The 144179-nt window shown below is 41.0% G+C and overlaps 3 protein-coding genes across 9 annotated transcripts; 2 read left to right on the top strand and 1 right to left on the bottom strand.

Annotated features, from left to right (window-relative positions):
• The first annotated feature begins 12080 nt into the window (after positions 1-12080).
• Positions 12081-78978, top strand: YLPM1 (YLP motif containing 1). Of its 4 annotated transcripts, none has more exons than XM_032621062.1 (21): positions 12081-13127; positions 22947-23183; positions 24143-24322; positions 25538-26532; positions 43539-45650; positions 48276-48396; positions 53773-54193; positions 54307-54399; positions 55597-55792; positions 56271-56389; positions 57296-57450; positions 60640-60702; positions 60987-61106; positions 61324-61500; positions 61588-61671; positions 61961-62044; positions 64254-64334; positions 67513-67564; positions 72640-72770; positions 78044-78226; positions 78560-78978. In XM_032621062.1, exons 1-20 carry the CDS (start codon positions 12255-12257, stop codon positions 78188-78190), a joined length of 6441 nt encoding a protein of 2146 aa, XP_032476953.1. In that variant the 5' UTR covers positions 12081-12254; the 3' UTR covers positions 78191-78226; positions 78560-78978. The 4 variants fall into 4 exon arrangements, 3 of the variants coding, with proteins under 3 accessions (XP_032476953.1, XP_032476957.1, XP_032476961.1); XM_032621066.1 differs by having other exon boundaries at positions 12082-13127; positions 55678-55792; positions 78560-78952; XR_004348256.1 differs by lacking the exons at positions 67513-67564; positions 78560-78978 and having other exon boundaries at positions 12082-13127; positions 78044-78182.
• A 17270-nt stretch (positions 78979-96248) lies between these two features.
• On the bottom strand, positions 96249-107638 carry PROX2 (prospero homeobox 2). Of its 2 annotated transcripts, XM_032621075.1 has the most exons (4): positions 106321-107638; positions 102074-102183; positions 100828-101022; positions 96249-99306 (listed from the first exon to the last, which is right to left on the bottom strand). In XM_032621075.1, the coding sequence occupies exons 1-4, from the start codon at positions 107636-107638 to the stop codon at positions 99121-99123; spliced, it is 1809 nt and encodes a 602-aa protein (XP_032476966.1). In that variant the 3' UTR covers positions 96249-99120. The 2 variants fall into 2 exon arrangements, with proteins under 2 accessions (XP_032476966.1, XP_032476969.1); XM_032621078.1 differs by lacking the exon at positions 102074-102183 and having other exon boundaries at positions 106889-107638.
• Positions 107639-123680: 16042 nt separating this feature from the next.
• Positions 123681-143660, top strand: DLST (dihydrolipoamide S-succinyltransferase). 3 transcript variants are annotated; one of them, XM_032622715.1, is made up of 15 exons: positions 123681-123839; positions 124417-124450; positions 127047-127095; positions 129918-129973; positions 130112-130186; positions 130406-130461; positions 130960-131071; positions 132556-132711; positions 133090-133166; positions 134972-135069; positions 138413-138543; positions 139940-140013; positions 140321-140404; positions 140807-140974; positions 142063-143660. In XM_032622715.1, exons 1-15 carry the CDS (start codon positions 123777-123779, stop codon positions 142195-142197), a joined length of 1368 nt encoding a protein of 455 aa, XP_032478606.1. In that variant the 5' UTR covers positions 123681-123776; the 3' UTR covers positions 142198-143660. The 3 variants fall into 3 exon arrangements, with proteins under 3 accessions (XP_032478606.1, XP_032478607.1, XP_032478608.1); XM_032622716.1 differs by lacking the exon at positions 124417-124450 and having other exon boundaries at positions 123683-123839; positions 130114-130186; XM_032622717.1 differs by lacking the exons at positions 123681-123839; positions 127047-127095 and having other exon boundaries at positions 123997-124450.
• The last annotated feature ends 519 nt before the right edge of the window (positions 143661-144179 follow it).

Consider the following 144179-nt stretch of genomic DNA (forward strand, 5'->3'; position numbering starts at 1 on the left):
TGATATGCCTAAATGAAGTGTATAGGGTGTTTATTTACTTAGTTTTTTTTTGGCTGCATCCTGCAACTTGCAGTTTCCCTGACCAGGGATTGAACCTGTGCACTCTGCATTGGCAGGCGGATTCTTTTTTTTTTTTTTTTTTCGATATCAATGACTAAACTTTAATGAAATAACATTTACGCTTCACCAGCATTATTTCTAGGTCAATTCAGTGGTGATTCAACAAAATGAACAGCTCATTTAAAAGGATGCATAGTATTACTATAGAGGAAAGAAGTACGTAGTATTGAAGAACATTCACTTTTTAATCACATGAATACAAACCTTACCACGTGTGAGTTTGGTAATGTCCACTATGTCCCTACTCTCTCTGATAGAAATCTCTCAAATATAAAATGTGAAGAGTCCCTACTTCCCTGTGTCATTATAAAGACAAAATAAGATCACATCTGCAAAGCCCTTGACAAAATTGGACATGTTATGAAAACTCAATAAATGGAAACTCTTAATTATTGTAGACTCTTCTATTTCTTCTATTGTTAGATTTTAGATTATTTCCTATTTTTTCTAGAAATAACGGTGAACTATACATCTATTTTCATAAGTGTTTGCTTATATTTTACAGTATATTTACAGGCTCAAGTTCCTGAAGTCACAATACATATTTTTAAAACTCAGACATAGGTTAATAAATTGCATTCTAGATAAATTATATTAATTTATACTTTTACCACCAGGGTGTGAGAAGGCCTATCTCAATAATCCTTTACAAGTGGATTTTTCTTTTTTACATCTTTATTGGAGTATAATTGCTTTAGAATGGTGTGTTTGTTTCTGCTTTATAACAAAGTGAATCAGTTATACATATACATTTACGTATACATATACATATACATGTTCCCATATCTCTTCCCTCTTGCGTCTCCCTCCCCCCCACCCTCCCTATCCCACCCTTCTAGGTGGTCACAAAGCACCGAGCTGATCTCCCTGTGCTATGCGGCTGCTTCCCACTAGCTATCTATTTTGCGTTTAGTAGTGTATATATGTCCATGCCACTCTCTCGCTTTGTCACAGTTTACCCTTCCCCCTCCCCATATCCTCAAGTCCATTCTCTAGCAGGTCTGTGTCGTTATTCCTGTCTTACCCCTAGGTTCTTCATGACATTTTTTCTTTTTTCTTAAATTCCATATATATGTGTTAGCATACAGTATTTGTCTTTCTCTTTCTGACTTACTTCACTCTGTATGACAGACTCTGGGTCCATCCACCTCATTACAAATAGCTCAATTTCGTTTCTTTTTATGGCTGAGTAATATTCCATTGTATATATGTGCCACATCTTCTTTATCCATTCATCCAATGATGGACACTTAGGTTGTTTCCATCTCCGGGCTATTGTAAATAGAGCTGCAATGAACATTTTGGTACATGACTCTTTTGGAATTATGGTTTTCTCAGGGTATATGCCCAGTAGTGGGATTGCTGGGTCATATGGTAGTTCTATTTTTAGTTTTTTAAGGAACCTCCATACTGTTCTCCATAGTGGCTGTACCAATTCACATTCCCACCAGCAGTGCAAGAGTGTTCCCTTTTCTCCACATCCTCTCCAGCCTTTATTGTTTCTAGATTTTTTGATGGTGGCCATTCTGACTGGTGTGAGATGATATCTCATTGTAGTTTTGATTTGCATTTCTCTAATGATTAATGATGTTGAGCATTCTTTCATGTGTTTGTTGGCAGTCTGTATATCTTCTTCGGAGAAATGTCTATTTAGGTCTTCTGCCCAATTTTGGATTGGGCTGTTTGTTACTTTGTTATTGAGCTGCATGAGATGCTTATAAATTTTGGAGATTAATCCTTTGTCAGTTGCTTCATTTGCAAATATTTTCTCCCATTCTGAGGGTTGTCTTTTGGTCTTGTTTATGGTTTCCTTTGCTGTGCAAAAGCTTTGAAGTTTCATTAGGTCCCATTTGTTTATTTTTATTTCCATTTCTCTAGGAGGTGGGTCAAAAAGGATCCTGCTGTGATTTATGTCATAGAGTGTTCTGGCAGGCGGATTCTTTTAACCACTGTGCCACCAGGGAAGTCCCTCGACTACTGTTAATTGAGTCAAGGGTAGGGCATCTTACCCACAAACATCTTATCTATAGATTGGCAGGGGGTTCATGAGATGGACTGTCTTTAGGAAATTGATCCTCTCTTTGGGGAATTTAGATCTCAAGACATGAAGAGTTGAACAGCTATAGCAAGATTAGAAATCATACATACGGGCTTCCCTGGTGGCTCAGTGGTTGAGAGTCCGCCTGCCGATGCAGGGAACATGGGTTCATGCCCCGGTCCTGGAAGATCCCACATGCCGCGGAGCGGCTGGGCCCATGAGCCACGGCCACTGAGCCTGCACATCCGGAGCCTGTGCTCCGCAACGGGAGAGGCCGCAACAGTGAGAGGCCCGTGTACCGCAAAAAAAAAAAAAAAAAGAAAAGAAATCATACATAAAGAAAAGCAGGGGTGCACCTGAAACAAGAGTACCAAGATGGCAGAGTCCTGGGATAAGAACTGATCAAAAACTTACTAATGCTGAGGGAGTGACAGCCAGGTCTACACTGGGTCCTAAGGGCCACCCAGTTCCTGAGCTACGTTCCACTCTCTGTGAGACCTACATATTCAGCCCTTCTTGTAGTGACAAGTAGGGTTCCTGAACTTCCATGGGGCCCAACTGTGTGTCTGAGGTTCCTGTTTCTCTATGTATCCTTAAAATGTACCTCCAGGTTTCAGTTAGGGTGGTTCCAGTTCAAGTAGCGGGAATCCTAACTCAGTCTACCTTAAACAGTAAGGAAATACATCTCAAATAACAGGAGTTTCAAAGGTAGTGAACTCTATAAACAGCACTATCAGGGCTGAAGCTCCATATCTCTCAGTTCTGACCTTCCCCCTCTGTTGGCTTTGTCATCAAAGCCCCCAGTTGGCTGTAAACAGCAGTTGGAACGACATGTTCCTTGTTCATATACAGGTTAGGGTACGACAACGGGTTAGGGTTAGGGTACGTGTTAGGGTACAGGTTAGTGTTAGTGTACGGGTTAGGATTAGGGTACGGGTTAGTGTAAGGGTTAGGGTTAGGGAATGGGTACGGTTTAGGGTATGACAACGGGTTAGGGTTAGGGTACAGGTTAGGATTAGGGTATGGGTTAGTGTAAGGGTTAGGTTTAGGGGTTAGGGTTAGGGAACCGGTACGGTTTAGGGTACAGGTTAGGGTACGACAACGGGTTAGGGTTAGGTTATGTGTTAGGGTATGGGTTAGTGTTAGCGTACGGGTTAGGTTTAGGGTACGGGTTAGGGTAAGGCTTCGGGTTAGGGTTAGGGTACGGGTTAGTGTTAGTGTACGGGTTAGGTTTAGGGTACGGGTTAGGGTAAGGCTTCGGGTTAGGGTTAGGGTTAGGGTTAGGGTTAGTGTACGGGTTAGGGTTAGGGTACGGGTTAGGGTTAGGGTTAGGGAACGGGTACGATTTAGGGTACAGGTTAGGTTACGACAACGGGTTAGGGTTAGGGTACGTGTTAGGGTACGGGTTAGTGTTAGTGTACGGGTTAGAGAGAAATAGGGTCTCTTCCCCAAACCATGTAATAAAAATCCTGCTTGTCAGCATGATTGTGCCAACTTTGGACAGATGCCAATCTTTGAATGGCCTAAGAAATGCCACATGCAAGGAATTCCCTGGCGGTCCAGTGGTTAGGACTCTGCGCTCTCATAGCGGAGGGCCCAGGGTTCAATCCCTGGTTGGGGAACTAAAATCCCACAAGCTGCGCAGCAGGGCCAAAAAACCAAGCCAAAACAAAACAAAATAAAAAAGAAATGCCACAGGCTGATTAGGTTAAGCCAGAATCTCTGAACCAATAAAAGGCAAGGGAATGGTACGGGCATGACTGACTTTAACTGCAGCGACCTACTCTTGGAGCTGAAGATAGTCGTCTTTTTCTCAGTGACATGGGATATGTAAGGGGAGATGTCGACTCCTGAACAAAACTAGGATTTTATCAAGAAGGAAGAAAGAAGGAAATGGATGTCCTGAAGGCAGACAATAGTATTCACTACACCTCATTCTCAAACAAACCTGTTGTTTGAGGTGGAACTATACAAGTTGGAACTGTTTCAGCCTAGAGAGAGTTTCTGAACATTAGTTTTTTGAAGTTTTCCTCAAGTAACCCACTTTAATGTTTCTTAATTCTCCTTTAATTTTCCCACGTAAAAATATGTAATACTTCATACATTCAAAAGCATACATTTATATTAAGTATATATGATATGTGTATTTAAATGTATACCTTTGTATGAAATACTGTATAACATATACAGATACTATAAAATATTACATACGTAGAGTATATTTAAGGGATAAAGAATATTACTAAGATGAACACCCTTGTACATATAACCTAATTTAAGAAAAGGAATATTACCCATAACTTTGACACTTTCTATATAATCCTCTCTGATTACATTCCCTCCTTCTCTCACCTCCACCCCACCTCTTAGGTAACCACTCTCCTGGATTTTGTAATTGTCATCCTTTTGGTTTACTTTATAGTTTTACCCGTTACTTGTATACCTTAACAATATGTTTGTAATGTGTATGCTTTTGAATTGCCTATAAATGAAAACATGCTGTATATAGTAATTTTTGTGGTAGAATATACATAAAATTCACCATGCTAACGATTTTCAAGTGTACAGTTCAGTGGCATTAAGTACATTCACACTGTTGTACAACCATCACCACCGTCCAACTCCAAATTTTTTTGTTTTCTAAAACTGAAACTGTACCCATTAAACAAAAACTTCCAGTTCTTCCCTTCCCCCAACCCCTATCAATCCTGATTCTATTTTTTGTCTTCATGAATTCGACTACTCTAGTTACCTCATATAAGTGGAATCATATAGTATTTGTCCTTTTGTGACTGGCTTATTTCACTTAGCATAATGTTCAAGATTAATTCATGTTGTAACATGTATCAGAATTTCCTTCCTTTTAAAGTTGAATAATATTCCATTGTATGTATAAGCCACATTTTGTTTATCCATTCATCTGTGGATGGGGCACTTGGGATGCTTCCACCTTTTGGCCATTGTGAATAATACTGCTATGAATATGGGTGTACAAATACCTGTTCACGTTTCTGCTTTCAATTCTTTGGACTATATATCCAGTATATAGTTTTTTGCAACTTTATCTTTTTTTCTGAGTTATGTTTGTGAGATTCATCCATGTTAGTTTTAGCTTTAGTTCACTCACCTTAATTGCCGTATGATATTTCACTGTGTGAATATTAAACAATTTGCTTATTCATGCTCGTGTAGATGATCATTTAAGTTTTTGCAGTTTTTTTTTTTTTTTTTTTTTTTTGCGGTACGCGGGCCTCGTCCCTGCCGTGGCCTCTCCCGTTGCGGAGCACAGGCTCCGGACGCGCAGGCCCAGCGGCCATAGCCCACGGGCGCAGCCGCTCCGCAGCATGTGGGATCCTCCCAGACCGGAGCACGAACCCGCGTCCACCGCATCGGCAGGCAGACTCCCAACCACTGCGCCACCAAGGAAGCCCGTTTTTGCAGTTTTTAATATTAGAAACCGAGCTTTATTCTTTTACATGCCTCCTTGTACATATGTAAAAAAGTATTTGTAATCCAAGATAATATACTTAGAAGTGAAATTGTGTCATAAGGCATTGTATGTCTTCAAATTATTGACGATAATGTATTCTCAAATTATTCTTTAAGTACTGTACACATTCGTACTCCCATAAACAGTATGGGAGTTTCTGTTGCTCCACAGCCATATTAGAACTTGTCATTGTCAGTGTAACAGATATTGCCAGTTGTCCCAGTATTCACTCTTGCCTTCTTCCTTTAATAATAGGTCTTATGAGTTTTATTTGGGTTGCCCAAGTAGAAATTTTATTTCCCAGCCTTCCTTGCAGTTAGGCATGGCCTACCATTTAAGTTGTAGACAACAGGGTGTAACTGAAAATGATAAGTATCTCTTCTGGGTTATGACCTTAAAAGGCATGCTCCTTGGGACTTCCCCGGCCCTCCAGTGGTTAAGACTCCGTGCTTGCACTGCAGGGGGCCTTCGACCCCTGGACAGGGAACTAAGATCACATATGCTGGGGGGCAACTAAGTCTGCAAGCTGCAACTGCTGAGCACGCACACCACAACTACAGAGACTGTGCACCATAACGAAGATCCTGTGTGTCGCAGCTAAGACCTGACATGGCCAAAAATAAATTAATTAATTAATTAAAAAAAATTTTTTTTTAAAAGGTATGCTCCCCTAACCCATTCTACCTCCCTACTGACTAGATGCAGATTTGATGGCAGGAGCCAGAGCAGCCACCTTGAACCCAGAGATGGAAGCTTTAGGTTGAAGATGACAACTTTGGACTGCTTACCTCTGAATTGTTCTATGAGTGAAAATGAACTTTTGTTTTGCTTAATCCACTGTACTTCAGTGTCTCATTGCTATAGCAGCTTGGACTACTTCCTAATTATTACATTTATTCTTTGATTTTAAAATCATTCCCAATTTTTCCTTGCTCAGAAAGCCTCTGTTTATTCTCTCTCAAAATCTTTGTGGTGGTATTCTTTTTGCATTTGATTCATAATGCTAATCTCCTTTTTATGCCCAGGTCTTTGAATACATTTGCCTGAAAATGGAGGCCCTTCCCCCAGGGGAGTGGGTATTTGTTGCTTTTGTTTGCTCACATCCACTCCTTCTTTCTAGCCGTACCCAGACTTTTTTCTTGGCATGTTACACTCAAATCATATGCAGTTGTATTAGGATTTAGATCAGAGTGCCCAGCCTTTTCACTATAGATGTTGAAGGGGAGAACTGGAGAATCCTTCCTCTTGTTAGGGAAACACTGACTGAAACCGCCAGCCCTGGCCAGGCAACGTAGTAACCACTTGCATGAGTTATCTTAAACAGGAGGTCCTGGTAAGCAACCACCAACCGGAAGAATTCGGGAAAGGTCAAAAGGAGAGAGGAGATGCCAATCCATATGTCCTTCCAACCTCCCAGAATCCTTGCTGGAACCCATTTTGGCCTGGCACTGCGCAAGCCACCAGGAGGGAGCCTGAGTCAGAATGATTGGCCAGAGACAACCCGAAAACTAACCCCATTCCCATAAAACCCAAGACTGCAAGCCACGTGGCAGAGAGTCCTCCCAGGTTCCCTTACCCTCCTGCTCTCCACCTGAGTGCCCCTTCCCAATAAAGTCTTGTTTTGTCAGCACGTGTGTCTCCTCAGACAATTCATTTCCAAGTGTTAGACAAGAGCCCACTCTTAGCCCTGGAACAGGTTCCCCTTCCTGCAGCACTCTCACCACCCCCTATATCTGAGAAGGCATTGAGTGGCTAAAGGAAAAAAAAAAAAAAAAAGAGTTTAACTTTGTTTCATACAGCATCCAGAGCTTTGATAGTAGAATAGCTCCTGGATTGGCTTTTTCCTGCTCCTAGACCTAGTTATATGGCCTTCTTGTCTGTTTTGTGACTTCCATAATATCTTTCCAAGTATATTTCTTTTAAAGTTTTAGCTGCTGCTATGGATACCATCCAAAGAACTGTAAGCGGTCAACTACTCTCAAGTTACAGGCTCTCCTAAACTGTGCAGACCCACTGGGAATGAAGGACTGACCACATGCAATTGAGATTACTTATTAACACCTATGGAGTTTATTTTTAGGATAAAATGAAAGCGTGACTCCATGGTGATAAGAAGGGAAGGAAGTACTCACACTGCCCAGGTTATATATGACCAGGTTACCCTGAGCCTAGACACTATCCATCCCAAATCTTAAGAGGTCCAATAGCAGATAATCTGCCTCTAGATCCTGTTGTTTAGAATGGTACAAACTGCAAGAGGTAGCAGGGATTTTATTCCACAAAATAATACGCAAGCCACCAGCCAATCAGAATATGGCTTCAAACCACTAACCAATCAAATGTCACCCCCTTGTCCCCGCCCTCACCCAAGTCCCCCTAGTAACAGCAAGAATGAAACATAAGGAAAGAAGGACAGCTGGATTTTTTTTTTTTTTCAGCTGGATTTTTAAAAAAAAAAATTTATATATTTATTTGGCTGCACCGGGTCTTAGTTGCAGTATGCGAACCCTTTAAGTTGTGGCATGTGGAATCTAGTTCCCTGACCATGGGTCGAACCCTGGCCCCCCCTGCATTGGGAGCACAGAGTCTTACCCACTGGACCACCAGGAAAGTCCCGGGCAGCTGGATTATAAACCTAACCCAGGGAAGGCTCATGCTGAGTTGATTTTGACAGCACTGACAATTAACAGCTGACCCCACCCCCCAGAGTTTCCCACACAAAACCTTCTGTGTGATTTGTGCTTTAATTCATCCCTTATTTCATTTTGAATAAGAGCACTTTACGTTTTCATTGTAACTTTACTTTCTACATTCTATATTAGTAAAATTAGTCTCTAAAAAATGGGCTTGGGGTTGATCATATAACGTGAAATTAATGTTACTAAAATGTCATGAGGAGAGTATTACACAAACAATGAGTCTTCTTTTAAATAATTTTCTGGAGACGGGTTCTGTATAACGAAGATGGCTGTGACTTTTGAGAATTAATTGTGCAGGCTACAAAATTTGAATGGCCAACTATATGTTAGTTCCTTAAGTGTAAGAATGTAGCAGATAGAGGCTTCCCTGGTGATGCAGTGGTTAAGAATCCGCCTGCCAATGCAGGGGACACGGGTTGGAGCCCTGGTCTGGGAAGATCCCACATGCCGCGGAGCAACTAAGCCCGTGTGCCACAACTACTGAGCCTGTGCTCTAGAGATCGCGAGCCACAGCTACTGAGCCCACATGCCACAACTACTGAAGCCCGCGTGCCTAGAGCTGGTGCTCCACAACAAGAGAAGCCACTGCAATGAGAAGGCCCTGCTTGCCACAACTAAAGAAAGCGCAGCAACAAAGACCCAACGCAACCAAAAATAAAATAAATAAATTTATATATATAAAAAAAAGAATGTAGCAGATAGGATTTCCTATAGGATCTAGAACAATGCTGAAATCTATCTTGAAACAATGAGGGGAACGTGGAAGGGCCTGTTTTAAACAGCGTTGCTGTTTCCCTATTAGGTGCCTTGCTGAGGGAGGGTTTCTGGATACAGGGCCTGGGGCCTGACAGCTAGAACTTACCATGCCAGGTAGGAAAGGAAAAGGCAAAGAGAGAGCTTCCTGCCTTCCTCAACCTAATCTCATCTTTCTTTGTCTTCTACTACCATCACTTTTCTTCTCCTTCCCACTCTTAAAAACTTTAAAAAAAATTGTGAGGTACAAAACACAAACAGGAAACCACAAAGGATAAATTTACAGCTCAGTAAGTTTTTAACAAAGCAAATATTTATGTAATTACCACTTGGTTCAAGAAACAGAACATTGTTAGCACCTAAAACCCTACTTGTGACCCCTCTTGGTCACTACACTTTTCCTTCTCCCCAAAGGCAGCCACTATCTTCCTTTTTTCTTTTTTTTTTTTTTGGCCTCACTGTGTGGCATGCGGGATCTTAGTTCCCCAACCAGGGATTGAACCCATGCCCCCTGCAATGGGAGTGCAGAGCTCTAACCACTGGACCGCCAGGGAAGTCCTTACCTTCACTTTTAACATTATGACTTAATTTTGTCTATTTTTGAACTATATGTAAAGTCAATTTTACAGTAACTATTCTTTTGAACTTCCATCTTTCACAATTTTCTTGGTGGTACATTATTTTTGAATTATACGAACAGAAAAGTGCACAAATCAAAAGTGGTTCAGCTTGATGAACTTTTCATAAACTGACCATACCTATGTAACAAGCACCCAGATCGAGAAACAGCATTCGCAGCTCCCTTTCAGTCACTATCCCTCCACTGTCCTGAATTCTAACACTATATATAAGTTTTGTCTATTTTTGAACTTATATATGTGAGAACATATAGTATATATTCTTTTCTGTCTAGCTTCTTTTGCTCAACATTGTGAGATTCATCTGAGTGGTTTCATGTACTTATAGATTATTCGTTCTCTTTGGTGTTTTGTATTCCATTGTACAAATATACCACAATTTGATTACCTATTCTAGTGTAGGTAGACATTTGTGTTGTTTTCCAGTTTTCAGCCATTACAAATAATGTTGCTGTGAACATTCTTGTACATGCCTTCTGGTGAACATATATATGCATTTCTGTTGGTTATATGTTTAGGAGTGGGATTCCTGGGTCATAGGCTCTGGGGCTGTTCAGCTTTAGTAGATAGTGCCAAATAGTATTTCAGAGTAGTCATCCCAATTTACACTCACACCAGCAGCATATGAGAATTCCATTTATTCCATTCTTTGGCTTGCAGCTGCATAACTCCATTTCTGCCTTCACCATCACATGGCATCCTCTCTGTGTGCTGTCTTCAAATGGCCATCTTATAAGGAGACCACTTGGGCCCATCCTACTCCAGTATGACTTCATCTTAATTAATTACACCTGGGACAACCCTATTTCCAAATAACGTCACATTCTGAGGTGCTGGGGGTTAGGATTTAAACATCTTTTTTGGTGGGGTGTGGGGGGGACACAGTTCAACCCGTAACAGACATGATAGTAGTGGACATCTGTTCTTGATCTCAGTGGGAAAACTTTCAACTTTTCAGCATTAACTGTGATGTTTGCTGTAGTTTTCTTAGTAAATACTCTGTATAAGATTAAGGAAGTTTCCTTTTACTTCTGGCTTGCAAATCTTTTTAAAAATCATAAATGGATATTGAAATTTATGAAATGAAAGAAAACATTATTTTTCTGCATCTAATGAGATGATCATCTGATTTTCTCCTTGTCTGTTCTATAGTAAATTACATTTATTTTTATAGTTTTCAAAGAGAATTTCAATTGAAAATATTAAAATTACAAGTGGGATTTCTGAGTTGGGTAATGTTCTGTTTCTTGATCTGTACACAAGTGTGATTGGTTTGTGAAAATTCACTAAGCTGTACACTATGATTTGTAATTTTATGTATATACTTTATATTTCAATAAAAGCTAAAAGAAACACAGCTAAATTCCTATTTGAGAATGAAAAGCTTTCTCTTCCAAAGGAAACTTAGCTGCCCCACTTTCCGCTCACATCCACCTCCTATGAGAGGTGAAGATCTGGGTTATTAAGATGGAAGCAAGGTCAAACCTTTAAGTGGTGCACAACTGACACATTGACACACTTAATAGTCTCAGAGTTAGGTAGGTTTTTGTTTTGTTTTGTTTTCAGAATTCAGTATGTATCAGCTTTGTTTTTCAGTGATTCTCTCAAGCCAAATGGGTTCATGTTTAGTATTACATGAGATTGGATTATTTTCTAAATCCAATCTGGTCCTCTCTAGACACTCTTGTTATCTGGCTTTTGCTACCTTTCCTTTGACTGATATTCTCCAACATAAAGCCTTCTGCATTGAATTATTCTAAAGAATTCCCTTTCTTCCCTTTTACAATACCTGCAGGAACTGATGTACTCTTATATTCTGTCTTCAGAATACATCTTCACAGATTTGTTCCTAATTGGATTTTCTGTTAGAATTGAATTAAGTCTATTCACTTAATTTGAGAAGAACTGACATCTTCATAATTTTTCCTCTTTTCATTCAGAACCATGGTAAACCTCTCCATTATTTCCAGTCTAATTTTATTCCACTCGGATATGAGTCTGTATAGTTCTGTAGTTTCCTTTATATAGATTCTGCGTATTCTTATTAGTGTTATTCCTACCTGCTTCATGTTTTTTTGTTGTTGTTGCTATTGTGAATGGAACCTTTTTTTTTTTTCCATTCAAAAGCGAACCCGTAGAGCGATAGGATCTCTACCACCGCTCTCAGCTGTGAGACTCTATGGTTCCTTGGCTATATAGGAACATTCGGCTCGCCCCTACATTATCCGAACCGGAAGGAAGGTGGCAACCGAGAGTCGCCAAGCAAAGGGCCGCTCTATCTTGCCTTTGTTTTCCTCTCGGTGGCTACTGCGCAGGCGTAATCGCCCCGGTACCGTCCCCACCTTCCCGGTCGCGGGCGCAGCTCGGTAGCGCCGGCGCACTGGTGCGCTCCGTTTACACGCTCCGGGGCCTGTAGGCGCCGCGAGTTCCGGCTGTCGCCGTCGCCGCCGCAGCTCCTGGAGGTCGGTTGCGACGCGTAACGACGCCGGGACGAGTGCTGCGCCTTCTTCTCCGATATGTACCCGAATTGGGGCCGGTATGGCGGGAGCAGCCACTATCCGCCGCCGCCGGTCCCGCCGCCACCGCCGGTGGCGCTTCCTGAGGCCTCGCCGGGGCCCGGGTACTCGAGCTCGACGACTCCCGCGGCCCCCTCCTCTTCTGGCTTCATGAGCTTCCGCGAGCAGCACCTGGCGCAGCTCCAGCAGCTGCAGCAGATGCACCAGAAGCAAATGCAGTGCGTGCTCCAGCCCCATCACCTTCCTCCGCCCCCCCTGCCGCCCCCGCCGGTGATGCCGGGGGGCGGCTACGGGGACTGGCAGCCACCGCCGCCGCCGATGCCCCCGCCACCTGGGCCGGCTCTCAGCTATCAGAAGCAGCAGCAGTACAAACACCAGATGCTCCACCACCAACGAGACGGGCCTCCTGGTTTGGTTCCCATGGAGCTGGATTCTCCCCCAGAATCTCCCCCAGTACCGCCAGGGTCTTACATGCCTCCGTCTCAATCTTACATGCCTCCACCTCAGCCACCACCCTCGTACTACCCCCCGGCCTCCTCTCAGCCCTACCTGCCTCCCGCTCAGCCGTCCCCTTCTCAGTCCCCACCTTCCCAGTCCTACCTGGCGCCCACCCCATCTTATTCTTCCTCTTCCTCCTCCTCGCAGTCCTATTTGAGCCATTCCCAGTCCTACTTGCCCTCTTCTCAGGCATCTCCTTCCCGCCCCTCCCAAGGCCATTCTAAATCCCAGCTGCTAGCTCCGCCACCGCCGTCCGCCCCTTCTGGGAATAAGACAACTGTCCAGCAAGAGCCTTTGGAGAGCGGGTCCAAGAACAAGAGTGCTGAACAGCAGCAAGCTGCCCCTGAGCCAGATCCCTCTACGATGACTCCACAGGTAAGAAAACATCTGCCCAAGCTGCCTCTCTCACCTAGAGGGCCCTAAGTGAGCAGGCCTGGGGGCTTTACCCAGTGCTTAGCCTAATTCCAACACACAATAACTGGCTAATTTACACTCCAGAGTATTCCATAAAAGTCAAAGGTCTGACATCCCAGCTTTTTAATTAGCTAAATGTGGATTATTAAAAGAACAGTGTTTGAAGATATTTCTAGACACCAGAGTGATGGGGTGGCTCAAGAGTTACTTCTCAGATATATTCCTTGGTTTCCTTTGATCATGCTTCTAGGTTTTATTGCTGTTGCAAAGGGCTTTTTTTGTTGTTGTTGTTTAATTGTAACTTAAACTAAAATTCTATTTTAGAGGCAGCATAAAAAAGAAGCTTCTCAAAGGGCTGACACCTGAAATGCATATGAATCTTATGACCAGTTAGTTTCTTTAAAAGAAAATTAAGGGCCACTGATAGCTGTCAGCTTCCTGAATTAAGAAGTCTCAGGGGCTTCCCTGGTGGCGCAGTGGTTGGGAGTCCGCCTGCCGATGCAGGGGACGCGGGTTCGCGCCCCGGTCCGGGAAGATCCCACATGCCGCGGAGCGGCTGGGCCCATGAGCCATGGTCGCTGAGCCTGCGCGTCCGGAGCCTGTGCTCCGCAACGGGAGAGGCCACAACAGTGAGAGGCCCGTGTACCACAAAATAAATAAATAAATAAATAAAAGTGTTTAAAAAAAAAAAAAAAAAAAGAAGTCTCAGCAAATGAAGGGTGGAAATCTTGTTCTAATCAGGAACATCCTAATTATGTTTATAGATATATATGCAATACCTAGGGAAGTCTACATATTTGACCTTTTTGGGAATCTGTTGGTCATTTAAGGAACTGACCCATACATCCTGTTCTTACATCACTTAAAGGTAGTTTTAAGACATGACCAGTTTGCTGCATTGCATTGTTGTTACCATTTACTCCACAGTTAACAGCCTTGGAATTCGGCCAAGTTTTAAAAAAATGCTGGTGACATCTCTTCATTCATGAGAGAGCCAGTCTTCTAAACTTCTCTTTCAAGTGATGCTTCCCTGTCAAAGATTGATTGGGTAGCAGTAATAAATGAATTCCTTTCTTAAGAAAGAAGATAAAATTAAAGTGGAAGAAATAATTTGTTTTGGTTTCTTAAAATAGACACTTTTAGCAATTAGTAATCTACATAGATTCCCTCATGAAAAAAGAGAATCGTTTAATCTACAAACTCAGATTCACATATAAAGATTTCCAAAAGATATTATTCTAATTTTACAGTGGTTTGGCATTAGAAATTAAGAAGAGAAACAGGTTGTTTTTTTTGTTTTTTTTACATCTTTATTGGAGTATAATTGCTTTACAATGGTGTGCCAGTTTCTGCTTTATAACAAAGTGAATCAGTTATACATATATATATGTTCCCATATCTCTTCCCTCTTGCGTCTCCCTCCCTCCCACCCTCCCTATCTCACTCCTCTAGGTGGTCACAAAGCACCGGGCTGAAAACAGGTTGTTTTAAGTAAGCAAGATGTGGTGCTTGGCACATCATCAGGAGAAAACACTGAGATGCTGGGGTAAAACGGTAGAATGAGAGATTCTGTTAGCTTACACCAAATTAGTACTATCCCATCAGGTTATTTCTCCAGATTCCTCCATTATAATAGAGATGGAATTTTTGCCCCCTTTACCACCCCACTCTGAGATTTCCAGTGCTTTTGTTGTCCAGCACTCTCAGAGTTAGTCCAAGCCAAAATATGACATTTATATCCTCATCTCTACTGGACTTTTTCTGGCCTCTTAGACAAATGAATTGTTTTTTGGTAGTGGGGGAGGGGGGGCGGGAATCAGACTGGTCCTTAATATGAATATTTAGCACGAACACTGTTTTTGTTTTTCTGCCTTTGTACCCTTGTCTATAGTGAACGTCTTTTAGTGCTTTGACTATTCAGTGCCTCAGATTCTTTGATGAGAGCCGTAAAGAAAGTGGTGGAAGATGAGATTTGAGAGGTGGGAATGGGCCAGATCAAGAAGGCCCTTGCTAAGCCTCTTTAGGTTTTTTTTAATCTCTCTTTAGAATTCATCCCAACTTCCTCAACCCTCTCTCCCCCCTTACAGTTGTATTGCTTTCGAGGCACATCTCAAATATCAGGGTCTCTATGAAGCCGTGCTTCAGCTTACCCGTGTGGTTTGGTTCTGTTCTTCAAATCTTAAGTCCCTTGCAGACAGGGACTGCCTCACTTACCTTTTTATCCCCTGTAGCACCTAGGCCAGTGTCTTGCCAATTTGTCAGCTCTCCACAAAGTTTTGTTGAATAAGATACAAGAGTTGTCGTGTTCTATACTTAGGTTACTTTGGTTTATCAGGTGGTAAACATTTTCTTCATGCCAGTGCCAATCTCTGACAATTAACGCTTCTCTGTTGATTCATATTTTATTTTTGGAATATTTCATTAAAAATTTTTTTATGGTGAAAGATTTTAAACATGCACAAAAGTAGAGAAAATGGTATGATTCTCCCCATATACCCATCACTCAGATTCAACAGCTATCAAGATTTTGCCATGTATGCTTCACCTAGGCCTTTACTGTTGTTCTTTTTGTTTGTTTGTTTGTTTTGTTTTGTTTTGTTTTTTGTGGTACGCGGGCCTCTCACTGTTGTGGCCTCTACCGTTGCGCAGCACAGGCTCCGGACGCGCAGGCTCAGCGGCCATGGCTCACGGGCCCAGCCGCTCCGCAGCATGTGGGATCTTCCCAGACCGGGGCACGAACACGTGTCCCCTGCATCGGCAGGCGGACTCTCAATCATTGCGCCACCAGGGAAGCCCCTTTACTGTTGTTCTTGCTGAAATATTTTTAAATGAATCTTAGATCTCACATCATTTCCTTCCTACATTCTTAGACATTTTTTTTTAAAGGACTTTTTCTAAGGTAAACACGTTATAACACCTAACAAAATTAACAAGTTTCTATCATCTAATGCCAGATCTGTTCAGATTTCCCCTATTGTCTCATCATACTAATAAAAATAATTCCTTGATATTATCCATGTTAAAATTCCCCCGTGGACTTAATAAAGTGTTGATGGTTTGTTCAAATTGGGATTCAGTATAAACATTTTGGGGCAGAATAATTCTGTTGTGCGGCTGTCTTGTGCATTGTAGGATGTTTAGCAGCAACTCTGGCCTCTACCTGCTAGATGCCAGTAGCAGCCCCCCGTTGTGGCTACCAAAAATGTTTCCAGATATTGCCAAATATCCCCTGGGGGGCAAAATCACTCTCACTTGAGAATCCCTGATTTAGGTCAGTCTCTCCTATTCTGTTTCTCTACCCTTGCCGTTGAGCTTGTTGAAAAATCTGTGTTAGTTATCCTGTAGAATGTCCCACGTCCTGGATTTGTCTGCTGTCTCGTTGGTGTCATTTGACTTGTTCCTCTCTCTCCCATGTTGTTTTTTGTAAACTAGGCATTAACTGTGCAACCTTCTTAGATTTAAGTTCACCTTTCTTTTGGCAAGTGTACTTCGTAACCTAGGTAGTGCTGTGTACTTCATTTGCATCCCATCAGGAGTCACTCAGTGCCTGGTTGTCCCATAGTTAGTGGTGCCAAGATTGATCAAGGGGGGGTGACTGGTTTCTCCGCTGTAAAGCTTCCCATCAATCTTGAATCTAATATTTCATCTAGTGGTTCATCCGTTGATGGTCTTTGCTTGAGTAAATTATTTCTTTGTTAGAGGTTGCAATATGGTGATTTTTTTTCCTGCTGTTTCTTCTATATTTACCATAAGGAATTCTGTAAAGAAAAACTTTCACTCATGAACTAGGGCTGTTTGATTGGACATACAGTTAGCCTATATAGAAAAGACAGGATAAGTGCTTGATATTCTTCCATTTAATTTCTAGTTTTCAGAGTAAAGTGGTGATATAATGGAATGTGTCTTTTTTGAAGAATTAACTCTTCTGTGTGTTTTAAAGGACTGGCTAGTTAAAATGCATACTGGTCTTTTTTTTTTTTTTTTTTTTTTTTTGCGGTACCTGGGCCTCTCACTGCTGTGGCCTCTCTCATTGCGGAGAACAGGCTCCGGACGTGCAGGCTCAGCGGCCTTGGCTCACGGGCCCAGCCGCTCCGCGGCATGTGGGATCCTCCCGAACCGGGGCACGAACCCGCGTCCCCTGCATCGGCAGGCGGACTCCCAACCACTGTGCCACCAGGGAAGCCCATACTGGTCTTTTTTTAATGAACTGTGATTTATTCTTTTATTCTTAAAACTTATTTAGGTAAAGCTGTTGACTTTGATTAGAGTTTTTAGTCACTATCTAATACTTAAATATATATTGAGTAACAACTGTGTGCCAAGAACTGTGCTTAGTACTGGAGATGAAATGGTGAACAAAATAGACAAGGTACCTGCCCTCATTCACTTGTTCCAGTGTGGGGAAAAGACATTTAAAAAGTAATTGAAGACGTGTAAGGTGCTGTGGAATTATAAAATAGAAAATATCACTAGACCATTCCATAAGGATTAGGAAAAGGTGAGCTTTTTTAAGCTCACCATTGTATTCACAGGGACTTGCTCAGGGTCTAGCACATAGTAGGTGAACAATAAATATTTTTCAAATGATTGAATATAGCTGGGAGCTCTAACCTAATTGAAGAGACCTCCCTTTGCAAGTAATATTTAAATGAAACCTGAAGAATGGGTAGGAAATAACCAGATACGAGTTCAAAGAATTAAGTTCAGTAGGGCTTACTGAATGTACAAACCAGGCCAGGGAGGACCTATGAAGACTTTATCCCAAGGGCAGTAGGAAGCCATTGAAGGATTTTATATAGCCAAATGTGACAGATTGGTTTGTTTGAAAGTTCACACTGCTTTGGGGAGAGTGGAATCGAAAGGAGCAAGAGTGATTTAGAGAGAATAGTGAATAGAGTGATCCAGGCAAGAGTTAGTAGTGGCTTGGACTTGGATGGTGATGGAGGAGATGGAGACAAGTGGAAAGACTGGAGAAATATTTTGGTGCTAGAATCCAGTTGGAGATTGAGCAGTAGTGGAGAGGGAGGCATCAAGGACGATTCCTGGGTTTCTGGGATAGGAAACTGGGTGGATGGTGGTTCCATATACTAATAACCTACAGGAGGGGGAAGAACAGGTCTGGGGAGGAAGGGAAAATGATGAGTTAAGTTTTAGACTTACTGAGTTTAAGATCCTTGAGACATAAGATTCTAAATGGAGATGTCCAGTTAGAAGTTAGATACAGGTCTGGAGTCTAGAAGTGAGATCTGGGAGACATAGACTTGTGAGTCTTCAGCATAAAAATGGTATTTGAAGGCACAGAAATAGATGAGGTCTCCTGAAGAGTGTGTGTAGAGTAAGAATAAAGTTTAAAGGACATTGAGCCTAGCCCTGCAGAACCACAGTACCTAAGGGAACCAATGGGAAGAAAGGCCAAATAGGTAGATGGAAAATCAGGACAGTGCAGTGCCACAGAAGTGAAGGGAAGACTGTTTCTAGGAGGAGGGTGTAGTCAGCTGTGTTACTGCTGAGAGGTCAAGCAAGATGAAGACTGTGAGTTATCTTTTGCATTTACTGACATGTAGATTATTGTTGACCTTGGCAGGAGCAGTTTCATAGTGACTGAAGCCATATTGCATTGATTTGAGGAGTGATGGAAGGTGAGGAAATGGGGATGGTGAGTATAGACAACTCTTTTAAGAAGTTTGACTGAAGGAGAGAGAGAGAGAGAATGTGGGCAGGAGCTGGAGGAAGAGGCACAGTAAAGGAGTTTTTTTTTTAAGATGGGACCTTAATTCCTGGAATAGAGTGTGAACTTCAAAAATGTTGAAAATAAATATATTTTAAATAAATTAAAAAAATGGAAATCCATTTCATTATTTTACCAAGTCTCCCCTCCCCATCCCACTTGCTTTAGGATATGACATTGAACATGTAATGTTACAGGCATTTATCCTAATCAACCTGGACAGGAAAGGCAACCTTTCAAAATTTTTAAAACATCACACACATAGACACATGTGTTCATTCATTCATTCATCCATTCATTCATTCATCCTCTCTCTCTCTCTCCCTGTCCCTCCTTCTTTATATTTCCCTACTTGGAGAATCTTTTAGTACCTAGTTCCTTACTGTACTGGTAGCAAGTGGTCAGTAAATACTTGCTGAATTAATTAGCATCTTTTTTGGTATTTATGACAGATACATCCTTACTTTTTAACTCTATTCAATCTCTTTTTTTGTGTGTGTGTGGTACACGGGCCTCTCACCGTTGTGGCCTCTCCCGTTGCGGAGCACAGGCTCCGGACGTGCAGGCTCAGCGGCCATGGCTCACGGGCCCAGCCACTCCGCGGCATGTGGGATCCTCCCGGATCGGGGCACGAACCCATGTCCCCTGCATTGGCAGGCGGACTCTCAACCACTGTGCCACCAGGGGAGCCCTATTCAATCTCTTTGTGAATGTGACATTTACTGTGATTTTACTCTACCTATGAACTAACATCCCATATGAGATGGAGTTGTCTGATATAATGGGACATTCAGAAGAACTGGCTACTATTTCAGCTTCATTAGCAAGTCCAGGCAGGTTTTATTCCTTTTTAAAATAGAGATAAAGCAACCTTCTCTGGGGTCACTGAGGACATTTCTGAATGATTTCATCATTATTCATTTGCAGAGCTTTAAAAATGTGCCAAAGCCTCGTCCTAGGATTGAATTAGATCTGGTTTCTGCTTATTGGGTTCATATTAAATAGAAATTGATCTGCAGTGCATACTGTTAGTAAATCAACAAGTACTTGAGCTCCTAACACGGTTCTTAACCTTAGACTAGGTCTAAGACAAAGAGATAGAAAGCACAAGAATAAGGAATAAGGTGGGTATAAATTGATAAGGAATCTAGACCTGAATAATCTTCCTATCTATAGCCACTGGCTTCTAGTTTATGAAAGATAGTTTGCATCTTTGTATGTTTTGGTGATGCTTTCAAAGTAACTTAAAAAAAAGGAAACTTTTAACTTCTACTTGAAAGAGTTTATTAATTTTTTAAAGCTAAAAAACAAGCCTGTTGCTGTTTTCAGTATTTTCATACAATAATGGAAGAAAGTTGAAAATGTTCTAATACCACATAATTGTTGACTATCATGAACAGTGTGTTGGTTTTTTTTCTTTTTTTTCATGTTGAATAGTAAAAGTAATTATATTTCAGGAACTGATGATTATGTGTATGATAATTAAAAAGAGAAAAACCGAGTCATGACCCAAACTTCAGGATGGAGTTAGTGAGATGGAATTTACTCTTCCAAAGGGATGTAGCAAGTTTCAGGTCATAGAAATTAGTAGCCTAGAAGGGAAGTCTTTAGCTGATCAGCAACTATTTATTGACATTCTACTGTGTGTTCCAGCACTATGCTTAAGCACCAGACAGGATATGAGAAAAGCATGAAACACCTCTCTCCCAAGACAGTTACTTTCTGCAAATGAGAAAACAGATAACAAGACAGTATGTTTCATGAGAAAAGAGTATCATGTATATTTGCATGTGGAAAATTGGAGTGGATATACAGTAAAATAGTAACAATATAGGAAATCCTGGTTATCCAGAGATAATGAATCTCAGTGAATGCAAGTAAAATGAATCCATTTAACACAAGGACCAAAAGTTTATTGTAAAAAGTAAAAAATTTTATTTGGGACACAATCTTGAAAAATAAAGCTCAAAAATCATAAAGAACGGCTGAGTCTTAGAGTTTATAAAGAATAAATTGTAGATTAGGTTTCTGTACTATAATTTTTGTGACAAAATTGTGTGATAACACTATATTATCATCATTTATTTCATTTTTGAATATGTTGAAAAAATATTTTAGGGATTTATACATTTTTCCAAGGGCTGTTTTTCAACATTTGATATTCACGTCATTCTCTTTTGCAGTTCCTATTATAAGAATTATTTTTGGTTGTTAACTGGTAGTACTTCTGCTAGATCCTGCATCTTTATAATTGTAATAGAAGTGTATGCTATTGTTTTTGTTTCTGTTTATATGCTGTTGTTAATTATAGAAGTATATAGGGCAGTTCATTAGTGAATATTTTAGTGTTATGACAACTTTTTTTTCCTTATGCCACCTTGTAACCATGGGGAATTATATAGTGAACTCTGGGATAATGAAGATCCTGTAGTTACTTCTGAGTGGTGAGATTTTTTAAAATTGATTTTAATTATTGCTTATTTGTAGTCGAGTCTCTTTATTTGAGGTATTTATATTTTATAAAGTTGTCAAGAACACTGAATTAGTGAATACTGAACAATTGCTCCTAGGGGAAGTGCAGGGTTAGGTTCCTGTGGGCCTTTGGTCACATTTTCTTCAACCAGTCAATACATAACCTTGTTTTATATGTGTTTCTGTTTAAAAACAAATTATTTAATGTATATTGTTGATTCATTAACATTGAACTCACAGCCAACAGCACTATAACACATGCCTGAAAGAAGCTTATCCAACACAAGTATTTTCTTCTTAAGGCACATCATAGCGTTCTCGCACTTAGGAATACTAGACAGCACTTCAGCACAATGCTTGGGGCCATTTTAAACAGCAAAATCTTCAACCAAAAAGTACAGAAATGTGAAAAATGTGGCCCTAAATAGACCTTGAAAAGAACACTTATTTACAATATAAGAGCTAAACAAAAAGGCAGAGCATGGCTGTGTTCTGCCTCAGACAGGGACGTGCAAGTCAGATAACTAATTTTTTGCCCATCTGCGCGTGTCCATAAATCACTGTGAAAGTTCCCTGAGTGTTGATTTTGGAGTTAGAAATAAATTTTTGCAAGTTGGCAAATTCACAAATACAGAATCCATGAATAATCAGGATAGGCTGTATCTTCTAATTTTTTTCCACATTAAACTTATTATTGTGGTAATTTTTAGAAAGTGGAAGCACAAAATAAGCTTCCAGAAAATCAAATTACAGTATAACTTGGAAGACAAAGTGAAACTTTTAAAATAAATAGAAAGCATTCTAAAACCCAATGTATTTTCATTTATGTATATATACCTGGGTATGGCAAGATTAATGATACAGCAGGTGTTTAAAAGAGGGAAGGATACTGCAGAAGAGAAGACAGAGAGAAGAGGTAGGACTATTTATTATATTCATTAATCATGAGACCCCCGTGGATAAAACTGAACCAACTAAAGGCAAGTTAAAAACAATAGCTATGAATACTGAAAAGATTTACTCTGATCTTTTATCAGAAAGACTACTCTTACCTCCAAAAGCATGTTTTTTTAATGAGAATAGAGAAGTATGTTGAATTAACATGTATGGTTTAATTTAAATATATAAATTTGGGGGGGAATTGAAAGATCATGTTTATTTATTTGCCTTTCTCAGTTCAGGTTTGCCTTTTCTTATATATAAATACGTGAACACAGACACAAGTGTAGTTCCCTGTCAAAACCAAGTTGCAGATATACAGGATTGTCAATTAAAATTCTTTCTTTAAAATTTTTAAATTTAATTTAATTTATCTTTTTATACTGCAGGTTCTTATTAGTCATCCATTTTATACACATCAGTGTATACATGTCCATCCCAATCTCCCAATTCATCACACCACCACCACCACCCCCGCCACTTTCCCCCCGTGGTGTCCATACGTTTGTTCTCTACATCTGTGTCTCTGTTTCTGCCCTGCACACCGGTTCATCTGTACCATTTTTCTAGGTTCCACATATATGCGTTAATATACGATATTTGTTTTTCTCTTTCTGACTTAAAAATGGTTTCTGTTGTAGGAACAGCAGCAGTACTGGTATCGACAGCACCTGCTTAGTTTGCAGCAGAGGACAAAAGTGCATTTGCCGGGACACAAAAAGGGTTCTGTTGTAGCAAAGGATGCAGCTGAGCCGGTAAAGGAAGAAGTTACTGTACCTGCCACCAGCCAAGTACCAGAACCCCCTCCATCGGAGGAGCCCCCATTACCACCCCCTAATGAGGACGTACCACCTCCTCTCCCACCTGAGGAACCCCAGGTAACCATGAAGTTAATTACTTGGTATTTATTAAGTTGTTCCGTTTTTTTCTGATTCATATATATATGTACCTTTGTTATATATAAATGGATATATATTTTCATTTTTTTTTTTAAATGCATGTAAAATTTCATTTGTGGAATAGTCAGATGTGTGCCATATCGGGTTTAGAAGAGGCATTTTTTCATCGTTTAAGTGAGAGTGAAGAATTAGACACTGTTCTGAATTGAGTGTCTCTAAGCACTAAAGGGATGCAAGGGTGGGTGTTTTCATATTGGCAGCACAGGGCAATAATTAAGAGATTGAGCTTTTATTGTCAAACTGTCCGGGCTGTAGTCCAGGCATTGCTACTTGCTGGTGGTGACTCTGAGCAAGTTAGTTAACCATTCTATGCTTCAATTTCCTCATCTACAAAATGGGCATATTCAAATAGTAGCTTTCTTACTGAGCTATTAAAGCATTAAATGTGATAATCCTTGTTGCTTAGCATACTGACTGGCACATGGAAAGTTCTCACATTGGTCCAAAGGTCATTGTTCTCCCAAGGGCCTTATATGGAAACATTAATGAAACATGATGATTACACTGTAGGCAGCTGGTGAAAAGTGACTAAGGTGAAAAAAGAGATTTCTCATATAGTGAAAAGGATAGTAACTGTGGATTGACTTTCTGCTGGGGAAATGGTTATCCTATTTAGGAACAGTGAGGTGATTATTCTCGTAAAGACTGTGGGATTTATAAATTCCTTTGTATTAGTATCCATGATCACAGTATAGATAGAACTAAGTATTTTATCTAAGGATAGAATAGCTTTTCTCACAGTTGCAGGGATTCTGGACTTTATAACACAATACTATTACAACATAATACTTTATAAAATAGTCAGGTTTCTTATAAATTTGGTTGCTGTTTATGACTTAGAAAAAGGAAAAAGACTGTACCCTCTCTTTTATCTTTAGTCTGAGGACCCAGAAGAAGACGCCAGGTTAAAACAGTTGCAGGCTGCAGCAGCACACTGGCAGCAGCACCAGCAGCATCGAGTTGGCTTCCAGTATCAGGGAATAATGCAGAAGCACACTCAGTTACAGCAGATCCTACAACAGTACCAGCAGATTATACAGCATCCACCACATATACAGGTGAGTGCTTCCTCAGTTCCTCAGCCACATGGGAAATTGCCCCAGGATGTTAAAGGGATTTGTTTCTCATGAAAAAGATTTAAGTATGAAGAAGGAAAGATACCAGATGTTTTGCCTGGAGTGCCCAAGTAGTTATTTGTCACATTACTGGGGGCTTGGAAATGTGGTATTGTGAAAATGCTCTTGGGGAAGGGCAGGTATAGTGGAATCTTCTGATCATGTTAACCCAGGCAGATGTTAGAGTACTGTTGCTAAGGGATTTAAGAACCAGGGCTTCTTACAGACTCACAGACATAGAAACAAACTTATGGTTATCAAAGGGGAAAGCAGGGGGAGGGATAAATTAGGAGTTTGGGGTTAACAGATACTCACTACTATATATAAAATAGATAAACAACAAGGACTTAACTGTATAGCACAGGGAGCTATATTCACTCTTTTACAATAACCTATAATGGAAAAGAATGTGTGTGTGTGTGTGTGTGTGTGTGTGTGTATGGTTTTTTTTTTTGCTGTACACCTGAAACTAACACAATATTGTAAATCAACTATACTTCAATTTAAAAAAAAAAAAAAAAAGGAATTCCTTGGTGGTCCAGTGGTTAGGACTCTGTGCTTTCACTGCTGAGGGCGCGGGGTTCAATCCCTGGTCGGGGAACTAAGGTCCTGTAAGCCGCGCAGAGTGGCCAAAAAAAAAAAGAAGAACCAGGATTTCTTATGTCGCTTCAAGGTAACCTGTGTTTTTGCCTGAAAAGCACTGCAGTAACAAGCAGAAATCCATCAGCAAGATCAAAGCAACCACCACAAAAAACCTAAGCAAATGCACCACAAAAGATGAAGTGACTTAGATACTTGTTTGTCTTGTATCTGTGAGGTATAAACTTACGTCTGTATGTCTATAACAGATCGTTTTCAATAGTAATATTTAAAATGACCCATAGTAGTAATAAAAACTTGAAAAATACTTATTGCTGAGACAGCTATTTGCTTTAGTGTTTGGTAGATTTTTTCCAACTCGGTGATGACATATAAATAAGTCAAAGGGCGAAAGGCGAATGATCATCATGGAAAGGATTTAACAAGCTTATCCTTAGCCTCCCAAAGTTTTGTGTTCTAATTTCCTAAGGCTGCAAATGCCCTTGATTCATTAATACTTTAACTTAATAATTTTCTTATATGAATGTCTTGAAATAATTTTTATCCCTTTATTTGTAGACCATGTCTGTAGATTTGCAGATGCGGCATTATGAGATGCAGCAGCAGCAGTTTCAACATCTCTACCAAGAATGGGAGCGAGAGTTTCAGCTGTGGGAGGAACAGCTTCATTCCTATCCTCATAAAGATCAGCTTCAGGAGTATGAGAAGCAATGGAAAACATGGCAGGGACATATGAAAGCCACTCAGACCTATCTCCAGGAGAAAGTCACTTCATTTCAGAACATGAAGAACCAGTATATGGGGAACATGTCCATGCCGCCACCTTTTGTCCCATATTCTCAGATGCCTCCACCTCTACCAACAATGCCTCCTCCGGTATTGCCTCCATCATTGCCACCACCAGTGATGCCCCCTGCCCTGCCTGCTTCAGTGCCACCACCTGGCATGCCCCCACCTGTGATGCCACCTTCTCTACCAACCTCTGTGCCCCCACCTGTGATGCCTCCATCTCTCTCTTCTACAGGGCCACCACCAGTTCTACCCCCGCCTTCCCTCTCTTCTGCAGGGCCGCCACCAGTTCTTCCCCCACCGTCTCTCTCTTCAACAGCGCCTCCACCTGTTATGCCCCTCCCACCATTATCTTCAGCCACACCTCCTCCAGGAATACCTCCCCCTGGAGTTCCACAAGGGATACCTCCTCAGTTAACAACAGCCCCAGTTCCACCAGCCTCCAGTTCTCAGAACTCACAAGTTCCAGAGAAACCTAGACCAGCACTGCTTCCCACTCCTGTGTCTTTTGGTTCAGCCCCACCCTCAACGTACCATCCTCCATTGCAATCAGCCATTGGCCCATCTGAACAAGTGAATTCTAAAGCTCCACTGAGCAAGTCTGCTCTGCCGTACAGTTCATTCTCATCTGAGCAAGGACTTGGGGAGCCTTCAGCTGCTCCATCTCAGCCAATCACTGCAGTCAAGGACATGCCAGGGAGGTCAGGTGGATTGCTTCCAGATCCTCCTAGAAGCAGTTACTTGGAAGGTCCAAGAGGCCCAAGGTAGGTCTGCCTTTTTTTTGGGAGCGGGTGGGGAGTGGGGGTGTGGTGGTTTCGCTGCTTTGCTGATACAGGCTGAGTAGGCTTTTATGTTCTCTTTGTACTTTTATATACATTCCTGGTTTACAGTTAATAATGTTAGTGTTGTTCACTTATTAGACATGACATAATGAAATCTAGAAATGGCAACATGCCCCCCTTTCTTTGATGTCATTGCTTTTATCCTGTATGTAACGATTTTAGTCCAGGATGAATGTAGTGGTTTAGAGTAATGCTTATCAATTCCTTAGCTTCAGAAGCAATTTTTACTAGATTTATTGACCTTTTTTGCTTTTTGTTTATGTAACAAATAACTGGATTGGTAACTTTCTGTGACATGATATGCCAGCTGTTGGAGGTAAAAATGAATAAGCATCTAGTGAAATAAGGTAATGGAATTTAGTGTAAGGGTAAATAGGACTTTTATTTTATCCATTTGTTCAGCAAATATTTATTAATATTTGTGCCTCCAGCAGTGAATGTAGCATAACAGACACAATCCCTGCCCCCATGGAACTTTATCCTTTATATTTTCCTCAGTTTAGGAGATGTTTTTCTTTTGTTTGAACCACATTTTTTAGAAAAGCACACAAAACATTTACTAGTAGTTTCTAAATGTTTTCTTTTACCTTTTAAAAGGTGTTAAATTTATTTTTCCAAGTTTGTAAAAATATTTTTTCCCCAAGTTGGCCTAAATGATAATTTTCTTATAGAAAAATATTTTCAATCAGATTTTTTTTCCAGTTGGAAATTGTACTGGAAATACTCCTTATACAAAATTTAGACAGGACAGGAAAGTATTGAAAAAATGTAAAAGTCACCTAATTCTACTATCTGGAGGTAATAATTTTTAAAACATATGTCATAAAAAATTGAAGCAGGGCTTCCCTGGTGGCGCAGTGGTTGAGAGAGTCCGCCTGCCGATGCAGGGGACACGGGTTCGTGCCCCGGTCCGGGAGGATCCCACATGCCGCGGAGCGGCTGCGCCTGTGAGCCATGACCGCTGAGTCTGCGCATCTGGAGCCTGTGCTCCGCAACGGGAGAGGCCACAACACTGAGAGGCCTGCGTACCGCAAAAAAAGAAAAAAAAAAAAAAAAATTGAGGCATACTAAGTGTATTATTTTGTAACTTGTTTTTTCCACTTGTCAGCATTGGTTAGTTTTCCATCTCAGTGTTGATGGATCTACATCATTATTTTAAATTTGAACCTAATTTCAATATTTGAAAACAAAATATATTTTTTATTTGTTCTCCAAGTTTATATTCAGAAAACAGAACTCCATCCAAAAATGAAAGCTAATTAAAGGCAATTAACGTGAATTCCGCTGAGTACCAGAAGCCTTGTCAGAAGCTTTGCATACATTATCCCATGGAGTCTTCTCGACAACCTGTGAACTTGGTAGTTTCATACCCTACATTTCCCCTTTACAAACTGGGGCTGAGAGGATTGGATAACTTGCTCAGGATGATGTAGGTGGGAGAGTAGAGCGTAAGTCCACATAGTGGGAGCTGAGTCCAGAGGGTCCCCAGAGCAAGAGCACTAGTTAAGCACTGTGTTTAATGCCGTGATTCAGTGATGTTCATCCTGTCAGTGATTACAAGTGCATTTGTAGTCCTGATTTATTTGACATGTGTTTCATCTTGATTTGAATTCCTGCTTATCTCCTGGATTGAGCATTACCTTTTAGATACGGTAACTGATTTGCTATATGAGAAGTACGTTCTTATAACCTCATAAAACATAGATTTCCTGCTCCCTTTTTTTCTGTCATAATAATGTTTTCTCTCTTTTGCCTACCAAATCTTGACTTTGTAAATTTAGGACCTACTTTAACTTTTTTTCTTTTGCCTCAGGGTACAGTTAATAATTTCAGTGCTAGGAGGATCTTAGCAGTTACCTAGTGCAACTTGCCCTCTATATAGCAACTCACCTTTGTGTTGCATTTTGTCATCCTAGGTCTTGCACATATTATCTCATTTATTCCTCTCAGTGATCTCATGAAGTAAATGGATAAAGGGAGCTGAGATTTGGAGAGGTTATAAATAAATTGCCCCGGATGACACGGCAAATAAATGGTTGAGTTGGGGTTAGAATCCAGGGCCTTCTGACCCACTCTTAAGTCCACTGTGCTTCCTGTGACAAGCAGCTGATGAGCTCTGCTTGAGCGTTGGCATTGTGATAAGGAACACTGCCCCACGAGGTGCTGACAGTTTTACAGAAATTGTATTTCTTACTTTGAACATAAATGTGTTGCCTTGACTTCTGCCTGTTGATTCTAGATCTGCCTGTGTGGTGCAACACATAATGATTTACCCTGTCCCTCTTCTACAGTGTATCCTGCCGTTGTTTAAAGACCATCCTCTTGTCTCCCTCCACCCACCTTAACCATTCTGCTGTGCCATCACATAAACTGAAGTTCTCTTCATATTAACGTCGGTGCTAGCTTTGTCCTGCTATATTGTTCACTGTCGTTTTTTTTAAAAAAAAATTTATTGATTGATTATTTGGCTGCGCTGGGTCTTAGTTGCAGCACTCAGGATCTTCGTTGTGGCGTGCAGGATCTTTTTAGTTGTGGCATGTGGTATCTAGCTCTCTGACCAGGGATCGAACCTGGGTCCCCTGCATTGGGAGCGTGGAGTTTTAACTGCTGGACCACCAGGGAAGTCCCTGTTCACTGTCCTTTGAAGGGCCTTTGGTTTGTCAGTCTCTTTCAGAATGAACACTTACTTCAGATGGAGAAAGACCATAGGCCTATTACTAACTTTGTTATAAAAATGTACTTATATAGCTGAACAGATTGCTTTTTCTTGGGGGTGGGGTCAGTACTCTCACAGTGTTAACTCATGTTGAGCTTAACATCAGTTTGGCCAGCCAGGTCTTTTTCACCTTACTGTTATTAAGCCAGTTCTCTGTCACCCTGAACTTGTACAGTTTTTTGTCTTGTGTTCTTTTTTTTTTCTAAGACTTTACATTTCATCTAGTTAGGTTTGGGCCTGCATTCTAGTCTGCTGAATCTTCATGAATGTAGATTACACTGTTTTTAGATATGAGATATCCCTTTCTGGCTTTTTCCACCTGCAGCTTTGATAAGGATGGCATATTTTGTCCTTGAATTGTATCCTGCTCACATTTCTACCTTGGTTTTTTTTTTTCCTACTTTGTTTTAAAAACCCTTCCCTGATCTAGCTGTGTCATTGCCATTTCTATTACCCTTCTACTTCTTTTGTTCACTTAGCCCATGTAAAGTATAGTTTGTGACTGTTGCCCAGGCATGGTTGTTTTTGTTTTTGTTTTTTAACCTTTGTTACGTGGGAGAAAAAGAGATCAGTGGGAAGCCGGTCAGTGAGTAAAAGAGACTGAGGTAAGAATAATCCACACTACTAAGAAAACTTGTGAATTTCCTTTATTAGTTGAATTCAGAGTTTGCTATATATATAACATACGGTAAGCCACTCTAGTTTGTGTGTGTGTGTGTGTGTGTGTGTGTGTGTGTTGTTTCTTAAACAAAGCTGGGTAGAAAAACAAGAACTGAGAATACAGTTAACTGACTTACCAATTACGCACTGTTAAATAAAGTACTGGAAATTACTTTGAGTTTTTTGAAAAATTCAGTTTTAGGCTGCTTTCTAAAAACTGAAGGTTTTCAAAAAGTCAAGTGACATAAATGCATCATATGTAAGTAGCATACCACATTGTTGAGCATGTGGGGCAGCTTTTTGAAACTGGTTATATGTGTATGTATCATTGGATTCATGAAGTCTTGTAGAAGACTACCACAGCTCCAATAAACTGTCATGTTAGTAGATGTTGGTTTCCAAGAATCTTTTATTTTCAATAATAAAACTTGCTTATTGAAGAGGAACATACAGAGATGTGCACAATCATAAGTGTACAGCTTAGTAAATTTTCACAGATACACCTGTGTTATAGCGACTCAGATTAAGAAACAGAAATTAACAGTGTCTGAGAAGTGCCACTCATGCCCCTTCCCATTTTTCCTCATCCCAAAGATAGCCACTATTCCAACTTTTTACACAATAGATTAGTTTTGCCTATTTTTGAACTTTATATAAATGGACTCATGCTGTATGTACTCCTGAGTCTGGCTTCTTTCACTTAACATTATATTATTGTGAGATTCATCCACGTGTGTAGCTGTAGTTTGTTTCATTCTCATTTCTTTACAGTATTTTATTGTACGAATATACCACAATCTGTTTATCCATTCTAATATTGATGGTCATTTAAGTTTTTGGTGGTTATTATGAAAAACACTGCTTTGTGTCTTTGGTGCTATATATGTCCCTTTAGGGGTGTGTGTGTGTGTGTTTGTATTTAATTTTGTTTAGATATATGCCAAGGATGGGAATTGCTTGGTCATAAGAGTACGAATATGTTCTGCTTTGATAGATATTGTCAAACAGTTTTGCAAAGTGGTTGTGTCAGTTTACACTCTCACCACCAGTGTTTCTGTATTGCAGTTTTCTTGTATCCTCATTAGTACTTGGTGTTATTAAACTTTAAAATTTTAGCAATCTTGGTGTATGTCTAGTGGTATTGTAATATGGCTTTAATTTATATTTCCCTGATGACGATTGAGATTGACTTCCATTCCATTTGATTTTCGTTCAGTTGGATTTCCTCTTTTATGAAATGCTGATTCAAGTCTTTTCCCTGTTTTACTGTTGGGTTATGTTTTTTTCTTATTGGTTTGTAGGAGTCCTTTATGTATACTAGATATCAGTTCATATGTCTAGATTGTCTTGACTGTTTCTCACTCTGCAGCACTTTTTGCATTCTTATCCTTCAGTATACTAAAAAAGTAGTCTTCACTTTACCATCTAGATGGTGCATTGGAACCTTTTTAAAAAATATTTATTTAAGGGCTTCCTTGATGGCGCAGTGGTTGAGAGTCCGCCTGCCGATGCAGGGGACGCAGGTTCGTGCCCCGGTCTGGGAAGATCCCACATGCCACGGAGCAGCTGGGCCCGTGAGCCATGGCCGCTGAGCCTGCGCGTCCGGAGCCTGTGCTCCACAACGGGAGAGGCCACAGCAGTGAGAGGCCCGTGTACCGCAAAAAAACCCCCCAAAAACCAAATCTATATATTTATTTATTTATATTTTGGCTGTGCCGGATTTTAGTTGCAGCATGCACAGTTTTTAGTTGCAGCATGCTGACTGTTAGTTGCGGCATGCAGGCTTCTTAGTTGCAGTTGTGGACTCTTAGTTACGGCATGCAAACTCTTAATTGCGACATGCATGCGGGATCTAGTTTCCCAACTCAGGATTGAACCCGGGCCCCCTGCATTGGGAACGTGGAGTCTTACCCACTGGACCACCAGGGAAGCCCTGGAACCTTTTTATTTTTTTAATTTAAAGGTAATTTTACAAGTAATTTACAGAATTAAGAGTAAAGGCATAATGAAAACAACTTACTAGACATTTTAATTAAAAATTTTTTAATTAATTAATTTATTTTTGTCTGCATTGGGTCTTCATTGCTGTGCGCAGACTTTCTCTAGTTGCGGCGAGCGGGGGCTACTCTTCGTTGAGTTGCGCGGGCTTCTCATTGCGGTGGCTTTTCTTGTTGAGGAGCATGGGCTCTAGGTGTGTGGGCTTCAGTAGTTGTGGCACAAGTGCTCAGTAGTTGTGGCTTGCAGGCTGTAGAGCGCAGGCTCAGTAGTTGTGACGCACGGGCTTAGTTGCTCCACGGCATGTGGGATCTTCCCGGACCAGGGCTCAAACCCATGTCCCTTGCATTGGCAGGAGGATTCTTAACCACTGCGGCACCAGGGAAGCCCCTAAAAATTTTAAAAGAGGGCTTCCCTGGTGACGCAGTGGTTGAGAGTCTGCCTGCCGATCCAGGGGATGCAGGTTCATGCCCCGGTCTGGGAAGATCCCACATGCCGCGGAGTGGCAGGGCCCGTGAGCCATGGCCGCTGAGCCTGCGCGTCCGGAGCCTGTGCTCCGCGGTGGGAGAGGCCACAACAGTGAGAGGCCCGCGTACCGCAAAAAAAAAAAAATTTTTAAAAGAGTAAAACTTTTTGTATCAAGTAAATTTTGACAGACAAACATTATAGAAGATGAAATAATTCTGTCACATATTCTTTTAGCAAAGCAGAATGGTCCAGGTTCTTGCCAAAAATATGTGATGAAGTCTTTCCTGTTTAATAACTAACTGGATGACGATACCACATTTCCTTTCTGTCCTTAGAAATGTATTGTTCACTCGTCCTATCTTGAGTTTGAGAATGTTCATCTAGGATATTGTCATCTGAGGACTCATAGTCAGAGATTTTGCTTGTATGATTAATTTCACATCTTTATTAGGACCTAGAGTGTAGCTGTCTCTGCATTTATCTTTTGATTCATCTAATAATTTTTTTTCTTTTGCGGTATGCGGGCCTCTCACTGTTGTGGCCCCTCCTGTTGCGGAGCACAGGCTCCGGATGCACAGGCTCAGTGGCCATGGCTCACAGGCCCAGCCGCTCCACGGCACGTGGGATCTTCCCGGACCGGGGCACGAACCCGTGTCCCCCGCATTGGCAGGCGGACTCTCAACCACTGCGCCACCAGGGAAGCCCTAATATTTTTTTTTAATAAATTTATTTCATTTATTTTATTTTTGGCTGTGTTGGGTCTTCGTTGCTGTGTGCAGGCTTTCTCTAGTCGTGGCGAGTGGGGGCTACTCTTCATTGCAGTGCGCGAGCTTATTGTGGTGGCTTCTCTTGTTATGGAGCATGGGCTTTAGGCACGCGGGCGTCAGTAGTTGTGGCTCGTGGGCTCTAGAGTGTGGGCTCAGTAGTTGTGGCGCACGGGATTAGTTGCTCCGCGGCATGTGGGATCTTCCCGGACCAGAGCTTGAACCTGTGTTCCCTGCCTTGGTGGGTGGATTCTTAAGCACTGCGCCACCAGGGAAGGCCCATCTAATAATTTTGACACAACTTTCTCTGTCACTTTTCATTGTCAGGAAATGAAAATTTCTGAATTCTCACTTGTGCTCAATGAAGCCTAAAAGCAGGCTGCAGTATTTTGGACAATGCAAGGAGGGGTGACAGCTTATTTTACAATTCCATCATTCTTTTGTTGTCTTTGTATTTTGATCTTTAGCGTAGTTGGGGATAATTGATAAGGAATGATGAGTAATAATGAATTCTAGGATAAGAAGACCACAAAATGTTTTAATATATAGAAAGAAGATCCCATAATGTATCTTAGGTTTATGAAAGAATTCAGTGGACCTATATGGTAATTGCAAGATAATGTAAACTTCATTCTATTTTTCAAAAAGTAAATTTTCTCTTTGTTCTTAGGAAAGCCTGTAGGAAAAAAAAAGTCGTGAAATATCAATCCTTACAAATAGAGCTGTTTTTAAAAAACTCAAAAACTATAATTGAATCCAGTGAACCCAAATGAACCCCAAGGGTTAATGGTGTCTTTTTTTTTTTTTTTTTGCGGTACGTGGGCCTCTCACTGTTGTGGCCTCCCGTTGCGGAGCACAGGCTCCGGACGCACAGGCCCAGCAGCCATGGCTCACTGACCTAGCCACACGGCATGTGGGATCTTCCCGGACCAGGGCATGAACCCGTGTCCCCTGCATTGGCAGGCGGACTCTAAACCACTGTGCCACCAGGGAAGCCCAATGGTATCTTTTGATTAATAGAAATTCTTGATTTTTTTAATTTAGTAGTCTAATTTATTGATCTTTTCTTTATGGTTAGCGCCTTTTCATGTCCTGTTTAAGAAATCTTTGCTTACTCCAAGCCCATAAATGCATTATTGTATTTGTTTTCTTTTATTGTTTTACCTTTCTATTTTAAAATCAACAATCCATATAGAATTGATTTTTTTGTTAATGTATAGTATGAGGTAGGGTAAAGTTCATTGTTTTCCATATGGCTATCAAGTTGACCCCAGTACCATTTATTGAAAAAATCATCCTTTTCTTACTACTTTACAGTGTCTCCATCATAACTCAAGTGACTATCTATGTGGATTTGTCTGTGGATTCTGTTACTTTGGTTTATTTGTCTATCCTTGCACCAGTGTCAAATAGTTTTTTTTTTCTTTTTTTTTTAATTAATTAATTTTATTTATTTTTGCCGTGTTGGCTCTTCGTTTCTGTGCGAGGGCTTTCTCTAGTTGTGGCAAGTGGGGGCCACTCTGCATCTTGGTGCACGGGCCTCTCTTGTTGCGGAGCACAGGCTCCAGATGCACAGGCTCAGTAGTTGTGGCTCATGGGCCTAGTTGCTCCGCGGCATGTGGGATCCTCCCAGACCAGGGCTCGAACCTGTGTCCCCTGCATTAGCAGGCAGATTCTCAACCACTGCGCCACCAGGGAAGCCCGTCAAATAGTTTTAATTACTGTAGCTTCATAATAAATCTTGATATCTCTTAGTGTAAGTCCTCCAATTCTGTGTTTCTAGATCAGGGATTTTCTGTGAAGGCTGAATTGTAAATATTTTTAGGCTTTGTGGGCCATGTTTGGTCTCTGTCAAATATTTTTCTTTCTTCCTTTTTTTCTTTCTTTCTTTTTTTAACCTATAAAAATGTTTTAAAAATCAGTCTTAACTGGGTTTGGCCCTGGGCCGTAGTTTGCTGACCCCTGATCTAGATTGTCTTGACCATTCTTGGTCCTTTCTGTTTCCCATATAATGCTTAGAAGCAGCTTGTCAGTTTTCAAAAATACGCTGGAATTTTGCTGAACATTGCATAGACTCTATTGACCATGTTGAGGAAGAACTGGCATTTTAATAATATCAAGGCTTCTGATCAGTTATACCTATTTTTGATTAGTTTTAGGATTGGAATTGTGACCTCTTCCATTCTGTAGCTGTCTTACTAGGTTTAACAAGGAACTATGAACACCATAATTTTTCTTAATGCTTCCATTTGCCATGACTTTTCCTGTTTATAGTGATTATTGCTCTTTGGAATTTTGATTTTAGGATCTTGGTTATATATATTAGAAAATGGCGTTATTTCACATGAAAACTAAAAGGGCAGGAATTTGATTCCAGAATTTAAAATCTTGTAATTACCGTGGTCTGCTGATGTGAATGTGTTTATATATTGTGATAATCAGACATTATCTTGTTTAAGGGTATTTGTATTTCTGCATCCCTCTTAAGTTTTTGTACCCAATTTGGAGTATATTTTTTGTATCAAGTTTTGAAATTTTTATACCTAGTTCTAATGGTTTCATACCTAGTTTTAGGGGTTTTATTTTTTAGAAGTTTATGAAATACCTAACTGTACAAGCAAAAATTTTCAAAATATTTAAACACCAGATGTTTGTCTTTTTTTCTTTTCATCTAACCAATGTACAATGCATGTGTTTTTGTGTGATTGTATTTAGTGGATGTATACTACGTTTGTACTTTATTTCCAGTACGTTTTTATATGTTAAAAAGGTCATAGTAGTTCATTGTGTTGATGTAAAGATGGCTTATTTTCGTACATATGTTTAATATGAGTATCTCTTAATATATTTATTCCAAAGGCCTAAAAGCTCTTTACTTTTATAAATCAAAAAGGTTTTGATAGTCTGACATTTTTAACATCCTTGAACTTTGAAAAATTTGAAGTGCAGTATTGATAACTAATTTCCATTTATATGTAGTGTTGAAAGTATATTTCAATTGGTTTAACATATTCTGACTCCCCAAATAAAAATAAAATGATGACCCTTGGCTCCTGGTCAACAATTAAATCTAAAAGCAAAGCACCGTACCTTTTCATAAACACTGCATATTTTATATACAGGCATGAGGCTTACAGAAGTGAGTTCATTATGTTATACAACTTTTCCGCCATGTTCACTTCTTCTATATCTTTACACCTTTTAGTGCCTTCTGCTTCCTTTATCCTTTCCTCTGGCCTTTGCCTATGCTCTTTTCCTTGTTTGGAATCCCCTTTCTGTCATTTTTTGCTTTATCAATTCCTACTTTTCCTGCCCTGGGGATGGCACTTCTGTAATTATGTGTCGAGATCTTTCAGTGAGTCAGACATTGGGGATACTTAAGTGAGCAAGACCAACATGCTCCATATTTATCAAGTTCTGTTCTAACTGTTGATTTACTTGTTTCATTCTTCTTATGGACTGTGAACTCCTTGAGGTTAGGTATCAGTTTATTTCCAGCACTAACACAGTACACGACAATTAGTAGGTGTTCAATAAATGTTGCTTATGCCAGAATGTCTTAGTTATGGGTAAAATTCTTAAGGCATTCACAGTTTAGTTAAAAAGCAGTTCATTCATATTCAGAATTTGATTATAACGCTAGCTAACATGTTGAAAAGTGTTCTTATACTGACTTGTGTATTATATATAGCCTTCTCTTATCACTTATATGAACTAATAATTGCTGAATTCAATACAAAACAGATGACTTTACATATCTTTAATGACCTAAGGTGTTATTTCTGACACTTTGAATTAATAAATGTAACTTCAAGAAAAGGAACCAAATCATCACAAAACCTGAAATGGCATACTTCTTTTCCTTCATAAATATGTGGTCTTTATCTTCAGCACTGCAACGTACCTTTTTTTGGGGGGGCTGCATCATGCAGCTTGTGGGATCTTAGTTCCCTGAACAGGGATCGAAGTGGAAGCTCGGAGTCCTAACCGGGAGTTCCCTGTGACATGGTTTTGACAAGCACCTGGTCAGCTCCTTTCCTCTTTGTCCAACAATAGCTGTGTCAAGCCTTCACTATTTTGCATAGACCATCTGTGCTAATGCTGCTTTCTCTGTCTTAGCAAACATTATTATTTCTCTTTGTATCTTTCATTTAGCTTCCTGCTTCACAGAGAGATCAAGGCTTTCAGGCCCAATGAAACTCACTTCCCGGCCTTACCATTACTTAAGTTACCATCCTAATCTTTCTTGTACTCTCAGAAGAAGCCCTTTTCCTGGTTAGGGCTAACACTCTCTGTGTGTCTTTTAAAGAAATACATTTTACATTTTTATCAAAGTGATACACACACATAGTTTTCTAAAAATCAAGAGAAACAACCACTCACTGCCCCAAACCACACTAGACATATTTCCTAATGACATCTTTTAATTCTTTAGCTGTTTCTTTTAGTAGTTACCTTCATATCACTAAATAATGTGTTGCTACTTTCTTGACTTACACATGTATACATTAGATACTACATGTTTACTTCCTATTCTGATAGATAAAGGTTTAGTTCTTATACTGTTCTCTAACTCCATCTGCCCAATATATTTATTTCATTCAGTAAATAATGTTCATAGAGGTAAGCAGTGTACTGTGATTACATCTCCTTTAGCATAATAACTTTTTTAGAATTTCCAGTTGCCTTTCTTGCAACATCTTTTTTAAAAAAATATTCGGCTGCATTGGGTCTTAGTTGTGGCACGTGGGATCTTTTTGTTGCAGTGCATGGGCTCTTAGTTGTGGCACACAGGTTTCTCTAGTTGTGGCACACAGACTTCTCTCTAGCTGTGGCATGCGGGCTCTCTAGTTGTGATGCGTGGGCTCCGTAGTTGTGGCACGTGGGCTTAACCCCTGGACCACCAGGTAAGTCCCTCTTCTTGCAACATCTTTAAAATAATCCTCCAACTCCAGACTCAAGAGCAACATCCCTTTTTCTCTTGAGATCTCTCCCCCAGATTCATGCATTCTCTTGCTTTTGCCTGGGCTGGTTGGCTGGTTTGCTGCTTTCAAGATCTGTCATATGGCTGTTACTCCAGCATTTCCCTTGACTCTCCTTCTAGATTGGATTCACTGTTTACTGAATCTCATGGCTTCCAGTTTGTGGTTTAGTGCCTCCTTTTCCTGGAGTGCATTCTCAACTAAGAAATTGTGGGTTGGAGTTTCCTGAGCCCTTGCATGCCTGAAAATATTTTAATCTTACCTCACACTGGATTAGTAATTTGGATATATAATTTGAGGTTGAATATATTTTTATTACAATTTATGTAAACTAAAAAACAAAAGAAAACAAAAAGTTTGCCCATTTTTCCCACCTCCACACCCTGCCTCTGGCAACCATCAGTCTGTTCTCCATATCTATGAGCTTGGTTTTTTAATTAATTAAAATTTTTTTAAGATTCCAGATATAAGAGAGATCATATAGTATGTCTTCTTCTGACTTATTTCACTTAGCATAATGCTCTGCAGGTCCATTTATATTGTTGCAAACGAAAAGATTTCATTCTTTTTTGTGGCTGAATAATATTCCATTGAATGTATATACCACATCTTCGTTATCCATTCATCCATCAATGGACACATAGGTTGTTTCCATACCTCGGCTATTGTAAATAATGCTGCAGTGAACACGGGGTTGGGGGGAGGTGCATATATCTTTTTGAGTTAGTTTTTTCATTTTCTTCCAATAAATACCCAGAAGTGGAATTGTTGGGTCATATGATAGTTCTATGTTTAATATTTTGAAGAGCCTTCATACTGTTTTCCATAGTGGGCTTCACCAGTTTACATTCCCACCAGTAGTACACAAGGGTTCCCTTTGCTCTATCCTTGCCAACACTTGTTATTTCTAGTCTTTTTGATAATAGCCTTTCTAACAAATGTAAAGTACTATCTCATTGTGGTTTTGATTTGCATTTCCCTGATGATTAGTGATGTAGGGCATCTTTTCATGATGTCTTCTTTGGAAAGACATCTGTGTATCTTCTTTGGAAAAATGTCATTTGTCTGTTGGAAAAGTATCTATGATCTTTTGCTCATTTTAAAATCATATTGTTTCTTTTTTTGCTGTTGAGTTGTATGAGTTCTTTATATATTTTGGAATTAGCCCCTTATCAGATACATGATTTGCAAATATTTTCTCCCATTCAGTAGGCTGCCTTTTCATTTTATTGATGGTTTGCTTTGCTGTACAGAAGCTTTTTAGTTTGATGTAGTCCCACTTTATTTTTGCTTTTGTTGTTTTGCTTTTTCTTTTTAAGGAAGCTTTTTTAAAAACTTTTATTTACTTTATTTATTTTTGGCTGCATTGGGCCTTCACTGCTGCACTCAGGCTTTTCTCTAGTTGTGGCGACCGGGGGCTGCTGTTCGTTGAGTTGCACGGGCTTCTCATTGTGGTGGCTTGTTGCATAGCACGGACTCTAGGTGCTGGGCTTCAGTAGTTGTGGCACACGGGCTCAGTAGTTATGGCTTGCAGGCTCAGTAGTTGTGATGCGTGGGCTTAGTTGCTCCGCGGCATGTGGGATCTTCCCAGACCAGGGCTCAAACCCGTGTTCCCTGCATTGGCAGGTGGATTCTTAACCACTACACCACCAGGGAAGTCCCTGTTGCTTTGCTTTTGATGTCAGAATCAAAAAATCATTGCCGATGGGGCTCCCACTCTTCTTTTCATTTTGGAGACATTTCTCAAATATATTGTGATCTCTGGTTGTCCATTTGTTTAAGAGTGGGAGACACTGAAGCTGATTGGGAGCTCTGTGTGTATGTGGAGGGCTAACCAATTGTCAGATTTTGCTTTAGGTGATAGGGCAAAAAACTGCTAACGCTATGGGACCCTCAAATTCAGGCATTTAGAGACATTCAAGACCAGGGAAAGGCTGATCTGTGGTTCTGAATATAGATTTTAATTTACATAATTTTAGCCCCAAGTCTTACTTGTCTTTCCCCAGCATCCCTGGATTCTGAGAATCCTGATCCTCTCTGGGTTTCTGTGGGCAGGCCAGCCCCATTTTGGTTGCAACCTTCTCTGCTACCAGCACTCTACACTGCGGCTTCTTCCTGTTCCATGTGTTACCACTCATGTTTGTTCTTTGTCTTCCAGAATTTAAAAACAAAATTCTCATCTACTGGTAGCCCCTTCTCTCTGTTTATAGTGAGTTTATGTATTTTTATTTTTATTTTTATTTATTTATTTTTTAAACGTTATTTATTTATTTATTTCTACATTGGGTTTTTGTTGCTGTGCGCGGGCTTTCTCTAGTTGTCGCGAGCGGGGGCTACTCTTCGTTGCAGTGTGCAGGCTTCTTATTGCGGTGGCTTCTCTTGTTGCGGAGCACCGGCTCTAGGCACGCAGGCTTCAGTAGTTGTGGCTCTTGGGCTCTAGAGCGCAGGCTTAGTAGTTGTGGCGCACGGGCCTAGTCGCTCCACGGCATGAGTTTATGTATTTTTTAATTTCTTGCGATGACTATATAGTGTCAACTTGGCTGGGCTGAAGTACATTTTCCAGCCGTGTTTCTTTCTTTCTTCTATGTTTCTTATTAGGGCGGGTCACAGGGGAGATTTTTGTGTCTAACATGAAACATTTATCCCTGGTCAACCAGAAATTTTCTAACCCTTTCCCCAGAAAAGATTATAAAGCCCCTTTTTTGTCTTTGGGGAAATCATCATTTTCCCTAGCTGTTTTACATCCCCTCTTTGATATTCTGTAACTTAAATTCTGAGATATAAAGCTAGCTAGTACTAATACATCTTATGTTAGATGATAAGGAAGAAAAATCAATCAAAAATATTTGACTAATAAGTATATATTTAAACATTTAATATCAAACCTTAAGGAAGAAATATTCATAACTATTACAGCCCTTATTTCAGCAACTGGTCATGTAATTACAGTTGGTATTTATAACTTGCCTTCTTCCTCTACTTAATCCATATTCCCTTTAGTCTCAGTGAGCACCGCAGCTGGTCTTGGTTCCTTGTCTGGTGGAGTGACCCAAACCTTCATTTTTGAAAGGTCTGAGCTATTCTCAACTCTGCCTGAATTGAGTTATTGTAGTTTTCTGTTGACTTTAATCACAGGACATGGAAGTACTAAGGGGTGTCCTAGAGGATCTCCTCCATTCCAGACACACTCCTCACCCTCACTGTGTAGAAATAACCCAATTTCCCCTTGAATGACAGGATTAATCCCCCCCAGCCAGTACAGTAACTCCCTTTTTTGCTTGTTGATTCAGAACCCAAAGTGGCCAGATGGCAGTCTGAACTGGAGTTTAATAGAATCATTGTTGTGTCCCCTGATAGAAGCATTCTCCCTTTGAAACTAAGACTTCTAGATCACCAAAGACTGATGTCACAGGGATGGGAAGTTAATATTTTGCTGAAACCGAATTTATTACTCTCATTTATTTCCCTAACAAATGAAAGAAAAACCCTTCTATTTCTCATTAGAGGCATGAAAGGCATCACCATCACCGAAGCCAAAAACCTTGGAACCATCCTAAATTCTTCCTTTTCCATTATTTTAATCCCACCTGTTAGAAAATTTATCAGCTTTACTTTCCTTCACATCTCTCTTTTATCTCCTCCTTTACATCCTCATACCAATCACTGCCTTAGAACAGACTTCAACTTCACTTACTCAAATTGTAGAGACAATATACAATTAGCTTTTCCCACTTATCCATTTACTACTTTTCTGCTAGAGAAATCTTTTAAAAATCACATCATATTTAGTGGCTCTATGTGCTTAAGGTAATTTCCAACTCCTTACCCAGCTGAATTAATTCATCTGTTGTAACAGAGATCCAAAGTCACATGGCTTTAACAAGTTAGAAGTTTATTCTCTCTCGGGACTTAATATGGTGGCTCTACAGTGTCAAGAATCCAGGTTCCTTCTGATTTGTTACTTTACCATCTCTTAGTATGTTGCCCTTATCTACATGGTTCAGGATGCCTCACCACCATGTCAGAGCCAGCATGAAAAAGAAAATGGTGAAGAGAAGGATGTGTTCTTCCCTTTAAGTTTACAGCCTTGAAGGATGTGTAAATCATTTTCACTCTCAGCTCATTGGCCAGAACATGGCTAAAAGTTCCAGCTGCAAGAGAGTTTGGGAAAAGGAGTTTTTAGTCTGGCTATCCTTATGTCTAGCTAATAATGGAGAGGCTCAATTACTGTAGAAAAAGGGGGAATGAATATTGGAGGTGTACCAGTAGTCCATGCCACCGAGGTATACAAGGTCTTCTGGAGATTGACCCTTGCCTGCCTCTTTACCTTATCTCTTAGTGTGCTGCTTTTCCACTCCTTCTCCTTTCCTAGGTGTCCTAGACTTTGTTTCCTCTTTCTTTCAGCCATGCTAAACTGTTTGCCAAACATGCTATGCTGGTATGTGTTTCTCTGCCTTTCCTCATAATGCTTCCTTAGCCTGAGATGTCCTTGCCACCCACTGCCATCATCTCCGATACTCTCTGTTAACCTGATCTCTGAGAATTTGTTTTTCAAGAGTTAACTTAAGCATCTTCTATGATATAAAGCCTTTATTGGAGAGCACCACCTTCACCCTGGTAGAACTAACCATTCTCTCCTCTGTTGCCCTTATTATATGCAGATAGACTTTAGTCATTGTACCTTTTGGCAGTTATTTACACTTAGATTCTTTCTTTTCCATTGTAAACCCTTTGAGGGTAAAGAAGACATTTTATTCATGTATCCCTTGGATGTAGCATAGTGCCTGACAGAGGATATACACTAAATATTTACCAAATATGCAAGTGGGTCCATAGCAAAAATATCTCTGTCCAGATTTTTAAATGTCAGGGCATGCTCTTAAGACATAGCTGGCTGCTGTTTTTTCAACTTTTTGTCAATTAGTCAAGATGATAATGTTAGCTCCAACAATATCTGTAATCATCCTATATTATCTTGTTAATTGTTTCATATTTAGTTTTTAGTTATAATTTAACTCTAAAAGTACTTTCAGAATTAGCTGCGGGACTTTTTTTTCTGTTTGAAATGAGTGGCCTTTTCTGTCTACTAAGGCACAATATTTATAATTGCTTTTTAACAATTCAGTATATCAGTGACTTGCTGCCGGAGATTTGTCCTGAGACCTTCTGAGCTCTGCCACCTTAACATACTGGTTCTAAGATAGATATCTCAGGGTTTGTTTAATGACTAAGAGTCATTTTTGTAAACAGATACTAAGGCAAGATTGCCTTAAATATTTTTACATGGAGAATTTTTTTTTTCTGCTTTACTGTCTTGAGTAATATCTTTTGTTTTACTTGTAGATTTGATGGTCCTCGAAGATTTGAGGATTTAGGGTCAAGGTGTGAAGGACCGAGACCCAAAGGGCCTCGTTTTGAAGGAAATCGCCCCGATGGGCCAAGACCCAGATATGAAGGTCACCCAACAGAGGGCGCTAAAAGCAAATGGGGAATGATTCCCCGGGGGCCAGCATCTCAGTTCTATATTACCCCCAATACATCCCTCAGTCCTCGACAGAGTGGACCACAGTGGAAAGGCCCCAAACCAGCTTTTGGACAGCAACATCAGCAGCAACCTAAGTCACAAGCAGAACCAGGAAACAAAGAACCATTAGCAGACACCAGTAGTAACCAGCAGAAGAATTTTAAAATGCAATCAGCTGCATTTTCCATTGCTGCAGATGTAAAGGATGCCAAGGCGGCTCAGTCAAATGAGAATCTAAGCGACTCTCAACAAGAGCCACCTAAAAGCGAAGTCTCGGAAGGGCCCATAGAGCCTTCTAATTGGGACCAGAATTCTCAAAGTATGGAGACTCAAATGGACAAAGCCCAAGCTGTTACTCAGCCTGTACCCCTTGCAAATAAACCTGTACCTTCTCAATCTACTTTTCCCTCAAAAACAGGGGGGATGGAGGGAGGAACAGCAGTAGCAACATCATCATCACTAACTGCCGATAATGATTTTAAACCTTTGGGTATTGGTCTTCCCCATTCAGAAAACAACCAAGATAAAGGGCTGCCTCGGCCAGATAACAGAGATAATAGGTTAGAAGGCAATCGAGGCAGCAACTCATCTTACAGAGGTCCTGGGCAAAGCAGAATGGAAGACACACGGGATAAAGGACTAGTAAATAGAGGTCGAGGCCAGGCAATCAGCCGTGGCCCAGGGCTGGTCAAGCAAGAAGACTTTCGTGATAAAATGATGGGTAGAAGAGAAGACAGTCGAGAGAAGATGAGTAGAGGAGAAGGCAGCCGGGACAGAGGGTTGGTGAGGCCAGGAAGCAGTCGGGAGAAAATGCCAGGTGGTCTGCAAGGCAGCCAGGAGAGGGGTAGAGCTGGCAGCCGAGAAAGGGGACCACCTCGGAGGGCTGGCAGTCAGGAGAGAGGACCCCCTCGAAGACCTGGGAGTAGAGAGAGAGTACCACCCCGAAGAGCCGGGAGCAGGGAGACGGGACCACCTCGAGGGCCTGGCAGTCGGGAAAGGGGTCTGGGAAGACCAGAGTTTGGTCGTGACAGAGGTCCATTTAGACCAGAACCAGGAGATGGTGGGGAAAAAATGTATTCGTATCACCGAGATGAGCCTCCTAGGGCAACATGGAACCATGGAGAAGAGAGAGGGCATGAAGAGTTCCCATTAGATGGTAGAAATGCTCCAGTGGAACGAGAAAGACTTGATGATTGGGATAGAGAGAGATACTGGAGAGAATGTGAACATGACTATCAAGATGATACACTAGATTCCTATAACAGAGAGGACAGGTTTTCGGCACCATCTCGATCTCACGATGGAGATAGACGAGGCCCTTGGTGGGATGATTGGGAGAGAGATCAGGATATGGATGAGGACTACAACAGGGAAATGGACAGGGACTTGGACAGGGATGTGGATCGGATTGGAAGACCTATGGATATGTATGATAGAAATTTGGATAATGAGTGGGACAGAGATTATGGGAGACCACTGGATGAACAAGAATCACAGTTCCGTGAACGAGATATTCCATCTCTTCCACCTTTACCACCCCTCCCACCTCTTCCACCTGTGGATAGATATCGGGATGATAGATGGAGAGAAGAAAGAAATCGAGACCATGGGTATGATCGAGATTTCCGTGATAGGGGTGAGTTGAGGATCCGAGAGTACCCAGAAAGAGGAGATACGTGGCGGGAAAAGCGAGATTATATTCCTGACAGAATGGACTGGGAAAGAGAACGATTGTCAGACAGATGGTACCCATCTGATGTGGATAGACATTCCCCCATGGCGGAACATATGCCCTCCTCACATCATTCTTCTGAAATGATGGGGTCGGATGCAAACTTAGACTCTGACCAAGGCCTTGGAGGGGTAATGGTTCTCAGTCAGAGGCAGCATGAAATCATTTTGAAAGCTGCACAAGAACTGAAAATGCTTCGGTAAGTTAACTACTTAAGATCATTTCTTTTAGTCAAAACCGCATTCAGACTGCTCTTTTTAAAATGATGTGTTATATTTGAATGGAATCATTTTTTTTCAAGTTCTTATTACCACATGATTTTCATTTTAATTTCTAGTCATTGAGTGCTGTTTTAGGGTAGGATGGATATTTAGGAACTGATAATTATAAACTTATGTCCTGAAATATGAAAATTTGATAGCCATTCTTGGCTTTTGTAGCTATGTTGCCGACGTGCCATGCCTGTGATTGTTTCAAGTTCAAACTTCAACTTCCCAGTGCTCTGGATTTCACAGAGCTCATACGTAAAATCCCCTTTTTCCCCGAGGCAGTTTGCTCTTCGGTATTAGATCTGATAGACTTCATATTCACTAATCTTTGGTATAACTTTGGAAAGTGCTGGAAGGATTTATATTTTTCTCTGTTGAAGCTAAGAATGGTTTACCTGGAAGCAGCCTCAGATTTATCTAACTATTGATTCTTTCTTTTTGGGATGTTTTATCTTTCATTATAACTGGAAGCAGGTATCTCTACTTGAGGATGTTACTTGTTTCTACATAATCAAATATTTTCTTTGTGAGATGGAGAATAGAATTTGGATTTCTTGATTTACAATCACCCAACTATCTATAGGTATCTACATAATGCTTCCCATTAGTAGCAGTAATAATAAAAGCTAACATTTATTGCACGCTTACTATGTACCAGGAACTGTACTAAGTGCTTTGTATGTATTAATTCATGTAATCCTTATACCAACTATATCCTGAGATGAGAACTTAGGAGTCACTGACAGATTGCAATGAGAAATTACTTTTTGAGTAATTTCTTAGGAATTAGCAATGTTTTGTGAAAATAAATTAATGGTTAGTTTTTGATATATTCCAATGTATTGTGTTTTTTTCATTTTTCAATTCTGGTTTACATTTGTGGATTATGCTGATTGAAATCATAACTGAAGCTTTATGACTAAAGTATAATGAGGAAAAATACCTGTAAGTAAAGATGAAAGATCAGGTGCCTCAGGAAACAAAACAGATTTCTGTGGTCTATAGAAGATATACTCTTAAGAGATTTGACTTTTCCAGATTACTCCTGAAGAAAGTAGTAAATGTGGAAAGTATGCTATAGAACATTTAGCTATTCTCTGTTCACTTTTAAATTATGGACACCTTTAATTTAACACCTACTGTGTGCTGGCACTGTGCTAATAATTTAGCATGTATTATCTCAATCCTTCTATCTCAAATCCCTATCTCAAAGGCCTGCAAAGATAAGCAGTAGTATTCCCACTTCACCAAAGACACTAAGGCTCAGAGAGTACCACTTGGCTACCGGAATTGGTAAACCTAGAATTTGAACCCGGTCTCTAAAATCTATGTTGTTTATGGAGAACACCAAGCTGATTGGTGTTACTAAGCTGCCAAGGTTTCTTTCCTTTCCTTTTTGAAATCTCCTTTTCACCCGTTATTGCTTTGTATAGAAATGCTGGATACAAGGTGCCTCATCATCCTTTTTTTAAAGCTCTTTCTAGGCCACATAATAAAACAAAATATATGAAGTGATGGGTAAGAGTGGTCATAGTTGAATACAGGTCAGTCACGTTGCATTGGGAAAGTCATAGTATGATTTACATGAGGCAGAAAATAATCTTTTTTTATACTTGACCCTTACTTTGTGTCCATTTGGGTCATTACACTTTACAAAATGGTAGGGAGAAAATTGTAAAAGGTCTGAAGAGGTTGTGGTAGATGTTGTATGTGTTTACTGTGGGCATTGTAAGGAAGAGTGAAGGGAATTTGACCAGCAATTTAAAGAAAAACTGGAAGAGTTAACATAATTACTCTTTAGGAGTATGAAGTGTTGTTTTTAAAGGTTTAGACTGACAACTGTTCTCACTGTATACGGCAGGGGCTGTAAACTAAAGTGCCCACAAGAACCAGACAGGTAACTAAAATGAGTGAAAGCAGGCCAGTGTAACTCTACTGGGTTTGGTGAGGACTGTGGCAAACTGCTTCATCTAAAGCGGGCAGCCACTGCTCCACTGAGCTGATTGTTGGCATGCGGGAATGTAGGCCCAGTGTCTGCAGATCTCTTTAAAATTTGAATTTATATGGAAAAATATATTATTTTGCTTTGTAAGTAATGGCAGCTAGCTCAGATTTTAAAACTAATATGGAAGCTAAATTTTAAAAAACCTTTTTATATATTCATATATATCCAAATACATTGATATTTGGCCCATGTGCCACCATTTTGCAACCTCTTATCTAAAGACTATTGAACAAAAAAAAATAGCAAGAGAGATTTTTGTCGGATGAAAGAAAAACATGACAAGTAGGTGAGATATTAAAATAGACTAAAGAGGCAGGTTCTAGAATCGGTCCTTGAAGATCAATAATTTATCATTATTTTATAGGTCGTAGATGACTGATCAGTTGGCTCATAAAGGCAAGAGAGTATTACCCTGGAGATGTTTTATGGGCACTGTAGAGGGTTTGAAAAAAGGTTTTAGTTTCCTTTTTTGTTCTTCAATATTAATTATAGTTATTTAGGAATGGAGAACACATGCCTTATGTACAACGGCAATTTTATTTGTTTACAGAGAACAGAAAGAACAGCTTCAAAAGATGAAAGACTATGGGTCTGAGCCACAGATGCCTGACCATCTACCACCCCAGGATTCGAGATTGCAGAATACACCTTCAAGACCTGGAATATATCCGGTATGGGAAAATATGTGCCCAGAAAATGAAATGGTTCTTACTTTGTATGTTTGTATGTCATTTGATTTTTTTTTGTATTACAATAAGTATAAATTTCCTCTATAAAAAATGTAAATTTTGGAAAAGTAAAAAGCTAATGGTAATGGACCTTTGAAAATATTATGAGTATGGTCAAAAGTGTGACAGAAATGCTTTTGGTTTGATAAGTACACCAAGTACACCTGAACTATATATATGGCTTTGTGTTCACAAAATTGTAGAATTTTCCTGGTAATCCTTTTTGTTCAAATAGTCCTGTTTTCCATTTGGACAGTATAGGGACTCCCTGTGAGCCCTGCTCATGTGAGCTTCGTAGTCTCCCTGCCTCTTCAGGCTACTAGCCTTTAGCTAGGGAAGGGGTTGAACATCATGCCCCAGTTCAGGCAGTGAAGCTACGTTAAAGACTTGTGTGATTAAGCTCTCCCCTTGTTTTGTTTTCATTTTGTTGTTGCTGTTGTCGTTTTACCTTTAAGCCAGTGATGGGCTTTAAAAACGTTATCATGCAAATATAAGTGAGAGAGAGAAAAAAACACTGCTAAACCATTTCATCGGATTAACTCTTCATTTCTCAACGTTCCCTTCCATCCTAATCTAACACACAACAGTCGGATGTAATTGTTGATGTCAGCAACCACCATGATGTTGACTCCCCAAATCATATCTCTTGGCCTGTGTATGCATCCATCTGCCTACAGGGTTTCTCTCTGGGTGTGTCTCCTGCCAAACTCAGCATATTTAAAATGGAGCTCATTACCATCCTCCATGAAAACTTGTTCTTTCTCCTCATTATCACCTAGTCACCCGAACTTGAAACCTGAAGCCAGCCCTAACTCTTTTCTCTGTTCTAACCTTCTGTGTTCAGTCATTCTGTTGATTAATTTTACTATCTTTTTAATATTGTTCAAGTATTCTATCCTCCACTTCCCTACAACCTCAGTTCTAGCCTTTGTCAGTTCTTGCCTAGATTATTTCAGAAACACCCTAATTCATCTCTCTCCATCTCATTCCCCTCTGATCCATTCTTCATTCTGCTTCCAGAGTGATTATTTTTAAAATATTTTTGAATCAAATTTTGAGTTATAATTTACATATGTTTTAAGCCCACAGTTTGAGTTTCGACAAATGTGTACCAAAAGAGAAAAAAAATTTCCATTGCCCCCAAAAGTTCTCTCATGCCACTTTGTAGTTAGGACTACCCTACACTCTACTTTAGGCAGCACTGATGTGACTGCTGGCCAAAATAGACATTTCATGTCTTTTTCTTTTTTTTTTTTTTTTTTTTTTTTTGCCTGCATTGGGTCTTCGTTGCTGTGCACGGGCTTTTTCTAGTTGTGGCGAGTGGGGGTTACTCTTCGTTGTGGTGCACGGGCTTCTCACTGCGGTGGCTTCTCCTGTTGTGGAACATAGGCTGTAGTCATGCAGGCTTCAGTAGTTGCAGCACGTGGGCTCAGTAGTTGCGGTACGTGGGCTTCAGTAGTTGTGGCATGTGGGCTCAGTAGCTGTGGCGTCGGGTCCTAGGGCACATGGGCCCTAGGGCACAGGCTCAGTAGTTGTGGCTCATGGACTTAGTTGCTCTGTGGCATGTGGGATCTTCCCAGACCAGGGGTTGAACCCACGTCCCCTGCATTGGCAGGTGGATTTTTAACCACTGCACCACCAGGGAAGTCTCCAAAATGGACATTTTAAAACATAAATCTCACCATGTTGTACCTTGGCTTTAGAACGCTTCAGTATTCTTGTGTTCCTTTCAGGATAAAATCTAGATTCTTTTGCCTGGCCTTTTATGTTCTTCCTGAGCTGGCCCAAGCTCTGCTTACCATTACTTGCTACTCCCTCTCTTTACTTTCCCTCCACATGGAGCTTCTGACAATTCTATGAGTGTGACTGGCTCTTACTTCATGCCTTTGCATATGCATGTTATTCTCTAAACCTAGAGTTTCTTTTTTTTTCTCTTCCTATCCTCTCCTCCAACTAGTTAATTGTTTATTTTTTAGAACTCATCTCTGTATCTTCTTTTCCACTTGTGTAAGACAATTGCCCTTGCATGTACGCCTGTAACATCTTATGGGCCTCTGTCAGAACCCTTATCATACTGTATTTGGATTGTCTGTCTTGCCTTCTGTCTTGTCTTGCCTTCTCTCTTATCTTGCCTGTCCTTCATAAGGATAGGAGCTACATCTTTTATCTTTGAATCTCTTAGCAAATAGTAGAAGCTCTAGATTATAGATCCACATTTCTGCTTTATTCACTTGATAAATCAATCATAAACATTTTAACATATTGCTACAAACTTTATATTTTTGATGCACAATTTATTAAAACTATTCCATTTAACAAAGTTAAACCTTTGTTTCTAATCTTTTATTAATACAATGTTAATAAATTTGTATCAAATTCTTATTTTTTTTAGTTTTAATATTTTTTATTGAAGTATAGTTGATTTACAATGTTGTGTTAATTTCTGCTGTACAGCAAAGTGATTCAGTTATACATATATACACATTTTTAATATTCTTTTCCATTGTGGTTTATCCCAGGATATTGAATACAGTTCTTTGTGCTGTACAGTAGGACCTTGTTGTTTACCCATTCTATAGATAAAAGCTTACATCTGCATTCTTTATTTTCTACAAACCACTACCCATTATGCTTCAAATTCTTGTTTTAGATAACTTCTTAAAAGTACTTTTAAAGTCCTATAGTGGTATACTTTAGTTAAAGAACGAGGACATTTTTAATGATTCCTATAATATAGCCAACAGCTCTCTAAAATAGTTATATAACAACTATACTATAGCCTTGCAAGCATCAGCTACTTAATATTTTTGGAAGATATAATATTTTAATAAAATGTTTTAAAATGTTTGGTAGTGGGGCTTCCCTGGTGGTCCAGTGGTGAAGACTCTGCACTCCCAATGCAGGGGGCCCAGGATTGATCCTTGGTTAGGGAACTAGATCCCTCATGCTGCAACTAAAGATCCCGCACACAGCAACGAAGATCCCGAGTGCGGCAATGAAGATCCTGCGTGCCGCAACTAAGACCCGGTGCAGCCAAATAAATATTTTAAAAAATAATAAAATGTTTGGTAGTTTTGATAATTAGTGAACATGAATATTTTCTGATAACTGTTAATTACATTTCTTATAAAAATTCTATTTTATCTGTTTGACTCTTAAGGTTTTTCTTACTAATTTATGTTATCCTTAGTACGGTACAGATATTAATCCTTTCTCATGTAAATACTGTAGGAGTGTTCTGTTTTTCACAAATGTATATATTGCTTTCACTATGTAATATGAAGAAAACACTTTTTATTTGTAGACATAGTCCAGAATTCTTATGATATTTAAAGCATGTCTGGATAGCTGTGCTCCAGATGCGGTAGCTTTGTCATGTATAGGCATTCCCTTAATAAAGTTTAAAGTGCCATAACCTAAAGTTTACCTTACATCATTTACCTAATAGTCATTTGTCTTTAACTCCAGCCTATAGTGGCCTCTTGTTAAATAATATTTCTTACGTATTAGCCACAATGTAATTTTGTTACTCAAAAAGTTTAACACGCAGCCTGTGTATGAATAAACATATAAGTAATGTGTATTGTTGGCTTTTCAAGATCTAAAGCAGCTGTCAATTTGTCAATAGAACAAACCAGAAACATAGAACTAAGAGAAATGGGTAAAGAGTGTTCGAATCAGAGATTAAAATTATCTCTGATTACAAAGATTAAAATAAAATTTAACGATTGGGTTTCACTATTAAGTAAATAGAACCTATCTGCCAAGAGATTCTACTGTTTCCTTAATATACATTTCTGTTGCCATTTGGTGGTTGTCAGAGAGATTACTAAATGTCCTATTTGGTTTCTTTGTTTTGTTGTTTCCCGGTTCTGATGTTGTGTGTTGGTACCAGCCTTGCCACAAACTACTATTTTCAGTCAGACAATTAGGTAGAAGTGAGGGAGCTAGCTAGAGTTTGTTTCTCTCACTGGAAATTCACTATTTTTGTGGAAGAGATAGGTTACCATAGTGGGGAGATAGTTTATAGCAGAGATTCTTAACCAGGTGGTGAACATCAGAATTACAGAAGTTTTGTTTATTTTAAACTAATGCCAGGACCTCACTCACAGAAATTCAGTAGGTTTGAGGTGGGCCTAGGATACTTGTATCAAATTGGCTAGCACCCTAATTTTTCTGGAAGGAGAGGAAAAAGAGGGTGGTTCATTGCACGGAAGGGAGGAGGTGATAGTGTTGAGGGCATTTTTTTTTTCCTTTTTTAAACCAACCTAATTGAGGTATAATTTACATAATCTAATTTGCCCATTTTCAGTTTGTAATTCAGTGATTTTTAGTAAATTTACTGAGTTGTCCAACCATCACCATAATCCAGTTGTAGAACATTTTCATCACCCCAGTAAGATCCCTCGTGCCAATTTGCAGTTAATCCTCATTCCTACCCAAGTCCCAGGCAACAGCTAATCTACTTTCTGTCCCTATAGATTTGCCTTTTTGGGCATTTAATTTAAGTGGAATCATACAATATGTGGTCTTTTGTGTCTGGCTTCTTTCACTTAGCATAATGTTTTCAAGGTTCATCCATGTTATAGCATGAATCAGTACTTCATTTCTTTTTATTGCCAAGTAACAATCTGTTGTATGGCTATACCATATTTTGTTTGTCCGTTCACCAGTTGATGGACACTTGGGTTATCGAATAATGCTGTTGCGAATATTTGTGTGCAGGTCTTTGGAGGGGCATGTTTTTCTTGGTTAGAGACCTAGGAATGGAACTGCTGAATTATTTGGTAAATTGAAGTTTAACTTTTTGACAAATTGTTAGACCATTTTCCAAAGTGGAAATTTTACATTCTTACTAGCAGTCTAAGAGTCTTTGTGTTTCTCTACATCCTTGCCATCATTTGTTATTGTCTATTTTATCAATTATAGTCATTCTACTGGGTATGAAATGGTGCCTCATTGTGGTTTTAATTTTCACTTCCCTCATGGCTAATGATGTCGAGTATATTTTCATGGGCTTATTGGCCATTCATATATCTTCTTTGGAAAAATATATGCAAATCTTTTGCCCATATTTTTTTTGACTATTTGTCTTATAACAGATTTTTATATTCTGAATACAAGTCCATTATCAGGTAGGTGATATGCACATATTTTCTCCCTAATGGTGTATTTTAAAGTACAAAAAATTTTGAATTTTGAGTAAGTTCAGTATATCAAATTTTTCTTCTATGGATTGAGAACCAGATTTTAATTTCTACTGATATGTGAAAACATGATGGTATGCTCATTCGTTAAGCCATTTACTCTGTTCTCCAGCCTCCAGGGTCCTATAGACCACCCCCTCCTATGGGTAAACCACCAGGTTCAATTGTAAGACCCTCTGCTCCACCAGCAAGATCATCTGTTCCTGTGACCAGGCCGCCTATCCCAATACCGCCACCACCACCCCCTCCTCCTCCGCCGCCACCTCCTCCTCCAGTGATAAAGCCACAGACTTCAGCTATGGAACAAGAACGCTGGGATGAAGATTCTTTCTATGGCCTCTGGGATACAAATGATGAACAAGGACTGAATTCAGAATTTAAACCTGAAGCTGCAACGATTCCATCTGCTCCAGTGTTACCACCCCCACCTGTTCACCCTTCCATCCCTCCTCCTGGCCCGGTGCCTATGGGTATGCCACCGATGTCCAAACCACCACCAGTGCAGCAGACTGTCGATTATGGCCATGGCCGAGGTGAGTGAAAGTGGCAAATTTGTATTTGGGATTCTAAAGGAATTGTTAGCTTCAGCTTTGGCTTCCTTAAGCTTCACTCTTACAGTGTTTTTATCCCTGATTTTGTTTACCAGACATATCCACTAATAAAGTTGAGCAGATACCCTATGGAGAAAGAATAACTCTGCGTCCAGATCCACTACCTGAAAGATCAACTTTTGAAACAGGTAGGAGTCCCAGAGAGATCAGTATTTTAAAACCTTTTAGGACCCAATTATCATATGATTTCCCTTTTGGTAAGGTTATCTGGGCCTCGCTTTTTTTTTTTTCTTTCAGTGTTCAGAAATAAAGTTTTGTGTTTTTTTTTAATTAATTAATTTATTTTTGGTTGCATTGGGTCTTCATTGTTGTGTGTGGGCTTTCTCTAGTTGTGGCGAGCAGGGGCTACTCTTCGTTGTGGTGCGCGGGCTTCTTATTGCATTGGCTTCTCTTGTTGCGGAGCACGGGCTCTAGTCACACGGGCTTCAGTAGCTGTGGCACGCAGGCTCAGTAGTTGTAGCTCATGAGCTCTAGAGCACAGGCTCAGTAGTTGTGGTGCACAGACTTAGTTGCTGTGCGGCATGTGGGATCTTCCCGGACCAGGGCTCGAACCCGTGTCCCCTGCATTGGTGGGGAGATTCTTAACCACTGTGCCACCAGGGAATTCCCAGAAATAAAGTTTTAATGGAACACAGACACACTCCCATTAGCTATTGTTTACAGCTGCTTTTATGCTAACAAACCAGAGCTGGGGTAGTTGCGACAAAGACTGTATGTCCTATAAAACATTTACCGTCTGTCCCTTTACAGAAAAAGTTTGCTAATCCCTGTTCTAGACACTGGGAATTCAACAAGAGAAAAATAAAAGTTTCTGTGCTTGTGAAATTACATTCTAATGGGAAAACAAACAAAAAGAATAAATGAACAAGATCGTTTCAGACCTTTGAATGTATTATAAAGACAGTGAAACATTTGATGTGATGGATAGTGAAGGTGGTTAATTTAGAGTGGTCAGAGGAGGCCCCTATGACAGTGAAGATGAGAGCTGAATGACAAGGAGTCAACCATGAAGCATCTGCAAACTGACGGTCCCAGTCAGAGGGAACAGCAGGTGGTAGGTCTCAGGATCGGGAAAGTGTGGTTGCATCACAAAGAGATGGGGAAGGTAGTAGGAGGTGAGATCAGAGAGGGAACTAGGGTTAGGCAGGGGCCAGCTCACAGAAGGCCTCTTAGAATGTGGGCCTCCCTTTAATATAGCTAAAAGATTTCTTTATAAGTTGAATTTAGGGCAACAATTTATGCTAGTTCTAAATTTAGATTTGTACATTTCTGCTTTTATTTCAGAAAAAAAGGGATATAGTTCTTATTTTATATTGTTTTTATAGAGCATGTAGGCCAACGAGATCGTTATGATAGAGACAGAGATCGTGAGCCTTATTTTGATCGTCAAAGTAATGTCATGGCAGATCATCGAGATTTCAAAAGGGATCGGGAGACACATAGAGATCGAGACCGGGATCGTGGTGTTATTGACTATGACCGGGATCGATTTGACAGAGAACGCCGACCTCGAGATGATAGGTATGCTATGAGAAGTATCTTTGCCGGGTGTGCAAATTACCATATACTTAAGTTCAGCAAATGTCAGTGTAGTTAAAGGAACTTTAGTAAATGATGTATTTTTCTCATGCATGTGTGTGTGTAATCTGGAGAAGGAAGAGTACCAGTTTTCAGGAAACTAGGTGGTTGAGTTTTGTGAGCTTGAATTCCAGAGAGTTAAATGGGAGCTGGAGATAGCCAGAAAGGAAAGGAAAGAGTATTGTTGACAAAGTTGTAGTCATTGCTTAATTAATAGGCAAACAATTTGTTTTTGCAATTTGTGAGTTCTGTGGATGTGTGTACGCAAGGCAGATCTAAATGGGAAAGCAAAATGAAAATATAAGTATTGACTATGTATAATGAGTACCCATAGAAAAAATTGGGCAGATAATGGTGTTGCATTATAAGAGACCTCCATATGTTTTTCATTTACCAAAGCACTTCCTGTTAAACCTTCTAGGACTCAGTCATATCGAGACAAAAAAGACCATTCCTCATCCAGAAGAGGGGGATTTGATAGGCCATCCTATGATCGGAAGTCTGACCGACCAGCCTATGAAGGACCGTCCATGTTTGGAGGTAGATTAGTGCCTTGTTAACTATAAAGATGCTGAGAACTGAAAACAACATGAGATGCTTTCCATTGTAGTTATGGATTTAAACTTTCAGAGTAAAATGCACTCACAGATTTCTCAGAGGTGACAACGTTATCACCAAAAATAGCCATGTAATTGATGAAATAAAATGTAAATTGCTATTTTTACATTTTTAAAGAAATTTTGGAAGCTAGAAACAAAATCGCTTATAATCCCACCACCTACCATACTACAACTATTGTAATTTTGTATATTTCCTGTCATTCTCTCTTCACACACATATTAATGAAGTTGTAATCAAAGTATAAATACAGTTTCTTTGTTGTGCTTGTTCCCATTGATATTGTGTACTATATACATTTTTCCATACATAAACCTATTATATTAATGGCTCTATGATAGTCCATCAAGTGGATGAGATATATGACTCTTATTTTTGGACATTTAGGTTGCTTTTAGTTTTTCACTGTTACAAATTACACTTAAACTAGAAATTCACACCTACTTATACAAACAAGCTTTCCTAAGCTGATGACTTGTTCTCAATATTGTAAAGCAGAAGTTACATACAGACGGACTATAAATCATACTCAGGACTATTCAGGAGTACATGTTATTCTTCTGTGTTCTGTTAACTTTTTTCCTAAGTTTAATACAAATAAGGATGAATTCAGTAATTTTCAGAACATTCTTTTTGCCTGAAAGAATACCTAAATCTTTTCATTTTCTTGATTTCAATAGATTTACATTATCTTAAACTATCTCTAATTAAGGATAAAAGTAGCCCCCAAATCACCATAAGTTATATTACCTTAGGAGGAGTGGAGAGAGTTAAAATTTTAAATAATTACTGTATAAATAGTAATTTGTTCAACTGCTGGAATCCTAGGAGAACGAAGAACTTACCCAGAGGAGCGAATGCCCCTGCCAGCTCCTTCACTAAGCCACCAGCCACCTCCAGCTCCGCGGGTTGAGAAGAAACCTGAATCTAAGAATGTGGATGATATTTTGAAACCACCTGGCCGAGAGAGCAGACCTGAGAGAGTAAGTCCTATGTAAATGACTAGTTTTCTTGCAAATTAGAAGCTGATAAGAAATCTCTTTAGTATCCTGAACAGAATTTCTGTACTTTTCAGTGACGTAGTATTTTTAAGAAAATTTTATTTTATTTTATTAAAGTATAGTTGATTTGCAATGTTGTATTAATTTCTACTATATAGCAAAGTGATTCAGCTACACAGATATATACATTCTTTTTCATTTTGGTTTAATCACAGGATATTGAATATATATAGTTCCCTGTGCTATACAGTAGGACCTTGTTGTTTATCCATTCTGTATATAATAATTTGCATGTGCTAATCCCAAACTCCCAGTCCATCCCCCCCCACCCTCCCCCTTGGCAACCACAAATCTGTTCTCTGTGTCTGTGAGTCTGTTTCTGTGTCGTAGTTAAGTTCATTTGTGCCATGCTTTAGAATCCACATATAAGTGATATCATGGTATTTGTCTTTCTCTTTCTGACTTACTTCACTTAGTGTGATAATCTCTAGGTCCATCCATGTTGCTGCAAATGGCATTATTTCATTCTTTTTATGGCTGAGTAGTATTCCATTGTGTATATGTACCACATCTTCTTTATCCATTCATCTGTTGATGGACATTTAGGTTGTTTCCATGTGTGACATAGTATTAATATCAGATTAAAGGCATCTTCAAATCATCATAAAATCTCATAAACTGCCTACCCTATAGAATCTAAGAAATTAGAGCTTAATTGCTTGGCAGAAAAAAATGTTGAAAATTTTAGAAAATAATTCATAAGAACTCAATTAATTGCAATTTGAAGAAGGGAAAAGAGGATTTGGTTTTATGGTATGTGGAACTAAAAGAGGGAGAATTAGGAGACTTGATTAGTTTAGACCTATTTTCCTCCGTATGTATACATTCTTAAATTTATCTTATATTGCAAAATAATTAGATTCCATTTAAATAAAATGGCTCCGTTTAAATAAAACGGGAGATTTCCATCAGCAGTTTGACTCTGTATATGTATGTATGTCACTGTTTTAAAGTCTATTTCATCTATTATTACTGTAGTTACTCCAGCTTTCCTGTGGCTGTTGATATATCATTTTCCATCCTTTTAATTTCAATCTATTTGTGTCTTTCAGTGACACAAAATAAAGTATGTTTCCTATAGACAGCATATAGTTGGATCATGTTTTTTTATGCGATCTGGTAATTTTTGCTTTTTAATTGGATTGTTTAAATCCATTCACGTGTAATGTTATTATTGATAGAGATGGCTTAAGTTCCCTGGTGGTCTAGTGGTTGGGATTCTGCGCTTTGACGGCTGTGGCCTAAGTTCAATCCCTGGTCAGGGAACTGAGATCCCGGAAGCCACACAGTGCTGCCAAAAAAAAAGGAAGATATAGATGGCTTAATTCCATTCTTGGATTGTTCAGTTGTATTGAAATACAATTGATTTTTTTGTACTGATTGTATATCCTTCAACATTGCTGAACTCATGTATTGGTTCTAATAGATTTTTAGTGGATTCCTTAGGATTTTTCCTATCTATAAGATCATGTAATCTGCAGATGGAGATGGTTCTACTTCTGACTTTACAATGTGTATGCCTTTTTTCTTTTTCTTGCCTCATTGCTCTGGCTAGACCTCCAGTACAGTGTGAATAGATGTGGTGAGAGTGGACATCCTTGTTTTATTCCTGATCTTAGAAAGAAAACTTTCAGTCTTTCACCATTAAGTACTACGTTAGTTGTGAGTTTTCATTAGATGTCCTTTATCAAGTTCAGGAGGTTCCCTTCCATTCCTAGTTTGTTGAATGGTTTTTTGGGGTTTTTTTTTGCGGTACGCGGGCCTCTCACCGTTGTGGCCTCTCCCGTTGTGGAGCACAGGCTCCGGACGCGCAGGCTCAGCGGCCATGGCTCACGGGCCCAGCCGCTGCGCGGCATGTGGGATCCTCCCGGACCGGGGCATGAACCCGCGTCCCCTGTGTCGGCAGGCGGACTCTCAACCACTGCGCCACCAGGGAAGCCCCTGTTGAATGTTTTTATCATGAAAGGATATTGGATTTTGTTAAATGCTTTTTCTGCATTGAGATTTTTTTGTTTTTTATTGTATTGATATAATGTATTACATTAACTGATTTTCAGATATTAATTTGAATCTCTGGGATAAACCCTACTTGGTCATGTTGTGTACTTCTTTTTATATGTTGCTAGATTCAATATGGTAGTATTTTGTTGAAAATTTTTGTATCCATAATCCTAAGAGATATCTGTAATTTTCTTGTGATGTCTTTGTCTGGTTTTGGTATCAGATTATATGCTTGATTTGAAATGCTGGCCTCATAAAATAAGTTGGGAATTGTTCCTTCCTCTTCTATTTTTTGGAAGAGTTTGTGAAGAGTTGGTATTCTTCTTTAAAGGTTTGTTAGGATTCAGTGAAGAAGCCATCTGGGCCTGGGCTTTTCTTTTTTGGCAGTTTTTTGACTACTAATTAAATCTCTTCACTGGTCATAGGTCTATTCAGGTTATCTATTTCTTCTTGAGTCAGTTTCAGTAGGCTGTGTCTTTCTAGGAATTTGTCCATTTCATTTATCTAATTCGTTGGTATACAGTTGTTCATAGTATTCCTTTATAACCCTTTTAAAATTTCTGTAACGTTGGCAGTCATGTCCCCTCTTTTTTTCTGATTCTAGTAATTTGAATTTTCTTTCTTTTTTCTTAGTCTAGCTAAAGGTTTGTCAATTTTGTTGCTCTTTTCAAAGAGCTAGCTTTTGGTTCCGTTGATTTTTCTTTGTTTTTCGGTTCTCTATTTTATTAACTTCTGGTCTAATATTACTATTTCCTTCCTTCTGCTTGCTTTCGGTTTAGTTTGTTCTTCCACTGTCTTATGTTGTGTCTTCATTTTTGTTTATCTCAAAGTATTTTCTGATTTTTCTTTTGACTTCTTCTTTGACCCACTGGTTATTTAGGAGTATGATGTTTACTTTCTACATACTTGTGAATTTCCCAGATTTTTAATTTTACTCCACTGTGGTCAGAGACATGCTTTGTGTTATTCCTATGCTGTCAAATGTATTAAGGTTTGTTTCATGGCCTATCGTATGGTCTGTCCTGGAGAATGATAGGTCATTGTTAACTCTAAGATCTCGCTGTGAAATAAAATCTTCTCTGGGTGACTTTTTTTTTCGTTGTGTTTCAGATTGTCGTTATAATGAGAGGATTGCCTGGCAGTGGAAAGACACATGTTGCGAAACTTATTCGAGTGAGTATGGGAAAGTGAAAGAATCAGTTGCTTTTGTTAGCCACTTGCCTTCTTAGCAAGTAATATGATATTGATACAGATATTTCCCGTTTGATCCGTTCTAGTTGGCCCATCTGGTAGATGCTATATCATAAATTTTGATCTGCTTAGGCAGATGCTTTGCCCCTGCTTGATTTGAAACTACAAGAAGATTGCGTGGTATTTAGCCACAGGAAAAACTTTGTGCACATTTATTAACTTATTCCATAAATTCTCTTTAACTTTCTTGAATATATGATTCTCAGGATAAGGAGGTAGAATTTGGAGGACCTGCACCCAGAGTTCTAAGCCTGGATGATTACTTCATCGCTGAAGTGGAAAAAGAAGAAAAAGATCCAGATTCTGGAAAGAAAGTGAAAAAAAAGGTATGGTATATTCCTTTCAGATTACATCCTGATTCATAAATAGCATTGAAAGGAAAACATGTTCAGAGAGAAATGTGGCTTTTTTGAACACAAACTTTAGTACTCAGGTGTGAAGGAAAGACTAGAAAGTTGTCATGTCTCCAAATGCTAACGAGGGAAGAGATTTAAGATGATTCTTTGCTTTTGCTAACTCCATATCTCTTTGGGGGGATCTTAGGTAATGGAATACGAATATGAAGCTGAGATGGAGGAAACCTACCGCACCAGCATGTTCAAAACTTTCAAAAAGACTCTGGATGATGGCTTTTTCCCTTTCATCATCCTGGATGCCATCAATGACAGAGTTAGACATTTTGACCAGTTTTGGAGTGCAGCAAAAACCAAGGGATTTGAGGTATAGATTTAAAAGAACTTTAGAGTACTTTATGTTATCATGTAAGTGCTGCATTTGTTTGCCTAATCATTATTCATTCTTTCTTAGGTATATTTGGCTGAAATGAGTGCAGATAACCAGACTTGTAGCAAGAGGAATATTCATGGAAGAAAGCTTAAAGAAATAAATAAGGTGATTTTTTTTGAAGCACAGAGGGTGTAATATTCTAAACTTCATTTTGCCTGTTTCATCACTGTTGTCTGGAAATTCTTATTTATCCCCTTTACTTTCAAAATATATTTTCTACCTGCTCTAGTAAATGTTTCTTACCCTTTGTATCTAAGGGTATGAGGTGTCCTAGCTCTTCCTGGAACTAGCCTGTTAGACTTCATAGTATTAGTTAAATTTGTCTTGGATATTCTCTTGGCCTTTCTTTGAGTAGTTTCCAGGGATAACATGACCTCCTGAATCTCTCAATTAGATGGCCGATCACTGGGAAACGGCACCTCGTCATATGATGCGTCTGGACATTCGTTCTTTGCTGCAGGATGCTGCTATTGAAGAGGTGAGCGTCCTTTGGCTCGAAAGCAGTGCAAAAGCGACCTCTTTTTCCGCCTTTTTTTATTTTGAAAAAAATTTAAGTTACAGAAAATTGCATGTATAGTATTGCATTGGCCAGAAAGTTCGTTTGGGTTTTTCCATAATGGAAAACCCTAACAGATGTTTTGGGCAACCCAATATAAGAACACCTGCATGACCTTCGATGAGATTCACCAATTGTTAATATTTTGTCTCATTTTTCTCTACTTAGATTTCTTCTTCCTCTTCTTCTTGTTACTACTACTACTGCTACTGCCACTAGTACTACTGCTATTCCTCTTACTGTGGAACCATTTGAGAGTTAAAATGCAGACCTCATAAACCCTTTAGCCCTAAATAGTTCAGTAGATATCTCCCAAGAACAAGGGCATTCTCTTTCATATACAGTCCATATTCATATTTCACCAGTTGTTCCCATACTGTGCTTTATAAGAATTTCTTAAAATCCAGGATCCAGTCCTTTAATACAAAAAATGGTTTCTCAGCTATGTCATCGTCATGAAAGACAAAAAATTTTTGAAGAGGATAGGCCACTTAGCTGTTTTGTAGAATGCCCCTCAATTTGGGTTTGTCATGATTAGCTTTAGGTTAAACATTAGCAGGAATGCTACATAAGTGACATTGTGTTCTCACTGCATCATATCAGGGGTCATATGATGTCGTCTTGTTTCATTATTGGTGATTTAAGTGTTGATCACTTGGTTCAGGTGATATTCATCAAATTTTTCTGTGTTTTTCTCTTCCTAATAAGTAATCTGTAGGAAGATACTTTGAAACTATTAATATCCTGTTCCCCAACAGATTTTCACAGATTGCAAATTCTTGTCTAAATCAATTACTAGTTTGAAATAAATAAATCTTTATTATGGAAAAGGAGAAATTTTTCTCTTTTAATCAGTTATATACTTCTGTTTCATTTGACCTCTTCCTGTGAATGAGAGTTACCTGTACTCAATGTTGTCACTGTATTTTTATGTGTTTTTACCTCCCATGCCACTCATCATCCCATTTCCTCTGGCTTCTGCCCCAGCCATTCTCTAGAGACTCTCTCACCAAAGATTTCCATGGCAATGGACAATTCTCACTTCTCTTGCTTAATTTTGCAGCCACATATGACATGGTTGACCATGTCCACCTTCTTGAAACCATTTTTCTCTTGGCTTCTGTGAGTCTACCTTCTCCTGGTTTTCCTCTTGCATCTCTGGCCATCCCTTTTCAGTCTCCTTTGCTGGCTTCTCTTGCTACCCAGTCCTTAAATGCTGGGGTTCTTTAGGGCTCTATCCTAGGCTCTATATTCAATCTGCACATTCTGTATCGATAATCAGGCTTTTTGGTACCTTGGATTGCCACTTCTATGCCCTTAATATTAAATTGTAAAGGCTGGAATGAATTTCATCAGTATCTTAACAGTAATTATATCTGTGTAGAGGGGTTATGGGTGATTTTTATAATTCTACCATTATTTTCCAAATTCTCTACCAAAAAATATGTATTATCTTAGTACACCTCAGACTCAACCTATTCAATACGTAATTCCTCCAAACCTGTTCCTCTTCTCACATTCTCTATTTTAGTAATTAGATCCATCAGTCCGCTTGGTTGCTGAAACCCTGACTCTCTACTCTCCATTATCTTTGACTCTTTACTTTCCCCTTGTACCAGTGTTTGATTCTATCCCTCCACCATGTAGTCAGTCTACAAGTTTTGTCAGTTTTACCTTATAAATACTTCTCTAATTTATCTACTCTCTATTTGTATTGCTACTATTCTGGGCCAAGCTATTATCATCTGACTTTTCACTATACCCTTTCTTACATTTTGAAATTTGAATCATACCTGTTTTACTTTATTGAAAAAATACTTGCTAAAGGTTTTAAAAAAAAATCCTAGTAATCCATTGTCATTCAAAACAGATAACCATCAATTTAGATCATTATACACAACTTCATAGAGAATTACAAAGATTGATATCCCAGGAAAATGAAAAGCAGGAATATCATCCTGTCTGTCAGTTCTGTTGCAAAGTTTAGGGTGTTAGAAATTACTTAGCATGTAACAGCAAGTCTGTGTGTCTTGCTCTGGGTACTGTGCTCATTTCATATCTCATTGAGGGACTCAACATTTTCCTAAATGTTAACTCAGTCTTTTTGTGTGTGATTATTGCGGTATTGTAGGTGGAGATGGAAGATTTTGATGCAAATATTGAAGAACAGAAGGATGAAAAGAAAGATGCAGAGGAAGAGGAAAGCGAACTGGTAGGAGACAGAACAACCACTTTGAACAAAGTGTCTCTTTATTAAGATTCTTAAGGGTTTAAATTCAGCTCTGTGATCAGATGACTATTGTTGATATTGCACCTTAATGGTAAAAGTTTCCATAATCATCTTCAAGGAGACTTTTGGATACTTTTTGTTTTTCCCCTGACCAAAGGAAAAGAACCCTCTACTGTGTTGTTACAAGAAAATTTTTAGAATGCTAAGAAACTTACCCTTGTACTCACTCATCTATTTGTGGGTGGCTCTAGGGGAATACACTTTTTAAGAAAATCGATTACATTTGAAAGGGTATTCTTACATTCCAGCAGATACGTGGTACAGCCTACCCAATGTATGCATAATTGTCTCTTCTTCGCTATCAGAGCTCAAAATTGATTTTCTATAAACTGAGGCAGAAGAACTTATTGAATGAGGAGGCAGAGGGTTGCCACTGACTGCTGGATTTGTTCTTCCGCATTTTATCCTATTAAGTGATGGGGAAAATGATTTGACTGTGTAGGCAATGCATTTTGCTTAGGCTGATTAAAGGCTTACATAGTGCGAATTCAAAGATCCCGTGTACCTACTGTAAATGCTTTTGATCACACCTCTGTAGTGATGTCTGCCTTTACCCTGTCATTCAAGAATATGCGACCTATAGACTTACGTTATTTTCAGTGTTTGCTAATGGGGTACAGAGATTAGCAGTGCCTTGGAATAGTGTTGCTTTTTAAATTCAAAATATTATTTGTTTTATTTAATACTTCAGCCCTTGCTAAAGCTGCTTTTCATATTCTTCTGAAAATGTGCAAAGCGAGAACCCTGATTCCTAACCCCTAGAGAATATATTCTCTCTAAGGAGTGGTCCCATCAACCCATGTGTGTTATAGAGGACTCTGAATAGAAACTGTGTGTTTGCATAGAGATGGTGTCAATCTCTACATTCCTAGATTTCATATGTGGATTAAAAAATAAGCTTTAAAGTTAATGGCATTTGAGTCTCCTATGTTTTTTTTTCTTTAAACAAAGTATTTTTATTAATTAGGTTGTATTTTGACATACATGATCTAAGATGTAGGCAGGAAATTCACTTAAAGGTCCACGCTGTCCTGGAATATGGCTAATGACCAGTTTAGCTACTTGCAGCGTGTGTACTAGCAATCGATCATGTGAGAAGTCTCTAATGTTAGCTTTCTGAAGCTCTGTCTTCCTTTTGTGGAGATTTCAGTTCAGCATATGGTTCATAACATCTGACTTGCTTAGGTATAGGTCAAAACTTGGAACTTTTAATTGAATGTACTATTATTTTTAAAAGTGAAACACATTATAATACTATATTTTTTCATCAGAAACATGGCAGTGAAGCCTTAGAACTCTACCCTGCTGAACTATCTCTTTTATTTCCAAGTAGCCTAATATTTCAAACAGTGAGAAAATGATTTTAAGTTTTAAGGAAGAAAAAGGTGGTTCCAGCAGGGGGAAATTAATGTACTCATTTTGCTTATCTTTATGTTATAAACCTTCTCTTAACCTTTTTTCAAAATGCAGAATCGAGATCTTCTACTATTGGGTTCTATTCCAAGAGTAAAAGATTCTTGGAGAATTGACCCTTGGAAAGGGTTAAGAGCAAGTCTTGTGTCATTCAGACCATTTTAATGGAATTTTCACTGAACTTTACATTTTCTACTCTGTACTGATTACTATAGCTGGGTGAAATCCAAACTTTTCTTGGTTAAGAGACTCCTTTGGGGGGATCATTGGTATGATATTTTGTCTTCTTTAGTGCTTCAGTGAACCTCATAGATCTGACTCAGAATTTATAAATATATTATTCTAGTGATGTTTAAGTTTTTCAGATGAGTTTTTGAGATACAACTGTACAAATTCCATCAGTACTAAACTTTTAGCACCATCATTTCAGCCTTTGTCTTGGTTTGTTCTAAACATGTATTTGGAAAGGATGGTATAATTTATAATCTGAAATACTACCTAATTAGTTGAAATTGAATTATTAGTCTGGCTTAAAGACTAGAAATGTATAAAACGTGTAGATTTCCTGGAAGAATGATGATGCTCTAGTACACTCTTACACAGAAGCTATTGTCATGAAATGTTCAACATACTTTCCAACTTTACCTGTGTGTCAGTCTATTCTATGAACTCGAACATTCCCAATAGTAGAAAGATATATGGATTCTTAAAAGAAGATGCTGACACCTTTGATGAATCTGTCCTATATAATAAGTCCTAACCTAATATTAAAGTTCTGTATGTTAAGACCTAATAGAGAACAGAGTCCAAATGAAGGAAAGGGGGAATCAGTGAATTATGTGGAAAAAGCATACACTTGCTAGGTGAATAAACTGAAAGGCTTACTACATAGCTAAATAGGTACATTGTGAAATTTGAAAATCTTATGTAGGACTTCGTTTGAAATAAACCACCCAGTTATTTTATTAAATAAGATATAAATTGCCTGTGGAGATTTCTGGGTTTTCATATAATAGAAAGATGTAATTTTTTAAAAGACATCAGAAATAATAATCTAGTTTCCAACTGATGAAAAAGTAATGCTCTGAAATTGATTCAGTAAAATTAGTCTTTGTAAGATCTAACTGGTAAATGGATTGAGTCATTTTAAAATGAAGTTGAGCTTCATAATTGTGTTCAGTGATACCAAGTTTTCTCCCTTCTTTTGAGTATCTAAAAGTACACTGGAATATAAAGTAACTGTCTTGAAGAACACTCTTTGGACCTCGTGGCTACTATCACTTGATAATAGCAGTTGTATTTAGAAAATAACCTAGCTAGTATTATAAATTCTCTGCTACTCTGAATGATATTAATTGAGCACAGTAACTACCATACATTCTTACCATATTGGCTATATAGCTGTTGTTCAGACTACAGTTGTGTGTCCTGAACTGTAGTTGCCGCCAAGCGCCTTCATGATACCACTCTAAAGTGACTATTCTGAAATCTGGGCAGTGAAGTTTGGTGAATTTGGTAATTCAGTTTCTTCAAAGATAATGAGACTGTGTTTTCCCTCAGGATATATTTATAAATAGTGAGTGGAAACTGAATCCATTCCCAGTTTTAATGCTTTTCCAATTCAAAAGTGATGTGCATGTATGTGTCTCTTTCTAACCCTTCGAGCTTCTCTCTGTGTACGATTTAGGGTTACATTCCGAAAAGCAAATGGGAGATGGACACATCTGAGGCAAAGCTAGGTGGGTATTTCCTTTTTCCTGTTTTTATATGTGATACCTGATGGTAATGGTCATAGATCTTTCTGCTATAAGAAGAACAAATTTCCCAAAGTTTCTGCTTAAATGAAGATTTTTGGCCTACCTTACATCCTCAGTCTGTTTTGTTGGCTTTCATTTATGTCTTGTGACAGAGTGAAAGAAGAGTATTTTAAAAGAACTACCTTCGGTACCACTTAAAGTTTTTAAAGTAAATGGAAATATGTGATAAATTTAGTAATAAAACACTGTCACTTCTAAAATCCATTCATTTATATTAATCAGAAATGTTGGTGTAGGTGAGGTTTCTACTTTTTAAAAAAAATATTTAACTGCAGTCCAAAGTTGAACCTGATTATGAATACTTTGGGTAATAGTGGTAGTAATAATAATAAATATTGAAGTTTAAAAATTAATTAAAAGGCAGTTATTTTCCTTGTATAATAAATTAGAGTTTCTGAGTTGGGGAGGTAGATATATAATTCAGGTCTTTGAGGAGCCCGCTTTGTAAGATTCCGTTTAAATTTTCCTCCAGCTTGTCTTTAGTGCCAGATTACAAGGTAGACTGGTGAAAATTGTCTAAATCAAAAATTGGAGTTGCTTAACATGGGGTTCTTTGTCAAGCAGAAAATCATACATATCCAATGGATTTTACCCCAATATTTCACGGTAATATTGCAGAACAATTTTTTTTTTACCTCACCTAAAGAGAACCATTTAACATGTTGATTAAGATGTATTAGTAAATAATTTAAGATAATGGTATAAGATTTTTGGAAAAGATGGACCTTACTAATATATGAAGTATGACTGTTGGTCTCTGCATTTCTCCTCCTGGAATTATGCTGGAACTCCAAAGCTGAAGTAACCATAGAAATACATCTTAAATTTATAGAACAAATTTGAGTCATTTAGCTACTTCACTGTTTGAGGCATATTATCTGTGTTTCTGACATCAGAGGGATGCACTTTACACACAATTGCATAGGCTATGCTTTTTATTTTGCCCAGCTGATCATGTGAGCCATTGATGACGACCAGGTCCTATGTGAAAAGATAATTCCGTAAACTGTAGTATTACCATATTGTTGCGATAGGTGCTTTGTTGCAAAGTCTAGGATTTTTTTCTAGTATATGGCATGTGGAAATGATATGTGGTTTCTGACATATTCTTGCATTTGTCCTCCCTCTGTGGGAAATCTTAATAATAAACCATCTCCTTCCCTAAACTTTTAAAGTATTCATAAGTGTTTAGATGCAATTAAATATGTAGGAAAATAACAATCACAAGTTACTTTTTTAATAACAATGCTTTAGATATGTTTATTTTAAGATTAGATTAAATCTGAAGTTCTGTACTTATAGAATAACCTATAAGACTATAAGATCATTTCCCTATTTTCTGGTTCTCTAAGTAGTGATTATCTTTTGAAGCAAAGAGAAATGGTAATTAAAGAGACATGGGGATTGTAAAATATTTTAGCTAAGCATATAATCTTTAGAGGCCTTATGTAATATATTATCTAGGATAATGCTTTTTTTTAACTTGAGCTAGTCCACTTTCTATTTTCCTTTCTAATTTCTAAAGAGAAAGGAAAATGGAATTTAGTTATGATGATTATTCAAGATAATATGACATTAATCTTGGTATCAATTTCTGGAAAAAATTCTGGCCTATCTACTATTTGCTTCTCAGAAAACACATTTTATATAAATTCAGTCCATTTTAAAGGCAGAATGTTAGACGGTGATCCAGAAATAGAACTGTTAAATAAACCATTTCAATTAAAGGCACTGAAGATCTAGTAATGAATCTAGGAAATAAATTCTTACATGATTGCAGTTGGGTTTTTGTTTGTGACAGTGATGTTTCGTATAATGACTTGCCTCTTGCACCACTGTGTTATCTTGAGAGCTATATCATCTTTAGAGAAAGGCAGGTGGAGTGTGAGCATTCCTGAAAGTGCTTGCTTCTTTGAGATTGGCCCATGGAGCCAATTGAGAAAAAGAAGAAGAGCCTGAAACATGAGGCTCTTCATTTGAGAATTAGCCTATTTATGTTGCCTTCCTGTCATAGCAAATTCAGTAGATTTGATTAGCAGGTACAATTTATTTTTTTGAGTATTTTACCAACATTTCTTAAATTACTCTTGGTAACATGATTATGCTGGGTGGAAACATACTAAGCTTTAGCAATGTCATACGTTGAGCTAGACAAGCTGAATCTGTAACTGAGGAATTTTGATTTACAAATGAGCCTGCCAGTGAGAAAATACTTACCTATAATCTTTCAAAGAGCTGTTAAATCTCATTGTAGAGTCTCAATCTGTGTTCATTAAGTACAGTATACAGTTCAGCCTATGTGTGAGTGTTAAATTGGAAGTGGTGTAATTTTAGAAAAATTCAGAACTGGCCTGAGCTGCATCTGGCATGGGTGTCATGGAGTTGTTGAAGACTGCCTGTGGCCCACCTTCAGTAGCACCTGAATGGCTCCTTTCCAGCTGGGACACAGGCACCCTAATGCAAGGGTGGGTGTTACATGCCACATCAAATGCTGGGATTCAGCATTCAAGCTACTTAAATTCCACTGACATGATTTTGGTTTCTCAAACTGAAAAACCAAAAGAATATTTGAGACTGTTGTCATCCTAATTTAGGCTTCTTCATATCGAGTACTTTTGCTTTTCTCATCTCAGTGTCATTTGTCTCTGCTTATGAGTTATTGTGTACTGGCCTTCTACATGTCAGGTGGTTTCATCTCTTCACAGTTGGAATGCAATTATTATTTGTATAGGCACGTAACCCTTGTGTGTTCACTGTGATCAAATTTTCAGAAATATCATTTATGTTTAGAAAATATATAGATATATCTAAAATTTTTTTTCTGTTGTGCTGTAATAATAATATATACTGTTTTGAAGATGTGGTAAAATTCTGTGACCTGCCAAGTTGGATATTTATACTTTCATCTTCATCTTAAAACTTCACCTTTTGAAATTCAAACCTCTGAAAATCATTAGTATGAGTGTGTTGGACACCAGTCGTCTTCTGTAACTAACAAATACCCCAGATTCCTCTTCCTTCACCTTATGCCATACATCTGTGTGTTTGGGTTTCCAGGATGCCATGTGGAAGAGGTATGAACCTTTCTTCAGCCCCAAGAAGGAAACTTTAAACATGTTGTGCACAATAAAATTTCAAATTAAACATTACAAACAAGGGTGTTCAGACTAGAAATACATGCTCTTCTGAACTTCCATGTTGCAAATATGGGACTCCTGGTGTGTAACTCCTGTCATACACCCAGTGTATGAGGAAAAGTTCTTGCAGTTTTCTCACTGCCCTTCTGTATTGCTGCCTGGCCATGTTCAATTCTTAGAGTTGAAATACGAAATTTTCCTTTGAAGTATGTTAATGTGGAAGTTGATCTTATTAAGTTTGGAAATCCTTTGAGGTTTATTCAATAAGTGTATTGGAGCTGCTTACTCTTCTGCTAATACTGTACACTGTTGAACTGAGAACAGTTTTACTGTTTGTGGGACTTTGTTGGTTTTCTAATACCATATTTTATGTCCCTGTGCAATCAAGGTGTCACTTCTTTAAGATCTTGTATAATATGGCCTGTCATATACATGTAGGTTAGAGCCATTTGGTAAGCATGTGATTTACAGAGGAGATTAGAAGACTGTTTCTGTTGAACTCAGTCCGTGTTAAAAATTTTCCAAAGTGATATGATAAAAATTTCTTGGGTTTTGTAAAGTGTTGTAGCTTGCCTTGCTGATATTTCAATAATATTGCTTTTATGGGGGGAGGAACGTAGGAAATAAAAGCTTTGCCAAGTATGCAAAATCTTCCTGGTTTTTGAGGCCTGTATGGTATGCACAGTTAGTTGTGTGTATAACTTTTACATTTGAAGCATAAACTCACCTTCCCTCCTGCTTCCATTGTACTTTTCTTTTCATGTCAAGTTCTCTCCACCTTGATGCCTAAAAGGTTTCTATTATATATACACTCTGCACCCTTTATGGACTTAAATGAAGTGTGGTTATTGTGTGTTTCTGAAGTGTTTAGGTTTTCCTTTATTGACCTACTTAATAATAGTGTGTTTATAACTACAGATGATCCAAAAATTTAGTGCTTCAATGTAGTGCATATATATATATATAATATATATATATTATATATATGTATATGTATAACTCATAATATTTCACATGTAGAATGCAAAATCAGAATTAACAACCAATAAAAAAACCCACACATTTTCATCGTGTGTTCTTGAAGACACCTAAACTCATATCTAATAATTTCTGAATCAGCAATCCCTGTTCATTTAATTGATTACAGTTTGGGGCTTTTGGAAAGCCTCTCAGATTGAGGATTCAGAAAGAAAATTCAGATCCAGCCACTTTGGCTGACTAGCCCTTAGCCTCAGGATGGTCAACAGCACTTCACAGTATAACCAAAGAAAGTGGTGATTTGTATAATCAACTTACTCATAAACATTCTCATGACGAATCGTCTCACAGTGGTCAAAATCCCAAGAAACTGTTAATCTAAAACCTTTCTGAACGTTAGCTTGGCTCATTAAGTTCTTGTACTACCTGCTTTTCATATAATACGATACACACATGACTGCACATCTAATGGGTGGTGTTAATATTGTGTTAAAGAAAAAAAAGAATGGAAGAAATTGCTCTTAGAAAAACCCAATGTTGCATTTTCATCAAAACATGAGAGCTGAAGTGTTGTGATTTTAGGTGGGGTGGGAGGATAAGGAGGCCAGGAAACAAGTGCCTTCTCTTGTTCTGCCCATATTTGTTGCTTAAACCAACATAGTAATATAAAGGCTGCCAGTATGAACACCAGATAAACAATGGAAATTGCACAGAACTCGATATTATCTCAGCCAAGAAGATAGTTTGGATCTACAAGTGATGCTGCTCTCACAAATGCGGATGTGCCCTCTGACAGTGTTCCAGCCTTCTTTTCCCTTGTTTTTGTGTCGTGTGCCAGCTCACACTCTTCCTTAATGCTGCGGCTCTGTGTTTGTCCCTCAGACAAGTTGGATGGCTTGAGAACTGGTACTAAAAGGAAACGTGACTGGGAGGCTATTGCCAGCAGAATGGAGGATTATCTTCAGCTCCCTGATGATTATGACACTCGTGCTTCTGAGCCTGGGAAGAAGAGGGTAAGAGACTGTCAATAACTACCAACAGATAAAGGGCCCGTTTAGGCATCTGGTTTTAGAAAGTTATAGTCAGATAATCATATGAATGCTGTTTTTTTAGAGTGGTTTGGTTTATACTGTATCATATTACACATTAAGAAAAAGAGTCCTTACAAATGATCAGATCAAAATGTACAAGTAACTTAAAAAATGGAGAACAGAACCTCACGTGGCTAGCATGTTGTCCACCTTAAAGGAGTTTGGAATGGCTGCTTGTGCCATTTTGTCATGGGGCAAAAGAGCCAGGTGCAAAGTAGAGTATTAAAGAGAATCTATGGGACTTCTTAATGGATTAGATGTAGAGGGTCGAGGATGGATGAAATCAGAGGTGACTCTTCAGGGTTCTGGCCATAAGCATTCCATATATGTGGTGCCATTTACTGAGTTAGTGAAAAGTAGGGGAGATGTAAGCTTGGGAGTGAAAAATCAGAAGTTCAGGGAGGTACCAGTTAAGTTAGAAGTGATGATAGGACTCAGGTCTCCAAAATTTAGAAGTTCAGATACAGGTAAATGTTTTAAGAAGTAAAGAATACTCCATTGTTAAATGATACAGGGAAGACAAGTAAATTGAGAAAAGAGAAATAGCCATTGGATTTGGCAACATGGAGATTGTTGATGTTTGATCAAAGAAAGTCAAGCTTTCTTAGAGAGTTGAAGGACAGAAGCCAATTTGGAGCAGATGGTAGAAGAATAGGAAATGAGGAAGTGCAGAACAGCAAATGTAGATAACTTTTTGAAGAAGCTTTGCTATGATAGGGAGCAGAGTAATGAAGCCAGGATGTTGGATAAGTCTTCCACGTAGATGTCAAATTCAATAAAAGTGATAATTGTATATATCCTTTAAAACAAAATAAAGTAAGAGGGATCATATTACATATGATAAACCTTTTCCAGCTAGTCTGTCTTGATCTTTCTATTTAAGTATATACAAACCTACAGTTCTTTTTGTTTTATTTTTTTTTGTCTGTGCCACGCAGCTTACAAGATCTTAGTTTCCTGACCAGGGATTGAACCCTGGTCCTTGGCAGTGAAAGCACAGAGTCCTAACTACTGGACTGCCAGGGAATTCCCTACCGTTCTTCTTAAATGCCTGCCTAGTGTGCCATTGTTTGGCTGAATAATCAGTTATTTATCCAGTCCCTTATCAGTGGATGCTTATGCTGTTTTCATTTTATTGCTAATATAATACTCTGGTGAAAGTCATATGCATACATCTTGGCATCTTTTTGACAGTATATCTCTAGGGAATATTTTTAGTCTTAAAGCTGCAAGCTCATAGAATATGATTTATCATTCTGACAGATATTGCGAGATTGTTTTCCAAAAAGGTTGCACCTATTTATACACCCACATGTAAGGAAATGCCTGTTTTTCCACACTTGCAGCAGCAGTGCTGTTATTGAACTTTTTAACTTTCGACAATCTAATCGGTGAAAAAAAAATGGTATCTCATTTTTCATTTCTCTTAGTAAAGAATGAAGTTAATAATAATTTCATCATCATTACACATCATTTCTTTTTTATGAATTCTCTTAGTAATTCAATATTAAAAGGATATTTATTAAGAGAATAAAAATGCCAGTAAAACTTCATTACAGTGGATACCATTACAAAGGACTCCAGGTTTCAAAGCTCTTTCAAATACTGCAGACAGTCCCTAGACCTGCCCTTGTCTGTGTCTTGAGACCTGGTTAGTGGCCTTCTGTATGTACCCAGCTCCACGCAGGGACTACTTGTCTTGATACCTCTTATTCCAGTTTTAAGGTTGGGGCAACAGAAAAGTAGAAACAGCTCTTCCTTGGGCATAATAATTTGGTGTAACAGTGAATAATTCCAAATGAGAAATATTTTTCTCTAGTTCATTTTTAGTCAGGTAACTGTTACTCTCTTCAATCAGGAGTATGTGATCCCATGTAATTTACTTTGTAAGCTGGGTGGACAAAGAGCATGAGCGGTTCACATCCTAATTCTTGTGGCTCCTCTTTTCACTCTCCTCCCTGCCTCCCACCCTCATTTCAAATAGCTTTTTTTTTCTTGAGGAGATAGTAATTTTTTTAAACATTTTTATTGGCGTATAATTGCTTTACAATGGTGTGTTAGTTTCTACTTTATATCTACTTTATATCTACTTTATATATAGCTGTATATATACAGCTTCAAATAGTTTTTAACACTCAAATCACTTACCAAAATCAACATCAGAGCACAAGGAAATCCTACAGGTAGCCAGGAATGCAGGACTCATTACTCATTCCTTTCCTGGGGGGGTCTCTCTTTTTTTTTTTGTTGCGGTACGCGGGCCTCTCACTGTTGTGGCCTCTCCCGTTGCGGAGCACAGGCTCCGGACGCGCAGGCTCAGCGGCCATGGCTCACGGGCCCAGCCGCTCCGCGGCATGTGGGATCCTCCTGGACCGGGGCACAAACCCGTGTCCCCTGCATCAGCAGGTGGACTCTCAACCACTGCACCACCAGGGAAGCCCTCCTGGGGTCTCTTGATTTCTATAATTCAGCTTTTTATAAATATTGGGCAGGTTTCTGGGATTAATTTACACTGTAACACAAAGGTAGTTCTGTAGAGTTGATATTAGAATTTTACCAAAATGGCTAGGTTTTAAAATATAATTTATTTTTTTAAATTTCCACTTGCTTAGTTGGGTATAAAATGGACTTTAATTTGTGTTTCTTTGATAACTGTGGAAAAGTGAACATTTCTCTTGTTTGCTGAACTCGTACATTTCAGAAATATTTTTGGTGACAACGGATAAAATATATGTATCTGAAACTTTTGCGTATTGGTCAAGAGTTTTCTTTATTATAACTTTTTTTTCTTTTTACAGTTAAGATAAATGGCAAAAAATTGAGATTGTAAATCTCAGTAAAAGTACCTCTAGGAAGATTAGGAGGGACACTGACATTTAAGAAGCTATTCCTAGTTGAAAGTCATTATTTTGCTCCATATATTTTTAGTGTTTTTGGTAATTATTCATTCCTTCTACGGCGTTGTATGTCTGTGTGTCAGGTCTGTGCAATTGGAGGCCACTTAAGGAGTGGACCTCCACTGGAGGAACCTGACATGTAAATAAATAATGTTGATATAGCATCAGTTTTAAAGACTTAGAATTTAAACTACAGATTTAAAAGTTAGCTGTTAGTTGACTCAGGGCAAGATTGATTAGTGTGTTTAACTCTGTGCTAAGGAAGTACTGTGGACTGGTTACCGTTTCTTTGTTCAGTGGCCACAATCCATCTGTCCATCCATCCATCCGTTCTTCATTCCCCTTAACCATAGTCATCTTTTGCTAAAATGTATACCCTTGATCCCAGGGAGAGCTGAGAGAGGGGTGCATGAATCTGTCAAAATAAATACATCAGCATTAATGGGCAGCAGGCCCAGAGATCTTGGTACACAGAAGCCCACATTGTTTATTAAAATAGCTTTTTACTGAGGCCCATGAAAGAAATTGAGTCATAGATTTTCTACCCACAAAAAATCTACTTTAAAAAGAGTCAGGTGTTATCAGTTTTCCCCCACAGCTGTTACTGTGTATCTTATCTTTGGCTAACTGGTTGCTAAAAACAGTGGTAGTGGTGGGGGAGAAGAAGCCTAGTCATTTGATTACCATTCCTCTAAATGATAATAGGGAGGGTCAGTGTACCTCTAAGAGCAATTACACATTTCCAGGTGCAGCATGGTTGAGCATGCTCTGGTTCCCTTTCCTTGTCACAGATCACAATCACAATAAATCACAAGCCATATTTAAAATACAATCTCTGCAGACTTTGGTACTAGGTATTGCAAACCACAGTTTCATAGTCTCTTTTAAGTATTTCATGTTTTAGAGGATATATCTGCTTATATTTTTTAAATTACTACTATAACATGTAAGAATCCATATTTTAAAATTATCAGAATACCAATAGAAAATATCCCTGATCTATATATTTGTAGTTATAATCTTGCCATAAATGGTATCAACTGAGTCTGTCTCTTGGTCTGTCCATCTCATAAATGAAAGTAATCATACCAGCTCCCTGTTTTCTAAGGATAAATTTCAAAAAATGTTATTATGTGGAGATAAATAAAACTTAGTCTTTCAGGACTTCCCTGGTGGCACAGTGGTTAAGAATCCGCCTGCCAATGCAGGGGACATGGTTTCGATCCCTGGTCTGGGAAGATCCCACATGCCGGAGCAACTAAGCCTGTAAGCCACAACTACTGAGCCCAGGCGCTGAGACGACTGAAGCCCGGGTGCCTAGAGCCCATGCTCCGCAACAAGAGAAGCCACTGTAATGAGAAGCCCACGCGCTGCAACGAAGAGTAGCCCCCGCTCGCCACAACTAGAGAAAGCCCGCGCGTAGCAATGAAGACCCAATGCAGCCAAAAATAAATAAGTTTTTAAAAAAAGAAAAAAACAACAACTCAGTCTTCGATCTAGGGTGTATATAGTCTGTTAGGGAAGAGAGATCTGTAAGTGGATAATTGCAATATAGTATGGAAGTTCAAAACTAGACATGTCAAAATCCAGAAGTAACTCCAGGGAAGCAATGATTAATTATTTGACTGGCAAAGGACGAGAGGGATAAAGCAAGGGTTGATGACGAGACTCATGCCAGGTGGACCAGGTTAGAACAAAGACGTTTCAGGAAGAGAGACTAGTTTGTGCAGCCTTACGGAGATGAGAAATGGCCCAGTGTGCTCTGAGAGCTGGAAGTAATTTTGTGTTGCTGTATAAAGTGCCGTAGGTACTGCCCAGAGATGCTGCAGGAGAATAGACAGGGCCAGATCCAGAGGGACCTGTGTGCTTGGATTTTATTCTGTAGGTAGGGCACAGATTTAAAGCTGTGTGTATTTTAGGACGATTCCTCTGGCAGAGTGGATCGGAGGGAGTGCGAATGAAGATAGGAAGACTAGGTAGAGGTTAGTGCTTTTCCTTAGGTAAAAAAATGAGGCCAGTGAACTGAAAAGGAGTGACAGGAGGGGGAAGGGGATAGGACTGAACTGAGGGCTGAACTGTTCAGGAGCTGGAGTGGTTAGGACTTGGTGATTGACTAGAGAGTTTTCTTTCTGTAACTTAAGGTATATGGCTTTCTTCAATTCTCCACAGTTAACTTCTAATTTTTTAACCTCCTGGCTTTAAATTAGTTATCCTACCCATTAGACTATTCAGAAAGCTAAGAGGCTCTTTGCGTACTTATTTTTTCTAAAGCCCAGCCTAATGCTGTGTTCTTTTTAGGTGAGATGGGCAGACCTGGAAGAAAAGAAGGATGCAGATAGGAAAAGGGCCATAGGTTTTGTGGTCGGACAGACTGATTGGGAGAAGATCACAGATGAAAGTGGTCACCTGGCTGAAAAAGCCCTCAATCGAACCAAATATATATGAGACTTAGTTTTTGAATGGAGTCATTACTCCTCTAAGGTAAGGGTACACAGTCATATAAATAGCCTACTGTTTGTTGTTTTGAAGAGTTTGAGATAAAGAAGACAGCATGCTTTGCTAAAAATGCTTCTCTTCTTGTATTGTTTTCTGGTTCTAAAAGAGTAAGTATGTTCTAGTTGCCAGCATTTGCAATACAGGGTATTAGAAAAGGAAGCAATTTTCTGCAACCTGGCTTACTTATAAAAATATAAGACTTAAGGAAAGCTTGGATTCTATAGATTTGGTAAGGAGTGGAGTGATGAGAGAGACTAAGGTCTGCTGAATTTTCTGTCTGTTCCTTCCTGCTGTGACAGCCTTTTCTTTTCTTTCCAGGTGGTTCGCTTTGAGGTGGTCTGAAGCCAACGCCTCATGGAGCTTCGTTGTGTGTCACCTTGCTTCCACATTTCAGTTTTTGTTTTGTTTCTACTGCTTTAGTTTTTTAAAGTTCTCCAGTGTCCCCAGGAGGTATTAGGATCTTGCTCTACCCAAGCAAGACATTAATTTTTCTTTTTAACTACTTTGGGGAGGGAGGGATTGATAGCTTAACTGCCGAAGCCAGGTGGAGATCTGCCGGAGGACTCCAACAGACAACGTTTCCTCCACTGTACAGTGTCGCAGACTATCTCTATCATCATTGCTTTGTGGCTGTTTTTGTTTTTTTACTGTATGTAACTGGTAGTTGATTGTACTAGGATTAAAAAAAATAAACTTTCATGATAAAGCCAATGAGATTCATGGGCTGTACAGCATGAGCCCCTTTCTCTTGTTTTCTTAATTTTATTTTTATTGCTTTTTTAATATGGTGTGTTCTAATTACATGCTAATTGAACATCCCAAAACCTCTTTTCCATTCAATATTATGTAGCTCAATGATTCCATAATTCATGTTGTAAACACAAGGCTCAGTGATGTTCACAACACTTACCTTTGTTTTATAGCTGATTTCTTTCTCTATCTTGGTGTCTTGAAGACTAGTAGAGACAATTTCAAATATTCCTCAGTTCCCTGGAGCACATCTGTTCTGTATCGTGATGTTTTATTGTTTTCGGATCCTTTCTCTGCTCCTCCCTCTTTTCTTTCCTTCCTCTTCTTACTTTCTCCCTTCACGTTCTGTTATGTTTTGATTTTTCCTTGATCTGGCTTTGACTCCTGGTAGGCAAAACTGATGTACTCCATGAAGCTTGGGAGCTTGTTGCCTCACTGCTAACCTTGAATTGTTGATTTTTTAAGTCAAGATTGCAGGGCAGGAGTATGGCGATGCAGAGTGCTCTGGTAGGCAGCCTTTAAGCCTGTCAAGTTTTCAGGTTCTTGCCAGAAGCATGGCCTTCTGCATAGAATTTCCTCTCTTGTGAATGGTACCAGGTGGAGCCTAGAAATATGCAGAGCTAAAACCCAAATATCGTTCCTGTTTAAAAACAGAAAAGGAACTCTTTTCCCTTTTTCATTCTGCAAAGAAAAAAAAAGTTGTTTCCAGCATGAGAGAAGACAGAGAAGAGACTTCTTTCTCAAACATCATTCCCACTATGTAATTTAACTCAGCAAGCTGTAAATTTGTTTACAAAAGGCTTGAATATTTTGAAACGTTTACTTTTGGGCTACAAATAAAAACCTTTTAGTTTTATGACCTACATGAAATACTGTGTGAATAGAGATAATATTTATTGTTTATTATAATATTTATTACCATTCAAATAGTATCAGTTTTGGGTTCAAGAGCTTGAAATTATAGTGCTGAAGACTAACGGGAAATTCTGATGACTGTATTTTTTTTATCTTTGCTGCAATTCTGAATGTTTACATGTAAGAGGCTTTATGTTATTAACAAGTCAATACTGAATGTATAATTTGCTACGTTAAGTAACTTCTGGTGATTGTAGTGTTTAACAAGCTACTTTGATTGCTTATTGGCCGACAAGACATTTCTATATAGTGATCTTTCTCAGCCGCCTCTCCTATGTTGAATTAAGGTACATCACAGGATAGTCAATAGAATTATCATTTATACAAAGACCAACTTACTAATTACTGAATCTACCAAATGTCCATTCTCATCAAAAAACAAAATTTCCAGAATGTGTTCTTTAGTTCAGGAGGTATATATGTTCTTAGAGAGAGTGTTTTACTTCAGTTTTCTTAACCTTTTTATGTTCTGACTGACAGTATTCAGAATGCCAATGAAATGAGAAGTGTTAATCACCCACGAATCCCTTTAAATCTGTCATGCTTTTGCCTTGCAGCCATGGCTTTGTGTCTGCGATCTTATGCCAAGAGGGGGGAGGGAAAAATGAACAGGGTCAGAAATAGCCTCTGCTGATTTTTAGAAGATACAGATTAACATGACCTTAGGCAATGAACATAGAATGTTGCCTACTTGGTATAACACATAACCTCGATGAAAGGAGATTAATGAAAAAAAGATCAGGCACCAAAAAGAAAGTAATAGTCAGTTGATATTTGACTTTGCTGTTAAGAAATTCTTAAATTTACATTATTGCTAGAAGCAGAATAGAAGAAAAAGATCAGGAATATCTTGGAGAAATTTGGTGTGGTTAGAAATTGCCTTGATAACACAAATACTTTAAGTTTATTAAGAGATGTCCTTGGAATACAGAGGACCAAACTTGGGTTGCATTTATTTGGTAGCATTTTACTGTTACTTATTAACATTGTTTTCCTTATCTCAGAAAGCTGCTTGGTACGTGTTTTTTAATTTTTATTTTAAACATATTAAGTTTAAAATCTTTTGTGGTATCTGTGTCTTAATACAAAATAGTCCGATGTTGGGGAAAGTTCCAGTTATCGTTAATGTTTCAGATCTTTTAAACTAAATGTAAAACCTCTCACTTACCGTGCAAGTAATGTGGTAGATGAGGTGCAGAAATTTTTCTATTTGGGAATCTTTTATTTAGGGTTAAGCTGGCATATTCAAAATATGTTGTGGCTGATACAGAGATCAAAAGCCATTAATAATACACGGTAGTCTGCTTGTTGACACTTATTTGATTCACATAATTTTCCAGAAGTTCAAATTTGATTAAGATATCAATAGTTAATTCAGAAGTTTTTTTGGATAAAGATAAAATCTTAAATTTTCTGGTTGGACTCATGTCTTGTGAAAGAATTTGATTGTTGATTGTACAGATCAGAGTAAGTGCCATCTCATCTGGAGACCAAGTATTAAATTCTGAATTGGATTGTCTAAAAATTTATTACTTTGGAGGCGCCTCAGCTTTTTGTTTAGTGTTTTATCTTCCTAACTACACAAGGTGCAGCTATTTTGGTAATAATAGACGTCTAGAGCCAGCTTACTGCTAGCACTGTAAAAGCAGCAGGTTGTCAGCTACAAAGAGACCATACAGCTGTTTCAGATGGATTTTAGAGTTCAGAGTTACCAAAACTGAGATGCATTTTACTAGGCTATAGAAGAATGATTCCTCATTTCTAGTATTGACAGACCCTAATACAGGTTCAGGTTCCTTTCTTAGAACCTGTGTGATGTTAATCAAATTATTTACCCTATCTGAGCTCCAGTTTCCTCATCTATAAAATAAAAATAACAAAACTCACCTATTAAAGGTTTCTGTGAGGAGTAAATTGAGATAATGCTTGTAAAGCTGCTTGGCACAGTATCAAGCTCAAAAATTGGTAGCTGTCATCATCATTATTTTTTGACTTGTTCTCATATAAGCTTTTAAAATTAAAAATTTTCACTTGGCTTGAAGATAATTGTCACTTTTTATAGTCAGCTACTATAACTGAGCTAGACCATATGAAATAGTGCAGTGAGTGTAGGTTGGAAGAGTAATAATTTAGAAGCATTTTCAGGTAACCAGTGAAACTGATCTTCAGAACTAGTATGGAAGCTTAAGAGAATCACTTAGGTAGAAAGGCTCATTAATAAGTACCCAGGAGGGGATGAGTAGTAATGGAAAGCTGTTGCCAGACCACATGTATGAACAAAGGCACTGAAGCATTGATTTGCCTTGTCATATATTCAAAAAGAAAATAGTAATTTTTATGAATAAGTAATACATTCATATGGTATGAAATTCAGAAGGTTCAAGAGTATGTATAGTAACATCTCCTCCCTTCCATCCAAGTCCTCAGCCTCCTACTATCCCATCTGTAGAGGCAACCAGTGTTGACTGTTTCTTTTGTGTCCTTTCAGAAAAGTTCTGTGGATAAGCATTAACATTTTTGTTTCAGTTTACCCAAATGGTAGAGTGCTACACACACTACTATAGTGTTTTTTGTTTTTTGCTTTGTAGTGTGCCTTAGAGGTCATTCTGGTCGTATAGAACATTCCCGTTCTCATCCCCCCACCCCTACTCCCCTCTCCCTCTTCTCCCCCTCTTCTCTTTCCTCCTCTTTAGTTTTCCAAAGGTACCTTCTTATTGTAAGAAGCTTTACTGATAATTTTTAGAAATTTATCTGTATTTCTGTTCTTTTGATGGCATGGAATATATACTCTGTGGGTCTGTTTCTGTACAGTTTTATCATGTGTGTAGGTTTGCGTATCCACCCCCATCTTCCTCCCCCTCCCACCGCCCCATCTCTAACCCTAGGCAACCAGTAATCTGTTCTCCATCTCTGTAATTTTATCATTTAAAGAATGTTATATAAATGAAGTCATATAGTATGTAACCTTTGGGGACTGGTGTTTTGGCTTTTTTCACTTGGTGTCATTCCCTTGACATTTATCCAAGTTGGTATGTGTAGCGATAGTTTGTTCCCTTTTTATTCCTCAATAGCATTCCATCCCATCCTCTTTTATAGCTGTACAATGTTTTATTTTATGTCTTTACCATAATTTAACTTACCAGGTCTCTGTTGATGGGTATTTAGGCTGTCTTTTGCTGTTATAAATTGTGACTTTCATATATTGTCATCATTCTGCCACTTCTATCCTTGCCTAATTTCTAGCAATGAAGGAACACTACTAATGTTTACATCCTTTACATAGACATCCTCAGAGGGTGACAAGAGCCAACACAACACATCACAGCGGTGAACTGTCAAGGGAGATGACAAATGAAATGAAAAAGGCAAATCTTGTTTCCTGGAAAATCCTGCATGATAGAATTCTGACAGAGTAAAGAACCGTGGTGTGTCTTAGAGAGCTAGAGTGGCCAGACTGATGGTTCATGGTCCACACATGACTAAGAGTTAAGACCTTAGTCCACTGTCCTCCTCTGTACCTAGGTATTTATGCTTTTGCACTTCAGTGACTGATCTGATCTCAGGCTCTATTGCTTTCACATCAGACTGTAGTCAAGGAGCATCCTCGTGACTGAGGCTGAGCTTCTGCAGTTATGGACAGCCCTCAGCCTGCTAGCAGGAATCTGCATTTGTGATCCTACGAAGAACCTGTAGACTTAATGGTTTATCATGTAGGGAAAAACTTGACTTTGAATCTTCTACTTAATAAGCTTGAATTTTTTACCAAATATTCATATTCTTGTTTTTGACAATATTGATCTAGATTATAGATCCATTTCCTTTGATATTTGAAGAATTAAAATAATTTCTTCCACCATGACTTGAAATCCCACTCTCAGATCTATTGTTTCTGATAGTGACTTCCTATGTCTTGACTAGGCATGTCTAATTTTTTTTTTCTTTTACAGCATCTAGCTCAGTGCATGGCTCATATATCTGTAGAGTGAATAAATAGAGGGGATGCCTCCTATGTGTATGGCAGTGGTCACTCAGAGTCGGACAGGTGACACATGTGTGAGGCAGAGGGTGGAGACTGTGGCAAACTGGAAAACAAGGTAGGTCCTGTTAAAGGGGAGGCGGCACCTGCTCAACCACAGCAGACTGGCCATCTGGGGATTTGGATCTTGTGTTGCCAGATTTTCTGGGGTTTCAAGAGAAGTGAGAAAACTGGATTTTTATGTGAGATCTTCAATATTTCAGCACCAGGAACTTCTTTGTTTGGTTTGGTCTTTTTGTAAATGCTTCAGCGCACACAGGCTGCCTGTCATTTCACACTTGAAGGCTGCGAATTGAAATTCTTGATATTAGGCAAGAGGTTGAAGAGACCATAGAGCTCATTCCTGTTGAGTCCCTTCATTTTACAGGTGAAGTTTCTGAGGCTGAAAGAAGAGAAATGACTTGCTCACTTACTTGATGGCAGAACAAGGCTAAAACTTGGTTTTCCAAGTCTGTAACCTGGCACTTTCTTTTTCCTTAACTACAACACCCCCTTTATGAGGGCCCTCATAAGTTCTAGGATGGCATATCCTCCGGTATTGAGTATGTTGTGCGTGCATGTGCAGAGGTGTGTGTTTACTAAATTCTGTGGTCCTGGAACCATGTGACTCATTTGATCACCTCTGAAACTATCTTGACCTCTCAAGAAGCAAAGAGTAGCTATACACATGGGCTCTCATTTATTACTTATTAGATTGGTTGACATTTCTGTTTAATCACAGAAGCTTAAAAATTTGACAAGAGGGCTTCCCTGGTGGCGCAGTGGTTGAGAGAGTCCGCCTGCCGATGCAGGGGACAGGGGTTTGTGCCCCGGTCCGGGAAGATCCCACATGGCGCAGAGCGGCTAGGCCCATGAGCCATGGCCACTGAGCCTGTGCTCTGCAATGGGAGAGGCCAAAACAGTGAGAGGCCCGCGTACCACAAAAAAAAAAAATTGACAAGAGTATTGAATCGATTATTGTACAAGAGCAGTGGGGTTTTCTCTGGAAAACCACTCATGTATCTATGCTTATAGAAGCAGCTAGCTTATCTACCTTATGTAGAAGCTTATATCTGAGCTATAAGCTCAGATAGCTTATAGGAGTCATTTTGTTTTCTGTAATTTATTATTTCTTATGTAATGTAACCAGCCTATTTGCTTTGGCTCCATTGACAAGTGTTATTCCTACTTCACTTGGAACTTCCCTAATACCCACTTTGTTAAAGACAAACGCATCAGCTTAGCAGTGAAGTCTGTCAATAACATGATCCCAACTACTACAGCTTTCTCTTCTACCTTTCTTACCATATGTACACTATACTGCAGGTACGCTGTGTGACTTACTGTTCCCGCAACACTCCCTAAAATTTCTTGGTTTACTGTCTCCTTTTTATCTTATCCTTTAGAAATTGTAACTATCTTAATTTGCCTTTCTAGGAGAGTAACTTACATACCTCTCTATTCCTTCTTCCCCATCCCTTCTCACTCCCAAATGCAAGCTCCTAGAGAGGAAGAACTGTTTTGTTCATCTTCATCCTTGTAATACTGAATATGCAGTACCTGTTATGTATAGTTGGCGCTCAGCAAGCATATTTATTTATTTATTTATGCTTTCCTTTTTTGTTGTTGGTTTTTTTCAACAAGCATATTTAGAATTGATGGCATGGTATATTTAAATGTGAAGTTAATTCATATAGGTAAAAATGTATGTAATTTACAGAACTCCAATTTTTGTTTGCTTCTTCACTGCCTCTGTATCTTTTGGTTGGTGGCATATCCATAAATGTTATATAAATCAGGCATTAGAAATTCAAATGCCTAATATGGACAGGAAGATATCATAAGTGAGAGAATTGGCCAGTAGTTTCACAATGGCTTGTTAAGTTACGTTATTTCAGCAGAAACATACTTTTTTGCAATTGGGCATGTAGAAATATTCTTCATTCTCATAGAAAAATATCCTCTTTTCCATTTTTCTTAAAACATCTGACACTCTGTTTCTTTAGCTTTTCCACTTTTGGTAGAAATGTAAGTACAAGTATTAATTTTATTCCTAACTCTCCTGTGAGAAAAACAGCAGTGGAAACAGAATGATATTGGCAACTGACTCTCAGCCTCAGTACTGGGGAGGCAGTAAGGCATGGTGGGGACTGGGATGTTGCAGAGTGCTTGCCCTATCTCAGTGAGACAGTTCTTCTCCAGCCAGTGGTTGCCATGAAGCAGGGGTAGACCCAGTGTTACCAGATGAAGATAAAGTAGAAATCTGGATTTTTGTTTGAAATAGTCTTCTCAAAAATACCATGGGGACAATACAGTAGAGAGAAAACAAATCCCATCTGAAAGTCACATATTTCAGCCATCATTTTGGGACTTCTGACATATACCATAAGGGATGGTGAATCTTGAAAGACAGTTATTGCAGAGAAGATATTCTATAGGAAAGGAAACATCAGGTTATATCACATAGATGGTATAAAAATATTTTGACCAGCACCTTTTAACTGATGTCTTGGAGTGAGCAATTCTGTTTTCATTGAGCCAGATGGTAATACATACATAATGTACTGATGCTGAATTTGCAGTGGGTTGTTTTTTGTCCATTGCTTGCTTTGACATGGAAGCATGTGTATTGCCCCCCTCCTTGGCTAACATCCTTCCAGTGCTTCCATTTATCAAGATGCAGGTAAGCACCTTATGTGTGCACAATTAAATAGTGGGCACACACCTGCCCCACAGAAAGAAGACAGCAAGAATTCCCTTTGGTTAAGTGGAACAGCTAAGCAGCCATACCTGGATGCAAATTTGACCAGAATGTTCTCTTAACTCTCCATTGCTTTCTACTATTTCCTCTGGGGGAAGAGGATGCGTGTCATTCGGCTTCTTTGTTGGCACCTATCAGTGTCAAGGTGGGTATACTTTTGATATGTTTGATTTCTTAAAGTATGTTTTGGGGCATTATCTTTTTCAAATTCATTTCAGCCATAAAATATGAACTCATTATTTAAAAAAACATATGACATATAATACTAAAACCCCCCATTGAGCAACAGACACCTTAAAGTCTTAGAGGTAGTTACTGTTATCATTTTGGAGTGTGGCTTTCCAAACCATTTTCTGCGCGTTTCTATACATATACATGTATCTATAAGGATATAGTTTTATTGTTTTTTTCCATGAGTGATATTCTTTACACGTTGTTTTGCAGACCCACTGTGTCATATACATGTACACATATACATAGGTGTGTGTGTATATTCTATTATAGGTATATAACATAGATTATATTCCCTTATTTGTGATAATTTTTCACTGTCATAACAATGTTGCTTTGAACATCCTTGTAAATGCCCCTTTTGGGGTATATCTTCAAATCTTTCAGGGAAAATACAGAACTAAATTACTGGGCCACAGGGAAACAATTTTTTATGTCCTCCTAATAATTATCTATCCATGTGTTTTAGAGAGAGTCCGAACTTAATGTCCAGGGTTTCAAAAGAAATGCTTTTTTCTGGTATTTTAGAATCCTAGTTTTCTATGCTGCTGTCATTTGAATTCTGCCTTTTCAGTTAATTTGGAATTGATATGGGTAAGCAAAATAGGTTCTGAGTTCTAGCCATGGTTCAAAATTAGTAAGTTTTTGGATGATGTGTTACAGTGGTGGGGAAATTAAATTTCCAATTGAGAAGATAATCTCCCTTAATCATGAAGTACTTTTTTCCAAGTCTTTCTCTGCTCCCTTTGGAATTATAACAGCTGAATCCACAGGAACCATGAAAATATTTTCTCACATCACACATTTTTTAAAATACTAGTTTGAATAATCCTGGAAAGTGTAGGTTTTGATACTGTGTCCTTTTCAGGAAAAAAAAAAATATATTGTTTTAGTGAAGGTCAGTTTTCTTAAGAGAATCTAGTTCATTTATTTAGGTATTAAAACTTTTATTAAAAGAATATTCCTGGGCTTCCCTGGTGGCGCAGTGGTTGAGAGTCCGCCTGCCGATGCAGGGGACACGGCTTCGTGCCCAGGTCCGGGAAGATCCCACATGCCGCGGAGCAGCTGGGCCCTTGAGCCATGGCCGCTGAGCCTGCGCGTCCGGAGCCTGTGCTCCGCAACAGGAGAGGCCACCACAGTTAGAGGACCGCGTACCGCAAAAAAAAAAAAAAAAAAGAATATTCCTTACACAAATGACTAATGTTGAAAATGAAAGAGGATGTCACTACAGATTCCATAATTAAAAGGATAACAAAGGGATACTATGAACAACTCTTTGACTACAGATTGGATAACCTAGATGAAACAGACCAATTACTTGAAAGGTACAATCAGCCAAAACTCACACAAGAAAAAATAGACAATTTAAATAGGCCTATTTCTATTAAATAAATCAATAATTATTAACCTTTCAAAGCAGGAGACACCAGGCCCAGATGGGTTCACTGGGAATTCTGTCAAACACTTAAGAAAGAAATTATACCGACTCCTTATGATCTCTTCCAGAAGATAGAAACAGAGGAAATACTTTCTAACATGCTATGACGCCAGCATTATCTTAATATCAAAACCAGCGACATTACAAGAAAACTACAGACTACAGATTTCTCTCATGAAACGCAGAAATCATCAACAAAATATTAGCAAATCAGGGCTTCCCTGGTGGCGCAGTGGTTGAGAGTCCACCTGCCGATGCAGGGGACCTGGGTTTGTGCCCCGGTCTGGGAGGATCCCACATACTGCGGAGCGGCTGGGCCCGTGAGCCATGGCCGCTGAGCCTGCGCGTCTGGAGCCTGTGCTCCGCAACAGGAGAGGCCACAACAGTGAGAGGCCTGTGTACCACAAAAAAAAAAAAAAAAAAAAAAAAAAAAAAATCAAATCCAGTTGTGTAAAAAAAGAATTATATATCACGACCAAGTGGGAAATATACCAGGTATGCAAGGCTGGTTCAACATTCAAAAATCTGTTAATATAATCCATCATATCAGCAGACCAAAGAAGAAAAACCACATCATATCAATAGATGTAGAAGAAGTGTTTAACAGAATCCAACCTATTCCTGGTAAAACTCTCAGTTAACTAGGGATATAGGGGAACTTCCTTAACTTGATATAGAATATCTATGAAAACCCTACAGCTAACATACTTCATCATACTTAATGGTGAGAGACTTGAAGCTTTCCCCCTAAGATCAGGAACAAGGCAAGGATGTCCCCTCAGACCAGTGCTTTTCAACATTGTATCAGATGTCCTAGTTAATGCAGTAAGACAAAGGAAACAAAATGTATATGGATTGGGAAGGAAGAAATAAAGCTGTTCACAGAAGATGTGGTTGTCTATGTAGAAAATCTGAAAGAATCAACAAACTCCTGGAACTAAGGAGCAATTATAGCAAGGTTGCAGGATACACAAGATTAATTGATAAAAGTCAGTTGCTTTCCTATGTACCAGCAATAAACAAGTGGAATTTGAAATTTAAAACAATACCATTTACATTATCACCCCCCAAAATCAAGTACTTAGGTATAAATCTAACAAGGCATGTACAAGATCTATATGAGGAAAAAGTACAAAACTCTGATGCAAGAAATTAAATACAGATATTCCATGTTCATGGATAGTAAGACTCAATATCATCAAGATGTCAATTCTTCCCAAATTGATCTATAGATTCAATGTAATCCCAATCAAAATTCAGCAAAATTTTCTGTGGGTGTCAACAAACTGATTCTAAAGTTTATATAGAGAGGCAAAAGACCTGGAATAGCTAACACAATATTGAAGAACAGAATTGAAGGACTGGTACTACTTACTTGAAGTTGGACTTCAAGACTTACTATACAACTATAGTAATCAAGACAGTGTGGTATTTGTGAAAGAACAGACAAAAATAATTAAATGGAATAGAATTGAGAGCCCAAAATAGATGCACATGAATATAATCAACTGATCTTTGACAGAGGATCAAAGGCAATATAATGGAGCAAAGATAGTATTTTCAACAGATGGGGCTGGAACAACTGGACATTGACATGCAAATAAGTGAATCTAGATGCAGACTTACACCCTTCACAGAAATTAACTCCAAGTGGATCACAGACCTAAATGTAAAACACAAAACTGTAAAACTCCTAGAAGAGAACATAGGAGAAAATCTAGATGATCTTGGCATAACCCAGGAAAGCAAGAATTGATAAGTTGGACTTCATTCAAATTCAAATTTCTGCTCTGCTAAAGACACATTCAGGAGAATAAAAATACAGGCCACAGGCTGGGAGAAAATATTTGCAAACCACATATCTGATAAAGGACTATTATCAAAAAGAAGTCTTAAAGCTCAACAATAAGAGAACAACCCAATTTAAAAATGGGCCATAGACCTTGACACCTCACCAAAGAAGGTATACAGATGATAAGCATATGAAAAGTTGCTTCACATCATATGTCTTTAGGGAAAGGCAAATTAAAACAATGAGGTACAACTACACACCTGTTGTAATGGCCAAAATCGAGAACGTGGACAGTGTCAAATGTTGGTGAGGATGTGGAGCAACAGGAACTCTCATTCATTGCTGGTAGTAACGCAAAATGGTGCAGCCACTTTGGAAGACAGTTTGGCAGTTTCTTACAAAAGTAGACATGTTCTTATCATACAGTCTAGCAGTCACACTCCTTGGTGTTTACCCAAAGGAGCTGAAAACTATGGGCACACAATAACCTAACCTGCACATGGATGTTTACAGCAGCTCTATTCTATAATTGTCAAAATTTGGAAGCAACCAAGATATCCTCCGGTAGGTGAGGGGATAAATAAACTGTGGTACATCCAGACAATAGAATATTATTCAGCGCTAAAAAGAATTGAACTATCAAGCCATCAAAAGACACGGAGGAAACTTAAATGCATATTACTAAATGAAAGAAGCCAGTCTAAAATGCTACATGAGTCCAACTCTATGACATTCTGGAAAAGGCAAAACTATGGAGACAGTAAAGATTAGTGTGATTGCTAGGGGTTAATGGAAAAGGAGGGATTTTTAGGGCAGTGAAACTATTTTGTATGATACAGTAATGGTGGATACATGTCATTATACACTTGTTCAAACCCATAGGATGTACAACACCGAGAGAACTCTAATGAAGACTATGGACTTTGCGTGATGCCGATATATCAATGTAGATTCATCATTTGTAATGTACCACTCTGGTGGGGATGTTGATAATGGAGAAGGCTGTGCTTAAATGGAGGCAGGGAGTATATATGGGAAATCTCTGTACCTTCTGCTCCATTTTGCTGTGAACCCAAAATGGCTCTAAAAAATAAAGTGTGTTTTTAAAAATATATATATAGAAGGACAGAGACAGAGAGGGAGGGGGAGAGAGAGGAAAAGAGAGGATCTCCTGTTTTTCATATGAGCCTTCCGCTTTCATTAGATATGAACCTGAGCGTGTCAGTAGGGCCTCTACAAGGCATTCCCAAAGTTGTATGGTCAGGGAAGGGTATTGACAGTGGAGGCCCTAATCCAAGAATTGATATGTTTCTAGTTGAATAATTGCTTATATTTCATGAGCACTAAAGCATATGATTACTCTTTTCTTTATGCACGTTTGGAAGAGTGATGAAATATGAAAAGTGTTCCATGTGAAGAGTTGTGTGCTAAAGCAGTAGTTATCAAACTTTGCATATAAGAATTATCTAGGGATCTGTTAAAACTCCCAAAGTTCAGGCTACACCTCATAGCAATTAAATCAGAATCTAGAGGTGGGACTCAGACACTGGTAATTTTTAAAGTCCACTGGGTACTTCCAATGTGTAGCCAAGTTTGAGAACTGGTAGGCTAAAGGAGATTTTAAATTTTATTTTATCTCCGTCTGAAGGTAGGTTCATTGATCACAATTTCCAAAGGCCCTGGTCTGTCAGTAACTTTGCAAGTGTGGAAGAAATTGGAGGTGTAGGAAGGCTATTTGTTAATAGGAAACTCCTATAGTGAAAAATAAAATCCACCTAGCCTGAAATAGTTAGTGTAGTTTCCAAAGGTCCTTGATAGCCAAGGAACAGCTTAGGCACAGGAAGAATCTGGTTTATTGGGAGCAAATAAAGCCAAGATTTAAAATGTCTTTTAATCTAAAACACATATGGGCCCCTGGGCCTGAAAACAAGCCAAGACGTTCACAGTTGTGGTGAAGATTCCTAACAATACAAAGAAATGAATTGCTGTACAATGTTACTTAAACCTGGAAGTTTAGAGGGGAAATGTGATTTGTGGGGAGGTTGTAGATAGATGAGGACTGTGGTGAGCACGCAGGACAGGTTGTTTTTCCATGACTTCTTTCTGATCCCAAAGAGCAGAACTAGCTGATAGTTCGATTATCTGTGTACTCAGAACAGAACAAAACCAAACAGACCCTAACAGAATGAAAATTGTGTCCTTATAGAAGCACTCCAGTCTGTGCTGGTGTGGGCCTTTATATGCTTCTTCCTTAGAGTACATCTCTCCTTCAATAGAACCCTTGCTTAAAGATTCTGATTCTATGTGGGTTATGTTTTTTTCTTTAACTTTTTATTTTGAAATAATTATAGATTCATGGGAAGTTTTAAAAAAAAATGTACAGGGAAGTCCTCATGCATCCTTCTCCCAGCCTCCCCTATGTTAGCATCTTACATAAGAACCAGGAAATTAGCATTGGTATACTCCACAGAGCTTGTTCAGATTTCACCAGTCTTACAAGCACTCAAGTGTGTATGTGTGTGATTCTGTGCTGTTTTATCACGTGTGGCTTTGTGTAACCACTACCATAATCACGATACAGTACTTCACATGGATTTTGAAGAACTGTTAAAAGATATGGAATGAGTCACTTTGCTCGTAGTCCCATCCCCAACTTGAGTTCAGGACTTTGTATTGCTGGGAGGTGCCACATAGCTTTTGCAACCTCAAGTGGCTTTTGGTCTTTTTTTCATGGGATCATCAATACAAGTGTGTTTCTCAGTAACTACGCTTTGAAAAGGTAAATTGTGGTCACTTTATTTAAAGGAAGTGAACTGTTAAGTATATACCCCAAAGCCGAAAAATCTGTTATTGATCTTCATTTTGGGGGCAAATTCACCAGTTCTGGTACAACAGCAATGGACTGAATGCTTGGGACTTCTTTTTCTGCCAAGTTTTAGAACATTTGAGATTTGCTCAATAAATAGTGCATTTTTCTAGTTCCTGAAACAGTGAGAAGACTGTCCATCTGCCCGAGAAATGCCCTGATACATTTGAAGTGAATAGGCACGATTCTATAGTAAAGAAGTGAAAACTGTCACTTAATAGCATATTCTCAGCATTGTCAACATATTAAACTCTGCCTCACTCAAGAGACAAAGGATACATTATCATAACTACCATTCACATGGGATGAGGATTTTAATTATCTTTGCATCTAGTATAGCAAAACTAAGGTGTTTAGGAATGTAAGTCCAGTGATTTTAAGCTTTCTGTTCCCAGGATTTGCTGACAAATCTACAGTCTAGCAAAAACTGTTCATATGTGTGTTCTGTTCTAATACCTGCACCCCATTCTCTTCTCTAGAAACTCTTATTTCTGACACTATTTTTGGCAAGAGTTCCATAGGAGAGGAGTTCTGGAGTTTGTTCTGGTTGGTCCAGAGTCAGTAAGCTCAGCCCTGATGAAGTAAGGGGATATATGATGAGGAATAAAGGATCTAAACACCAAGATAGTAATCTTGAATAAAAGCAGCTTTGGGGTATTTATAAAGAACATATTCTACCAAATGTAATTGTGTTTTTTTTTGTTAGGGATTCAATAGAGTGAGAATTCAGCAAAGCATCAAATTGATAATCCTATTGTCTCATAAAGCTTGATTTGAAAAAGTCAGTTTATTTAGAAACAGTAGCCAAAAAAACATTTAGAGTCTTAAATATTCTGAAAAAGGTAATCACCGACCCATATTCATGAAAGAGCAGAGGAAGAAAATAATCAACTTTAATGACTATTAAATGAAAAAACCAGAAAAGAGGTCAGGTTATTTTCAATAAGAAAGCAAGCTTATCTTTGTGGAAATGTAAATAGATTTTAAAGGTTAAGAGAGGAAAATCAGGGTTGTGTCAGTACATGCTCCCCCTACCCACCCACCCACTCAATCAAGAAAACAGTGAAACAGCCTCTTTAACAAGTGGAACAACTACAAAGATGTTTTGAATAAATGGCAGAAGTTAATTCAGAAAATACTCAAGCCAAAAACAGTCTATCCATTGGATACTGATACAGCCTCAAAAAGCAGTTGCTGAAGACAGCAAGTTGAATAATTTTAGAAATACTACATCAGTCACAAAGCTTATAATTAAAAGGGTGTCAAAAAGGCAATGTATTGGCCTACAGAAAAGCAGGTTGATGACTTAGCAACCAACTAGCAAATAGCAATAATAGCTATGTCATGTGTCAAGTACACAGCACATCAACATAGGATTGTTATAAAGAGTGAGGGAAGCATATAGAGTTTATGGCACATGGCTTTTTTTTAGGCTGGGTTTTGTTTACCTCTCAGAAAACGTCAACATACCACTTTAAAGCTAAGTTTTTTGCTATCTTTACAGATACTAGTACATGTTACTACATGGTTATAGTAAAAATGAAATTCAGAATATGTTTTATATCAGTAATGTCACACATCAGTGCCGTTCTTAAGAAATAATTCTTCTTCACTGTTAGGAGTACAAGTTCATGATCTTGCTAACAGTTTATGACTGCTGAGTAATAATGTAGCTAATAATATTTACTGAGCACCTACTGTACGCTAGGAGTGTGCTGAGAATTTCATGTATGATTTTACCTAAAACTTAGATCAATACTATGAGGTAGGTACTATTTTATTATCTCTGTTTTACAAATGGAAAAGCTGAGGCCAAGGGAATAAGTAACTTGCAGAGATCAGAGCTGCTAGGTACTTGAGCCAGAATGACAAAGACACTCCAGAACTCATGCACCTAACCACAGAACTCTACTTAGGAAAGGTATTGGTTGAGGGGGAAAGTGAAGGTGGAGCGGGGGCAGCAGATCAGATAGCTGAGGATAAAGTGGGGGAAAGGGAAGGGGAGAGACGACATTCTTGCTTGAGGTACTCAGTGCTCGCTTACTTTTCAGACTTAGTTAAGGAGAAGCAGTTGTCAAGGAGATAAGGAGTCTGAGCCACAGAAATCAGTAAATATGGGGAGAGAAAGGGTTTTCTGAGGGAAGCCTCTAGGACCTGGCGTTTGCTTGAGGGGTGTTGCTGGAGAATTCGGAAATGGCAAAACAAGAGTTTGTCAGTGTGAAGGGTAAGATTGTTAGAAACAAATAACCCCGAGAGACCCTTGGTGAAAGAGAAGGCAGACCCCTCAGTGTGAGTAGATGGACATGTGAAACTGGTGGGGTTTGGAGTGGGTGTTCCTATACTGTTTTCGTTGTCTGTACCTGCCCTCAACGTTTCATCAGACGTTCCCTTCTTCCTCTGGGGCCTAGCATCTGGTTTTCTAAAAGAATATGATTGAGCATTCAACTCCTGGACACTTGGTTATACTCTTTAGGTTTATATAGTCTGAAAGAGCTTCTTCTGGTCTATAGAAGTTGTCTACCCCTGAAAAATACCCTTTTCAAGAATTATCTTTTTCCATGGGTGAGCACTTAGTACACAGTTTTAAGTGTAGGTACCATGATCTACCTCAGAGATGCAGCATGCATTATTAATGCTCTCAAATATGTAACCAGAGCTCAGTCTTTACAGTGTGTGTTGTATATACTTAAATCTGACCAAGAATATGTTTATACTTTCACGAGAAGTACTGTATTTGCCATATTGTCACAAGCATCAGCCTGACAGAACTATAACTTTAGCTCTCCCCCTCATCACTTTATCTCATTATCTTTTCTGATTTTTCTCAGTCCTGAGAAAATGATCTTACGTTGTGTGAAATACAAATACACATGTATTATGTGAAATAACAAATTACCTAATAGAGTTTGTGTAAAAAATCAATGGATTTTTAAAATTTCTGTTTTGTTTTGAATGCATGCATCATCAAACTATGTTTGATCTGCTTTACAGAGCAAAGGTTCAAAACTATAAAAGAAAAAAGATAGAATCAAAGATTATGAACATTTACACTTTGCTGTACACCAGAAACTAACACATCAACGTCACTTAAAAAAAAAAAAAAAAAAAAAAAAGGGCTTCCCTGGTAGCGCAGTGGTTGAGAGTCCGCCTGCCGATGCAGGGGACGCGGGTTCGTGCCCCAGTCCGGGAAGATCCCACATGCCGCGGAGCAGCTGGGCCTGTGAGCCATGGCCGCTGAGCCTGCACGTCCGGAGCCTGTGCTCCGCAACGGGAGAGGCCACAACAGTGAGAGGCCCGCGTACCACAAAAAAATAAAAATAAAATAAAGATTATGAACATTTAGAATATATACTTCATCCAGGAAACTGGTTACCAAAATTTCAGCAAATTTTATAAAGATTTTAAAAGAAATATTTTCTTAAAGGCACATGTAAAATTATGTTATGGAAGCCTTATTTTAAATTATTTTTTCTGAGGATTCTATATTACGTCATTGAAAACAAAGACAATTTTTAAAAGTGGACCTGTGTACCTCCCTGGGTCTGGGGTGCAGAACTTTATTAAAGAGTGCTGTGCTATCGCTGCCAGGTATGCCCTTCCTCTGATGGAAAGAAAATGGCTCGGGTACCGCCTTATATACCTAGGAGATGCCTTTCGCCTCTTCACCATATGAATCTGGTCTGGAGCTGTGTATACTATATACAACCATGTTTGAAATAAAGGGTCCTAATTAACATTTTTCTGCATCGAATGCCAGTTAACTGCCTGCTTTCAATTGATCATTGGACATTAAGTCCTCAGTAGTGCCATCATCTTAAACCACAGTCCAGCCCCTGCTGTCCAACAAAGAAGGATTGGACAATTATGCAGTATTTGACCAGACACTGAGCATGTCTAATTTGGGTATATCCACAAAACACCTTGATGGAAAGAATAAGCAGACCTTTGGCAATATTATGACTGCTAAAAGAACACAATAACCATCTCAGCTTATGCTCGAATGTGTTCCCACCATACTTGGTAGAGACAGAAAAATATAGTAAACTAGAATTCTTCTGTTGGCAGAGCATATATATTTATGCATTCTTGTGTGTTTAGCTCAGTGGTTAGAGAACACTTCCTGGAAAGACTGCAGGACCCAAATGTTTTCAATTTGGGCTTGTACATTTCATCTAATTGGTCCCTGGGACAAGGTTCACTGCCCTGGAGGTGGCTTGGCTCGGTGTTTAAAACTAATGAATTTCAGGTTTGGGACAGAAAGTGGCTGTTCATATTGGACAATCATGTGAACTTGGAATTGTTCCCCATGAATGTCTTAAATAACTATGTAATGTCACTCTGGACAGCAGGTTCTTCTGTCCCCAAACACAGATGCCTCATTGCCCTTGCTCAGGATACTCAGTGCTTGCTTAAAACTGAGGTTTGGCGGAGCCCTTCATTTTTGTAAAGAGAACACTGTGGGAGAAAATAGGGCAAAGATCATCTGAGTGCAGTTGGATGTGATGAAGGACACTTACAAATAGCCTTAAAGCAACCCAAAAAGACTGGCTTGGGCTGAGTATATTTGTTTTGTTTTTCCTCTTAGCTATTTGGAGTAAGAGAAAATTCAAAAGAAAGTCATCTTTCCTACCTTTTTGTGTTGATACATCTAGCAGTAATTTAGGGATTTCATCTTATCTGATCCAGCTGACCTGAAAAGTCAAGGAAGTGGAGTAATTAAATGTGGAAACTTGTTTTGCACAGAGGGAAGAGAAGTAAACTAAGAAGTCACAGACACCCCTTAATCAGAGCACAGAGCTCAAGCTCTGTGACGCCTATCCTGGCCTGCGCACCTTTGGCATCCTTTCAAAGACTTGACTCTGACTAGCTGGGAAGCTAGATACAGTTACTCAGCTTTGCAGATGTCTTCCCTGTATGCTCAGAGCAAGGCACAATTTGTGTTGGAGCAGTAGGTGAAAGGAATGTTGATTTCATGAATTCCTTTATCTGTGAAAGAGTGACCATGGGCTGTAATGTCCTTATGGAGCAAGAGAATTTCCATTGCTGTGTGATGCTGTATCTGTCCCACTTAAGCTGTCCACAGTCTGTGCAAAGCCTCGCATCTGGGCTTCATTCCTCCTTCCTCTTTTAAGCAGGGTAGGCCAGATGAGCCCCTAAGGCCCTTCTAGCTTTCGTGGTCTGAAGTTCAGTTTCTTCTGCACATGGGAAGTTGGGGCATTAATTGTATTGGTCACCTAGAGACTGTTTGGGTTATTCAGCTGATAAACTCTTCCAGCAGATAAATGTGAATGTACAGCAACCCTCAGGTCCCGCAGAAAGTCTGTGTCAGCTTTGCTGGAACGATCGGTGGACATCCGGTGATGAAGCACTCCTAAGTGCCAGGCAGGGGTTGTCACAAGATGGTGCCGCATCAGTGCTGGATGCTCGCCGGGGATGGTGGCCTGTGTGAGAGCATGGGCAGCAGCGTGAGCTGGTCCACGTGCAGCCTGGCATCAGAAGGCCATGGGTTCCTCCACACTCCCGACTGCCCCTACCAACCCAAAGGCCCTAGCCTCATAGCCTTCGGCGACTTATCTTACAGTTCTAAGACTTCTGTTTGGTTGTTTTAAAAATGTTTCAGGGTAAAAAGCTTCAAGGTAATGTATTTGAAAGTGTCTTGCAAATAAGTGGAGTTTGATAAATAGGTAACTCGAAACAGCAATTTATAAAAACCCCCAATGAGATAGCCTCATCTGAAAGATGAAGGAGAAAAAAAAATAACATTTGTGTAGTGAGAAACATTTCACAGAGCACTTTCGGACATGTCTTTTTATCCATACAACCTCATGTTACAGATGCTGAGACACCTGCAAGTTCCCAGGGTCATGATACCTGGAAACAGTGGCATGGAGATACTTCTGGTTCCAAACTGTTGTGTTCCTTTTACAATATTTTATAGTTAATGTTAAACCTCTGGTAATTCTGGAAAAGGAAATAAATGATCAAAAATGGTAATGGTACCTATTTGAGGGGTTTCTCCTTATGCTCTTTTTATATGACTACAGCTGTACTGACTGCCATTTAAGATAAACCCAAGAAACCCAGGCCAGTTGCCCCTCACTTTGTGGGACCTTAATTCCGAAACAGCTCCTGGGGATAGCCGGAAGATTTGAATATCTCTGGGATGTCACTGTCCAGTTTCGAAATAATTTTGTAAATGGGTTTCTTCCAGGAAGGATCTGAGTCTTTGCCTGCGGAGACAGCCCTGAAGAACTCCTGTAATGTCAAGCTGGCGATTTCCAAGAAGCAGTCTGGGACCTGCACTCCCAAAGAGACCCACAAGGAAGAAAAGACGTGAGGCTGTGAAGCACTGGCACCATACAGACCTCACTGCCTGATGCTGCCTGTTCCTAGGGTTGTGGGCTGATCAGAGCTTCCCTGCTCTGCTGGCCCCTGACTTCTGTGGAATATCTTCCTCCCTCATCAAATACATACCTTAAAATGATGGTACTGATGAGACAGCCCTGGGAGAAAGCGTATTAGGGACACTCCCTTTGTAGGAGTAGCTGATTCCACTAATGAGTGGCGTTTTTAGTAAGCAGGAAACTGACTCTGATTGAAGTTAAATCTGTGGTTCAGAAGAGGTTTTTCGTATTCTTTTCCTTAGTGCCTCATGTGGAAAAAACTGCCCCCAAGCTTACGACTGTCGTACCTCATTCTGCCATCTTTTGGGACAGGGTTCGAAGGACTTGGAATCATTCCTGCTCCCAAAGCCCACCAGGAGGCTTGCGGGGGTGTGGGGGGCCTCAAGAAGATGTTCCAGGACCTCACCCAGACTGGCACCGTTAATGATGGGACATCCTACAGGGCCTCCAGATCCAGCCTGGCCTGGGGCTTGCCACCACTGCATGCCAGATGACACCCGCACGTGGAAAGACGTGGCAGCGCTGCCTCCCATCCACATGCCTTGACCCCCACGAGCCTCACAAAGGAGGCATGGTCCATTTTCCCCACAGGTAGGCTTAGGTTTCCAAACATATTCTGATGGAGCATCTAACTAGTGGATGCCAGCAGTTCTTCTCTTTTTTTGGAGATGTCAATACACTGCTTTGTGATCACAGTCAAGTGAGAAATGCGAGAAGAGGGAAGTGTAGTCAGTGACCAGACACACCCAGCGCCTGCAGAACAAGATGTCAGCCTAACTGAGCTGTCAGCCACACACAAGGAAGATTACGAGTTCTCACCAGCGACACTTAGGCCACCTGCTCACCCTTTACTGATGCTTTACCTCTATGGTGCCACCATCGTGCCTTCACAGAGATCCCCAAAGGACTGAGAAGCTTGAGTATTGTTTATTATTTCCAGAAAGGATTTGAGGTGACTTGCCATGGGAGACCCACAGATAAAACTCTTCAAGGGAGAATGAAGATAAGAATCAAATGATTGAAAGAACAGAGACTGTTGTAAAGAAACCCTAGGCCAAGACTAGGCGCTGCAGCTGAGCCCTGCATTTAGGCCTGGGCCTCCTGGCGCTAAGGTGAGAAGGTCGACAGGCTGTGTAACTCGGTCATTACAGAGTATTGTCTAAAATGGCATAACAGCTGACCTCTGGCCAAGTTTATGAATAAAGACTGGCTGTACATTCAGTTTGCAGCATCCATCAGTTGCCTAAGAGAAGATGTGCAGGCTGTAATCTTTGTGGATGGTACAGAGATTGGCCCCAGGCTGCCCTGCTCTCAGTGATGTAAGGACAGACACGGAAGGGGATCTTTTCTGAAACTCCAATCACAAAGGGAAGGCGCTCATCAGTCCTCCTGGGACCCAAGCACATGATCTTACCTCAAAGTCGTTTCCCTTGTTATAGTGCGTATTGAGAGCTCGAAAAAGCTCCGAGTTGCGGAGAACCACCAGCATTTGGGGATTTGTGACACCATCTGAAATTGCTTGCCGGGCAAATTTCTCCATCTGGATATAATAAAACTCGCGGAAGTTGCTGAACCACTTGATCATCTGGGAGGTAATGCAGCGGTTGAACTGTACAAACAACAGGGTCCATGAACTCAGACGTTCGTCGTGAGGTGCTCGGTCCGAACGGTCAGCTTCCAGTTCAACACAGGGGTTAACAAGACTGGCTTCAAGCAACACTAAAAAGGGCTTTCTTTAAAAAAGAAGCCACAGCTGTTTTCTAAGCCTATACAGTTATACACAGAAAAATCTGAATTAGGCCATAATGCCCATTAGAAAATGTATTTTATAGCCTAGATTTATAAAGGTTTTTCACTCTTGAAGTGTGACTTTGGGAGGGTCCAGGGTCAAGACTAGTGTGGTCCCAGCTTCTGCTGCACCCAGGTAGACGGCACGGCAGCCCCAGAGCCCTCTGCCAGGTAAAGAGCCAAGGAAAGGGGTAAAGGTGTAGATCAGAGAGCCATTTACTGGCAACTCAGAGTTGCGGAATGAATCAGAATGAGAGCTTGGTGCAGGGATCAACCGAGCAATTGGATATGAGGGAAAGAGCTCAAAAACAGCAAAGGGATGATATAGATACAAAGTATTAACAGCCCCTAACCCAATACCCAGGTTAAAGGAGGCCCTCAGAAACTTTATGGAAACAGGCAAGGCCTGGTTCCAACCATCAGACCTTGATTTTTCTTATTGTCACATTGATCTGTATGCACCTTCAGTCGATTTTGAAACACAGCAGTTTGAATGTAAAGTTGACAGGGACAGTGTCCAACTCTTGATACACTCTTTCTTTTTTTCATAGCGTCCCCAGCAAAGACAGAACACTAGGCCAAAGACGCCATTTCCTAGTGGTTCTTTCTAACCCTGCCTCTCTCCCCGTATGTTTCTGGGTATACCTACAGTTCAAAAGCTTAAATTCAGACACCCAACTTTCCTACCCTCAAAGTTACCCCTGATGATTCAGGCAGTTTCTCAGCCCAGACCAAAAATGCCACCAGTTCCATCCACAACATGAAGGGGAGCTAAAGTGCACGTATGATGACCTAGGACTTGCCCCATATGGGAAAAACCCGCTGCCACTTGGGAGTTTTGCAGAGGCTGAAACTCAGTTGAAGGAGTTTACCTGAACATCAGGAAAATAAGCCTTCAGGAGGTTGGAACTGGGATAGCGTGTGAAGAAAAACATTAGTTTGGCCTTCTTCAAGTGACCAGGGTTGAGGCCCTCCTGGATTTATCCCAGGGTCAAGGAAAACTAATACCAGTTTATCAAATAATTTTGTCAAATTATCCAAACAGTAAATTGCCCTGTTCCTTATGGTTTCTATTTTTTTTTTTCTGGTTGAATGATGTATTTGCTCTGTTTTTCTGCCTCTAGCAAGTATGATCAGATAAGCTTTTTCTTTCCAGATGCTGAATACCATATATGTACAGTAAAGTCGCAGAATTTACAAAGCATTTTGATGTGTAAAAGTTCTATGGCACATGTGATATCAAATACAGTTTGTTGTACTGTGTGTGTGCTTTCACAATACGATGGGAAGAGACGGCAACTCTCTCCCAGATAAACCATTTCAAAACCTCAGGTAGAGATTGACTTCTCTCTGCCTCAGTTTCCTCATCTGTAAAATGAGAGGAGTCGACTAGATGGTCCCCATTCTGGCTCTCATCATTGCCTTTGCAGTGTTGACACCAAGGAGCATCTAACCAGACTGAGTACCAGATCACAGTTAACTTTGGCTCAAGAAGCTTGAATTGCTGGGCTGCAACTGCTCTCCATTTGCCTGGCAGAATTTTCCCTCATCCTTCCCATCTCAAATCAGATGTTCCCTCTGCTGTGAAACCTTTTCTTGCCAAATTAGGCCTTCCTTACCCTGGGCTACCAACACTCTTTGTATAAACCTTTTTTTGTAACAATGACATTATTGGAGTTTTATTGCATGTTTGTCTCCCCATTTAGACTGTTAGCTCCTTGAGAGCAGAGACCTTATCCTTTCATCTTTGTATTCCACGTGCCTAGCCCGGTGCTAGGAACATAGTACGTGCTCAATAAATGTTTGTTGGATGAAGGAATGAGGGAGTGATTAAATGGTCAACTTTAATCCATACACAAATATGGCAATTCTATTCCAACTCATTCCTCACTCTGGGAACAGAGTCCTTCCCCTTTAATAAGAGTAGGGGGCTGTGGTGTGAAAACTAGCACCAGGGTGAGAGGGAAATAAAAGATTCTTACACAAGAACACTTAGCATTCCCAGGAACAATCCTAGGGCTGAGTGACAAGCATACAGAGTTACCCTGGAGCTCAGACCTGAGCTGTAGCCTTAGGACAATAAAGACTTCTCAGTAGGATATGTCAGTTTACCCGAAGGAAACCAAGCAACTGATTATAATTATAGCTGGCCAGGCACCCAGGCTGCTGTCCAGGAGGCCCCCGCTCCCTGCCTCATTGGCCCTACTTCTTATCCTTCATAAATGCTGTGGACAGAATCCTGGATTGAGTCCAAAGACCCAGTTTCAGATACAGATTTTGCCACCAAGACCCTGTGTGACCTTGGGCAAGCCACTTACGTTCTCTGGGCCTCATTTCTAAACTGTGGAGTATAGTGGTTGAAGCTTGTGCTTGGCAGTCAGATGCTGGGTTTGAATCCTGTCTCTGCACGTGTCTGTCTCTGACTTTGGGCAAGTTATTTTGCTTCTCTGTCCCTGCCTCCCTGATACTGATCTAGAGTGGATGATTGAGGAGGGTAAGATAACACAGGCCCACAATCCGTTATCTGAAACGCTGGGCCAAATGGAGGCCAGACTTCAGAATCCCTGTTGTTTTATAAAGCCTGTTATTTTATAAAGGTAGTACGGTGCATGTACGATGTGTTAGGTAACACCCACAGCACGGTCTGTGGCAGGAGTCTAATCCATTTAATATTCCCACAGCAAAATCAATGACTAATTATGTTAAGTGAGATAGTCTATAAATAGCCTCCTATCAGTGCAGGTCAGGTTTTGCAACCAGGTGAGTTCCCATCAACCTTAGTGGAAAGAAATCATAGAGATTTTCAGAGCGTTTTGTGTCTCAGAATTGTGGCTAAGGGGGTGAGCAGGGAAACCGAGTCGCAGTGCCCGCCGCAGAGAAGGTGTGCGGTAAATCATCATTGTCTCATCATCATACCTGCTCTACCTGTTTCACAGGGGTATCATGTGAACGTGAAGGTCCTTGAGAGCAAGAACCTTATCCATTCAACTTTGTATTCCACGTGCCACGTGAAGAACTTGCTCTTAGGTGGCTTTCATGGCCCAGAGGAATAAATCTCTAATGCTGGAATGAGGGAATAATTGGGGTCAGGATGCTGCCTGGGGCCTCCCAATCATTCCAAATGTAGCCAAGTACCTGACCCGGGCAGCCAGGCTCCGTGGGTGCCCCCCGAAACCTCCTGAAGCTCTTGGAGCCCAATCCTCATGTCATAAGGCAGGGCCAGGTATGCCCCTGTGTGTGTATTTCTCAGGGCCAGGTGCCTTAGAAATAGCAGCACACCCCTCACAGGAGAAGGACAGCAGAGAATCTTTGGGGACTGAGCCCTTGAGGTTCTTCCACCACCTGACTTTGACAGAGAGTCTTAACCAGTAGCCTCTTATCAAAGGCCCGACAGATAGCTTTCCTCACAGAGGGCTATCACCTGACGAGAAATGCTGCCTATGTTGATATCTCTATGCCTACTGGTGGCTGGTGAGGTGCTCTCAGCGTTGGTTTTGTAGCTGCTCTCTGCCTGCCAGGAAAGCAGCCAGCGGTGCCAGAGCTTCGGGAGTGTTTCTAACACCTGTGACCAGCAGGGGGTGTTCATAGCATTTAGGACACAAGGGCGGGCCTGGCGTGGTAGTGAGCTGGCCCCATCCCATCCTGCGTCCTCACCACTGCTTGCCAGGTAGAGGGCACGACTGTTCACATCTGCTTGTGTGACTCCACAGGCACAAGGAGATTCGACTTAAGGCTGTCCCTGAGAAGCAGCAGCGTGAGCTTGGCTCCCTAAAAAAGCAACATCTAAAATATGTTCTCAGGAACTTGAGTCCTGCAGTTGCCTGTTGGAAAAGGGCCCTTTGGTCATATGAGTTTGGGGCTGCATACATTCTCCTCTTAGAGCTTTTCATTGGACTTAAGCATGGCTCTGAGAAGTCCCGCAGTAATGGAACTAACCCAGTGTTTATTTACCCAAGCTACTTTTTCTCCTACTTCAACAGCTGTTAACATCCTGAGGGAGAGTTACTCTGAAGAAAAAAACTGTTTAAGAGTGGGGTCTGCCTAAGGGTTGCAAAGATGATGCAATAAGATTCAGACCCTTGGGATTTCTCTGGTGGTGCAGTGGTTGAGAATCCGCCTGCCAATGCAGGGGACACGGGTTCGAGCCCTGGTCCGGGAAGATCCCACATGCCGCGGAGCAACTAAGCCTGTGAGCCACAACTACTGAGCCTGAGTGCCACAACTACTGAAGCCCACGCACCTAGAGCCCGTGCTCCGCAACAAGAGAAGCCACCGCGATGAGAAGCTCGTGCACCGCAACGAAGAGTAGCCCTCACTCAACGCAAATAGAGAAAGCCCGCGCGCAGCAACAAAGACCCAACGCAGCCAAAAATACATAGATAAATAAAAATTAAAAAAAAAAAGATTCGGACCCTCTCAGACCAGCCTGGGCCCCGCAGCCTTCCCCATGGGGGCCTCCTCTTCCTCCACATGTGTGCAGCCCTAGGCTCTCTCCTCAGCTGCAGCTTAGAAGCTAGTCCTTAAACTGAAATCTTCTTACCCCTTTCAGCTTACCCCTCAGGTCTAGTCCCTGCAGAAAACTTCCCCTTTCCCATCTGCTCCAGAAGTTTCTGGTCCCTCGTCTCTTCCCCGTGAATTATCTGGTCAGAGCAGGCTTTTTGCCTGTAGAGCCAAGAGGCTCCAGGAGCCACGCCTCAGGTGAGGCCATTCCTTTGACCCGCTGTGCCAAGGTCTATGGGCAGCTGACAACTAAATGATGGGGTTTTTCCTTCCACAGGGTATTTTGGGAGCCAATTTGGGTTTAAAAACAGACAAAACCCTTTCAGACCCAAAGGACTCAGTCAGTAGTGGTGGAATCTGATGTGTCACAGAGGAAGGTGACGGACCCCTCCAAGCATCCTTAAATCCCAGGCTGTGGTCACCACTTTCTCAGGAGCCTAACAAATACGAGCCACAGAGGAGGGAGGCCCAGAAGCAACGTTAAGAAGACCACCGGGAAAGAAGAGCTGTTCCCTGCGCTGGGTACTTATTTGTCCCCCCCTCCCCTCATCGTCCAGACTTCCTGTCTCTCTGGGCTGTGACAACGAGAACTTCGATTACTAGTAAAAGGATATGTAAAGGGCTGAAGAGAAAGGAAGTGCGTCCGTGACGGCCTGCAGGCCACCTTGCTCCATTTTCACTGAGGGAACGAGGGGCAGTCTTTCCAAACAGGTGGACTTGAAGAGCCAGGGGCACTGTTGCTGGCTCAAAGCCAGTGGTCGCACTTTGGCAGCTCGCCAAGGTTGCAGGGCCGCCTCTGAGGAGGGGTGGCTCTGGGGAGATGAGTCCTGCGGAAGATTGCCCCTCCAGTGGCCACTGGGCCTATGGCCCAGTAGCTGGCTGAGAATCTGATCTTCCTGCATGTGGGCAGGCACAGTCAAGGGACAGTTTGCTGGGGAACCCTGACAGGGTTTGGGGATCATTGTCGGAGAGACAGGGTACCTGGGAGAATCTAGAGGCTTGGCCAGAGATAAGTTTCCCAGTGGAGCCCCTGTCTGTGGCTGGGCCCTCCTGGGCAAGGCAGCCAGAGGAAGGGGATCTTTACAGGCACCTCCCTCAGGAGGCGAGGGCTCGCTTCTACCATCTGGCACCAGCCCCGGGAAGCTTCTGCCCCGGTGAGTCAGGTGGCCCGATGGATCCAATAGCACCTTCTGTAATACTGAGTCCACAGCCTGGGATATGGCCCCCGTCAATTCTTTCTTCAGAATCTCCAGCAAAGCTCGCACTCCAGAAGGAAGGAGCCTGGGTTCCTCAGGCTGGTGTTTGACCTCAGACACTCTGTGTTTCTCCACCCTGGAGAGGTCCCCGCTGGAACCCTGGCGGTGGTCACTGTGCATAGCCCAGGACGTAGACCCAGAGCCATCCCTCTGCTTTACACTCAGAGGGTCCTTCCCAGTGTCTGAGCCTCCCGGGCCCTGAGCTGGGGCCTTGGGCTCGGCAGCCTGCAGGATGTGCTCCTGCAGGTGTTTCAGCTGTTGCTTCAGCAGGTGAAGCTGTTCTCTCACCCGAGGGCCCCCCTTCCTGCTTCCCCGGTCCCCGGCAGGGCCTGGCTTCAGGGGGCCTTGCTGCACGGGAAGATTCTGCTTCCTCTTCCGCTCCCGGGCCTTCTCTGGGCAGCACAGGCTGTCCCTGGCTGGGGCATTGCCTGGCACCGGAGGGTTAGGGGAGAGGCACATGCCTCGGACGATGGTCTCTACTCTGGCTCTCTTTGCCTGGATGTGCTCATCCCAAAACCAGTCAGGGTCAGCGAGGCTGGAGCTGGGGACCTGGCTCCAGGGAAATGGGGAGTCTCTGCCCTGTTCTCTGGGGGACGGGCTTCTTCCATCTTTGGTACAAGGTTCTGCCAGGTATGAGCAGGCCCGGGATGGTTGAGAAAGCAAGCTGAAGTTTGGATTCATCCCTTGGCTCCACAGAGGCTGTTAGTCAGGGTTCCGTGAGAGAATTCCTCCCCCTCAGGTCCTCAGCTGGAGGTGCACCTACAGTGAGCTGGGGGCTTCTCTTCACTAAGAGGAAGGATTCAGACTCTACGATGCCGGGGCGTACCCACCTCCCGGTCAGACTCTGAAATTAGAGACAGGAGAAAACAGTACGTGTGACTTTGAGCGGTGCTTTTCAAACTCGTACGTGCAAACAAATCACCTTGGAATCTTGTTAAAATGCAGATTCTGGGTCTGCAGGTCTGGAGTGGGGCAGAGATTCTGCATCCCTAACCAGCTCCCAGGTGATGCCGTTGGTCCAGACCACACTTGGAGGAGATTCTGAAGAGCAATTCTCCAAGAAGGTTCTTCTCCTGCCAGGGCATAACAATAAAATAATCTGTAATGATAATGATAATGGCAGCTAACTGCATAACTGGCATTGGGCCGAGAACTTTACATCTATTACCTAATTTATTTCTCATAACAGCTCCGTGGGAATGTTGTCAGTCCTATTGTACAGATGAGGAAACAGGCTCAGAGGAGTTAAGAAGTTACCTCCCTAGGGTCATACAGCTAGTAAGTGTCAGGCTGGAGTCAGAACAGTATTTGTCTTGATTCAGAGTGACTATCTGCAACAGAGTCACCCTGGGCGCTTGTTAAAACAAGCAGATTCAGCAGGCCTGCCAGTCCTAATCCATCAGAATCTCTTGGTGCTTGAAACAAGCAAACTAAATTTTGAGAAGCCGCTGTTTGACCGCTATGCTATCTTGCTCCTGGAAGTATCAGGTTATGCATCTATCTTTCAACGTTTCACAGCTACTTTTTAAGCATCTACTATGCATCAGGCCTTCTGGGCACTTGGAGAGTCGGTGGTGAACAAGACAGCAGAGTCTTGCTCTCACAGAGCTGGGCGTGTAACGGGGAGAGAGAATAAATAAGTACATTTTCAGGTCGTGCTAACTGCTATGAAGAAAAAGCACAATAAGGGACTGGAAATTGGGATGAAGGTATGGGGAGAAGGAGAGAGCTATGTTAGAAAAGACTGAGTAAAGCTGTTTTATTCCCATGAGTATCAAAGTACACTGCACTTGAACCAGGAGGCTTCCGGTAGCAGGTATAAGGCACTTTGAGTTTACGAAACATTCGTTCATGTAACGTCATTGCATCTCACACCAACCCTGAGAGTCAGTGTAATTCTCCCATTTTATAGGTGAGGAAACTGAGGCTCAGTGAGGCTGAGTGGCTCTCAGTTACAAGATTCCAAGTCTTCTGATGCAGCCACACTTCAGCTCCCTCCCTGAAGATGAAAAGACCTGCATAAGAGACCGACTTCTCTGCCTGTTAAAAAGTTTCACCCTTTCCTAGAAAAGGTAAGTGAATTTCTTTTTTCTCTACAAATTTTCACTGTCGATTGCTGCTCTAGTCCAAATGATGGCGGGAGAGAGCTTGCTTTCTTCTTCCCACTTTCATCCTGAAGCTTACTTGGAATTCTCTGCTCCAGGAAATCTCTCAGCTCTTCTGCATCCAGTGGGTTCTAGTCAGTAGACTTGACCACAGCCTCCGCCTGGAGCCGGCAGGTGACTGGCAGCCGCACAACACAAGCTTTCTATGAGCAACGTCATACCAAGTGCCAGGGCGGAGGGTGGGAGGTGGTGGCATCTGCCGTGCCGTCATGGGGGAAGTGCCACTGAAAGAAGGCTAGGTTCTCAGGTCAGAGTAATTAGAAGATTCTGGCTTTGAGTAAGTAATACATTTGTAAATTACTTAAAAAAAAAAATGTGACTCACCAAATTAATATAAATTAAAGAAGTTGTTATCACCAAGTTTTACCAACAGTTTGGATGGCTTACCACCTCTTAGAGAGAGAAACATTTAACTTCCTGTGACCATTTGGCCATGAATATATATTATTTGTATCATATGAAAAAATTATTTTAAAATCATAGCATCTAATAAGCATAACTGGGTCATTGAGCATGCCTTAGCTGCTTTCTAATTAATAATGATCACTACACGAGAAGAATTGATATTTTAACCAAGAGGAACTATACAACAATAGTATAAACCATGTATATTTTCAGTTAAGTCGCTTCCAAAAAGAAGAGGGGTTTGGTTATAGTTATTCTAACTACTTAGTGAATATTTCCTAAACTCAACCTTTTCAAACCCAAACTCTAGAGCTGCCCCTCCGCCTTACCTCTCTGCTACCTATCTTATTGTTCAAGCCAGAAGCTGGAGAGTCTCTTTGATCCCTGCCCACCTCCTTATCCTCAACATTGATTTGGTCACCATGGCTGGTAAATTTTTGGGCAAAAATGTCTCTGAACTACATTCTGCTGTGCTTTTCCCATTATGTTTTCCCGATTCCACGTCTCATAACTTTTCACCTGGACAATTCCAGTACCTCATGACTGGTCCCCATCCTCTAGCCTCTCCTTACTCTGGTCCTTCTTCTACATTCATTCATTTATTCATTCAACAAACATGGATTGAGTGCTGACAACAGACAAAATCCTCTGCCCATGTGAAGCTAACATCCATGCAAAGGGAGGCAGATGTAATAACATGCTAAGTAATGGAAGGCCATTATACAGGGCCTTGTTGGTCATTTGTAAAAATCAGAGTTGGGCTTTACTCTGAGACAAACGAAGACCCACTGGAAGGTTATGAGCAATGTGACCTGACTTAATTTTAAAAGGCTCATTCTTTACTGGGTGGGGAATAAACTAGGGGGTGGGGAGCGAGGGTTGGAACAGGGAGACTACTTAGGAGGCTCTTGTGATAATCTAGATGATAATAATCCAGATGAGATGGCCTTGGACCAGGGTGGCAGTAATGGAAGTGGGAACTTGTGTCAGATCTTGGATATATGTTGAAGTTGGAGCCAATGGGATTTACTAGCAGATGAGATGTGAGGCTCAAGAGAAAAAGAAGTATTACTGATGGTGACTCTGAAGTGTCTGGCCTGGAAGGATGGAGTTGCATGAACTGAGCTGGGGAGGGCTGCAGAAGGAGCGGGCTTGGGGAGGAATACCAGGAACCCAGTTTTGGACACGATAAATTTGAGGTAATTATTAGACATCTAAATGAGGGTGTTGAGAAAGCAGTCGGATAACTAAGCCTCAGGTTCAGTGGGGAGATCTGGGCTAGAAATATAAAATTGAGAGTTGCTGGTGTGTAGATGGGTGAACTCATCAAGGAGTCAATGTAGATAGAGAGGGGGCTGAGGTCTGAGTCCTAGGACTTAACAGCATGAAGAGGCTGGGGCAAGAGGGGACCCAAACAGGAAACACAAGGACCAATCAGTCCTAGGAAGAAATCTAGTCTAGTCTAGGAGTGTGTGAGGTCCTGGGAGCCAAGTGAAGAACGTGTTTCTAGGAGTGGGGAGAGGTCAAGTCACATAAGGATTGTGAATTGACCGTTCAAGTTAGTAATTCCAGATGTTAATGAGAGTCACTTGGGATCTTGATCAGAGCAGTTTTGGTGGAGTGGAGGGGGGGAAATCCTGGTTGGATTGAATTTTAGGGAGAGGACAGGAAGAGGAATTGGTGACATTAACCATGACAACTTTTTCAAGGTGTTTTATAAAGAAGAGAGAAATGGGACAGTAGCTGGAAGGAGAAGTGGGTCAAGAGAGGGTTTCTCAAAGGAACCCTCCCACACTTTTGGTGGGAATGCAAACCAGTGCAGCCAATGTGGAGAACAGAATGGAGGTTCCTAAAAAACTAAAAATAGAGCTACCGTATGATCCAGGAATCCCACTCCTGTGCATATGTCAGGAGAAAACTCTAATTCAAAAAGACATGTGTTGGGAATTCCCTGGCAGTCCAGTGGTTAGGCCTCCGTGTTTCCACTGCAGGGGGCATGGGTTCGATCCCTGGTCAGGGAACTAAGATCCCGCATGCCAGGTGGAAAAGAATAAAAAAATAGATACGTGCACCCCAGTGTTCATAGCAGTGCTATTTACAATAGCCAAGACATGGAAGCAACCCGAATGTCCATCAACAGATGAATGGATAAAGAAGATGTGGTATATAGAGACAGTGGACTACTAATCAACCATTAAAAAAATGAAATAATGCCATTTTCAGCAGCATGGATGGACCTAGAGATTATCATCCTAAGTGAAGTAAGTCAGACAAAGACGAATATCATATGATGTCACTTATATGCGGAATCTAAAGAAAGTGATACAAATGAACTTATTTACAAAACAGAAGTAGACTCACAGACATAGAAAACAAATTTATGATTACCAAAGGGGAGATGGGGGGGAGGGATAAATTAGGAGTTTGGAATTAACATATACACACTACTATATATGAAACAGATAAACAACAGATAAACAAAGGACCTACTGTATAGCACAGGGAACTATATTCAATATCTTATAATGGAAAAGAACCTGAAAAAGAGTATATATGTATAACTGTACACCCGAAACTAATACAACATTGTAAATCAACTATACTTCAATAAAAAATAAATTTTAAAAAAAGAGAGGGCTTCCCTGGTGGCGCAGTGGTTGAGAGTCCGCCTGCCGATGCAGGGGACACGGGTTCGTGCCCCAGTCCGGGAAGATCCCACATGCCGCAGAGCGGCTGGGCCCGTGAGCCATGGCCGCTGAGCCTGCGCGTCCGGAGCCTGTGCTCCGCAACGGGAGAGGCCACAACAGTGAGAGGCCTGTGTACCGCAAAAAAAAAAAGAGAGAGAGGATTTCTCAAGACAGGAGGAATAACAGGATACTTGCAGGCTGATAGCAATGATGTTGTAGAAAGATAGTATTTGTTAATATAGGCAAGAGGGGGAGAATTTCTGGAGCCTTGTCCTTGGGTAGGAAGGAGGGGGTGTGATGTGGTGCACATGAGGAGGGCTGATTTTAGAGAGGAGAACCCTCAGTTTATCGGTGGTGGCAGTAGAAAGGCAGGTACGTGGGCAGGTGCTGGCATGTGGGTAGATGCGGTGATGGGAGCTGGGGGAAGTCCCTTTTGATTGTTTCAGTTTTCTCAGCAACATTGTCATTGGCATGAATTTTCTGAACTGTAGGTCTGCTTATTGCCCATCCATGGAATCAAAGCCTTTGCTAACTTCCTATCAACCATAAGGTTCAGATATTTCAGCTCCTCATAACATGGTCTTATTCTAACTCCTCTGGAGCCTCTACCCTTAACAGTTACCTGCACCGAGTGGTTAAGAATCTGCCTGCCAATGCAGGGGACGCGGGTTTGATCTGTGGTCCAGGAAGAGCCTACATGCTGCGGAGCAACTAAGCCCGTGTGCCACAACTACTGAGCCTGCGCTCTAGAGCCCGCGAGCCACAACTATGGAGCCCGCATGCCACAACTACTGAAGCCCAGGCGCCTAGAGCCCGTGCTTCTCAACAAGAGAAGCCACCACAACGAGAAGCCCACGTGCCGCAACGAAGAGTAGCCCCCGCTCGCCACAACTAGAGAAAGCCCGCACGCAGCAACGAAGACCCAACACAGCCATAAATAAATAAATAAATAAACAATGATAATTTGTAAAAAAGAAAACAAAAAACAGTTACCTGCATTGCACTGTCCTGGGCTGTGTTTCCTGAGCTCACCAAACCCCTTCATGCCTCTGGGTCTTTGCACCTACTGTTCCCTCCACCTGGAAGGCCCTTCTCCTGCTTTTCCACCTGAGAAACCTCTACTCCTCTTTCAAAATCCTACTGAAATATGCATCTCTCTTTCAGACTCTGAGCTCCCGCCTTGTGTCCCCAAGTAGTGCCTGACCATGAATTGTCACCAGATTTGTGGTGACTCAGTTAAATAAATTATTCTTTCAGCGCTTTAGACTGACTTTTGTCTCCTCATTAGAGGTACATTATTTCAGATCTCTCTAGCACCTAGCACAGAGCCTTGTGCATGAAACAAAATCAACACAGACAGACCGAGAGACAGACAGACAGATAGATAGAAGAGCATAGAACCACCAACTGCCAAATCTCCCTTGTGGGTTATTGAAGGCATTGTTGCCAGTGTTACGTGTAGTCTTTGTGCCCCGGAAGGCACAACTGCTAGAGTAAAAGACAGGACTCAGTGTGTTCAATGAAGCAAAACTCAGCAAGAATGCCTTGAGGTCAGAAACTGGAAGTCCAACCAGACTCTGCTGTGGTTGGGTGCCCAGAGACGTTTACGCCCGTCTCTGTAGGACAATCATGGAAACTCTGCATCTGGGCAGCTGAGAAACAGGAAACTTCTGTGCTGGGGCCAGCCTGCTGCCCAGAGCCCTTGATCTGGGTGTGGCCTGAAGCAACAATGCTTTCTGTCTGAAAATTAACTAGCAGCACTCTCACAGTCACTGATCTAAGTAGCCATTGTCACGACCCTTTAAAAATAGGGTTACTGCCTTTCTTAGATTATGAAAGTAATACAGAATCATTTTACCCCAAATATAGCAACGTATTAATAGGAGAAGAAAGACACTTATAATGCTTCCTCCTAGAAAAAAAATCACAGCTAACATTTTGGTGTTCATCATTTTTTCCAGTGTTTTTCTCTGTGTACAGATAAATTTCCATAATTACTTTCATTAAAAAACCAACAATGGAATCATAAATGCATAGTTCTATAGCTTCCAATTTTTTTGCCTCTTTCGTGTCAATGAATATTAATCTACAGCAGCACTGTGAAAGCCAGTTAGTCCACTGTATGGATGCACCAGAACTTATTTAATAAATTCCCTTTCTAGGGACAGTTAGTTCATTCTTATGTTTTCACCATTATAGCCGTAGCATGGACCTTGGAATCTGACTGCCTAGATTTTTTTTTAATTAATTAATTAATTTTTGGCTGCATTGGGTCTTCGTTGCTGCCCGTGAGCTTTTCTCTAGTTTGTCGAGCAGGGGCTACTCTTCGTTGCGGTGTGCGGGCTTCTCATTGCAGTGGCTTCTCTTGTCGTGGAGCACGGGCTCTAGGCACGTGGGCTCAGTAGTTGTGGCTTGCGGGCTCTAGAGCACAGGCTCAGTAGTTGTGGCGCATGGGCTTAGTTGCTCCGCGGCATGTGGGATCTTCCTGAACTAGGGCTTGAACCCAGGTCCCCTGCATTGGCGGGTGTATTCTTAACCACTGTGCCACGAGGAAAGCCCCTGACTGCCTAGATATGGATCCCTAGAGCCACTTACTAGCTTTGTGACCTCTCTGTACTGAGCCTTCCCGTCAAAACAATGGGAATAACCATAGTACCTACTGTTATCATAGGGGTGTTGTGAGGATCCAATGAGTTAACATATGTCACATTTTTAGAGCAGCTCCTGGCACATAGTAAATTGCTGATGTGTTAGCTATTGTTATTATGAGTAGTATTGGGTTGAACACTCCTATCTATATCCTTGGCAACTTATCCTATTATTTTCTTATGTTACATTTCTAGAAGTGGAAATTCTGGGTCAAAAACTAGGCATATGTTAAACTTTCATACTTGTCACACAGCTGCCCTCCAGTTTACATCCAACTGATGGGGAGTAAAGATGAGGGTCTGAAGGAGAATTTTCAATTTTGACTGTATATTTCTGCATTAATTGAATTTTCATAAGAAAGTACTCATGCATTACTTGTATATACACTTTTAAATAGCCAGTTTGCTCTCTTACCATCATATCTTTAAAAGAACACATATCCTCTCATCCTCAGAAACACTGAGCATGTCAGTCTTTTGTCAGAGTCAGTCTTTTAAATCTTTGCCAATATGATGGGTGAAAATGTTATCTCATCATTTGTATTTCTTGCTCATTTTTCATATATTTTGGGAGAAATAGTTATGTTGTGTATATTACAAAACTTAAACATGTTTATATCATTTGAGTCAATGACTCTACATCTACGAAGTAAAATCAAGATGCTATTAAAAAATAAAATACATTTTTAAAAATTAAAAAAAGAAAATGAGGGCTTCTCTGGTGGTGCAGTGGTTAAGAATCCGCCTGCCAATGCAGGGGACACGGTTTCGAGCCCTGGTCCGGGAAGATCCCATATGCCACGGAGCAACTAAGCCCATGCGCCACAACTGCTGAGCCTGTGCTCGAGAGCCCGCGAGACACAGCTACTGAAGCCCGTGCGCCTGGAACCCATGTTTCGCAACGGGAGAAGCCACCGCAATGAGAAGCCTGTGCACCGCAGCGAAGAGTAGACCCCGCTAGCTGCAACTAGAAAAAGTCCACGCACAGCAACGAAGACCCAATGCAGCCAAAAATAAATTTTTAAATTTTTAAAAATTAAAATTAAAAAAATTAAAAAATGATCTGATACCCACAGATTTATATAAAGAATGATTATCTTAATATTATTTATAAGACTAGAGAGTGGTTAAACAAATTATAAAGTATGATATCATCTATGTGATGCTATACTATGCAGCCATTTAAAAAAATCATGTTTGAGAAGAGTTTGTCAAACATTATTTTATAGTAAGTAGAGGGGAAATAAAAATCACATATTAAAAATACAAAGAAGAAAAGGATGAGAAAGAAATACATTAAAATGTTAGCAATAGTTCTTCATGGGTGATAGAACCATAGGTAATTTTTTTCTCTATTTCTTCTTTTTACGTTTCTGTATTTTCCATAGTGGGTATGTTCTCACTCTCGTAATTAAAAAAAAAAAAAAAAGGCATCCCTTGCCTTGGATAATTTAATAAAACTTGCATTTATAGGGTAGCCTACACACGTTTGGGGTCAGAATATATATGGGAAATCTCTGTACTTTCTGCTTAATTTTGCCATGAACCTAAAACTGTTCTAAAAAATAAAGTCTATTAAAACAAACAAACAAAACTGGCATTTTTCTCTTATTGACTCTTTCCCAGACATACATTTCTGGGCACCAGACAGGAAGAACCTCACTGGAGAAGAAAATTCAGCTACAAACACAAGCACAGAACACTGGGCTTATAAGTTAACTCCAAAGGTATGTAGGATTTTATAGCTAGAAAGTGTAAAATGAGGGCGAGGTTGAATTTCAAGTAAATAATAGACATAAGAAAGAAGCTGTGTGTCATCTCTTTTCAGCTGAAGTATTTGAAACCATGGGTACGAGCTGAAAGGACAGCTCAACTGCACAGATCACCTCCTGACATGAGAGCCTTTCTCCCTGCGAGTCTGTGCCCTTCCATGGGATCTCCCTTGAGATCTCCCAAAAGCTCTGCCCAAGAGGGCAAAGGGGAAGAGCTGCCCACAGGGCCAGCTGGGGTGAGACTAGCAGCTCACAGGCTGTGTTTCCCCTTCTGTGGTGTGTCCACATTTAGGGAACAGCAAACACTTCTGACAAACTCCAGCAGGGCCACTAAGAACCAATCAAAACAAGGTGGGCTTATGAGGAGTCCTTAGATAAGAGGCACCATGTGAAGCCCAAGAGATGCTGGGTCATTCTCATCCCTATGACTGACGCTCAGACCAGATTTATATGAGGTTTATTGTTACTTCCTTGATAATGTTCCTGCAAGGGTTTTGTTGGGAAATTTTAGTGTTTATCTTTGCAGGATTTTGTTCATTCATTTTCTAGACTCAGTTGGATTCCGATTGGACCAGCCTAGTAGATCACCACTCCAATATGGTTGGAGAAATACGGAGGAACATGCCTTATCCTGAAACAGCCTCTTCTATACAGATGTCATGGGATCTAAGGGCCCACCACGGGTGATTCATAATAACGATCACTTAATCACACATTTATATACGAATACATTTTTGCCTGACCCATAGTATTCCTGAACAGCCTCCCATCCTTGTACTTAGCAGGCTTAGCAAACTTTAGCTGCCGCCTAAGACTTGTTCAAGGTGGCACATCTCAAGGACATACAGCATTTCCATGCTTTACTAAGGTGTTTTCATATACGACCTCACCTCTGCTTCATTTTCTGAGGGTCCCCTGCATCATCCATCCCCGCATGGCTGTGGGTGGGAGCGGGGGCACCCATTCATCTCTGGTCCAGCCCTGAGTAGCTCTCCCCGCTGCACTGGCTGATGATGGAAATGGTGAGGGGAGGTCAGACTGACGGCCCAACGTGCACAGCCCTGACCATCGACAGACATAGATACAACCAAGTCGGAAGCCCTGGTGGTCTGTGTGACTAGTGCCCATGAATTATAGAATCATCTACTGGTGTTGGATCTGGGTCAGACTCACCAGCTCTTAGGTGATCTCATACAAGTTAACTTTGCCTCTTCCCTCCCTCAGTTTCTTTGTCTGTAAAATGGGGTTGATAACAATGCCATTTACTAGGGGTTCGGTGAGGATCACAGGTGTTAACACATGTCCAGTGCTTGCACTCTCCAGCACTGATAATAGGTGCTCCTTAAATTGCAGCTTCCTTTCCCCGTAGGGCAGATTTGGAAGGCCCCATAGCCATGGAACTTTAGCACTGGAATGGGCTTAGGGATCACCTGGTACAGTGGGTGGTTTCCAGACTTTTAGATTTCAATCATTAATAAAATGAAAAAAAAAAAAAAGGATCAGCTTGAGAGTTGCTGACACTTTATTTGCGGTTAGGGGCACAAAAATAAGTATAAAAGACTGCAACCTACTATCATTTTTATTTCATAAAAAAAGGATCTTAACCACCCTGTTTTAAAAAAAAAACAGGAAGGGCATAATATCCAAATAAATTTAGCTTTGTAAAAAAACCTCTTTACATTGTCTTTTCTGAAAATCAGGAAAACATCACAGACCAGTGTTAAGGAACCTCTGATTGTCAAACCATGCCTTCGCTTTATGGATGAGGCAGCTGAAGCCCAGAGAGGTAGAAGTGACATGCCCAAGGTCACACAGTGGCTGCCATGTCTCACTGTTATCTAGGACAACACCCCTGGACATAAAGAGTTCCTTTCATGTGGCTGAGACAGGTGCTCCAAGCTGAGAGTTAGTAGGTCTGGGCTCTACTCCCCGCCATTTGCCCTCAAGCCACACTTTATGCCTTATCTGTTTTTCTAAAATGGGGATGATAATCACCCCCTCACTAAGACTGTCTGAGAACCTAATGAAAGATGAGCTTCAAAACTGCTCGGAGATGCATACCAGGGTATTAGAGAGTGAGGTATTAGGAGTGAAAAGTCTCACTGTCTGTGATCTACTTGAAAGTATTTCTGCCAACAAAAATAGATGAAGCAAATATGGCAACATATGAACAATGGTTAAATCTAGGTGATGGGTTTATAGATGGGTGTTGTGACTCTAGTCTCTCCACTTTTCTGCATACTTGAAATTTTTTTAAATGAACATTCCATCATCATAAAAAGTGCTCTGGAAAGGTAAATGGAAGGGATGGTGTTACTCACAGAGAAGACGCCCTCAGGGTGGTCCGGTCCTGGGCTCTTCAGCCAGGTGGGGCTCGCCACCCCAGGAACTGGAGCAGCAACACAGCCACAGTCTTGAAGTGATTTTGGTTTCCCTGCTTCCTCCCCAGGCAGGCCTGGTGCCTGTGGCTGGGTAAGGGAAGCCTCCCACCTCTTCTCAGTGCAAGGCACCATCTGACAGACCCAGCCCTGCTGCAGCCACTGGCACTGGGGACAGTGAGGGCTGCCTAGCGCAGCCAACCAGTGTGGGGGGGTTATGAATATGCAGATAGAGGCCAGAGCTGGTTGGCTGCCCCCTGCCATCTCCCACTCCCACCCCATCTCAGATGTCCAGAAAAGCCAGCTCAGAGAGGACCTTCTTGAAATGCCATCTCTTCTGTCCTTGCCTAAGGATCCACGGAGCCCCTTGATATTTTGAGAATGAGTTACCCAGCTTCGCCCATTACACTGGCCTCCAGCAGGGAGCTCCTGACCTCGGCTTCCAGATTCTCCAGAGGGTCAGCTCCAAAGTGAACATCTTTCTCCTTACCCCTCACGCATCCTGAGGATATGGAAACCAGGCCAGCACCAAAAATACGGCCTCTCGGCTCTGCAGGAAGGCTCTGCAGCTTCTCCCTCCAGCAGAGGTCTGAACACTTTTGGGGAGGCTGTTTGCTGGGCCAAAAGCCCCCTTCTTTGGCAGAACTCACTGGCCAAATCATTTCCCCCCAACATCACTAGAATTTTAGCAACTTCTCCTCCTTCATTTTGGGAAGTGGAGTGAATGTTGTGAAATACAGCAATGAAAATCGATGCACTAAAGCTCAATTCAACATGGATAAAGCCTCAAAATGTAATGTTGAGTGAAAGATGTAAATCACAGAATGACACAGGTACTGTGATTCCATTTATATTACGTTTAAAAATAGGCCAAGGGGCGTCCCTGGTGGCGCAGTGGTTGAGAGTCCGCCTGCCAGTGCAGGGGACGCGGGTTCGTGCCCCGATCCTCGTCGGGGAGGCTCCCACATGCCGCGGAGCAGCTGGGCGCGTGAGCCATGGCCGCTGGGCCTGCGCGGGCGGAGCCTGTGCTCCGCAGCGGGAGGGGCCCCCACAGTGAGAGGCCTGCGTACCGCAAAAAAAAAAAAAAAAAAAAAAGGCCAAAATGTCTAGATTTTCGCTGAGTACTCATCTATCCGTTATTTTTAATTACAACTGAATGAAGAGATAGATGGAATCTAGGTATCATGAGTGATTCAAAGTGCATATAGGGTATAGTCTCTATTTTATGGACCCCAGGCTCTAGCTCCATCTATCATCTGGTCAATAATATTGGAAAAAATATAAGTAAGGATGTGAGTGTATAGTTCAGACCACACTTATGAATACTGGGGAATTTCAGTTAAAGAAAAAGAATGCTGTGTGTATTATTTAAGCTGAGCTGCCCTCTCTGTGGTGTTTTTATAAATTAACTGAGCCATTTATTCTTCCTAGAAACACATTTCTTTTTCTTATATAATTTGAAACTAAATACATCTTTTCCTCAATTTAAAGAATAAACAAAAACATGTGTACAGTTTAGGACACATGCATATTGAAGCTGCAATGAAAGCCTGGGGATGGTTAATATATAATTCAGTATAGCAGTGGTTAACTGGGACGACCAGCAAGGAGGGTCACATAGGGCTTTGTCATTTCTTAAGCTACATGGCGAGTGTGGGTATTCTTTTTGTTACTTTTCTTTAAATCATACACATATATTTATACACCCTTTTGAATATATATTTTGCCATAAAATTTTTCTTTTGAACCCTGCCATAAACACAAGTTTATGAACTTGTATTCATCAACTCCTGTCCCAATAGGTGATGCTGTGTCCTGAAAGGCTTTAAATACCGAAGAAGGTGTGAGCTTATTGAGTTGGACCCTGGGCTCCACGGAAGCTCATATGTGACTCTCAAGGAAATCAGTTTTAACCTTTATCCTATGAGAGAAATTTTGCACGCAACTGTGTGTGTGTGTGCACTCCTACGTGTGTGGTGTCTGACTATAACATCTAATTAACTTGGGCAATCACTGAAACTCCAGAAGAAATGCTTTGCCACATTATCCAGGCCTGAGCTTCTAAACTCTCAATCAGAATCTCAAAAATTAATTATTTAAAACTGAAAAAATTAAGTAGTTATCTAAGAAATATTAACAGCAACCCCTGCAAAGGATTGCCACAAGTCCTGATTACTGTTTCTGGACTCTTTAGCTGCATCCAGCAGTGCTGTCAGCATGGCAGTATTTAATCATTCCAGTTGTATTTATTGAGTACCTACAGAGTACCAGCCATTGTGTCCTGTGCAGGGGATTTAGGAAAATAGAGTCATCTCTTTCCTTCTGCTGTTGTGCCCAATAGAGGAGACAGACAGGTAAAAATGACATTACAATCAAGGTAGAGATACAGACACAATGCTTTGGAAAAACAGAAAAGATATCTGTTAACTCTGCTAGAGGGGATTAGGAAGGGATTCAAAAGACTTCTAGAGGATGATTAGGAGTCCCTAGGTAAATAGGAGTTGGGAGCAGCCCGGGCAAAGATGTGAGGGAGTGAAATAGCACTAAAGTTCAGCACCTGGGAGAATGCGGGTGGGGAAGGTTAGGGAGAGGATCGCAATATAGCCAGAGGCCAGGTTATCAGGTGCCTGGTCAAGTTGAAGAGTTTGAACTTTACCCTACTGACAGAGAAGCAACCAAAGGACTTTAAGCAGGGGAGTGACAGGATTAGATTTGTATTTCAAAGACATCTTTGACACAAGTGTGGAGGATGAGTTAGAGAAAGTGAGAGTGGAGGCCCAGGTCCTTTCAGGAAGCTTTTAAAATTTTTTATAAATTTATTTATTTTTGGCTGCGTGTGGGCTTTCTCTAGTTGCGGTGAGTGAGGGCTACTCTTCATTGCCGTGCTCGGGCTTCTCACTGCGGTGGCTTCTCTTGTTGCGGAGCATGGGCTCCAGGCGCCCTGGCTTCTAGTAGTTGCAGTGTGTGGGCTTAGTAGTTGTGGCTCGCGGGCTCTAGAGCGCAGGCTCAGTAGATGTGGTGCATGGGCTTAGTTGCTCCATGGCATGTGGGATCTTCCTGGACCAGGGCTTGAACCTATGTTCCCTGTATTGGCAGGGGGATTCTTAACCACTGCACCACCAGGGAAGTCCCCAGGAAGTTTTTTTTTTTTTTTTTTCCCCAGGAAGTTTTTTAAACAATCCAGGTGAAGGATGCTGAGGACTTGATCAGAGGCAGCTGCAGGACAAGGACGTTTTCTCTATTTAAAGTTAGGGCTTCTGCTCATCCCTCCAGAATTGCAGTGGAAGTGCTTTCAGGGTTTGGGTGAGTGAAGGCATCATAAAGCTCCTAAGGATCAGGCAAGAAGACTCAGCTAAAGAAACCAACATGAGTAGGCACCAAGTGGCTCATTCATTCATTCATTCTTAATTCAAACTGAAGCTTATAGAACACCTTTTCTATTAGGAAGGCAAACTATAAAAGTGGATACTCAGGGGCCTGGGGCTTTAAGGGGAGGATAAACTAAGGAGTAGAGGGAGTGCTACCTGCTTTCACTTTGAAGCATGGTCTGCCCAAAGCTGGGAGGCCCAAATTCAACCCACAAATATTTATTGCACCCCTAAACTGTGACAACCTCTGTTCTAAGTGCTGGGGATACATTATACTTCAAAAACAAGCAAACAAACTCATAGAGAAAGAAATCTTATTTGTGGTTACCAGAGGTGAGGGAGGTGGGGGAATTGGATGAAGGTATAAACTTCCAGTTATAAGATAAATAAGTACTAGGGAGGTAACGCACAACATGATAGATTAACACTGCTGTATGTTATATATGAAAGTTTTAAGAGCATAAGTCGTGAGTTCTCATCACAAGAAAAAAATTTAATTTCTCTAATTTTGTACCTATATGAGACAACGGATGTTCATTAAACTTTTTGTTATAATCACTTCATGATACACATAAATCATTATGCTGTATATCTTAAACTTACACAGTGCTACATGTCAATTATATCGCAACAAAACTGTAATTTTAAAAAATTGCTGGGGATACATCAGTGAACCAGACAAGGTCCCTAATCTTATGGATTTTATATTCTGGGGGTAGAGTGACAAATGAATGGCCTTCAAAATGTACAGGATGTATGGGGAACAATTAGCTCAGCTGGAGACAGTTTGAGTTGGCACTATGGCAGATCAGAAGATGTGGATGCAGAAGTAAGCCTACTTGGTGAAGATCTTCAGCTCGGTTAAAGGGCAATAGGAGCCCTTTAGAGGTTCCTTGGGGTTCTGTTTCTTTGTTCCGGTGTTAGGGAGCGAGGCAAGTGATTATTGCTTTTTTCAATATTTGAGGAACCTGAGGCTTAGGAAGGCAATGTCACCTGCCCAAGGCCACACAAGTGTAAGATAAGGCAGGCAAGTCTGCCAAGGTCCGAGTCCAAAGCCCATGCCGCCTTCGGCTCTTTTCCGGTAGTGCAGAGGAGGAACGGCGCGGTGCCCCTGGGTGCCAGGACAGAGGGGCACCTTCGGGAGGACCGGCCCCGGCCGGCTGGCAGCGCGGCAGCCTCACCAGCGCGGACAGCAGGCTTGAAGCGGTGGCAGCTCTGCGCTGCCCGTCGGTTCCCCCCGCCCGCCAGTGGTTCGCTCCGAACACCCCTCCCCGAGCGGCGGGTGCCGCGGCCCGCCCCGCTTCCGGTTGTTGCCGGGCCCTATATCCGGTGTCCGCCTGCCCTCCGCTCCGCCGCCTCCGCCGCCTCCGCCGCCGCCTCCGCCACCGCCGCCGCGATGCTGTCCCGGTCCCGCTTCCTGTCCCGGGCGTTCAGCCGCTCGCTCTCCGCCTTCCAGAAGGTATGGTACGGCCGGGCCGGGGCCCCGGCGGGTGAGAAACTCGCCGGCGGCGGACGGGCGGCTTGGGGACAGGGGCGTGGCGCCCCCGGCCAGGCCGGGCACCAAGGGCACCGGGACTCGGAGGCCGCGGGCTGGGCGGCCCAGAGCCGCTGTTGCCCTCGGGGCCGTCTTGCGGAGCTTACCGGCCCGTCGCTTTCCCGAGACAGCCGGCGCCCCGTCCCCTGCTGGACCCCACCCTCCGCGCGGGCGGAGGAGCCGCCTTAGAGCCGCGCTCGCCCCCGCACGAGACTCAGAGTTCGGGAGGAGGCGCCGCGGAAGCCCCGACGGTATTCGGGGGCCCGTTTCCTTTCTGTTTAAGTTGGTGGATATCAATCCGGTTGGGAAGTTGAGATAGTTTGGCAGGCCCCGTGTGCTGACGGACTGAGAGCCCGCCCAGGCTGTTGCCTTTACCTTTTGGAGTCATGAGATTCGCCTGCCACCGGCACTTGGGCAGCTTTGAGTCTGTGCTTGAAAGAGAAAGCTGTTTATTCTCCCCGTTCGTCTTGGGTGACGTCGATAATGTCTTCTTTCTCAACAGGGGAACTGCCCTCTAGGGAGACGTTCCCTGCCTGGTAAGTTCTGCCCTTGCCGTCACCTAAAATGCTCTCCTCCTGGGCAGAGCAGTATGCGAGGAAATCGGGGTGCCTGTGTTTCTTCGCATCGTGTTCAGATAGATAGAAGTGAAACAGGTGTTGTTTAATAACAGCTATCATTTATTCATTTGGTACTTAGCTACTCAGTATCTGCTGAGTGTCAGGCACCATGCTAGGCCCTCACAAGGGATCCAGCAGTGACGGGTTCTCGCCCTCCTGGAGCTTACAGTCTAGTGGGAAAGACAAAATGTAAATTGCTAAACAAGTGAACTATCGTGAATCTTGGTTAAATGCTGAGAAGGAAACATACGAAGCTGGACACTAAAGCTGTGACCCAGAGGATGTGATAGGCCAGCCGGATGAAAAGCAGGAGAAAGAAAGAGAATAGCATGTACAAAGTCTCTGAGGAGGGAAAAGCTTGGCAGTATTTTGGAACTGGAAAAAGGGTGGTTTGGCCAGAGCATTTTAGTTGAGGGAGAGAGTGGCATGAGATAGAAGATGGCATAGAGACTACTGAGAATTTAGGTTTTCTTTATATGCGTGGCATAAGTATTTGTTGAATGAGTTGATCTTATTGTGGGCATTCTGTGTGCCAGGCATTGTTCTGAGTGCTTTCTGTGCATTTTTTCAGTTAATCATCAAGAAACAGTAAAAGAGGCGTTTTCTCTATTTTACAAACGTATAACTCAAGACTTAAGAGAGGTTAAGTGCCTTGACCAAGGTCACGCAGCCAACTGTTGGTCAAGCCAGGTCTGCCTATTCCTCAGCCCGAACTCCTAACCCACCATGTTATCATTTACTCATATAATCAACAGATTATTGAATTCTTACTACATGCCAGGCAGTGTGCTACGTGACAGGGATAGAGGTGGTCTCTACCCTCCAGGATCTTAGGGGCTACTTGGAGAGAAAACAAATATATATTTATGCATCTCTAAGGACATAAATACATTGTGATTACTATAAAGGAGAAGTGGAGTGTAATGAGAGGATGGGATGATGTAGCCAGGCTTGGGAGGGTGGAGAGTGTGGTGGCAACGTCAGTAAAGGCTTCCCCAAAGAAGTGACATTTAAGCTAAGTCTTGAAGAATACATAGGAGTTGGCCAGGAGAACGATATTCTAAACAAAGGGGATTGCTTGTGCAAAGGTTTTCAGGCAGGAAGAGACTTGACCGGTCATAGAAATGGAAAGGAAGCCTGTCTGGGAGGGCTGGACAGGAATATGGAAAGTTTTTGGACTTTATCCTTAGAGTCATGAGATCATAGGCACCTAGCACAGTGTTCGCTCTTAGTGGACTCTCAGTAATAAACTTTTTAACTTGGCATTTTGAAAAATGTCAATAAACATTTTCTCCACTTCATAGATTGGCAGGACAATGGGAGGAGCCTTGTATTTGGGGTGTGCGTTGTGGTTCAGGGCTTCTCCTTGGGCTAGTCACTTAACCTCCAGAAGCCCTGTTTATATATGAAACGGGAGTAATGGCAGATGGCCGTTCCACTTCAGGGAGTTGTGAGACACAAAAATCAAAATGAGGTCATTACGTGAAAGCTTTTTATAAACTCTTAAACGCTGTACAAACGAAACTTGCTATAGGATGAACTCTAAATTGGAGTTAGGGTTCCAAAAATCAGTAAGGGCTGCTGACTGTTCTAGCTCAAATATATGCTGTGTTTGGGATTTGTACTGCAACATCATTGATTACTGGATATAGAGGTGACTTAACTTGCCTCTGAAACCCTGGGGGTGTTTGTAAGGAGGTGGGCACAAGAGAGAATTGTCTCCCATTTAGTGTTTACCGTGCCCGTGGTTCAGAAAGAGTTGTTAATAGATCTGAAAAAATAAGACACATGAAAGAATATAATCAGGTGAAGCAGATATAGTAATTAGTTGTCAGTTGAAGAAGTGCAGTTATCTGTGATAAGGACAATTGGTGGGGCAGAAAGGAGCTCCCACCTTGTTGAGTATGACCAGAGTGGAAGGTCTCGGGAAGAGTGTAGGAAGACAATAAACTGAAAGGAGGGACAATGATTTGCTCGGTCCTAGAGCAAGCTGGAGACCTTAGGCCTGAAGTAGCCTAGTCTTTGCTACTGGGGTTCAGGCAACAAGACTTCCTGCTCAGTGCCTTTTAAGTAACCAGGGAAACAAACTCAGATCAAACATTCCCGCTGCTTCTCTGATTAGGCTATATGTAGTCACAGGATAAGCCATCATGTGTCTTTTTCAAGCTTCAATTGTATTTGAAGTCTTGGGGAGTAGAGCATTTTATTATGAAAACATAAAGGGATAATGAAAGTTTATGAGTTTTAAGATAAATAAGATTATAGAATTCTCCCCTTTCTTCCTCAAAGCCATTCCCACCCGAAGTCCCACATGCCTGTTGTTCTCTGCCATTACTATTGCTATGGTGGAAAAGTTTAAGAAGCAGGACTCTGTGTGATAAAGATTATGCTGTTGCCTGCTGTTGATCCTGTTCTACCTCAGAGTTAGGGGGTGAACAGACTTCTTTTCCATTCCCAGCAGGTATCCTGTATAAGATAAAGAGTTGTTGGTTAAGAGTTGTTTTGTTTCTTGCAGGGATCTCCTTATGTCAGGGACCAGGTTACCCTGACAGCGGGAAGACTGTGTAAGTATCACTGGGAACCACAGATATGTGGACATGGGGTATTTAAGACACCAGTTGAACCATCTGCTTTCTTAACTGTCTTTCAAACCTAGTAATCAAGCTGGTTATGTTGAGTCCCTCTACCTAATCTTGATGTTAATTTATGACATGTGCTTGAGCTTCAGCCCCATGTTAAGTGCTGGACCAGGAGTGTGTGTCTGTCCTGAGGTGTTTAGATTATAATGAAAGTGAAGCTGGAATCCTCTTTTTATGGGAATAGATATAGAAAGGTGCTCCTAAATATTCTGGTTGGATACAAGTGAAGCTGAGGGACTGGAGGTTACATTTATTGTGGAGATTAAGAGCATCTGTTTGGTTGCATGGTTACTCATTTTAGAAACAGTAAAAGCAGACTAGTCAGTTGAGTCATGGGACTTTGCCTGGTTCAGAGGGAATGCTATTATTGCATAATGCAAAGTTTGGGGAAAGGCCACCCATGTGTGTTTCAGATTAACTTCTGCTTATGAATGTTGCTTAATGCTACTTTGCATTCCAAGTATTTTCAGGGTGGTGGTAAGAGGATGCTCTTTAGTTACCTGTTGAGCAGCTGTCAAGCTATTTTCTCTACAGGTAGGATCTTCAAAATGAAGGGTGAGCAGATTGGCTCCTTCTTCACTGCATTACAAGCATAATCCCATTGTAAATGTTCTTTTTGCTGTTCCTAAGTATTCTACTGTTAACATCTCATACTTTTGTAATTTAAAAGTTATTTAGGGAGATTCAAAATATGTTACTCATCTGCAGTTTAAATGAAAAGTGGAGCAGCCACAAATCCTATGCAATAAATGCAATAAATAACTATTCAAAAGTAAATTATTTTAAAATACCCTAAACTTTGAGGGATAAGGATCACACATTAGGGTATTACTCTAATCTAATAACTGTTTTTGTGTTGTATATTGTCTTTATTCATGAATAAGGTACCCATTTTACTTAAAAATCTTTTATTGTAAAACTATTTTTGGTTTTATGTTTTTATTTAATAGCTTATAAATTTACATGGTTCAGAAGTAAAATGAGTGTCCATGAGAAGATTTTTTCCTGTTCTCCGGTGCCACCAAGTTTCTCTTCCCAGAGGCAGCCAGTGCTCCATGTTCTCGGGTGTCCTCAAAGAGCAGTCTCTGCATTTATACATCACCTGTTAGTTCTTGCCTACGAACATGTATCTATACATGGTTGTAAACTGTTGGCAGAACGCTTTGTGTTCTGTATTTTTTTAATAACATACATTTTCCCCTTGATTTTACATAGACCTTATAGTTATTTTGAAATTATAGAAATAAAAATATCAAAAGGCAACTTAAATCTGTTATACTTTTCTATTATAAAGATGCTTATGGTAGAATATTCAGACAGTCCTGAAGTGTAGAAAGTGAAAGTCCCCATCAGTCCAAATCACTCTTCCAAAATGTGTGTGTATGTAACAGATAATCATAGATACCATATATATCTACGTTTCCCACTCTCCAGTGGTAACCAGTATTAATGGTTTTGTGCATACAAGGTAATATTCTCCAGTTTACATTATTTAAAGTTAGTGTTATATCAAAGAATACCTTGCTCTTTTTTTTTTTTGCGGTACGTGGGCCTTTCACTGTTGTGGCCTCTCCCGTTGTGGAGCACAGGCTCTGGATGTGCAGGCTCAGTGGCCATGGCTCACTGGGCCCAGCCGCTCCACGGCATGTGGGATCTTCCCAGACCGGGGCATGAACCCGTGTCCCCTGCATCGGCAGGCGGACTCTCAACCACTGCGCCACCAGGGAAGCCCTACCTTGCTCTTTTGAAGTTCCTCTTGAATGAGTCCAGAATGGACTGATATGCTGCCTCCTGGCAAGAGAACAGATTAGGAGATACTGTATCAGTTTTTTGGTGTTTTGTTTGTTTGTTTTGCATATAACACCTTGTTTTACTTGTTAACTGTCTCATCTTGCTGTCCTATATAAATCTATAATCGTGTGGACAGAAATTCTGTTGTATGTGGCACAGTGGCATGTACCCTGAGGGCACACAATTTATCTTACTTGCATTTAGTTAAGAAAAATACGTCATCAGGAAGCTAAGTCCTTTTGGTGGGTATGCAAAGGGCCAAGATGCTATCTTTTTCTTCAAAGACCCAAACTAGATCTGTTCTGGGAGAGCTGGCATTTCACTGCAGCACATTTCACTCACCCAAGGGACTCACTGTTTAAGGCACCCAAGTCATCCAGGCTTTGCTCTAGACATGCTGAGTCAGAATCTCTGGGAATGGAGCCTAGACATGTATGCTTTGAAAAAGTTCTCCCAGGTAACACTGATGGGCACTCCTAGTCAAGAATCACTGATTTAAAGGGAAGGTGGGGCTTCCCTGGTGGCGCAGTGGTTGAGAGTCCGCCTGCCGATGCAGGGGACGTGGGTTCGCGCCCCGGTCCGGGAGGATCCCACATGCCGCGGAGCGGCTGGGCCCGTGAGCCATGGCCGCTGAGCCTGCGTGTCCAGAGCCTGTGCTCCGCAACGGGAGAGGCCACAACAGTGAGAGAGGCCCGCGTACCGCAAAAAAAAAAAAATAAAAAAAATAAATAAAAAATAAAGGGAAGGTGAAAGAATCTAAAAAAGAGTGGATATATGTATAACTGATGCACTTTGCTGACAGCAGAAACTAACACAACATTGTAAATCAACTATACTCCAATAAAAATTTTAAAAATGAAAATAAAAAAAGGAAAGGTGACCTGTGATGCCTTATCTAGACTAAAATGTGAGTGAATCACCTGTTAAAGGAGTTTACTTTTATGTTTGTTTTCTAGCATTAACAGCGGTAGTGTCTTCAGTGTTCGCTTTTTCAGAACTACAGCTGTGTGCAGTAAGTACCTTCAGCTCCCTACCCTATTGGGAATGGAGTTTTAATGGGAAGAACAACAATTGACTGAATTTAATTAAAGAAAAAAATTAAAAAGGAGAAACGTGGACTATGTGATTTTTTTCCCCCCTCTTTTCCTAGAGGATGATGTGATTACAGTCAAAACCCCAGCATTTGCAGAATCTGTCACAGAAGGGGATGTCAGGTGGGAGAAAGGTAAGATTTAGTGCCTTCTCACTTCTTAAGTTTAAATACTTTTGAAAAGTCCCCTTTACCCCCACGATAATCAGTGGCTCCACCCTTTTCTTTACCTGCAGTGTACTTTCCCCTGGCTTTAGGAAAGGGGTCTTGTAACACACCTGCCAATGGGGATTTTGTGGCTACTGGAGGGTTCCCCCCTGCACCCTAAGAGGTAGCCTTTGACTATCTTTTCAGCTGTTGGAGACACAGTTGCAGAAGATGAAGTGGTTTGTGAGATTGAAACTGACAAGGTAGGCTTATCCTATTAGTACCAACTTTTCATGGTCTCCCCTTGGTTTCTTAACCTAATGAAAGGAACAGGGACTTAACTGTTGGTTATAGATCATTTTTAACTGCCTCAGTTGTAAAATTGTTGGAATAGCTCATTAAAAAGAAAACATTAAAAGTTTAATTTTAGATTGTTCTAGGTGTATGTACTATGTACTTTAATAGCTTTAGTTTTATAGCTTTTGTGTGTGTGTGCATGAGCTGTTTCCAGTTGTTTTTATGTATCACTTGGAAACACATTAACTGAATCTTGCTTTAGTGTTCTGAGAAAGGACAGAAAGGGTCAGTCTTCACAGTAGCATTGATTACTCTTACTCTGAAAGTGTGGCCTTGGTGTTTCTATATACAGGGTCTTGTGTATCTGTGTTGCAACTCTTGTGACTCATTTGAGATTCTATACAATTAATTTTCTAATGCTGAGTAAAAATTTGGACTCTTTCTCCATCTGTCTTCTTTTCAAGACATCTGTGCAGGTTCCATCACCAGCAAATGGCATGATTGAAGCTCTTTTGGTACCTGATGGGGGAAAAGTAGAAGGAGGCACTCCTCTTTTCACACTCAGGAAAACTGGCGGTAAAGAAGTTCTCCTGGTTGTCAAGGTCTCCAGTGTTCCCCCTTGGAACTGGGGCTGAGCATAATATACTAATTCCTTGATACCTCAAAGACCATTTGGCATTCCCTCTGCCCTTTTTGAGGCAGTAAGAGGGGAGCTATTTATATTGTGAACTTTAAATGTCAACTTTTAGAAGAAAAGAGTATTAAAAAAATAAAGCTCATAATACTCTGTTCTTTATTGTGCTGGACCTTTTCTTAAATAGGAATGAAGAAGATTCTAAAGACAGTGATTTCCCCCCACCCCAACCCCGGCGTCAGAATCACATGGAGGCTTTAAAAATAATACAAGTGCCTAGATTCTGAGTCCCAGGGATTCTGATATATTAAATCTGGGGTTTTCAGATCCTGGTTATCTTATCATAGTTTTCATTGTTGTTGTTGTTTTTAACGCTCTCCAAGTGATTCTGATACACAGCTAGGGCTGGGAGCCACTCTTCTAAAACGAGAAGTAGTATTTCATCCTGTCTATCATAGAGAATTTGGTGTAGTTTTTTCATATCTATTCTCTCAACATTTTTTAGGGAGGGTTGGGTTTCTCTTGGGAAGAAATGAGAAATAAGGAAAGGAATTTGTACTGGATCTCACAGCCAGTATTAGACATTAGAAAAGAACTTTCTGATTCTTAATTAAATGCTGTAACTACTAAAGTATTTTTTTCATTGTTAAGATAGTTAAGCAGAAAGATGGTAGATTGCATCGTTATGATTGATCAGGGCAAGACCAGAAGCCCAGAATGGAAACAACATACAGTAGAAGGCTAGGGGATAAGATTGATTCTTCTAGTTGGAGAATTTCATCTTCTGATCATTCCTTAAGAGAATGTTCTTCTAATTTAAATGGAAACCCAGATGTGATGTCCAAATTGGTAAAATCAAAAATATTTATATTGCTCGACCACCTCATTGGTTTATAAAGTTACCCTAGATAAAATGCTTTGAAGTCTTCGGTCTAAATGTGCCCTTGATTATTTAAACTTTTAAGTTTTAATAGTTAAGAGTATTCTCCCACATGGGATGTTAAAATAGAAGAGGAGACGATCAGTATTACCATAACTAGAAAGGTGTTGCTCTTATGTGTGTATTTTAACATCTTAAATTACCTGGGTTTCTTTTGCTTTGAAGTTTACATTACCATGGACTTCAGTAGGTGCTTTGAAAGTACTGGCTGAATTTGATGATCAGTAGATATTTGTGAAATCAGGAAGGCAGCTGAATTAAGTCAGTTATCTAATGTAGGACATCTAGGAGCCCTGGGGAATAGAAGCATAGTGCCTTAAATCATTCTGTGTATCTCAAAGCTTTACATGTATAGCAAATACTCAGGAAGCATTTGTTAATTGATTGGAGATAGAGCTTTTGCTGCTAAATTCTACTTAGTATCTGCAATTTGGTTGCTTTCCATTCCAGATAGTGCCAATGGCATCTATTTTTCCTGTTTTTCAGCTGTTCCTGCTAAGGCCAGGCCAGTCGAAGCTCCTGCTGCCGCAGCCCCAAAAGCAGAACCTGCAGCATCGGCAGTTCCTCCTCCCCCTGCAGCATCTATACCCCCTCAGATGCCACCAGTGCCCTCGCCCTCACAACCTCTCACTAGCAAACCAGGTAAGCCTCTGGCTCCCACGTGTCTTTATGTGGGAGAACAACATCTCATCTTATGTCATGTTCCCTCACAGTCTAAGACTAATTACGGCTCTGAACAGGCTCCACTGTCTGCTTTGTAGAAAGAATTCTAGACTTTGTATCAGAAGACCTGATACAAAGGGTTTGTATCTCAGCTTTTTAGCTGAGTGTATAGCTGTGTGACTTTAGGCTAGTTATTTAACTTCTCTGAGCAGATTGTTCGTTCGTGAAGTAGGAATGATACTAATTCACCTCAGCATATCTTGAAGATTAAGTGACAGTACAGTATGAAAGCACTGGCATGTACTCAAGTAAATGTTTCTCATTTTCTGATGCAGTGTACCCTTTCTTCATTTTCAGTGTCTGCCGTAAAACCCACTGCTGCCCCTCCAGTAGCTGAGCCAGGAGCTGGCACAGGTCTGCGTTCAGAACATCGGGTAAGTCTCTGAGGACCATTCCAAGAAAGAAGCCGAGGGGCAGTGCTGAGATTAATGGAGTAGGTATGCTCTGCATACGTTTGAATGGCTGGCAGCTGATTCCCTTGGCCTTGACAAGGAAATTGAGTTTAGGATGCGACTTGTTCAGTGACGTGACTGTCAAATGACAGGACTAGACCCAGAGGTCTTCTGAGCACTTGTCCATTGGTTTTTCCCACTTTGTTATGCCAGCAGCGAAATGCTGTGGGTGAGTAAGATATACGCAGGGGATGGTAGCCTAGTGATGCATCCCTTCCCTCCCATGATAACGCATACTTCAGAGAGGTGGTTTAGTGAGCTCTATTCCTATACTTCTGGGATACTTAGCCGAGGGCTACCCAGTGGCAGTCAGGAGCAGACATAAGACCTCAAGGAAGTATGGTCAAGAGGGTGGGTTCCTCTGCCTGAGAATACCTCCTAAAAATACTATAGCCTCAAAAGTTTGTGCCTCTGAGTTTCCATTCCACCAGTAGCTATTCTCGTGCAAGTCTTTATTACCAGAAATTTCCTTTTGTGCAATGACTCTTGGGCTGGCTAGCCCTACCCCACACTCTTCCATAAATGGTTTTGGTTTTTAAATCAAACCATATCCGAGGCCTCTATTCTTTTTTTTTTTTTTAAAAACATCTTTATTGGAGTATAACTGCTTTACAATGTTGTGTTAGTTTCTGCTATATAACAAAGTGAATCAGCTATATGCATACGTATATCCCCATATCCCCTCCCTCTTGCGTCTCCCACCCTCATCCCACCCCTCTAGGTGGTCACAAAGCACCCAGCTGATCTCCCTGTGCTGTGCAGCTGCTTCCCACTAGCTATCTGTTTTACATTTGGTAGTGTATATATGTCCATGCCGCTCTCTCACTTCTTCCCAGCTTACCCTTCCCCCTCCCCGTGTCCTCAAGTCCATTCTCTACGTCTGCGTCTTTATTCCTGTCCTGCCCCTAGGGTCATCAGAACCATTTTTTTTTTTAGATTCCATATATATGTGTTAGCATACGGTATTTGTTTTTCTCTTTCTGACTCCGCTCTGTATGACAGACTCTGGGTTCATCCACCTCACTACAAATAATTCAATTTCATTTCTTTTTATAGCTGAGTAATATTCCATTGTATATATGTGCCACATCTTCCTTATCCATTCATCTGTTGATGGACTCTTAGGTTGCTTCCATGTCTTGGCTATTGTAAATAGTGCTGCAGTGAACATTGTGGTACATGACTCCTTTTGAATTACGGTTTTCTCGGGGTATATGCCCAGTAGTGGGATTGCTGGGTCATATGGTAGTTCTATTTTTAGTTTTTTAAGGAACCTCCATACTGTTCTCCATAGTGGCTGTATCAATTTACATTCCCACCAACAGTGTAAGAGGGTTCCCTTTTCTCCCCACCCTCTCCAATATTTATTGTTTGTAGATTTTTTGATGATGGCCATTCTGACTAGTGTGAGGTGATACCTCATTGTAGTTTTGATTTCCATTTCTCTACTGATTAGTGATGTTGAGCATCTTTTCATGTGTGTGTTGTAGGCCTCTATTCTTGGTCAAACTTCAGGCACATCTGAGTGGGTAGTTTGTGTTTACTTGTTCTTGCACAGAGGAGCAAGGCCACCACAGGAAGGAGGAAGCCTGGGTCTCTCCCTGTATTTAGATACTACAGTCTGTCCTTATCCACTCCTAGCAAGCCCAGTGCTCCCTCAGACTAGGTGCGAAGGGCTAGGTCCAGAGAGGCCAGGTGGTCAATACTTGTCCCACTTTCCCTTTCAGGAGAAAATGAATAGGATGCGGCAGCGCATTGCTCAGCGTCTGAAGGAGGCTCAGAATACCTGCGCAATGCTTACCACTTTCAATGAGATTGACATGAGGTGAGAGCTCTGGTCCTCTTCCTCCCTGTGCCCATTTTCTTGGAGAACACTTGAACTTGCCCAAGTCCCTGCCTAGTGCTGATTCCAAAACTAACTTAACAGGAAAGAAGTACTTCTTTGCAGTGCTTGTTGACTTACACAGAGTGACCCACTGGTTTCACTCTCTAATTGACTTTCCTAATACTGTGCCTGCCTCCTCTGTGACCTAAAAAACTTAGCCTTTTACTTTTATACCTGAATCTTGTGATTTCTGATAAACAAGGCTGGTAATAGTCTTAAAATCTAATGTCAAGCTGACAAGTAGAGATAGGGCATCCAGGCTGACAAGGCTCCCCTAGGGATACAGAATCACTTGACAGCGTGCCAAGAGTCCGGCGCCACACCCTGCTTCCTTCTCACTGGGACTGCTCCTTATGTGTGTTCCTAAGCGACTCAGAATTGAGTGGGTGGAAAGGCATAGGCTTGTCGTATCTTTCACCTTTCCCAGCTTTGATAATGAAATGGGAAGCAAGTTGTGCTTTTAAAGAAAAACTTCAGAATTAACCAAAGGGGCTAATTCAGTATACCCATTTCTGTAGTGAGCTAATCGTTGACTCACTTAGCTTCTTCAAGACTTTGATGTTTATAGGTGTCAGGACTGTAGGGAAGAGAATGTAGTTAAAGTCAGCAAACAGTTTTTGAGTGCTTACTGTGCACAGTATATTACACTATATTTGAGGGGGGTGCAAAGATGAGTGAAAAAGAGCCCTTACCTTCAGAGAGCTACCATCTTGCTTAGATAAATAGAAAGTAAAATCTCTAGTATCAGTATCAGGAGGATACAAAACATATGAAGTGGAGAAGAGAATGAGATCATTTGTTTATGAGGTGACAGGGTGGAGGTAGGGATCAGGAAAGGCTTCCTGGAGGAAAGAGATTTTTAATAGACCTTAAAGAACGACTAGCACTTCAACATAGTGGAGGAAGGTCATTCCAGAAGATGTTAACAATATGGACCTGGCACAAACAGGAAAGTACATGACACATTTGAGAAACAATCGCTGTGAGAAATATGTGTAAGAAAGAATGGTAAAGAAAGTTGGATCCGTACTTCAGAATGTTTTAAGTGGCAGAGTAAGAGTTCATAGTTAATACAGGAGGTAAAATCATCAAGTCTTCAGGTCATCTCTTTGTTTTTTATTTTTGTCCGAAGTGTTTAGTCTGTGAATCTACATTTCATTAAGGAAATTGGTCTCCTTTGGAAGGGGTCTGAGAAGTGTAGAGAGGGGAGTGTGCTGTGGCACTCACAGAGTAGGACTCTGTGGCCCATTTCACTAGATGTCATACATTCTATTGTGAAGCTTCCCAAAAGACTGGATGTCATTCAAGCCAAAGATTTCTCTCCTATCCATAGGATGTAGGGAAGGACCTTGACTAATGAATCACAAGGGCTGCAGCTTATGTTTCAGTGCATTAGGGCCAAATTGTACACAAATCGAATTGGGCTTTGAAATTCTACCCAATTCCTTAAGACAAAACATGTAAATATTTGTGGCCTTGAAAGATGCAGTTGGCCCAACAGCTTTGATTGAAGGTAAGTACAATAGCTGGATCTCCTTTCAGCAGCTAATCGAAGTGTCACTTAATGATGGCCTGGGGTCTTACTGCAGTCAGTAATCTGGTTTAGATTGAGTGCCCTTTGGGTCTTGCACTGATCAGCTAACCCATAAGGGGCCTTTCTGAGACCTTCTCCTCTCCCCTGTTGTCCCAGCCTCTGCCTGCAAGGGCAGAGCTCTGAAATAGAAACTACTTAATGACCAGACAATAGCATTTGGGCAGTTTTGAGAGCAGAGATGTTTATCACTTCTCTTTCCCTCTTCTACAGCTCTTGTGTCTTGGGAACCAGTAATGTCTTTAGGGTGGTAATCCTAGCACTAAATGAGGTTAGACTCAGGAAAACAAAACATTTTAAAACCAATCAGTCTCCCTAGGAAAACTTCCCTTTTAAAAAACAAAAGGTCTAAAGGGGGGAGTTAAAGTTATATCATCTTATCTTTCGTGCTAATGTCAAATTAGGCCATTATAGAGAGAAAGGGAGAACTGAGCATTTGGGCCTAAGATAACGTTAAATTCGATTTCCATCACGGAACTGTATTCCCATAAATACAGAGGTTTCTGCAGCAAAATGATGGGAAAGCCGTTTCCCACTAAGTCTGTTGCACATGTGTTGTACGAATGTGAAAAACCAGTCCCGAAGGAACAAAGACTGGTCACCTTGCAAAGGTTTCTCAGGGGCCTTGCTGCTTGTACTTTAAAAAGCTTAGGTCCGCACATGGTCACTTTTCTAAATACCAGGGAAACCACGTCCATCAAACTAATCTTAACAGCAGGAACTGTGTCTTTATTATCTTTATATCTTGGTGCCCTGCATTGACCCCCACGTGTGGTGGGTGTTAGTACCTGTTTGAAGGAACAAGCAGGGGCTTCCCTGGTGGTGCAGTGGTTGAGAGTCCACCTGCTGATGCAGGGGACACGGGTTTGTGCCCTGGTCTGGGAAGATCCCACATGCCGCGGAGCGGCTGGGCCCGTGAGCTATGGCCGTCGAGCCTGCGCTCCGCAACGGGAGAGACCACAGCAGTGAGAGGCCCACGTACCGCAAAAAAAAAAAAAAAACGGTAGAAGGAACAAGCGGATGGAACTGCTAACTCTGGGGAGATGAATGAATCTACTGACTTTCTCGTGAGCCTAAAACAACACTGGATTATACCCATCCACAGATAGTCATGACTGATTTTGCTCCCATGAAGCCCATGCACCTGTGGGGCTTTGGGGTTTATTTCATCTTCACTAGTTAGGAGACAGGAGGAATGTCACAAGGAAGTCATAATCAGGTTTGGTGGTATTTTGAAAATAAATGAGATAAAAAGAATGGTGCTTATTTTGCAGACTTTGTTTATGCTTAAAAAAAAAACTTTTTTCGGTGTGGATGGCTCATGATTTTAGTGTAGCTGGAAGTCACTTTCTTGTCCAGGGTGAGGATGTTGGTGTGCTGTCTGAGCTCTCGTTCATATGGTCTGTAACTGAAATCTTTGACTTCTGGAACACAAAGGAGCCCTGTAAAGGGCTCAATCTACCTTAAAGACAGATTGGATCCGATTCCTTTGGGTCCAGGTTTTGTAAAGGAATAAAGTTATTGTGTTGACCTCTAGTGGACTATTTCAAAACTTGAATTTAGGTAGATGGTCCACAGTAAGGGAATAAAGCTTACGCAGCTGTGTACACAGAGTTAGAAACCAGTATGAAAGTCAGAATTGAGGCTTCTTTTGTGGGCAGTTTGTTTTGTAATGTTAATGTGTCTTTGCAGTAACATCCAGGAGATGAGGTCTCGGCACAAAGATGCTTTTCTGAAGAAACATAACCTCAAACTAGGCTTCATGTCAGCATTCGTGAAGGCCTCAGCCTTTGCCTTGCAGGAGCAGCCTGTTGTAAATGCAGGTGAGTTTGTGGTGGCTAGAGTCACAGAGGTCCTGGGAGGTGTGCGTATAAACACACACCTGCTCACAGACACAAAGACAGCGGTCGACAGACTAAGACTTCTTATTTCACACGTGTGAAAACTTGAGTACCTTCCCTGGGGATTTCTTGACTCACCTTCCCAAATGGACATCATGATTACTTCCTCCCCCGTAGCTGGACAGAACAGGTTATCTTCACAGTGCACAGCTTGGCAGCTGCTGTGGTGACAGGCAGTTGTGAGCCAGCCCAGCAATCCAGGCTTCTCGTGTCAGTGTGGAGACTTGTGTTCTGGCTGATGCCCACCTTCCCACAAGCCCTATTATCTTGGGACCTGACTCTTATATCTGGCATAGCTCCAGGGTGACCTTTGATTTCTGGTCAGTGGACCTCATTGGGAGGCCTTGGGCCTGGCCCCTCTTTCCTGGACTTGGTGCCCATTTTCCTTACTTTTTGCTCACCTACATCACTGGAATGTTGACCTAACAAGCAGTTCTCTTTCCCATTGAGACAATTCTCTGTTCCCTGGAAGATTAGAGAGGACAGTGGCACTTCTGCAACCCTCAGCAGTGCAGGGTCCCTAAAGGTCTAGAAATAGAAGTCCTAGTCCCTTCCGCCAAGTGGTGTGCCCTAAGGTGGGTGGAAGGGCTTTGTTTCACCCCGATGTGTATCTCTTTATTTCTTCCGTTCTTCTTATGCTTCCTGATGACTCTTTCCATCGCTTCTGCCTACACATACATGTAGGCATTTCTCAGAGTTCCCCTGACCTCTTTCTCACTTTACATGCTTTTCCGGGGTGTCTTATCTGTAATACAATGCAGACTTTCTATGAAAAAGATTCCCAAGCCTGTATTTTCTCATGAGCACCAGACCTAAATTTTTAGCTGCTGGTTTGCTCTCTCAGGCTAGCATGTTAAAGCCAGACCACCCTGCTTCCTACCGAGTCTCCTAGAAAGAGGCTTGCCTCCTTGTTGAGAGTGGGCAGCATCCCCACCCCCCCACTCCCACTTCCTTTACTGATTTGCCCTTTGGGAACCCTTTTAAACCTGCCGTTAGCTAGGGGAGGGCTGGAGTAGAGCTAGCTAACAGGAACTTCGGCATGTACTTACCCTGTGCTAGCCTGTGTGTTGATCGCTCTGAGGGCCGCCAAGGAAACGGATGCTCCTGTGCCCATGCTTAGGGCACTCGGGAGAACTTACAGTTGGCTGGCATGGGAGTAGGAGGAGTGTCAGCTGCCACTTGCAACGCGCTGGGTCTTGTGCTAGTTGGTCACCGCACACTGTACCAAGCACCGTGGATTTTTCCTCTATGATGCAAGTTTTTCCTCACTGGCCTAGGCCTGGGGAGTTGTATGTAATATGTGTTTTCTCTCTCATAGTGATTGACGATACAACCAAAGAGGTGGTGTATAGGGATTATATTGACATCAGCGTTGCAGTGGCCACGCCTCGGGTATGTTGGGCAAGAAGTGGGGAGCTCTGATCTTTGACTCTCTCCTTACCTGTGTGAAGAAGCAGACCCCTGGGAGAGATCTTTCCTGTAGTTCTGTCTTTTTAGAAGGGAGTTACTAGAAGAGTAACCTGTTTTTGACCATACCACATTCTTCTATCTCTGGCAAGCCTAAATATTTTAGACTCTGTTAATCACGAGTCTGGGGGATATTCTGGGGGAGGAGAGACCATAGGCTTGAATCAAGAGAGTTATAACTATAAAGGGTACTATTAATTTGCAACTGAAAAGAACTTTTCACTCTCATCAGGGTCTGGTGGTTCCCGTCATCAGGAATGTGGAAACTATGAATTATGCTGATATTGAGCGCACCATCAGTGAACTGGGAGAGAAGGTAAAATAGAAAGGATGGTATGAGCTGCTGAGCAGGTCAGGGAAGAGAGCCTGGGGAAGGCTGGGCCAGTGAGCAATGCTCAGGGAGCTGGAGCCTCACTTTCTTCTGAAAGGAGTGCGTGGCCCCTGTGAACAGCAGTCACAAGCGAGAGCTGAAGTACAGCTTCCTGGTGGAGCTTATCGTGCTCTTACGACTGAAGAGCTCATCAGAGGAAACCTCAGAAAAGAAAAGATTCTGAAGTCCTTTCCCCTGGTGGAGCACTAGTCATAGGCATCTCAGCTGAATGCTTTCACGTTAAAGCTAGACCTTGGATCGTTGATCTTAGATACGAGCCTTCTGGACTTCCTTTAGGTGAAGAAAGCTGGGTTGACCTTACCTTTCACTTATAAAATCTGTTTTTAGGCCCGGAAGAGTGAACTTGCCATTGAAGATATGGATGGTGGTACTTTCACCATCAGCAATGGAGGCGTTTTTGGCTCGCTCTTTGGAACGCCCATCATCAACCCCCCTCAGTCTGCCATCCTGGGCATGCATGCCATCTTTGATAGGCCAGTGGTCGTGGGAGGCAAGGTAGGGAACATCACCATTAATGTCCTAGCAGCTAGGCGATAAGGAGAGGTAAGTCTAACTACATGCTCATTGTAAAAGATTCGCTATAATTTCAGGCATAAGTTGCAGCTCCTAGTTTCTAACTACTAGCTGAGGCACTGGTTCTTGAATTGTAAAAGATTCGCTATAATTTCAGGCATAAGTTGCAGCTCCTAGTTTCTAACTACTAGCTGAGGCACTGGTTCTTGAATTGTAAAAGATTCGCTATAATTTCAGGCATAAGTTGCAGCTCCTAGTTTCTAACTACTAGCTGAGGCACTGGTTCTTGAATTGTGTGTGGCGTAGCAGCACCTGGGAACTTGTTGGAAATGCAAATTCTTGGACCCCTTCCGAGACCTAGCGAAGCAGAAAGTACAGATGATTCTGGTGCACGTTCAAGTTTGAGAAGCTTTGAGCTGAGAAGGCTTGCTCCTTCATCTGGGACTAGCCAACAGGCTTCATTCTCTAGGTGCTGTAGAGAGTGTGGGGATACAGTTGAAGACATGGTCCTTGCTCCTGGGGAACAGAGGACAGCAGGGCAGAGCCATCTACAAGCTGCCAAGTTGTAATGATGAGGCTTAGAGGTTTTCTGGGAGTTCACGGAATGAGGGCAAAGGGTCTGGAGCTGGCCCTAGAAGATATGTTGGTAGGAAAATGTTTTCTGGGACTCCTGTGTTTAGAACCTTTTTGGGTCACTAACTCCTTTTTCAATCTAAAAATCATAGATCTTCCCTGAAAATGCTTATACACCCAACTTTGCATAGAGTTTCAGAGAATTTGTGGACCCCAGGATAAAAAAAATTTTTTTGTTGTTACTATAACCCCAAAGAAGCAACTGCAGGCAGCCAGAACTGAAGAGGAACTTCCCTGTAGGCAGCAGACAAGTGAGAGGGCAGAGCATGGTGTTTTGTTTTCTTTTGTTTTGTGTTTTTAAAGGCAGTTGTAAGGAGACTCCTGTTTTCTTGATTTAAGCTTTGAGTGTGCTGTGTCATCTTCCCTTTGATCTGGGCTTTCTCTGCCCCACTGCAGACAACGGGGCAGACAAACCTGTCGACCTCTCTTCTCTGTAGGTGGAGGTGCGGCCCATGATGTACGTGGCCCTGACATATGATCACCGGCTGATCGATGGCAGAGAGGCCGTGACTTTCCTCCGGAAAATCAAGGCAGCGGTAGAGGATCCCAGAGTCCTCCTATTGGACCTGTAGGAGGAAGCCATGCGCCCTACACATCAACCATGCAGGAACTGAAAACCAGTCTTCTCCCTGTCCCCTCACGGGCCCCGGGTTAGCCTGGTGACAGACAGGCATATGCTGTTGTTCTCAAGCAAGGAAACCAGGGCACTATGTAACCAGCAGTCACAGGTCTCTTGGTGTTCCTGCCAGGCTCTCTCCCTCTCTGCACCGTTCTCTTAAACTCGAATATCTGATTTCCTTAGGCTTGAGGGAGAGAGAGAGCCTTAATGGATGCTCATTAATATTCCTGCCTTTCTCCATTAGCCCTCCGCTGAGATGATTTTGCTTCTCCCCCGTCCAGTATACCATAGGGAAACTGCCGGGGACCATGTGATTAAGTTTCTATCTCTTGAAAGTCTGTTCTCCAGAGATGCCTAGGAGGGTGCTGTGCCTCCCAAGCTCGGAGCAACCTCTGTCCTGGCTGTGCACGTCCTTACTCGGTTCCACCCGTGTGGAGGTATTGACCATAGGCCAGGAGGTGCTGCTTTGCTTCTTAAATGGCATCTTCGTTCTCAGCTGTCACTGACTTCAAGCTGCCTCTTCTACCTCTTCCAGGAGCACAGGCTGGGGGATCTGGAGGGGCAGGGGATGGGTAGGCAGTGTTGAGGGGGAGGACAGCTTCTGAGGTCAGAGGTTATAAATGAGACTGGAGCAGAGCCCCGGCCTGCCCTCACCCTCTCCGTCATAGCTTTGTACCAGGAAGACCCGTTTTGGCACAAGCACGCCCAGCTGTGGTTGTGCTGACCTTTCCAGACCACTGGGACCATTCTACCACATCGTTCTCATCTAGAGCAGATTCTAGCACATCTTGGCAGGGTGACGGCGTGTCCCAACCAAGGGCTGGATGGCGCCTGGTAGAGATTGGAGTGAAGGAGGCATACTGTGGACTGGCTCACGTTGTCTTGAGCTTTTAAATTCCATTGGTTTAAGCCTGTGGGCTGAAGAGGCAGTTCTGTTCCTTCCTGTATCATGGCCCTTAGGGAGCGGAGCCGTAGCTCTTCCTCCACAGAACACAGGTCTGGGAGAGGATGGATTGTGGTGGAAACCAGCCCAAGATGCCAGTACACAGTGGGGAAACGGCCGATGTCACCTACGAGGTACTGCCTTGGGTCTGGACACAATCATTGGAATTCTTCGGGGGATGGTTAAATGCACACGTCTTGTCATGAAAGCTACTGGGCTTCATCGCTTCGTATCCAACTGCGTCCAGGCCTGAGGCTGCTGACACTTGACACAGGGAGCCATTTATTTAGTGCAGGGTGCCCATTTGTATTTTGAGCGAAGAAGCAAGGCCTGGGGGTTGGGGTAGGGGGAAGGGGTGGGAGCCAGTACTGAGTGCCTGCAGCATCTCCTATGTCTTCACTATTCAGAACTTGTAACTAAAATATTTAAAGAAACTGATTTTAAATGCAAATTAAAGGGCAAATGTTCGCAAACAGGGTTCCTGCTTCTGTACTTCTTTTGGTTACTGAGGTTGTGCAAGTCTCCAGCATTGTAACTGTCATTAGCACTGAAAGCCACGTAATGTCCCTCTCATCCAGGAAAGTGCCCTGGCTTCCTTCCAGGACACTACCTTCCTCGAACCTGGTGAGCCCGGCAAGCCACACTGTTGAAGAGAAACTGGTTCTCCCCTGCGTGAAGCCCCTTCAAACACCAACAGACATTTAGATTTTGGTGGCGATGCCTTGCGTTATTTCTGGGATGGATGGGGGAGTGGTGGAGCAACATAGTTTCGCATTTTGCACTTGATTGCCACGTGGGTACCCAGATGCTCAAGGTTGGTTTGAACAAATGAGGGTAGATCACCTCCTAGGAGCAAGTGGTGTGTGACGGCGAGTGGACGGGGTTGAGATAATCTGCGCTGACTACGTGTGATAGGCTTGATGGTGTCCAGGCTTAAACTCCGCCTGGCTTTTCCACACGCAGTCCCTGCGTGCTGATCTCGCTTGCGGTGA

This window comes from Phocoena sinus, chromosome 2 (assembly GCF_008692025.1).
Source record: "Phocoena sinus isolate mPhoSin1 chromosome 2, mPhoSin1.pri, whole genome shotgun sequence".
NCBI lineage: Eukaryota > Metazoa > Chordata > Mammalia > Artiodactyla > Phocoenidae > Phocoena > Phocoena sinus.

Bases quoted from the DNA above. Each gene is read 5' to 3' on its own strand.
- YLPM1 (XM_032621062.1), top strand. From the start codon at position 12,255: ATGTACCCGAATTGGGGCCGGTATGGCGGGAGCAGCCACTATCCGCCG. The intron at 54,400-55,596 runs GTAGGAGTCCCA...TTGTTTTTATAG, and splicing joins AAGATCAACTTTTGAAACAG to AGCATGTAGGCCAACGAGAT. The intron at 72,771-78,043 runs GTAAGAGACTGT...TGTTCTTTTTAG, and splicing joins CTGAGCCTGGGAAGAAGAGG to GTGAGATGGGCAGACCTGGA.
- DLST (XM_032622715.1), top strand. From the start codon at position 123,777: ATGCTGTCCCGGTCCCGCTTCCTGTCCCGGGCGTTCAGCCGCTCGCTC. The intron at 130,462-130,959 runs GTAGGCTTATCC...CTTCTTTTCAAG, and splicing joins GTGAGATTGAAACTGACAAG to ACATCTGTGCAGGTTCCATC. The intron at 132,712-133,089 runs GTAAGCCTCTGG...CTTCATTTTCAG, and splicing joins ACCTCTCACTAGCAAACCAG to TGTCTGCCGTAAAACCCACT.
- PROX2 (XM_032621075.1), bottom strand. From the start codon at position 107,638: ATGAATCCAAACTTCAGCTTGCTTTCTCAACCATCCCGGGCCTGCTCA. The intron at 101,023-102,073 runs GTAAACTCCTTC...TTGTTTGTACAG, and splicing joins CTTATTTTCCTGATGTTCAG to TTCAACCGCTGCATTACCTC. The intron at 99,307-100,827 runs GTAAGATCATGT...TTGGGAGTGCAG, and splicing joins ACAAGGGAAACGACTTTGAG to GTCCCAGACTGCTTCTTGGA.